Below are 144,179 nucleotides of genomic sequence, written 5' to 3' on the forward strand. Positions count from 1 at the left end.
TAAAGTCAGTGACCTCACCTTAGGTCTGAACTATCCTGCATTTTTACTCTGTCATACAAGTCCATGGAGATTAACTACAGTGCCATGGGTTGTAAACGTCTTGATCATGTGTGGACAAAGGAACATCAAGATCACTGGAGATGGACTTGTAACCTTGTGATTGTTAGAATTTTTGTTCTCAAGGTCTCAGAAAGTTCTCTTCTACTTTTTCTGTTTTACGTGCCTAGTATAGCACACACAGACACAAAGCAAAAATTGAGTCAACTTGTCCACTTTTATCTGGTTTCAGGTGTAATTTTTCTTATTGCCAACACCTGTTCCTTACCACAGGTATGTTTGAAAAAGCATCCCATGCTTTAAACAAAGTTGTTTACCCACGTTTTTAGAGCGGCACTAATAGTTTTGTCAGGCCTATTTTTGGCGTTTTGTGTGAATTTATGTCTAATTTACTTTTTCTTCTTAGTTTTTTTTGTGTTGTTCCAATACTTAGTTGTATAACAAACATGTAATTGCAAAACAATTTTTTGGAGAAATACTTAATTTTCTGGAATGATTTCAAGAGGGCCAACACTTTTGGCCGTGACTGTATAGTAATTACAGTGTATGCTCCAGAAAAGTTACAGAAGTATGATAAGCAGAATGGAAAGATAACTGGGTGAATGACTAGTAGTAATGAGCGAACCCGTGGATATTCGGGTTTGCTGAACCGGAACGGGAAAAGAATTGGAATCAGAAAGCAAACTTGACTCCGAACTTAACCCAAAACAATGAACCCCATACAAGTCAATGCGGAGCCCAAGTTCAGGGCTGTAAAATGGTTGTAATGTCTAGGGGGCTGCAAAAGGAACCTGAAAGGTTGTAAGAGCATGTCAGTTGCCCTGCAAACAAATGTGGATAGGTAAACAACTTAAAGAGCTTCTCTCACCTTAGTAATTATGGTTACTTAGCAAGTAAATGAGTAAAAAGTAAAATTTTCAGTTACCCAACACAGATAAATTTCAGAGATTCTCCACAGACCAACAATTTAAAAGAAAAAAAAACACGCAGACATGATTGATTGACTTCCCTCACACAGAAAGACATTTAATAAATTTGCTCTATGTAGCCTGCATTCCCAGTTTCCCACAGAGCCAAGATTAACAGAGTTACACCACGGACCACTGTATTGTAAAAAAGGCCCCTAAACAGCATCTTTAACAGGTTAACTCTGACCGCCAAGAATGCTCGAGATCCACCACATAGCACCCAATGTTTAAAAAGGCCCCTAAACAGCCTGTTTACCCGGTTGACCCTCAAAAGCTCTCAGTTCCCGAGATCCACTACACAGCACCCAATTGAAACAGAGATGGGCCACGGAACCCCATCCAACAGAGTGCTCAAAAATGAGAAATGACAGGTGCTTGACATGCTGTAGTTCACACGGTTTTGTTTAAGGTGGTGAGATTGATGAAAGATGAACATGCAGGTGCCAACTCTGTGCTTTCAGCAGGGCACCGATCTTTGACTGCCTGTTTTAACAGTTCCCACACAGGATCCAAATTTCTGCTCCAGTGGTGGACAGTCTAGTTGCTGCACTTAAAAAGCTCATAGTTGGATTTGAAGCGGCTCACCCATGGTGCTCAATGTCTATCCAGTGAATCCAAAGCATTTATTTTGAAAAAATTATTGTTCAACGCAGGCAGCTTTTTCTGAAAACGACAGCTTTGAATAATGAACTAAGACTCAGTTTCCATCTTTGAGTTTTGTTGTATTGTGGCCACTAAGAGATTACACTGTAATCGCAATGCTGCATGATGCAACGTAGTATCAGGTTTCACAGATATTCAAAAAAAAGGCACGCTGTACACTACACACAGTTTTGTTGACTTGAAGCGGTTCACACATGTTAATCAGTGTTCAGACGGTGATTCTGAAGTATTTATTTTGAAAAAAATATTGATCAAAGCAGGCACCTCTGTCTGAATATCACAGCTTTGAATAATGAACTACAACTCTGTTTCCATTTTTGGGTTTGGTGCTACTCAGGCCGTTCTAAAGCGTTGACTCGTTGCCACGTTTCTGTGATGGAAGTAACCATGGCACCTTGACATACTAGCAATCATAAAGCAGGGTGGCCACTCAGTAATCAGCACTGATAACGGTCAGGGGAACTTGGCGGTCACTTGGCAGACACTGCAGCAAGAATTTACTCATGTTAGTGAGGCTGCCCAGAAGCTATAAAAAGCTGCCATCAGTTGGAGGTGTATTGCAGTTTAAAATATACAAATTCCACCCCCTCTTCCAAAAAACCTACATTAAAAAGACCCTCGATTAACCTCTTTACCCTTTTGACCCTAACAGGCAAAATTGCCTGAGATCCAACACTCTTGCACAGTGCTGTAATATAGATAGTTTTCAGAGTTATTGGTTTGTTATAGATAAAGCCCTCAATACCTGGTGCACAGTAACTAATCTTTTTTTCCTTTTTTATTTTACTAATTTCACAGACCTGACTGCAGACTGGCAGGAGACGTTTGTTAAAATCGAAGGCCATATACCCTGGTGAGAAGTGGCAAGAGTTAGTTTTATATAAAAAAATAAGGGCATATACCTTGTTGAGAAGTGTCGAGAGGTAGTTTTTACCAAAAATTAAGGGAACAGACCTTGGTGAGAAGTGACAGCAGTTAGTTTTTACCAAAAATTAAGGCCTTAGACTCTGTTAAGAAGTGGTTAGAGGTAGTTTTTTTTTTAAAAAAAAATTAAGGGCACAGATCCTGGTGAGAAGTGACGAGAAATCGTTATTCCAAAAAAATTAAGGCTACATACCCTGGTGAGAAGTGGTGAGAGGTAGCTTTTACCAAAAATTAATGGCACAGACCCTGGTGAGAGTTAATTTTTACCAAACAATTAAGGTCATAGACCAATCTATATACTGGCAATAAGTAGAATTTTGGAAGAGGAGGCAGAAAACCATTTATTTATTGGGTTTTTAATGTGATATTATATTTAAGGGTTATTGTATTTTTGGAGTCTTTAAAAAACTGGGCAAGGCAAATACAGTATACCAATGTCTGTTTACAGGTGGTCTACTTGTCTACTCATCCAAAGCTATGGACAAGTCTGGGGTAAACCTCGACTTAATCATTTTAGTGAAACTAAGCTGTCCACGTTAGCTGAGGACAGGCTGATGCGCCTTTCTGAGATGACTACCTCCCCCGCTGTGCTGTGCTGTGCAGACGTTCAGACAGTACACTTGCAGCAGTGGAGGCCAACAACACCAAAGCATATTGTGCAAGCTCAGGCCATGTATTCAATTTGGCCACCCAGAAATTAAATAGTGTATAACCATCAGAAAACTCCTGAAATACGTATGAACACGTACTTTTCCACTATGTTTGCTAAACGGTGACTCCTGGACATACACATCATAGCATATGGTGTTGCTGGATGGTGTGGAGGGTTGCACATGCATACTTACCAAATTGTTGACATGATGACCCTACTTCCAGAGGTGTGGCCAGTGCAATCGCTGCATTGTTCACTTCCTCCTCCTCCTCCTACGCTTGTTCCAACAAGCTCCCGATGTCTGGTGGGAATACCATAAGTACAACATTATACTGCTTGGACTTAAATTGCTTCAGTTGTGAAAGTAGCACTGCTACGTGGTCTTTGTAGCACGAGTCAAACAGGGTCACCACCCAGTAATCACCACTAGTCAGAATCCTCAAGGTTTGTTGAGCAGGCACAACAGCATGTTTGCAAAGCTTCCTTGAGTCAACAACAAGGTATTCTCAGTTGTAGGTATGTGAACTGGCTCCTCTGTATCCCCCCAGCTATGCTGCAGTGATGCCCCTTAACTTCTCGTCCACCTTGCAGGGCAAATGGTTCCTACTGCTCCTCCAAAACTGTCCTCTGGCTGGAAAGATGAGGACATGGCCGCTCTCGGCCCAGAAACCGTACCTCACAGCCCTGTGTGGACAACATGAAAGACAAATGAGTCAATGTTTCCTCCTAGTACTCTTCCTCTGGTGCCACCACCTTGTCCATCATTGCCTCCAGCGTTTTTTCCAGCATGCATAAAATTGGTAGAGTGATGCTGAATATGACATCATCAGCACTGGTCATTTTGAGAGAGTATTCAAAGCAGCGCAAAAAGGCACACAGGTCCTGCATGGAGGGGCCATTGTTGGTAGTGAAGGGGTGTTGGTTCACAAAGCAATTCTTCCGCGCGTGCTGCAGCTGAAACTCCACTATTGCCTGCTGCTGCTGCTCGCACAGTCTGTCCACTATATGCAAGGTGGAGTTCCATCTTTTTGGCATTTCGCATATTGGGTGGTGAGCGGCAAGGCCGAAGAGACTTTGCAACACAGACAGGAGAGAGGTGAGCAGCATTAGGGTTAGAGATGAGCAAACTTTTTTGAAAAAGGTTCACACATTTAAAAAAAGGCACAATTGTTGCCCATTTGGATTTATGTTCGGATGACCGAGCTCTTTTCTCAAAAATCGGAAATGTTCGGGTTTGTTCACAGTTGCACTAATGCTTGTCCTCTACCTTATTATTACTTTTGGTTAGGATATTGGGGCTATATGAAGAGCAGGGGGATTTATTTGATGATGGGAGGGAGTGGGGTGAGGTCAGAGGAGCGGCGAATTTTTTATTTTTTTGGATGTTCCAGTAGCTAGTCAGTGCACAGAAAATATCCACAATGTTCAGATACAAGGCCTTGTGTCATTGGCTGCCTAAATCACATCACTCTGCAGATAAAATTTGCACATGCGACCTTGATGCCTTTTTGTGAATGATATAGTTTAGCGATGGTGCTGCCACCACTGTTGCTGCTGCTAGTGGTGGCTAGTGCTGTGTTACGGGTGACAGACAGTCCTGTAGTGTCCGGCTATAGAAGGTTGCAGTGTTTGGCTGTGCAAACTGCTCCCTGATCTATTATTCCTGCTTGGTGTATGTGGTATCTTATGTATCTCCGTTGCTTGGGTTTCATCCAGTTCCTAACCCTTTCAGCTGTTTTATTAGCACTTCCATTTGTGTCCACACTCATTCCATTCTGGTCTGTGCTGGTGATAGCTCTAACTACCTACAGATCTTGAGTGCAAGCAGTCAGCTTGCAATCATGTGGTGTAACTTCATTGCATGTTGCAATCCCTCTTTCTAAAGGCCCTGAAATTGTGGACAATCAGTGCCAGGTTTGTGGCTGTGTACAAATGGAACAATATGTCCATGATTTCACTGCAACCACAGATCTGCCAAAGATTTATCTCTGTGTGTGACAGGGCCTTTAGTCTTCTTGGAGATAAGTTGTTTGTGTTGCGGACGGGTGCCGGGCTGCTGAAAGGGCTGCTCGGATCCGGGTTCGTTACTGCGGCTTGAGTGGTAGCCTGACCTGGGCATGCACGGCTGTCCGTCCTCACAACTGTAGGAAGGGGGTATTTACAGATGATGGTTTTGTCAGTGACGACACCCATGGGTTGAGTGAGAGTGGGTAGCACTGCCGCTGCCTGATGATGGGACACCTGGGGCTGATGGAGCGGGGCAGCAGGATGGAATCTGGAATCCCCTCCATGGGTAGGGGAGGTGTAGTCCCGCGGCCCAGGTGAACGGGAGTAATGGCTGTGGAAAGGGTCATGCAGGGTTGGACCGGGGATGGATGGTGTACTCACAGTTCCAAAGAATTGCACACAAAGTCCAGTGGTAAACCAAATTGCCAGTGACTGGTCACCTCCGGCGGGTGTATTCGGGTCCCACACCCGGGTGTAGCAAACAAGGGTTCCTTCCTCTTGCACTCAGTGTTTGTGTCTTCACTGGGACAACTCAGCTTGGAACGGGGAAATTCACTCCCAATACTGTGCATGTTGGGAGCTGTGGCCCGCGAAATCTGACCCTTGGGATCTCTGTTGGTTCTGACGGACACCCTATCTCCCGCGTTGGGCTTCCGTATCACTCTCTGGGCTTCTGTAGAACAAGGCCTGAAACCTCGTCCCTGGCTGGTCAATTGAAAAGGGGCTTGCAACCTTCCTTGCCCTAGGGTCCTGGTACCCCGACTGTTTACGGCCTCAGGACTGGATTCCCGCTGTCGGCAGTGGCAGGCTATAACCCTGCCCCGGTCCACTTTCGCGACCGGATCTCCATCGCCTGTGGTCCTGCTTGCCATCTGCCACCTAGTCCGGTAGTCCAGTGGCCCCTACCCCTGACTCCATTGCACTTCACACTCCTCTACTGTCAACTGTCTAGACATTTCTCACTCTGTTCCAGACTTCAACTCCTGTGTTCCCGCCCCTGACACCTCAGGACCTCTAGGTGGGCGCTCCCATCCGCCTGGTCCCGCCCACTGGTATGTCCCTATTGTCAGGAGGGGGTGACTAGGCTCTACTGGCTGGTGTTGTGCACCTGGGTGTGGGTTTTTGTGTTGGTGAGCTAAGGAGGGTGAAGTTTTGTACCTGAGAGAAATTTGTACAAGGTTTGTACAACCTCTGTGACTACCTGGTTTTGGCAAGGCGTCACATTTGCAATTTTCCCTTTTTACTATCCCAGTGGTCCACTTGGTTAGGGGTTACCACTAGAGTTGAGTGCGGTTCGCGGTTCGAGGTTCTCCAGTTCTAGGCTCGAGTGATTTTGGGGCCTGTTCTAGATCGAACTAGAACTCGAGCTTTTTGCAAAAGCTCGATAGTTCTAGAAACGTTCGAGAACGGTTCTAGCAGCAAAAAAACAGCTAATTCCTAGCTGGCTTTCCGCTGTAATAGTGTAAGTCACTCCGTGACTCACACTATTATGACATTTCAGTGTATAGTGTGCGTGAACAGCGCCTTCAGATCACTGCTGTTTGTATAATGGCGATCGCCATTTTTTTTTTTTTTCCTTGTCTTCCTTCCCTAAGCGCGCGCGTCTTGTGGGGCGGGCCAGCATGTCAGTCAATCCCAGACTCACACACAGCTAAGTGAACGTTTAGCCAGAGAAGCAACGGCATGTGTGATAGGATGTCCATGTCACATGTCCCTGCATTACAAAACCGGACATTTTCCTCCAGGACGCCATTATCTCTTCTGCGTCCTTGGTGTCAGACATCACTGGCGCAGCGCCGTCCTGAGTACTATCGCTGATACAGCTGTATGCGCTCCATACACAGCGCTGGACAGCATAGGGATAGCACTTTCCATCAGTCCTTTTAAGGGCTCGTACGGGCAGGGTCAGAGTTAAGGTGACAGGTCCTGAAAACAGCGACAGCGTCTGTGTAGCAAAGGTCAGGGATTTCGTCGCTGCATTTCCCCATTAGGAGGGAATAGAAAGGCAGGCTTCCTTTCCTCTACCCAGAGCCCCACAATCCTGGCACTGTACCCTCCTGTCCTCTGCACACTCCAACTCATTATAACTAAGCCATTATACTAGCAAACACTCAGTGTACCTAGTGGCATCCTAAACGTGGCTATTGGACTTTGCTATAGTCCCAGTAGTGCAAAGACATTTGCAGCACGTCTGCCTGCATTGCACACTCCAACTCATTATAACTAAGCCATTATACTAGCAAACACTCAGTGTACCTAGTGGCATCCTAAAGGTGGCTATTGGACTTTGCTATAGTCCCACTAGTGCAAAGACATTTGCAGCACGTCTGCCTGCATTGCACACTCCAACTCATTATAACTAAGCCATTATACTAGCAAACACTCAGTGTACCTAGTGGCATCCTAAACGTGGCTATTGGACTTTTGTCTAGTCACACTATTGCAAAGATATTTGCAGCACGTCTGCCTGCATTGCACACTCAAACTCTTTTTAACTAAGCCATTATACTAGCAAACAGTCAGTGTACCTAGTGGCATCCTAAACGTGGCTATTGTACTTTTGTGTAGTCACACTAGTGGAAAGATATTTGCAGCACGTCTGCCTGCATTGCACACTCAAACTCTTTTTAACTAAGCCATTATACTAGCAAACAGTCATTGTACCTAGTGTGGCATCCTAAACGTGGCTATTGTACTTTTGTGTAGTCACACTAGTGGAAAGATATTTGCAGCACGTCTGCCTGCATTGCACACTCAAACTCTTTTTAACTAAGCCATTATACTAGCAAACAGTCAGTGTACCTAGTGGCATCCTAAACGTGGCTATTGTACTTTTGTGTAGTCACACTAGGGGAAAGATATTTGCAGCACGTCTGCCTGCATTGCACACTCAAACTCTTTTTAACTAAGCCATTATACTAGCAAACAGTCAGTGTACCTAGTGGCATCCTAAACGTGGCTATTGGACATTTGTGTAGTCACACTAGTGGAAAGATATTTGCAGCACGTCTGCCTGCATTGCACACTCCAACTCATTATAACTAAGCCATTATACTAGCAAACACTCAGTGTACCTAGTGGCATCCTAAACGTGGCTATTGGACTTTGCTATAGTCCCACTAGTGCAAAGACATTTGCAGCACCTCTGCCTGCATTGCACACTCCAACTCATTATAACTAAGCCATTATACTAGCAAACACTCAGTGTACCTAGTGGCATCCTAAACGTGGCTATTGGACTGTTGTCTAGTCACACTAGTGCAAAGACATTTGCAGCACCTCTGCCTGCATTGCACACTCCAACTCATTATAACTAAGCCATTATACTAGCAAACACTCAGTGTACCTAGTGGCATCCTAAACGTGGCTATTGGACTGTTGTCTAGTCACACTAGTGCAAAGACATTTGCAGCACCTCTGCCTGCATTGCACACTCCAACTCATTATAACTAAGCCATTATACTAGCAAACACTCAGTGTACCTAGTGGCATCCTAAACGTGGCTATTGGACTGTTGTCTAGTCACACTAGTGCAAACACATTTGCAGCACGTCTGCCTGCATTGCACACTCCAACTCATTATAACTAAGCCATTATACTAGCAAACACTCAGTGTACCTAGTGGCATCCTAAACGTGGCTATTGGACTTTGCTATAGTCCCACTAGTGCAAAGACATTTGCAGCACGTCTGCCTGCATTGCACACTCCAACTCATTATAACTAAGCCATTATACTAGCAAACACTCAGTGTACCTAGTGGCATCCTAAACGTGGCTATTGGACTTTTGTCTAGTCACACTATTGCAAAGATATTTGCAGCACGTCTGCCTGCATTGCACACTCAAACTCTTTTTAACTAAGCCATTATACTAGCAAACAGTCAGTGTACTTAGTGGCATCCTAAACGTGGCTATTGTACTTTTGTGTAGTCACACTAGTGGAAAGATATTTGCAGCACGTCTGCCTGCATTGCACACTCAAACTCTTTTTAACTAAGCCATTATACTAGCAAACAGTCATTGTACCTAGTGTGGCATCCTAAACGTGGCTATTGTACTTTTGTGTAGTCACACTAGTGGAAAGATATTTGCAGCACGTCTGCCTGCATTGCACACTCAAACTCTTTTTAACTAAGCCATTATACTAGCAAACAGTCAGTGTACCTAGTGTGGGATCCTAAACGTGGCTATTGGACTTTTGTGTAGTCACACTAGTGGAAAGATATTTGCAGCACGTCTGCCTGCATTGCACACTCAAACTCTTTTTAACTAAGCCATTATACTAGCAAACAGTCAGTGTACCTAGTGGCATCCTAAACGTGGCTATTGGACATTTGTGTAGTCACACTAGTGGAAAGATATTTGCAGCACGTCTGCCTGCATTGCACACTCCAACTCATTATAACTAAGCCATTATACTAGCAAACACTCAGTGTACCTAGTGGCATCCTAAACGTGGCTATTGGACTTTGCTATAGTCCCACTAGTGCAAAGACATTTGCAGCACCTCTGCCTGCATTGCACACTCCAACTCATTATAACTAAGCCATTATACTAGCAAACACTCAGTGTACCTAGTGGCATCCTAAACGTGGCTATTGGACTGTTGTCTAGTCACACTAGTGCAAAGACATTTGCAGCACCTCTGCCTGCATTGCACACTCCAACTCATTATAACTAAGCCATTATACTAGCAAACACTCAGTGTACCTAGTGGCATCCTAAACGTGGCTATTGGACTGTTGTCTAGTCACACTAGTGCAAAGACATTTGCAGCACCTCTGCCTGCATTGCACACTCCAACTCATTATAACTAAGCCATTATACTAGCAAACACTCAGTGTACCTAGTGGCATCCTAAACGTGGCTATTGGACTGTTGTCTAGTCACACTAGTGCAAACACATTTGCAGCACGTCTGCCTGCATTGCACACTCCAACTCATTATAACTAAGCCATTATACTAGCAAACACTCAGTGTACCTAGTGGCATCCTAAACGTGGCTATTGGACTTTGCTATAGTCCCACTAGTGCAAAGACATTTGCAGCACCTCTGCCTGCATTGGACACTCCAACTCATTATAACTAAGCCATTATACTAGCAAACACTCAGTGTACCTAGTGGCATCCTAAACGTGGCTATTGGACTGTTGTCTAGTCACACTAGTGCAAAGACATTTGCAGCACCTCTGCCTGCATTGCACACTCCAACTCATTATAACTAAGCCATTATACTAGCAAATACTCAGTGTACCTAGTGGCATCCTAAACGTGGCTATTGGACTGTTGTCTAGTCACACTAGTGCAAACACATTTGCAGCACCTCTGCCTGCATTGCACACTCCAACTCATTATAACTAAGCCATTATACTAGCAAACACTCAGTGTACCTAGTGGCATCCTAAACGTGGCTATTGGACTTTGCTATAGTCCCACTAGTGCAAAGACATTTGCAGCACCTCTGCCTGCATTGCACACTCCAACTCATTATAACTAAGCCATTATACTAGCAAACACTCAGTGTACCTAGTGGCATCCTAAACGTGGCTATTGGACTGTTGTCTAGTCACACTAGTGCAAAGACATTTGCAGCACCTCTGCCTGCATTGCACACTCCAACTCATTATAACTAAGCCATTATACTAGCAAACACTCAGTGTACCTAGTGGCATCCTAAACGTGGCTATTGGACTGTTGTCTAGTCACACTAGTGCAAACACATTTGCAGCACCTCTGCCTGCATTGCACACTCCAACTCATTATAACTAAGCCATTATACTAGCAAACACTCAGTGTACCTAGTGGCATCCTAAAAGTGGCTATTGGACTTTTGTCTAGTCACACTATTGCAAAGATATTTGCAGCACGTCTTCCTGCATTGCACACTCAAACTCTTTTTAACTAAGCCATTATACTAGCAAACAGTCAGTGTACCTAGTGGCATCCTAAACGTGGCTATTGTACTTTTGTGTAGTCACACTAGTGGAAAGATATTTGCAGCACGTCTGCCTGCATTGCACACTCAAACTCTTTTTAACTAAGCCATTATACTAGCAAACAGTCAGTGTACCTAGTGGCATCCTAAACATGGCTATTGGACTTTTGTGTAGTCACACTAGTGGAAAGATATTTGCAGCACGTCTGCCTGCATTGCACACTCAAACTCTTTTTAACTAAGCCATTATACTAGCAAACAGTCAGTGTACCTAGTGGCAAGTGGCTGTTGTACTCCATTAGTGCCCCACTGGTGCAAATCTATGTGCAGCACCTCTGCATGACACCCTCCTGCTCTGTTTTTAATAAGCTTTAATGATAGCAAAAAATACTGCCATTTAGTGGCATCATAGAACTGGCTGTTGTATTCCATTAGTGCCCCACTGGTGCCAAGCTATTTCTAGCACCTCTGCATGACACCCTCCTGCTCTGTTTTTAATAAGCTATAATGATAGCAAAAAATACTGCAACTTAGTGGTATACAAAAAATGCCTGTAGGACTCCTTTATTGTGCCACTTGTGCCAAGCAATCTCAAGCACCTCTGCATTCTACCCTCATGCACATTTAGCTATGCTAATTTTATAGCAAACTCAGGGAATTCCTTGCTGCATTTGATCATTAGGAGGGATAGAAAGTGAAGCTTCTTTTACTGTCCTGGTACCCACAGAACACGGCCACTGTACCCATCTGTCCACTTTTGCCACGCTATTTAATTTGCACAAAGAGCTGACTCTTTTTCTGCCTTCCTAAAATTGTCTGGAATACTAAGTTAGTGTTCCTTTGCTGCCAAGCAAGGTACAACACATGTGCATTCTACACTTCTTTCCATTTCTGGAATGCAATTATTAACTGCAGGTAGTCCAGGCAATCTGTGACGAAGGTGCAGGCGTGGATATAATGTAGCCTGCATCCAATGATGGTTCTCTCGATGCCTGACAGCTCAACAATACCTTCTGTTTCCACTTCCAAAACAAGTGATGACCTGCCAATCACACTCCCTGTTGCGGATTAAGGAGTGGAAGTTCAGTGTGAAAAACCATGTGTGACTGCTGTCCCCACAGTCACAGAGGATGAAGAGCACGCAGATGCACTTGATGGGGCAGGCGGTGGTTGCACAGGCACGCTAGGCCGCATTGTAGCACAGTGAAATTCACATTGCGACTTATGGTTCATTTTAAGTCGTGTACAGGGTGGGCTCCCCAGTATGCAGCAAAACCAGGCAAAAGGAAAAGGACTCTAGGCAGTTGGGTTGATAAATGATTGTTTAACTTTACCAAAACAAACAATAAGAACCATGCATACAATTAAAATAATTGAACAATCTATTCTGTTGCCTACTACCTGCTAATCCCTCTGTGTAGCAGTAATTGTGTGTTTGTGCGTGTGTGTGTGTGTGTGTGTGCGAACATGACCTACCAGTGGCGCATCACAAGAGCTTCCAAGTTATCTACCTAAACATAGACAAAACACATGACCCCCCCTGAATACCCTTGTTAGCTGAAGCCTCACAGATAATGCAGATGATAACAGTGTGAATGCAAACCACACAGCTCTGCAACACAGTCATGGAAATCTTGAAAAGCAACATTCAATGCAAACATGTGTTGCTGTCCCTCTATGATTTAAACTGTACGTGACAATTTGACAGTGCAGAGGCAGCAAGTCTTATTGTCTATATAGTCGACCTACCCAGAACAGATATGTGTTTTGCTAATAAAACAAAGTGTTGCGTGCCCGCATTATTGTCTGGGCATAGTCTACCGTACCCGGGTACTGTGATGTCCAGTTGCCAGAAATACAGACTTTACGCTCCTCTCACGGTAAACAGTATAGACAGCACTGTAAGAATGTTGGTCTGTGGCACAGGATGCTGCTCACTGACGTTACAGTGCTCATCATCAAAGTACAGCACAACTCCCCTCACAATTGAACGAAGTGTTTCCGCGGTGGCTCCTTGCTGTAACACACACCTTTAGCTTTTCCTTCTGTTCATAGACAGCATCTCCAAGTCCACCCCCGAAGAGCAATTTTCTATTGCTATAGTGACCAAAGGCAGATCCAAAAAAACAGCAGCCCCTTGTGTGTAGTCTGCAACAATGCATGCAATGAACGGCAAATAAGCATATTGTGTTGACAGTTGCTAAAGCTGAGCAATACACCTTCACGCTGTGCTGAGGCAGGAAGTAGTCAGTTCAGTGTCAGTTGTGAGTTCTCAAGTTTTGGAGTTGGAGAGTTCAAGTGCAGCAGGCCTGTGGTGACAGGTCTGCTTCGGAAACTGACAGGTTCCAGGGTCATAGCCCTGGTACCTCGGCTAGGAGGCATACGGTGGCTTTAGCCTGCAGGAGCCGGGAAGATGGCCAGTTGGAACCATGGTGGACTGGGACAGGGTAGTGGCCCGCCAGTACCGAAGCGGGTAACCGACTGGAAACCAGAGCACACAGGGGGGTACTCAGACCCTGAAACGAGGTCCATAAGCCACTAGACTGAGTTAATTCACTGATTGAGGTCTGGACTATAGATCCTTTCCCACCCAAGTCTCGACTGAAGACAACAGCCCACCGAGGGGGATAGAAAGCCACCGCACAGGCAGAGAGATCCCACGGGCCAGCGTCTGAGGGCAAATGGGCTTTCTCAACACACATACTGCCGGGGATCAGACTCCCGTCGCTGAAGCGAAAGCAGTCTACATACACACTTCATGGTGCAGGAGAAAGGCAAAGACCACCAACTCGAGTAGGGATACCAGACGCAGCCGGCTGCGGGCACTGACCACTATCATCTTGGTTTACCAGAGACTCTTGTGCATCAATCATAGTGAGTACAACTGTACCCTCGGGACGCGCACCGCCCTGCACCTCCAAGCACCGACATACCATCCCAATCGGATCCCGGGGCCATCACCCCTACCCACGGAGGGGTTAACACCTTTGCTGCGCAACATCTTCCTCGGGATACCTAGTAAACAGCAGCGGTGGTGTCCACATTCACAACAGCCCGTGGGTGGCGTCACAAACTTAACTAATAACCATGGCCCCGGCCGTAAACTTAACCCCTACGTAGCGCCAGCATCCTTTCAGAGTGAAGTGACCCCGGGTCCGGAGGCGCTCGAGCCACCCACCAACGAGCCCGGATCCGAGCGTCTCGGCTGGAGCCGAGTGCGAGGTGGTACACTTGCACCAGAAATTTTAAGGGGCTTCATAGCAAAAGGGCTAAATATATACGCACATGGCAATTTTTAATTCTTTTATCCTATAAATTTAGTTTTGGTCTATATTTTTCTCACTTCATTTCCCCAACTTAGACTATTTAGTAGTGATACATCACACACAAATCGGATTACAAAAATATTTTAACACAGGTTGTAATGTAACAAAATATGTAAAAAGCCAAGGGGAGTGAATACTTTTGCAAGGCACTGTAGTTCTTTGACTGTGTAAATAAATGTTAGGCCGCCACGTTTCTGTATTTAGTTAGAACACATACAACACTTCTGCATTTTTCACCCACTCCTGGTTTTGGCTTACAATTCCTGATGTAACATCCTGATCAAATAATTAACAAGTGAACGTGGCCTTATTGTGACAAAAACATGCAAGATATTAATTTTCTTTTCAAAATGAAAGTGTATGAGAATTGCTTAAATAGTAAATTGCTGTTAAGATGTTCAAGTTGGGATTAGTAAGCCCTTCTCCCATTTTTTAATAATTTTTAAAAAGAGAATTTCAAAAGCTATTAAAAAAAAGAAATTAAAATTCTAAATGTAGCTAGTGTCAGTGTGTGTATATCTTACAATAAACACAAATCTGATGCGGCATTCTTACGAGTCTTTTAATGAAATTTTATTTTATTTTTTTTATATAACTAGAAATGAGGGAGATGAGTTACTTTCCACTATGATGACTATCTGTAAAGCCATGCTAAATGTACCATTTTTCAGTTTGTTTGGGAGATTCATTTACTTGGGAGGAATTTTATCTCATCATGGCAGATACATGTTTTACAAGTACTGTTCACATTACGAAGCATATTAGTTTGCAATGCATCTAAACTGTATTAGAATAGTGAGGCTTTATTCCTAAAAAATAAATTATGTATGTTGATTTTTGAGAATGTGAAATTCCAGCCCCCTCATTTTATGTCATTGAAAGTGCTGTAAGAACAGATTTGTGTCTCATGACATCTTTCTTTAAAGCGTGTACATAACAATCCACAAAATGGTCTATTGAAAAGTAGGAATGTGCTGACTTTAATGTGGTTGGTGTGGGTACAGAACGTAGAGTGAATATGAAGTATTTGTTGTAGTTATGTGCATATAATACTTAGACTTTACAATACATTCATATAGGGATAATATAATTTTTTAACACAGTTTAATCTATAGACATTTTTATCATAGCTGAACTCTCTTATTCTGCAATTACGTCCTCATAATGTGGCGTGCAGATATATTCCAGAGCAGGGCTGTCCACATTCCTGTAGAGTCTCGTGCTGAGCTGCAAACATTTTTTTTACTTTGCATTTCTAGATTTTTTTTTTTCTGATAAGAATGCTAGACATTCCTTTATGGATCATTTTTAAAATGTATAGTAGCTGGGCCTCGTTAAAGGGAATGTATCTTCATTAGTAAATGCTGGTATCTGTATTTTAAAAAAAATCTCCAGTTTACACTGTCCACTGCCTGTTTTGTAAAGATCACTTTTTATCACCGCATGCAGAATAAAAATGAATAGAATAAATCTATATTTAGATACAACAGGATTACACCATTCACAATAAAGCATCTTGTAAAAATATTCATGGACCATGAACTTTTCACGTTTTTTCACATTACACCCACAAACTTAAATGTGTTTTATTGGGATTTTATGACATATACCAATACAAATAATAAGTATTTCGAAAGTGTAAAGGAAATTATACGGTAATGCAGTCACTACTTACGGGTTATACAAATAGAAGAGTAGCCAGGAAAGCCAGGGTCTGGTAACAGGTGGGCACATATGGATACAGGGAGTACAAAGAGGCATAGTCAGGTCATAATCCAGGGGTCAGAATTCCAGGAAGACACGTAATAGATTCAGGGAGTAAACTGAGATGTGATCAGGTAATGGTCCGAGGGTAAAAGCCAGGAGATCGCGACAGGAACAGGGAGTGGGCAGAGAGGAGACAAACAATGGTCTGGGGTAAAAAAAAAAAAGATCAGAACACATGCAGAAACTCAAGCCAAGAGCACAATTGCAGAACCAGAACGTTTGACTGGCAAGATTCTGTGGGAGCATGCTCAGAAAAGAAGCAGAGCAATTACCAGGGAGATGAAACATCTAAGCAATCAATCAACCTGCAAGCTCAGTAGCCCAGGAAAACACAGCAGAGCATCTCCTAGTGTGCAAGATGCTCTGCACCAAGGAAACGTGACACTGGCAGCTCAGTAGTCCAGAAAAAAACAGCAGAGCATCTCCTAGTTTGCAAGATGCTCTGCACAAAGAAATCATGACAGATACATGGTTTTCTAAACATTTTAAAAATATAAAACTGAAAATTGTGATGTGCATTTGTATTCAGCCCCCTATAGTATTATATGATACCCCTAAATAAAATTCTGAGTGACCAATGCCTCCAGAAAGCACCTAATTAGTAAATTTAGTCTACATGTGTGCAATTTATTCTATGTCTAACTACAGCTGTTTTCTGAAGGCCTCAGGAGTTTGTTTGAGAACATTAGAGATCAAATGGCATCAAGAAAATCAAGGAACACACCAGACAGGTCAGTAATAAAGTTGTGCATAACAGTAAACCAGGAATAGGTTATAAAAAAGTAGCCCAAGCTCTGAACATCTCACCGAGCACTGTATAATTCATCATCCAAAAATGGAAGGTGCAGGCACAACTGCAAAACTACCAAGACATGGCCGTACAACTAAATGGACATCCCAAGCAAGGAGATCACTAATTAGAGAAAGTCTAGAAGTCCACAGTCACTCTAGAAGAGCTGCAGAGATACACAGTTCAGGTGGTGCATACTTTACACTTTTTCTAAGAACTTTTTTTAATCAAAAAGTCCACAACTTATTGTGTGCATGACACTTAAATAAACACATGAGGGCAAAAATTGTTAAAATAAATATATATTATAAATATAATAAATAGATCAACCTTCATATATGGCATATATAAGGTCAGAAAACAGGATAAAGATAAAAAAAATTAAATTTTATGGTGAAGAATAAACAAGTGGGACACGATTGTGAAGTTGAACGAAATTTATTGGTTATTTTAAGATTTTATAAAAAAAACTAGAAGGTGGACCGATTCTAACGTATCGGGTAGTCTAGAATGTGTATGTAGGTTAGCAGATTGAATAATAATATAATTAGTAAGTTTTGAATAATGATGGTTCATTTTTTGCTCGTTGGTCTCCTGCTGTGCAGCACGCATCGGCGTGTTTGACAGTAAGAGACCAACGATCTGAATGGGCAGGGAGCCTGGGTAAGCTAGTAACCATGGTACACATCGGGCAACTATGGAAAGCGGTTTCCATAGTTACCCAGTGTACGCTGGTTAACAGTGTACGCCGGCTCCGGCACACGTGTGCCCAGAGCCGGGGTAAGCTAGTAACCATGTTACACATTGGGTAACTAAGCAAAGTGGTTTCTATAGTTACCCGACGTGTAACATGATTACCAGCCTACGCTGGCTCCGGCACACGTGTGCCGGGAGCCGGGGTAAGCTAGTGGTTTCACACATCCGGCTTTTCTCCACTTTGTCGGATCCGGCTCGCTGCCTTAGGCTGGTTTCAAACGTCCGTGTTTTAGGTACGTGTCACACGTACCCATGTTATTCTATGATGTGCCTCACACATCCGTGTTTGCACACGGACCGTGTGACTTTACATGACCCCGCACGCACACACGCAGGCATCTCCGGCAGCACGGATGTCACACGGATCACACACTGATGTGATCCGTGTGACATCAATGTAAAACATACCGGAGAAAATATGGGTCTTTTTAATAAAAATATTTTCTATATTTACTTCTCTCCAGCGATGCTGTCTCCGTCTCTGCTGCCTCCCGCTACTTATCGCCGCTCATTATACTCACTGAATATTCAGTGCCCTGTGGAGCTGGAAGCCGGAGCATTGCAGAGTGTGTGTGTGTGTACATACATGTGCGGTATATGTGTATGCGCTCGGTGTATCCATGTGTGTCTGCTATGTGTGTATATGTGCTCAGTGTGTGTGTGTGTGTGTATACATGCATGTGCGCTATGTGTGTATGCGCTTGGTGTATCCATGTGTGTCTGCTATGTGTGTGTGTGTGTGTGTCTGTCTGTTATGTGTGTGTGCTCAATGTGTGTGTGTGTGTGTGCTCAGTGTGTATATGTGCTCAGTGTGTGTGTGTGTGTGTGTGTACATGAATGTGCGCTATGTGTGTATGTGCTCGGTGTATCCTTGTGTGTCTGCTATGTGTGTATATGTGCTCAGTGTGTGTGTGTGTATACATGCATGTGCGCTATGTGTGTATGTGCTCGGTGTATCCATGTGTGTCTGCTATGTGTGTGTGTGTGTCTGTCTGCTATGTGTGTGCTCAGTGTGTGTGTGCTCAGTGTGTGTGTGTGTACATGCATGTGCGCTGTGTATGCACTCGGTGTATCCATGTGTGTCTGCTATGTGTGTGTGTGTGTGTATACATGCATGTGCGCTATGTGTATGCACTCGGTGTATCCATGTGTGTCTGCTATGTGTGTGTGTTTGTCTGTCTGCTATGTGTGTGCTCAGTGTGTGTGTGTGTATACATGCATGTGCGCTATGTGTGTATGTAATCGGTGTATCCATGTGTGTCTGCTATGTGTGTGTGTGTGCTCAGTGTCTGCTCAGTGAGTGTGCGTGTGATCAGTGTCTGTGTGTGTGCTCAGTGTGTGTGTGCACATAAATGTGCGCTATGTGTGTATGCGCTCAGTGTATCCATGTGTGTCTGCTATGTGTGTCTGCTATGTGTGTGCTCAGTGTGTGTGTGTACATGCATGTGCGCTATTTCTGTATGTGCTCGGTGTATCCATGTGTGTCTGCTATGTGTCTGTGTGTACATGAATGTGCGCTATGTGTGTATGCGAACGGTGTATCCATGTGTGTCTGCTATGTGTGTGTGTGTCTGTCATGTGTGGGCTCAGTGTGTGTGTGTATACATGCATGTGCGCTATGTGTGTATGCACTCGGTGTATCCATGTGTGTCTGCTATGTGTGTGTGTGTGTGCTCAGTGTGTGTGTGTACATGAATGTGCGCTATGTGTGTATGCGCTCGGTGTATCCATGTGTGTCTGCTATGTGTGTGTGTGCTCAGTGTGTGTCTGTGTGTGTGTTGATAGGCGATCAGGAGCGGGAGGCAGCAGAGCCGGAGAAAGCAGGTAGATATGAAATTTTTATTTCACAGACCTGTGTTTTCTCCGGTACCTGTCACACGCATGCAAACACGGATGTCACATGTATGACCATAACCATGCGTGTGACTGGTACCTGATTAAACACGGACGTCTGTAAGCAGCCATACACTGTGTACAGTACAGTGGCCGCGCCGCAACTTCCTGGTCACATGCTCCGGTCACATGACAACACGTGATCGGAGCTTGTCGCGCGGCCACTGTAGTGTACACAGTGCACGGGAGCGCTCCGGATCCGACAAAGTGGAGAAAATGTAAGTAACTATTCAAAGCGACAGTAATGACGTGTTCCGGGAGCCGGGTTAAGCTAGTAACCATGTTACACATCGGGTAACTAAGGAAAGCGGTTTCTATAGTTACCCAATGTGTACCATGATTACCAGCCTACGCCGGCTCCGACACACGTGTGCCGGGAGCTGGGGTAAGCTAGTGCTTTCACACATCCGGCTTTTCTGCACTTTGTCTTGCCGGTGTGGGCTTCCGGGGGTGCAGCAGTCACCTGGGGCGGGGCCAGGGCGAGCGTCCAATGCGTGAGGGGGGCGGGGCCTGGCCAAGCGGCCAATCCATGCGGAGGACGAAGCCGAGGCGAGGCGAGCGGCCAATGCGACGGTTGTCACTGTAACGACATAATTTTGGAGCAAGACAGACAGAAAGACAGACAGACAGAATAAGGCAATTATATATATAGATAATAAACTGAAAAGTGGGGCGTGCAATATTATTCGGCCCCTTTAAGTTAATACTTTGTAGCGCCACCTTTTGCTGCGATTACAGCTGCAATTCACTTGGGGCATGTCTCTATCAGTTTTGCACATCGAGAGACTGAAATTTTTGCCCATTCTTCCTTTGCAAATAGCTTGAGCTGAGTGAGGTTGGATGGAGAGCATTTGTGAACAGCAGTTTTCAGCTCTTTCCACAGATTCTCGATTGGATTCAGGTCTGAACTTTGACTTGGCCATTCTAACACCTGGATGCATTTATTTGTAAACCATTCTATTGTAGATTTTGCTTTATGCTTTGGATCATTGTCTTGTTGGAAGACAAATACCCATCCCAGTCTCAGGTCTTTTTAAGACCAGACTCCAACAGGTTTCCTTCGAGAATGATAGTGTATTTGGCTTCATCATCTTCCCATCAACTTTAACCAGCTTCCCTGTTTCTGCTGAAGACAAAAAGGCCCAAACCATGATGCTGCCAACACCATGTTTGACAGTAGGGATGGTGTGTTCACGGTGATGAGCTGTGTTGCTTTTACGCCAAATATATCATTTGGCATTGTGCCCAAAAAGTTCGATTTTGGTTTCATCTGACCAGAGCAGCTTTTTCCACATGTTTGGTGTGTCTTCCAGGTGGCTTGTGGCAAACTTTAAACAACATTTTTTATGGATATCTTTGATAAATGGCTTTCTTCTTGCCACTCTTCCATAAAGACAGATTCGTGCAGTGTACGACTGATTATTGTCCTATGGACAGACTCTCCCACCTCAGCTGTAGATCTCTGCAGTTCATAGAGAGTGATAATGGGCCTTTTGGCTGCATCTCTGATCAGTCTTCTCCTTGTTTGAGATGAAAGTTTGCATGGACGGCCGGGTCTTTGTAGATTTGCAGTGGTATGATACTCCTTCCATTTCAATATGATCACTTGCACAGTGCTTCATGGGATGTTTAAAGTTGTGGAAATCTTTTTGTAACCAAATCCGGCTTTAAACTTCTCCACAATAGTATCATGGACCTGCCTGTTGTGTTCCTTGGTCTTCATGATGCGCTCTGTCTGTGCTTTAAACAGAACGCTGAGACTATCACAGAGCAGGGGCATTTATACGGAGACTAGATTACACAAGGTGGCTTACACATATCATCATTAGTCATTAAGGACAACATTTGATCATTCAGAGATCCTCAATGAACTTCTGGAGTGAGTTTGCTGCACTGAAAGTAAAGTGGCCGAATAATATTGCACGCCCCAATTTTCAGTTTATTATCTTTTACAAAAGTTTAAAATAAGCACTAGATTTCGTTCAACTTCACAATTGTGTCCCACTTGTTGATTCTTCACTAGAGTTGAGCGCGGTTCGCGGTTCGAGGTTCTCCAGTTCGCGGCTCGAGTGATTTTTGGGGCTGTTCTAGATCGAACTAGAACACTCTGTGACTCACACTATTATGACATTTCAGTGTATAGTGTGTGGGAACAGCGCATTCAGATCACTGCTGTATGGATAATGGCGATCGTCTTTTTTTTTTTTCCTTGTCTTCCTTCCCTAAGCGCGCGCGTGTAGTGGGGCGGGCCAGCATGTCAGCCAATCCGAGATACACACACAGCTAAGTGGACTTTTAGCCAGAGAAGCAACGGCATGTGTGATAGGATGTTCATGTCACATGTCCATGCATTATAAAAACGGACATTTTCCTCCAGCACGCCATTATCTGCCTTCTACGTCTTGGTGTCAGTCACCGCTGGCGTAGCTCCTGTCTCCGATACTGCTGTGTACGCTCTATACACAGGGCTATACAGAATAGGGATAGAAGTTTCTATTAGTCCTTGTAAGGGCTAATACCGGCAGGGTCAGAGCCATAGGTGACAGTCAGGTCCGTGAAAACAGATTTTAACAGCTACACAAGATGACAGCGTCTGTGTAGCTAAGGTCAAGGATTTCCTCGCTGCATTTGCGCATTAGAAGGGATAGAAAGGGAGGCTTCCTTTCCTCTACCCAGACCCACAACCCTGCCACTGTACCCTCTGCCCTTTGCACACTCAAACTCATTGTTACTAAGCCATTATACTAGCAAACACTGTGGAAACTTAGTGGCATCCTAAAAGTGGCTGTTGGACTTCCATTAGTGTCCCACTGGTGCAAACCTATGTGCAGCACCTCTGCATTGCACACTCAAACTCATTGTTACTAAGCCATTATCCTAGCAAACACTGAGTAAACTTAGTGGCATCCTGAAAGTGGCTGTTGGACTTCCATTAGTCTCCCACTGGTGCAAACCTATGTGCAGCACCTCCGCATTGCACACTCAAACTCATTGTTACTAAGCCATTATACTAGCAAACACTGAGTAAACTAAGTGTCATTCTAAAAGTGGCTGTTGGACTTCCATTAGTGTCCCACTGGTGCAAATCTATGTGCAGCACCTCTGCATTGCACACTCAAACTCATTGTTACTAAGCCATTATACTAGCAAACTATGCTGCCAGTTTAAGGGCCGTAGTTGCATTGTCAGGGATAGTTATTGTTGTTTATTCTGCTGTTAATAAAGATAGACCACCGCTGCAATCTACACCACCTCTCAATTTTTACTACCACATTTTAAGTGCACAATCTTGTCGCAATCAAAATGAGTGGCAAAATGACAGATGCTGGTGGAAAGGGGAAGAGGTGTGTTGGAAAAGGAAAAAAAGGGTTTGTCCGTGGGGAAGGTGGCAAAGCTCCATTAACATCTGCTGAAGATAGACCATCTTCCAGCAAAAGTAAGATGTCTACTACTTACCGTGGACAATCCGATGTGCTCCCTTTTTTACGTACACGAACAACTGGAACAAAGGTAGATGATGGCCAAAAAAAGAAAATGCTTGAATGGATCTCAAGTGGTCCAACAAGTGCCCTCTCCTCCACCTCAACTACCGCATCCAAAAAAACACCAGTCCTCTGAGTTGTCTTCCCAATCACACTTGCTTTCTCCCAGCTCTGAAGTCTGCATCCGCCCTGCACAGTATGGTGGAACTGAGATGGCTGAGTCTGCAGAGCTGTTCAGTCACACTATAGCCTGGGAATCAGAGGTCTGCTCCCAAGCTACAGTGAGTACAGACCAGGAAATGGTCTGCAGTGATGCCCAGAACCTTTGTGACTCAGATTCAGGCCGTGATGACCAGGTTCTGAGCATAATGTTGACCCTTATTCACAAACTGAAACACCTGTTGTAATAGACAATGAGGAACATACTGATGACGATGAGACGCAGATACCAGATTGGGATGACAACTTAAATATTCGGTCAGGGCAAGAAGAGGCTCGGTCTGAGGGTGAGGGGAGTGCAAACACAACAATTGATGAGGAAGTTCTAGATCCCACCTACCGTCAACCCACAGTCAGGCCCTCGAGGAGGTCAACAGAGACGGTGGAGGAGGATGCAACTGACGACGAAGTTACCTTGCGCCTTCCTGGACAGAGTCGGAGTACTGGTAGCATGTCTACAACTGCATCCTCAGCCACCACTGTGCCTCTGAGCACTAGTCGGGGTGGATCAGCAGGTCGCATGCCCTCTAAGCCTTGCCTAGCCTGGTCCTTTTTTGACATAGCAAAAGATCGCCCAAATTATGTGATCTGTAAAATTTGTCGTGATTCTGTTAGTAAAGGGCAAAACCTTAGCAGTTTGACAACTTCTTCCATGAATCGTCACATGAATAAATATCATATGTCCCAGTGGGAAGCTCACCGTGCTGCAATGCGGCCTAGCTGAGCGAACCATCCACCGCCTGCCCCTTCCAGTGCATCCGCACGCTCTTCATCTTCTAGGACTGTGGGGACAGCTTCACACCTGGTTTTCAACGCACAACTTCCACCACTGTAAACGCAACAGGCAGTTTGCTTGGTAGGTCGTCAGTTGGTTTGGAAGGGGAAACAAGTGCGTGTGTACAGCTCTCTCAGACATCGATAGCACCAACGTTGGATGAAGGCAGGGACACCCTACTCAACACCGTCTACACACAGCAGCCAGATCTCTGTCCCTCAGATGTGGACAAATAAAAGGCCATTTCCTGCGACCCATGACAAAGCTAAGAGGTTGACCTTATCCCTCTGTAAGCTCTTGGCTACCGAAATGCTGCCTCTCCGCCTGGTGGACACACAGGATTTTAGAGACCTTATGTCTGTCTCTGTGCCCCAGTACCAGATGCCCAGTCACCACTACTTCTCTAAGAAAGGTGTGCCCGCGCTACACCAGCATGTCGCACACAACATCACCGCTTCCTTGAGAAACTCTGTGTGTAAATGAGTACATTTCACCACTGATACTTGGACCAGTAAGCATGGACAGGGACGTTACATGTCACTGACTGGGCACTGGGTAACTTTGGTGATAGATGGTGAATGGTCTGCTGCACAAGTCTTGCCGTCCCCACAACTTGTGTGTCAATCCTCTGTCTGTCCAAGTTCCGCCACTGCTTCTGCCTCCTCCACCTCATCTGGGTCCTCCACCTCTGCCCCAAGCCTGCCTGGTAAGGCCACCAGCGTTCTCACTGCGCAGAAGGAATCACGCACCCCTCATTAATATGCTGGCAGCAGAGCGCACTTGCATCAGGCGGCCTTTAGCTTGACATGTCTTGGAAATAGGAGTCACACAGCGGGTGAGTTGTGGGCAGCTCTGGAGACTGAATATAATAAATGGTTGTCTCCACTCAACCTGCAGCCTGGTAAGGCCGTGTGCGACAATGCTGCAAACCTGGGCGCGGCCCTTCGCCTGGGCAAGGTGACACACGTGCCTTGTATGGCTCACGTGTTGAACCTTGTTGTCCAGCAATTTTTAACACACTATCCCCGCCTAGATGGCCTTCTGACCAGGGCACGAAAACTTTCTGCTCACTTCCGCCGTTCAACCACCGCTGCTGAGCGACTTGCATCTCTCCAGAAGTCTTTCGGCCTGCAGGTTCATCGCCTGAAATGCGATGTGGCGACACGCTGAAATTCGACTCTCCACATGTTATAGCGACTGTAGCAGCACCGCCGAGCCCTGGTGCAATACGTAATGACAGAAAGCCTGGGCCAACGAGATGCAGAGGTGGGGAAGATCACCCTGATGGAGTGGTCTCAGATCAAGGACCTATGCACCCTTCTGCACAGTTTCGACATGGCGACGAATATGTTTAGCGCTGACAATGCCATTATCAGCATGACAATTTCAGTCATTTACATGCTGGAGCACACGCTAAACACTATTCGGAGTCAGGGGGTGGGACAACAGAAAGGGGAGGAACTACAGGAGGATTCATATGCGCAAGACACAACAGCATCACCAAGGTCCAGACGTTCATCATCACCAACGCGGCAGGCATGGGACCATGGGGGACAGGGATAAACAAGGGCGAATGGTAGCAGGCAAAATGTTGAGGAAGGTGCAGGAGAACATGAAGAAATGGAGGACGAACTGTCCATGGACATGGAAGACTCAGCGGATGAGGGAGACCTTGGTCAAATTTCAGTTGAAAGAGGTTGGGGGGAGATGTCAGAGGAAGAAAGAATGGTTAGCACCTCTATGCCACAAACACAGCGTGGACTTGGTCCGCATGGCTGCGCAAGACACATGAGTGCCTTCTTGCTGCACTACTTCCAACATGACCCTCATATTGTCAAAATTAGAAGTGATGATGACTACTGGCTTGCCACACTATTAGATCCCCGGTACAAGTCCAAATTTTGTGACATAATTCTAGCCATAGAAAGGGACGCACGTATGCAGGAGTATCAGCAGAAGCTGTTACTCGATCTTAGCTCGGCTTTTCCACCAAACAACCGTGCAGGTGCAGGGAGTGAATCTCCCAGTTTTAACTTGAAAAACATGGGACGGTCTCGTCATCTTCAACAGTCTACCCGTACCAGTAGCACCGTATCTGGTAACTGCAATTTTATTGAATCTTTTCATAATTTTTTTAGACCCTCCTTTGCAAGGCCACCAGAGACAACAAGTCTGACACATAGTCAACAGCTGGAGAGGATGATACAGGAGAATCTCCAAATGAACATCGATGCCATTACTTTGCAAATGGAGCCTTGCTTATTTTGGGCTTCAAATCTGGAAAAATGGCCAGAGCTCTCCACTTACGCCTTGGAAATTTTGTCGTCTCCAGCTGCCAGCGTTGTCTCTGAACGTGTCTTCAGTGCTGCTGGGTGTGTGCTGACAGATAAGCACACGCGTCTGTCCAGTGACAATGTGGACAGACTAACGTTCATTAAAATGAACAAGTCATGGATCCACAAGGAATTTACTACCCCTGTGTCATCCTGGGGAGAGTAAATGCTTGTGTATTTTGAATGTGCTTGATGCAAATCTAGCTGTGAAGTGTACAACTGGGGCACAAGTGCTGCCACTGAAGGGGTGGGTGTGTGTGGGGCCCAATTTTTGGAAAAAAGGGAGACTCCGCTTGGAGTCACCTTGCGGTGTTTTACCTGATTTTAGAAGGGCGTGCCATGCCTATATCTGTGTCTCCTCCTCTTTTTCCTTGTCCAGCTCTTTTGTTTTCGCATGAGTATATGTACTTGTCACTTTCCCATGTGTTTGTGTTGTGTTGTGAGTTGTTTGTCACCTTTTGGACACCTTTGAGGGTGTTTTCTAGGTGTTTTTATGTGTTTGTGATTGCCTGCCATTGTTTCCTATGCGGTTCGAGTTCGGTTCGTCTAACGTTCGCCAAACCGAACTCGAACGAGACGTCCGTTCGGCGACCCGAACTCGAGCCAAACCGCGACCGGTTTGCTCATCTCTATTCTTTACCATAACATTAAAATTTTTATCTTTACGTTTGAAGCCTGAAAAGTTTGAAAAGGTCAAAAAATTCAAGGGTGCCGAATACCCTCGCAAAGGCACTGTGTATATATATATATATATATATAGCTCTATATATATATATATATATATATATATATTTACTAGAAGGTGGCACGATTCTAACGCATCGGGTATTCTAGAATTTATTGTGTAATTAATGTATGATTTTTGTTATATATATATATATAGATGTTGTTGTGTGTAGTTGCCAGTGTTTGTTTAGGGCACTGTAAATGTTCTGGGTGTTGTCTGGGTGTGGGGGTGTGTGAGAGCAGTGTTGTTTGTGTGTTGCGTTGTGTGTGTTGCGTTGTTTGTGGAGCGCTGTGTGTCTGCAGTGTTATCTGTGTGTGGTGCTGTGTGTGTTGCGCGGTTTGTGTGGGTGGTTTGCGTGTGTGTGTTTTGGGGGAGGTGGTATGTTTTGTGCAGTGTGTGTGTTGCGCGGTATGTGCGTATATTTGTGTATGCCGCGGTGTTTGTGTGTTGGGTGTTGTGTGTGTGCGGCGTTGTCTGTGTGTGGGTGTCTGTGTAGGGCGGTGTTTGTGGTTCCTAGTGTGTGTGTGGTTTGTTGTGCGGTGTGCGTGTGGTGGTGTGTGTGTGTTTTGGGGGGAGGTGTGCACCCCCATCGTGCTCCATCCCCCATGCTGCGCACCCCCCATCGTGCTCCATCCCCCATGCTGCGCACCCCCCATAGTGCTCCATCCCCCATGCTGCGCACTCCCCATCGTGCTCCATCCCCCATGCTGCGTACTCCCCATCGTGCTCCATCCCCCATGCTGCGCACCCCCCATCGTGCTCCATCCCCCATGCTGCGCACCCCCCATCGTGCTCCATCCCCCATGCTGTGCACTCCCCATCGTGCTCCAAAGTCACACATCAGACAGTATACACGCACACATCGGATCGCATACACACACACCCCACTTCTCCCTGTGCCCTCTGTTGGGCGGTCCCAGCAGCTGTGCTGCACTCCGTGCTCCTCTGCCTTCTGCCGACACTCACACATCCGATCGCATACACGCACACATCCGATCGCATACACGCGCACACCCGATCGCATACACGCACACACACACTGACGATATCGCACATACGAGCTCACACACTCACAACATCTGGATATACCACATGCTTCCAGCCATGTGATCCTCCGGCAGGTCCTGGAACGTCACTGCACGCACAGTATCACCGCCGAGAAGTAAGCGGTATCACTGGATGTTGTGAGTGTGTGGATGCGATCTGATGTGTGTGTGAGGTGTGTGTGAGAGTGAGTGTGATCTGATGTGTGTGTGTCTGTTCTTAAGTGTGTGCGTGTGTGTGTGTTCCGCCGCTGCAGGACCTTGATGCGCTCACCTGCTCCCGTTCGGCGTCTGGTGAGTATGACTGCGGGGTCTTCTTTCTTCTGTCTTCTCTCTTCTGGGGGTGCCCGCTGCCTATAATGAAGTGTCTTGCAGTGTCTTTATCTCTTTCACCGCTGCATGACACTTCATTATTGACCGCAGCGTATGCCGGCTCCCTGCACATGTGTACCGGGAGCCGGTGTTCGCTGGTAACCATGATACACATCGGGTAACTAAGGGAAGCGCTTCCTATAGTTACCCGATGTTTATCATGGTTAGCAGCGTACACCGGCTCCGTCACGATCCCAGCATCGCAAGGTTATGTCTGGGCTGGGGGAGTCGGGGCTTCGTTTGAATTCGGGAGAAGGGGCGTGGCCGAGTGGTCGATGCGTGCGGAGGATCGGGGCGAGCGGCCAATCCATGCGGGGGGCGGGGCCAGGCCGAGGCGAGCGGCCAATCCGTGAGGGGGGCGGGGCCAGGCCGAGCCCAGCGGCCAATCCGACAGTTGTCACTCTAACGACACTGTCACGGTGACACAATTTTGGAGCAAGACAGACAAACAGACAGAATAAGGCAATTATATATATATATATATATATATATATATATATATATATATGATATATATTTATATATATATATATATATATATATATATATGTTATGGCACTGCCAGATGATAGGGAATAGGTAGGCTATCCAGAAGTCAGGGCCCACCGTGCAGAATAATCTGCTGCTGGCAAAGGCAAGGTAAGGGATGCTGTACCACAAGAGTAGTACTGTTACTGTTACCTCAGAGTGATACTAAGACTAAGTGCGGAGTTCACTGTTAAATCACAGAAACAGGGCAAATGCCAAAATGATAAGAAGGGTGGACCTGTAGCTCCTCCCCAATTACAGGAACTACAAAGCATATGCAGATGGTGCCCCAAACGCTGTCCACTAGCCAACACCTCTGTTACTTCACAGAGGAGATGTAACTAATAGTGCAGCAAGTGTGTGAAAGCGAATAATATGAAGAGTGGACCTGTAGCTCCTGCCCAATTACAGGAACTACAAAACATAAGTGGATGGTAGCCCCAACCGCAGTCCACTAACTAATACCAGGGTTACTTCACACTGATGTGGGTGAAACAGTACTCTCCGTACTGCTTAGGCTTAATGATAGTCCCTGCCTGAACTCCTTGTGCTAACCACACAGAGGGAGTCAGTCAACTCTCTATGCTAACCACACAGACGAATTAGAGAGACACTGAGAGCAGTGAGTGATGGCCCTGCCTAACCCTGCTCCTCTAAGGTAGATGGAAGCGGGCTGTAGTATACTACTGGTTGCTACTGAGACCCTACCTAACCCGTTCCAGTGAAATTTAAGCAAGCGGGAAGTATTGGACATCACACATGAGGCGTCTACCCCATGTATGCACTATGAACGACTTAGCGCCGAACAGCGTGCTGCAGGGATCTTTATAGATGAAGTACCTCCTACAAGCTGGAGGAGCTCCAAGCTTAATCCACCAATCATCAACAAGTTCATCAAGAATGACGTCACCCACGGCCAATCAGCAGCCAACATGTCATGGTCATGTGACCCCGTGTCAGCGATGACGTCACCCGCAGCCAATCACCGGACATTATGTCATCGTCATGTGATCACCCGTCAGCGTTGACGTCACTCGCGGCCAATCAGAAACCGACACTTCATAGTCATGTGATCCCAGTTCACGACCAATCGACGGTCGCCATGTGGGGAGCATGCTCAGAAGGGGCAAAAGGTGACTTAGAACAAAAGCCTGCTTGCAAGCTCGCACATGCTCAGAAGCCCCATTACAGGACTTAGCCTCAGCCACAAGAACTTCACCGACGACCCGTAACAATATATATATATACCCCATAATTTACTCACTGAAATGATCCATGAGTAATGATAGGAAGAAAAAAATCTGAAGCTAAAGGGACTTGATAAATGAAGTAAATCAATTTATATAAAAAATGTCCACACTCAATAAGGGTATAAAGCCACACCACATTTGCCAACAGTATAATACCTAAATACAGTGACTATGAAAGGGATTCACTCACATTATATGCATGTGTTGAAGATAGCTTTAGCCTATTTTATCATATAGCTAAATCTTTTACAAGATGTATATATCTCTTACTTGTAGTTGGTTTGTGGTACCTAAATAAACATTACTACATTACTGTATATTTAAAGGAGTTGTCCGACATTAGCTTACCAAACATTTTTGAGTTTATGTGTGCTGATCGGGTAGTCTAGAATGTGTATGTAGGTTAGCAGATTGAATAATAATATAATTAGTAAGTTTTGAATAATGATGGTTCATTTTTTGCTCGTTGGTCTCCTGCTGTGCAGCACGCATCGGCGTGTTTGACAGTAAGAGACCAACGATCTGAATGGGCAGGGAGCCGGGGTAAGCTAGTAACCATGGTACACATCGGGCAACTATGGAAAGCGGTTTCCATAGTTACCCAGTGTACGCTGGTTAACAGTGTATGCCGGCTCCGGCACACGTGTGCCCAAAGCCGGGGTAAGCTAGTAACCATGTTACACATTGGGTAACTAAGCAAAGTGGTTTCTATAGTTACCCGACGTGTAACATGATTACCAGCCTACGCTGGCTCCGGCACACGTGTGTCGGGAGCCGGGGTAAGCTAGTGGTTTCACACATCCGGCTTTTCTCCACTTTGTCGGATCCGGCTCGCTGCCTTAGGCTGGTTTCAAACGTCCGTGTTTTAGGTACGTGTCACACGTACCCATGTTATTCTATGATGTGCCTCACACATCCGTGTTTGCACACGGACCGTGTGACTTTACATGACCCCGCACGCACACACGCAGGCATCTCCGGCAGCACGGATGTCACACGGATCACACACTGATGTGATCCGTGTGACATCAATGTAAAACATACCGGAGAAAATATGGGTCTTTTTAATAAAAATATTTTCTATATTTACTTCTCTCCAGCGATGCTGTCTCCGTCTCTGCTGCCTCCCGCTACTTATCGCCGCTCATTATACTCACTGAATATTCAGTGCCCTGTGGAGCTGGAAGCCGGAGCATTGCAGAGTGTGTGTGTGTGTACATACATGTGCGGTATATGTGTATGCGCTCGGTGTATCCATGTGTGTCTGCTATGTGTGTATATGTGCTCAGTGTGTGTGTGTGTGTGTGTGTGTACATGCATGTGCGCTATGTGTGTATGCGCTTGGTGTATCCATGTGTGTCTGCTATGTGTGTGTGTGTGTCTGTCTGTTATGTGTGTGTGCTCAATGTGTGTGTGTGTGTGCTCAGTGTGTATATGTGCTCAGTGTGTGTGTGTGTGTGTGTGTGTGTGTACATGAATGTGCGCTATGTGTGTATGTGCTCGGTGTATCCTTGTGTGTCTGCTATGTGTGTATATGTGCTCAGTGTGTGTGTATACATGCATGTGCGCTATGTGTGTATGTGCTCGGTGTATCCATGTGTGTCTGCTATGTGTGTGTGTGTGTCTGTCTGCTATGTGTGTGCTCAGTGTGTGTGTGCTCAGTGTGTGTGTGTGTACATGCATGTGCGCTGTGTATGCGCTCAGTGTATCCATGTGTGTCTGCTATGTGTGTGTGTGTGTATACATGCATGTGCGCTATGTGTATGCACTCGGTGTATCCATGTGTGTCTGCTATGTGTGTGTGTTTGTCTGTCTGCTATGTGTGTGCTCAGTGTGTGTGTGTGTATACATGCATGTGCGCTATGTGTGTATGTAATCGGTGTATCCATGTGTGTCTGCTATGTGTGTGTGTGTGCTCAGTGTGTGCTCAGTGAGTGTGCGTGTGCTCAGTGTCTGTGTGTGTGCTCAGTGTGTGTGTGCACATAAATGTGCGCTATGTGTGTATGCGCTCAGTGTATCCATGTGTGTCTGCTATGTGTGTCTGCTATGTGTGTGCTCAGTGTGTGTGTGTACATGCATGTGCGCTATTTGTGTATGTGCTCGGTGTATCCATGTGTGTCTGCTATGTGTGTGTGTGTACATGAATATGCGCAATGTGTGTATGCGAACGGTGTATCCATGTGTGTCTGCTATGTATGTGTGTGTCTGTCATGTGTGGGCTCAGTGTGTGTGTGTATACATGCATGTGCGCTATGTGTGTATGCACTCGGTGTATCCATGTGTGTCTGCTATGTGTGTGTGTGTGTGCTCAGTGTGTGTGTGTGTACATGAATGTGCGCTATGTGTGTATGCGCTCGGTGCATCCATGTGTGTCTGCTATGTGTGTGTGTGCTCAGTGTGTGTCTGTGTGTGTGTTGATAGGCGATCAGGAGCGGGAGGCAGCAGAGCCGGAGAAAGCAGGTAGATATGAAATTTTTATTTCACAGACCCGTGTTTTCTCCGGTACCTGTCACACGCATGCAAACACGGATGTCACATGTATGACCATAACCATGCGTGTGACTGGTACCTGATTAAACACGGACGTCTGTAAGCAGCCATACACTGTGTACAGTACAGTGGCCGCGCCGCAACTTCCTGGTCACATGCTCCGGTCACATGACAACACGTGATCGGAGCTTGTCGCGCGGCCACTGTAGTGTACACAGTACACGGGAGCGCTCCGGATCCGACAAAGTGGAGAAAATGTAAGTAACTATTCAAAGCGACAGTAATGACGTGTTCCGGGAGCCGGGTTAAGCTAGTAACCATGTTACACATCGGGTAACTAAGGAAAGCGGTTTCTATAGTTACCCAATGTGTACCATGATTACCAGCCTACGCCGGCTCCGACACACGTGTGCCGGGAGCTGGGGTAAGCTAGTGCTTTCACACATCCGGCTTTTCTGCACTTTGTCTTGCCGGTGTGGGCTTCCGGGGGTGCAGCAGTCACCTGGGGCGGGGCGAGCGTCCAATGCGTGAGGGGGGCGGGGCCTGGCCGAGCAGCCAATCCATGCGGAGGACGAAGCCGAGGCGAGCGGCCAATGCGACGGTTGTCACTGTAACGACATAATTTTGGAGCAAGACAGACAAAGACAGACAGACAGAATAAGGCAATTATATATATAGATAATAAACTGAAAAGTGGGGCGTGCAATATTATTCGGCCCCTTTAAGTTAATACTTTGTAGCGCCACCTTTTGCTGCGATTACAGCTGCAATTCACTTGGGGCATGTCTCTATCAGTTTTGCACATCGAGAGACTGAAATTTTTGCCCATTCTTCCTTTGCAAATAGCTTGAGCTGAGTGAGGTTGGATGGAGAGCATTTGTGAACGGCAGTTTTCAGCTCTTTCCACAGATTCTCGATTGGATTCAGGTCTGAACTTTGACTTGGCCATTCTAACACCTGGATGCGTTTATTTGTAAACCATTCTATTGTAGATTTTGCTTTATGCTTTGGATCATTGTCTTGTTGGAAGACAAATACCCATCCCAGTCTCAGGTCTTTTTAAGACCAGACTCCAACAGGTTTCCTTCGAGAATGATAGTGTATTTGGCTTCATCATCTTCCCATCAACTTTAACAAGCTTCCCTGTTTCTGCTGAAGACAAAAAGGCCCAAACCATGATGCTGCCAACACCATGTTTGACAGTAGGGATGGTGTGTTCACGGTGATGAGCTGTGTTGCTTTTACGCCAAATATATCATTTGGCATTGTGCCCAAAAAGTTCGATTTTGGTTTCATCTGACCAGAGCAGCTTTTTCCACATGTTTGGTGTGTCTTCCAGGTGGCTTGTGGCAAACTTTAAACAACATTTTTTATGGATATCTTTGATAAATGGCTTTCTTCTTGCCACTCTTCCATAAAGACAGATTCGTGCAGTGTACGACTGATTATTGTCCTATGGACAGACTCTCCCACCTCAGCTGTAGATCTCTGCAGTTCATAGAGAGTGATAATGGGCCTTTTGGCTGCATCTCTGATCAGTCTTCTCCTTGTTTGAGATGAAAGTTTGCATGGACGGCAGGGTCTTTGTAGATTTGCAGTGGTATGATACTCCTTCCATTTCAATATGATCACTTGCACAGTGCTTCATGGGATGTTTAAAGTTGTGGAAATCTTTTTGTAACCAAATCCGGCTTTAAACTTCTCCACAATAGTATCATGGACCTGCCTGTTGTGTTCCTTGGTCTTCATGATGCGCTCTGTCTGTGCTTTAAACAGAACGCTGAGACTATCACAGAGCAGGGGCATTTATACGGAGACTAGATTACACAAGGTGGCTTACACATATCATCATCAGTCATTAAGGACAACATTTGATCATTCAGAGATCCTCAATGAACTTCTGGAGTGAGTTTGCTGCACTGAAAGTAAAGTGGCCGAATAATATTGCACGCCCCAATTTTCAGTTTATTATCTTTTACAAAAGTTTAAAATAAGCACTAGATTTCGTTCAACTTCACAATTGTGTCCCACTTGTTGATACTTCACTAGAGTTGAGCGCGGTTCGCGGTTCTCCAGTTCGCGGCTCGAGTGATTTTTGGGGCTGTTCTAGATCGAACTAGAACACTCTGTGACTCACACTATTATGACATTTCAGTGTATAGTGTGTGGGAACAGCGCATTCAGATCACTGCTGTATGGATAATGGCGATCGTCTTTTTTTTTTTTTTTTTCCTTGTCTTCCTTCCCTAAGCGCGCGCGTGTAGTGGGGCGGGCCAGCATGTCAGCCAATCCGAGACACACACACAGCTAAGTGGACTTTTAGCCAGAGAAGCAACGGCATGTGTGATAGGATGTCCATGTCACATGTCCATGCATTATAAAAACGGACATTTTCCTCCAGCACGCCATTATCTGCCTTCTACGTCTTGGTGTCAGTCACCGCTGGCGTAGCTCCTGTCTCCGATACTGCTGTGTACGCTCTATACACAGCGCTATACAGAATAGGGATAGAAGTTTCTATTAGTCCTTGTAAGGGCTAATACCGGCAGGGTCAGAGCCATAGGTGACAGTCAGGTCCGTGAAAACAGATTTTAACAGCTACACAAGATGACAGCGTCTGTGTAGCTAAGGTCAAGGATTTCCTCGCTGCATTTGCGCATTAGGAGGGATAGAAAGGGAGGCTTCCTTTCCTCTACCCAGACCCACAACCCTGCCACTGTACCCTCTGCCCTTTGCACACTCAAACTCAATGTTACTAAGCCATTATACTAGCAAACACTGTGGAAACTTAGTGGCATCCTAAAAGTGGCTGTTGGACTTCCATTAGTGTCCCACTGGTGCAAAACTATGTGCAGCACCTCTGCATTGCACACTCAAACTCAATGTTACTAAGCCATTATCCTAGCAAACACTGAGTAAACTAAGTGTCATTCTAAAAGTGGCTGTTGGACTTCCATTAGTGTCCCACTGGTGCAAATCTATGTGCAGCACCTCTGCATTGCACACTAAAACTCATTGTTACTAAGCCATTATACTAGCAAACTATGCTGCCAGTTTAAGGGCCGTAGTTGCATTGTCAGGGATAGTTATTGTTGTTTATTCTGCTGTTAATAAAGATAGACCACCGCTGCAATCTACACCACCTCTCAATTTTTACTACCACATTTTAAGTGCACAATCTTGTCGCAATCAAAATGAGTGGCAAAATGACAGATGCTGGTGGAAAGGGGAAGAGGTGTGTTGGAAAAGGAAAAAAAGGGTTTGTCCGTGGGGAAGGTGGCAAAGCTCCATTAACATCTGCTGAAGATAGACCATCTTCCAGCAAAAGTAAGATGTCTACTACTTACCGTGGACAATCCGATGTGCTCCCTTTTTTACGTACACGAACAACTGGAGCAAAGGTAGATGATGGCCAAAAAAAGAAAATGCTTGAATGGATCTCAAGTGGTCCAACAAGTGCCCTCTCCTCCACCTCAACTACCGCATCCAAAAAAACACCAGTCCTCTGAGTTGTCATCCCAATCACACTTGCTTTCTCCCAGCTCTGAAGTCTCCATCCGCCCTGCACAGTATGGTGGAACTGAGATGGCTGAGTCTGCAGAGCTGTTCAGTCACACTATAGCCTGGGAATCAGAGGTCTGCTCCCAAGCTACAGTGAGTACAGACCAGGAAATGGTCTGCAGTGATGCCCAGAACCTTTGTGACTCAGATTCAGGCCGTGATGACCAGGTTCTGAGCATAATGTTGACCCTTATTCACAAACTGAAACACCTGTTGTAATAGACAATGAGGAACATACTGATGACGATGAGACACAGATACCAGATTGGGATGACAACTTAAATATTCGGTCAGGGCAAGAAGAGGCTCGGTCTGAGGGTGAGGGGAGTGCAAACACAACAATTGATGAGGAAGTTCTAGATCCCACCTACCGTCAACCCACAGTCAGGCCCTCGAGGAGGTCAACAGAGACGGTGGAGGAGGATGCAACTGACGACGAAGTTACCTTGCGCCTTCCTGGACAGAGTCGGAGTACTGGTAGCACGTCTACAACTGCATCCTCAGCCACCACTGTGCCTCTGAGCACTAGTCGGGGTGGATCAGCAGGTCGCATGCCCTCTAAGCCTTGCCTAGCCTGGTCCTTTTTTGACATAGCAAAAGATCGCCCAAATTATGTGATCTGTAAAATTTGTCGTGATTCTGTTAGTAGAGGGCAAAACCTTAGCAGTTTGACAACTTCTTCCATGAATCGTCACATGAATAAATATCATATGTCCCAGTGGGAAGCTCACCGTGCTGCAATGCGGCCTAGCTGAGCGAACCATCCACTGCCTGCCCCTTCCAGTGCATCCGCACGCTCTTCATCTTCTAGGACTGTGGGGACAGCTTCACACCTGGTTTTTAACGCACAACTTCCACCACTGTAAACGCAACAGGCAGTTTGCTTGGTAGGTCGTCAGTTGGTTTGGAAAGGGAAACAAGTGCGTGTGTACAGCTCTCTCAGACATCGATAGCACCAACGTTGGATGAAGGCAGGGACACCCTACTCAACACCGTCTACACACAGCAGCCAGATCTCTGTCCCTCAGATGTGGATAAATAAAAGGCCATTTCCTGCGACCCATGACAAAGCTAAGAGGTTGACCTTATCCCTCTGTAAGCTCTTGGCTACCGAAATGCTGCCTCTCCGCCTGGTGGACACACAGGATTTTAGAGACCTTATGTCTGTCTCTGTGCCCCAGTACCAGATGCCCAGTCACCACTACTTCTCTAAGAAAGGTGTGCCCGCGCTACACCAGCATGTCGCACACAACATCACCGCTTCCTTGAGAAACTCTGTGTGTAAACGAGTACATTTCACCACTGATACTTGGACCAGTAAGCATGGACAGGGACGTTACATGTCACTGACTGGGCACTGGGTAACTTTGGTGATAGATGGTGAATGGTCTGCTGCACAAGTCTTGCCGTCCCCACAACTTGTGTGTCAATCCTCTGTCTGTCCAAGTTCCGCCACTGCTTCTGCCTCCTCCACCTCATCTGGGTCCTCCACCTCTGCCCCAAGCCTGCCTGGTCAGGCCACCAGCGTTCTCACTGCGCAGAAGGAATCACGCACCCCTCATTAATATGCTGGCAGCAGAGCGCACTTGCATCAGGCGGCTTTAGCTTGACATGTCTTGGAAATAGGAGTCACACAGCGGGTGAGTTGTGGGCAGCTCTGGAGACTGAATATAATAAATGGTTGTCTCCACTCAACCTGCAGCCTGGTAAGGCCGTGTGCGACAATGCTGCAAACCTGGGCGCGGCCCTTCGCCTGGGCAAGGTGACACACGTGCCTTGCATGGCTCACGTGTTGAACCTTGTTGTCCAGCAATTTTTAACACACTATCCCCGCCTAGATGGCCTTCTGACCAGGGCACGAAAACTGTCTGCTCACTTCCGCCGTTCAACCACCGCTGCTGAGCGACTTGCATCTCTCCAGAAGTCTTTCGGCCTGCAGGTTCATCGCCTGAAATGCGATGTGGCGACACGCTGGAATTCGACTCTCCACATGTTATAGCGACTGTGGCAGCACTGCCGAGCCCTGGTGCAATACGTAATGACATAAAGCCTGGGCCAACGAGATGCAGAGGTGGGGAAGATCACCCTGATGGAGTGGTCTCAGATCAAGGACCTATGCACCCTTCTGCACAGTTTCGACATGGCGACGAATATGTTTAGCGCTGACAATGCCATTATCAGCATGACAATTTCAGTCATTTACATGCTGGAGCACACGCTAAACACTATTCGGAGTCAGGGGGTGGGACAACATGAAGGGGAGGAACTACAGGAGGATTCATATGCGCAAGACACAACAACATCACCAAGGTCCAGACGTTCATCATCACCAACGCGGCAGGCATGGGACCATGGGGGACAGGGATAAACAGGGGCGAATGGTAGCAGGCAAAATGTTGAGGAAGGTGCAGGAGAACATGAAGAAATGGAGGACGAACTGTCCATGGACATGGAAGACTCAGTGGATGAGGGAGACCTTGGTCAAATTTCAGTTGAAAGAGGTTGGGGGGAGATGTCAGAGGAAGAAAGAATGGTTAGCACCTCTATGCCACAAACACAGCGTGGACTTGGTCCGCATGGCTGCGCAAGATACATGAGTGCCTTCTTGCTGCACTACTTCCAACATGACCCTCATATTGTCAAAATTAGAAGTGATGATGACTACTGGCTTGCCACACTATTAGATCCCCGGTACAAGTCCAAATTTTGTGACATAATTTTAGCCATAGAAAGGGACGCACGTATGCAGGAGTATCAGCAGAAGCTGTTACTCGATCTTAGCTTGGCTTTTCCACCAAACAACCGTGCAGGTGCAGGGAGTGAATCTCCCAGTTTTAACTTGACAAACATGGGACGGTCTCGTCATCTTCAACAGTCTACCCGTACCAGTAGCACCGTATCTGGTAACTGCAATTTTATTGAATCTTTTCATAATTTTTTTAGACCCTCCTTTGCAAAGCCACCAGAGACAACAAGTCTGACACATAGTCAACGGCTGGAGAGGATGATACAGGAGTATCTCCAAATGAACATCGATGCCATTACTTTGCAAATGGAGCCTTGCTTATTTTGGGCTTCAAATCTGGAAAAATGGCCAGAGCTCTCCACTTACGCCTTGGAAATTTTGTCGTCTCCAGCTGCCAGCGTTGTCTCTGAACGTGTCTTCAGTGCTGCTGGGTGTGTGCTGACAGATAAGCACACGCGTCTGTCCAGTGACAATGTGGACAGACTAACGTTCATTAAAATGAACAAGTCATGGATCCACAAGGAATTTACTACCCCTGTGTCATCCTGGGGAGAGTAAATGCTTGTGTATTTTGAATGTGCTTGATGCAAATCTAGCTGTGAAGTGTACAACTAGGGCACAAGTGCTGCCACTGATGGGGTGTCTGTGTGGCCCAATTTTTGGACAAAAGGGAGACTCCGCTTGGAGTAATCCTTGCTTGCTGTGTTTTTTAAAAGGAGCCAAGATGAACAAGTCATGGTTCAGCAAAGACTTTGCTACCTACCCCGGTGTCATCCTGGGGACGGTTAAGTATGGCGTATTTTTGAATGTGCTTGATGCAAATCTAGCTGTGAAGTGTACAACTGGGGCACAAGTGCTGCCACTGAAGGGGTGGGTGTGTGTGGGGCCCAATTTTTGGAAAAAAGGGAGACTCCGCTTGGAGTCACCTTGCGGTGTTTTACCTGATTTTAGAAGGGCGTGCCATGCCTATATCTGTGTCTCCTCCTCTTTTTCCTTGTCCAGCTCTTTTGTTTTCGCATGAGTATATGTACTTGTCACTTTCCCATGTGTTTGTGTTGTGTTGTGAGTTGTTTGTCACCTTTTGGACACCTTTGAGGGTGTTTTCTAGGTGTTATTATGTGTTTGTGATTGCCTGCCATTGTTTCCTATGCGGTTCGAGTTCGGTTCGTCTAACGTTCGCCAAACCGAACTCGAACGAGACGTCCGTTCGGCGACCCGAACTCGAGCCAAACCGCGACCGGTTTGCTCATCTCTATTCTTCACCATAACATTAAAATTTTTATCTTTACGTTTGAAGCCTGAAAAGTTTGAAAAGGTCAAAAAATTCAACGGTGCCGAATACCCTCGCAAAGGCACTGTGTGTATATATATATATATATATATATATATATATATATATATATTTACTAGAAGGTGGCCCGATTCTAACGCATCGGGTATTCTAGAATTTATTGTGTAATTAATGTATGATTTTTGTTATATATATATATATAGATGTTGTTGTGTGTAGTTGCCAGTGTTTGTTTAGGGCACTGTAAATGTTCTGGGTGTTGTCTGGGTGTGGGGGTGTGTGAGAGCAGTGTTGTTTGTGTGTTGCGTTGTGTGTGTTGCGTTGTTTGTGGAGCGCTGTGTGTCTGCAGTGTTATCTGTGTGTGGTGCTGTGTGTGTTGCGCGGTTTGTGTGGGTGGTTTGCGTGTGTGTGTTTTGGGGGAGGTGGTATGTTTTGTGCAGTGTGTGTGTTGCGCGGTATGTGCGTATATTTGTGTATGCCGCGGTGTTTGTGTGTTGGGTGTTGTGTGTGTGCGGCGTTGTCTGTGTGTGGGTGTCTGTGTAGGGCGGTGTTTGTGGTTCCCAGTGTGTGTGTGGTTTGTTGTGCGGTGTGCGTGTGGTGGTGTGTGTGTGTTTTGGGGGGAGGTGTGCACCCCCATCGTGCTCCATCCCCCATGCTGCGCACCCCCCATCGTGCTCCATCCCCCATGCTGCGCACCCCCCATAGTGCTCCATCCCCCATGCTGCGCACTCCCCATCGTGCTCCATCCCCCATGCTGCATACTCCCCATCGTGCTCCATCCCCCATGCTGCGCACCCCCCATCGTGCTCCATCCCCCATGCTGCGCACCCCCATCGTGCTCCATCCCCCATGATGCACCCCCCCATCGTGCTCCATCCCCCATGCTGCACACCCCCCATCGTGCTCCATCCCCCATGCTGTGCACTCCCCATCGTGCTCCAAAGTCACACATCAGACAGTATACACGCACACATCGGATCGCATACACACACACCCCACTTCTCCCTGTGCCCTCGGTTGGGCGGTCCCAGCAGCTGTGCTGCACTCCGTGCTCCTCTGCCTTCTGCCGACACTCACACATCCGATCGCATACACGCACACATCCGATCGCATACACGCGCACACCCGATCGCATACACGCACACACACACACTGACGATATCGCACATACGAGCTCACACACTCACAACATCTGGATATACCACATGCTTCCGGCCATGTGATCCTCCGGCAGGTCCTGGAAGGTCACTGCACGCACAGTATCACCGCCGAGAAGTAAGCGGTATCACTGGATGTTGTGAGTGTGTGGATGCGATCTGATGTGTGTGTAAGGTGTGTGTGAGAGTGAGTGTGATCTGATGTGTGTGTGTCTGTTCTTAAGTGTGTGCGTGTGTGTGTGTTCCGCCGCTGCAGGACCTTGATGCGCTCACCTGCTCCCGTTCGGCGTCTGGTGAGTATAACTGCGGGGTCTTCTTTCTTCTGTCTTCTCTCTTCTGGGGAGGCCCGCTGCCTATAATGAAGTGTCTTGCAGTGTCTTTATCTCTTTCACCGCTGCATGACACTTCATTATTGACCGCAGCGTATGCCGGCTCCCTGCACATGTATACCGGGAGCCGGTGTTCGCTGGTAACCATGATACACATCGGGTAACTAAGGGAAGCGCTTCCTATAGTTACCCGATGTTTATCATGGTTAGCAGCGTACACCGGCTCCGTCACGATCCCAGCATCGCAAGGTTATGTCTGGGCTGGGGGAGTCGGGGCTTCGTTTGAATTCGGGAGAAGGGGCGTGGCCGAGTGGTCGATGCGTGCGGAGGGTCGGGGCGAGCGGCCAATCCATGCGGGGGGCGGGGCCAGGCCGAGGCGAGCGGCCAATCCGTGAGGGGGGCGGGGCCAGGCCGAGCCCAGCGGCCAATCCGACAGTTGTCACTCTAACGACACTGTCACGGTGACACAATTTTGGAGCAAGACAGACAGACAGACAGACAGACAGAATAAGGCAATTATATATATATATATATATATATATATATATATGATATATATTTATATATATATATATATGTTATGGCACTGCCAGATGGTAGGGAATAGGTAGGCTATCTTGAAGTCAGGGCCCACCGTGCAGAATAATCTGCTGCTGGCAAAGGCAAGGTAAGGGATGCTGTACCACAAGAGTAGTACTGTTACTGTTACCTCGGAGTGATACTAAGACTAAGTGCGGAGTTCACTGTTAAATCACAGAAACAGGGCAAATGCCAAAATGATAAGAAGGGTGGACCTGTAGCTCCTCCCCAATTACAGGAACTACAAAGCATATGCAGATGGTGCCCCAAATGCTGTCCACTAGCCAACACCTCTGTTACTTCACAGAGGAGATGTAACTAATAGTGCAGCAAGTGTGTGAAAGCGAATAATATGAAGAGTGGACCTGTAGCTCCTGCCCAATTACAGGAACTACAAAACATAAGTGGATGGTAGCCCCAACCGCAGTCCACTAACTAATACCAGGGTTACTTCACACTGATGTGGGTGAAACAGTACTCTCCGTACTGCTTAGGCTTAATGATAGTCCCTGCCTGAACTCCTTGTGCTAACCACACAGAGGGAGTCAGTCAACTCTCTATGCTAACCACACAGACGAATTAGAGAGACACTGAGAGCAGTGAGTGATGGCCCTGCCTAACCCTGCTCCTCTAAGGTAGATGGAAGCGGGCTGTAGTATACTACTGGTTGCTACTGAGACCCTACCTAACCCGTTCCAGTGAAATTTAAGCAAGCGGGAAGTATTGGACATCACACATGAGGCGTCTACCCCATGTATGCACTATGAACGACTTAGCGCCGAACAGCGTGCTGCAGGGATCTTTATAGATGAAGTACCTCCTACAAGCTGGAGGAGCTCCAAGCTTAATCCACCAATCATCAACAAGTTCATCAAGAATGACGTCACCCACGGCCAATCAGCAGCCAACATGTCATGGTCATGTGACCCCGTGTCAGCGATGACGTCACCCGCAGCCAATCACCGGACATTATGTCATCGTCATGTGATCACCCGTCAGCGATGACGTCACTCGCGGCCAATCAGAAACCGACACTTCATAGTCATGTGATCCCAGTTCACGACCAATCGACGGTCGCCACGTGGGGAGCATGCTCAGAAGGGGCAAAAGGTGACTTAGAACAAAAGCCTGCTTGCAAGCTCGCACATGCTCAGAAGCCCCATTACAGGACTTAGCCTCAGCCACAAGAACTTCACCGACGACCCGTAACAATATATATATATACCCCATAATTTACTCACTGAAATGATCCATGAGTAATGATAGGAAGAAAAAAATCTGAAGCTAAAGGGACTTGATAAATGAAGTAAATCAATTTATATAAAAAATGTCCACACTCAATAAGGGTATAAAGCCACACCACATTTGCCAACAGTATAATACCTAAATACAGTGACTATGAAAGGGATTCACTCACATTATATGCATGTGTTGAAGATAGCTTTAGCCTATTTTATCATATAGCTAAAACTTTTACAAGATGTATATATCTCTTACTTGTAGATGGTTTGTGATACCTAAATAAACATTACTACATTACTGTTTATTTAAAGGAGTTGTCCGACATTAGCTTACCAAACATTTTTGAGTTTATGTGTGCTGTATTGTCATATAAAACACCCCTACATTGTTATTTTTTGTTTTCTAACCTTTGTTCCTCTTGAATCATCCCTTTATTCTCTGCAGCTCCTTGTTTACATTCAGCTCCAGCAAACATGACAACTTCCTGTGCCAAACCTCCCAGTCAGAGCTGGCACCGCCTGGCCTCAGTATCCAGGCTCGCCCCCTGCCCGCCCTCAGTGTCCAGGCTCGCCCCCTGCCTGCCGTCAGTGTCCAGGCTCGCCCCCTGCCCGCCCTCACTGTCCAGCCTCACCCCCTGCCCTGCCTCACTGTCCAGCCTCGCTCCCTGCCCGCCCTCTGCACACACATTCCCTGTCAGTATTCTGCCCCAGCACCTGACCTGTTATCATTCTAGCACTGGAAATAACAGCCCCACATCGGGCTCTGCGCCTGACTCAGGCTGCTTTCACACATCCGGTTTTTGCTGTGCGGCACAATCTGGCTCTTTGCAGAAAAAGCGCAACCGTTTTTTTTTTGCCGCCGGTTGCGTTTTTCCGCATAGACTTTCATTAATGCTGGATTGTGCCGCATGGCATTCGGTCCGGTTTTTGACGGATGCGGCATATTTAGCCCATGCGGCGGCCGGATGGAACGTTGCCTGGCATGTTTTTTTGTCCAGCGAAAAAAAACGCATGGCGCCGCATCCAGCCGATGCGGCGCTTTTTCCAATGCATGCTTATAGACGCTGGATGTGGCAAAAACCGCATCCGGCCACCGCATGCATTTTTTTGCACTGCGCATGCTCAGTAGCGTGCCGCAACCGGCAAAAACCGGACGGGCCGCATGTAAAAACGTATGCAAAGGATGCGGTTTTTTCGCCGCATCCGTTGCATTGGTTTTAGAGACGGATTTAGCCGCACTGCTAAAACCGGATGTGTGAAAGCAGCCTCACACATTGGGCTCTGCAACCCCCCCCCACACACACACACACAAAGGTGCTCTGTACCGACCCCCCCACCATCGTTCTGTACTGACCCCTACCCCCATAGGGAACACATGTAGGCTACATTCACATGACCGATCCGTTTTTGAGGTCCGCAAAAAAAGGTCAGTTTTTTTCACGGATGCATCCGTGTCATACGTGTGCCTTCCATTTTTTTGTGGTCTGCAAAAAAACGGAAGCAGCAAGAAAGATAAACAGATAAGTAGATATAGAGATGGATAGACAGATATAGAGACAGAGAGACAGAGGGATCGATGAATGGGATAGATATATAGATAGATAGATGAGAAAGACCTATATAATGTCCTACCCCCTGCATATTCTAAGCTGGCACCCTTTAGTGACTTTCATGTGGCACTAAAGGGTGCTTACTAGAGATGAGCGAACCGGTCGTGGTTCGGCTCGAGTTCGGTTCGTCGAACGGAGGTCCCGTTCGAGTTCAGTTCGTCGAACGTTCGAGGAACCGAACTCGAACTGCATAGGAAACAATGGCAGGCATTCACAAACACATAAAAGCACCTAGAAAACACCCTCAAAGGTATCCAAAAGGTGACAAACAACTCACAACACAACACAAACACATGGGAAAGTGACAAGAACAAATTCTCATGCGAAAACAAAAGAGCTGGACAAGGAAAAAGAGGAGGACACACAGATATATGCATGGCACGCCCTTCTAAAATCATGTAAAACACCGCAAGGTGACTCCAAGCGGAGTCTCCTTTTTTCCAAAAATTGGGCCCCACACACACCCACCCCTTCAGTGGCAGCAGTTGTGCCCCAGTTGTACACTTCACAGCTAGATTTGCATCAAGCACATTCAAAAATACGCCATTCTTAACTGTCCCCAGGATGACACCGGGGTAGGTAGCAAAGTCTTTCCTGATCCCAGCTCTGTTCATCTTGGCTCCTTTTTAAAAACACTGTAAAGCAAGGGTTACTACAAGCGGAGTCTCCCTTTTTTCCAAAAATTGGGCCCCACACCCACCCACCCCTTCAGTGGCAGCAGTTGTGCCCCAGTTGTACACTTCACAGCTAGATTTGCATCAAGCACATTCAAAAATATGCTATTCTTAACCGTCCCCAGGATGACACCGGGGTATGTAGATAAAGTCTTTGCTGAACCATGACTTGTTCATCTTGGATCATTTTTAAAAATAATGTAAGCAAGGGTTACTCCAAGCGGAGTCTCCCTTTTTTCCAAAAATTGGGCCCCACACTGTTACGAGGGAGACCCGGGGAAGCGTGCCAAGATGGGAAATGGACTGCTTCCGCCGGTCAAGGTCCACTGTGCGGTGTAAGGGACCGCCGCTATGGTGGGTGAAGAGTGAGCGGGTTGCTGCTAGCGATCGTCTGGAATGTCACAGACGATCTATGTACACCGATCTGCCCTAACCCGTGAGGGTTGTATGGCACAGATCTCACGGCTCGGTGTACCTGTTGCACGGGGAAGCACAGAGGTGCCCACGCACGTGTGCCAGTGGAAGTCACGAGAATATGGCACGAGGGTAGCACAGAGGTGCCCACGCACGTGTGCTTTCAATAACCAGGTGAGTCCAATGGAGACTTGAGGAGCTCACCTGGGACAGGAACACGGCCTGTTGACGGGGGTACTGCCGGAGCAGCAAGGCAGGAACACGGCCTGCAAACGAGGTACTGCCGGAGCAGCAAGGGCCAAGCCCACAAGAGACAGTAATGCCTGAGCAGTGGCGTGGCAGCACGCTGCCAGACATCCAAACATAGAAGGACGGTCGCGCGCCGCCATGATGGCAGGGGGAGCTTTTAAGGAGGTGCAGCTCCACCCGAGGGCGGGCGCGAGGCGGAGATGACGGACTTGACCCAATCAGGGTCCACGACGTCCCAGCCTGGCCAGTCAGGATTCACCACGTCACCAGCCTTGTCATCAAGCCGTGTGACGTCAGTGAGCGAATCAGGACCCACCACGCATTGCACATGCTCACCCTCCTGCCTCTGGGAAATAGAGGCGGGATCCTCGGTCTCACAATGTGCAGAGATAACGGGAATCTCACTGCTTCCCTGAGCAGTAAACCTCTGCACATTGCGCAGCCTCGCAGACCTTCGGGGCCGCTGAGCAGGAGAGTCTGCGGCAGGCCAGGAATGGGAGACCGCTTCACTCCTTGTAACAGGAGAACCACTAGGTGTCACCCTTCTGCTGCCTCTCTGAGAAGGTATCTCCTGCACACTGCGCAGTCTGGCAGACCTTCGGCGCTGCTGAGCAGGAGTGCTCGTGGCAGGCAAGGAATGGGAGACTGCCTCAGTCCTTGCCTCAGGAGAGCCACGAGATGTAACATTACCCCCCCGTCTAGGCCCCCCCCCCTGTCCGTGCTCGAAGGCCGCTATCAAACCCGGGGCGCGGATATGATCCTCCAACTCCCAGGATCTATGCTCCGGACCACGGCCGGCCCACTCCACGAGGTAGTACCTCTTGCCCTGTATGACTTTTGTCTCCACAAGTTTTGCCACCTCAGGGTCGTCGGACGAGGAGTCGGTTTGAGCCGGCAGGGACCCCGAGAATTTATTAAGTCGTACGGGTTTCAGGAGGGACACGTGAAAGGTGTTGGCTATAGCCCAGCGTGGAGGGAGCTGGAGTCGATATGCCACTGGGTTTACCTGCTGTAGTACTTTAAATGGACCCAGATACCTAGGGGCGAATTTGGCTGCCTGTACCCGTAGGTTAACATTCTTAGAGGACAGCCATACTAGGTCACCAGGGGCGAAGGATGGTGCAGGGCGGCGGCGAACATCAGCCGTTGTCACCATCCGGTCTTTAGCCCTTTTAAGAGCCTCTTGGGTGTCATCCCAGATCTCCCGGGCCTTGGTCGCCCAATCCTCCACTCTAGTATCGGGTGACGTAATGGGCATCGGAACCGGGATTCTGGGATGTTGTCCGTTATTGAGTAGGAACGGAGTCTGGCCAGAGGATTCATGGACCGAATTGTTAATGGAAAATTCGGCCCAAGGAAGGAGGTTAGCCCAGTTGTCGTGGTGCGCGGATATAAAATGGCGGAGGTAAGTTACCAAGGTCTGATTAGTCCTCTCCACTAGTCCATTGGTCTCGGGATGGTATGCGGAGGAGATGTTCAGCTCTATCTGCAGGAGCTTACAGAGCTCTCTCCAGAAGCGAGACGCGAACTGGGGACCCCGGTCGCTCACCACCTTGTCAGGCATGCCATGCAACCTAAATACATGCCGAATGAACAAGGTGGCGAGAGCACGTGACGTCGGGAGTCGTGGGAGAGGCACCAAGTGGACCATTTTAGAGAAGTGGTCCGTGATGACCCATACGACCCTGTGCCCTGCTGACTTGGGCAGATCTCCCAGGAAGTCCATCCCTACCACTTCCCAGGGACGATCCGGCACTGGCAGTGGGTGAAGAAGACCTGCCGGTCTCTGCCGGGACGGCTTATTCCGAGCACACGACATACAGGCTCCCACATATTCCTGTATGTCCTGAGGTAGTCTCGGCCACCAATAATGCCTGGTCACCAGGTCTCTGGTCCTTTTGACCCCGAAGTGACCCCCGACCTTGGAGGCAAGGGCCCACGATAGCACCTCGTTCCGTAGTTCAGGGGGAACGAGGGTTTTGCCAGGTGGCACCTGGTCCAAAGAAGTGGGAGTGACCATCCTCAAGCTGTCCGGGGGTAGTATAAGACGAGGCTCCTCCTCGTCCTCCTCCAACACAACCATACAACGTGACAAGGCATCGGCCCGTACGTTCTTCTCACCGGCCAGGTGGCGGATAATAAAGCGGAACCGGGAGAAGAATAAAGACCAACGGGCCTGCCTTGGGTTCAGGCGTTGTGCTGTCTGGAGGTATGTGAGGTTTTTGTGGTCAGAAAAAACCTCAAATGGATGCTTCGCACCCTCCAGGAGATGCCGCCATTCCTGGAATGCTAGTTTCATCGCCAGTAACTCCCTATCCCCTATGGAGTAGTTCCTCTCGGCCGGAGAAAAGGTCTTGGAGAAAAAGAAACACGGATGTTTCCTTCCTCGTTCGTTTTTCTGGTACAGGACTGCACCTGCACCGACCGAAGAGGCGTCTACCTCCAGTAGGAAGGGTTTGGAGATGTCTGGACGATGAAGGATGGGAGCTCTGGAGAAGTGAGTTTTGAGAGTGTGAAATGCCTCTACCGTTTCCCGTGTCCATGCTTTGGGATTAGCGCCCTTGCGGGTAAGGGCAATGATGGGTGCTGCCACCGTCGAGAAGTTGGGAATGAACTGGCGATAATAATTGATAAACCCCAAGAATCGCTGGATAGCCTTCAGCGAGCGGGGCTCAGGCCAGTTCATCACTGTCTCCAACTTCCCCGGATCCATTGCTAACCCCTGACTGGACACTATGTACCCCAGGAACGGCAAGGATTCCTGTTCAAAAACGCACTTTTCCAGCTTAGCATATAACGAATGGGTGCGGAGCCTCTTAAGTACTCGGATGACATCCCTCCGATGGGTGGTAAGATCGGGGGAGAAGATAAGAATGTCATCCAGGTATGCAACCACGGAAAGATACAAATCCCGGAAAATGTCATTCACAAAGTCTTGAAATACGGCGGGGGCATTGCAGAGTCCGAAGGGCATTACTAGATACTCGTAGTGACCGTCCCTGGTGTTAAAGGCGGTCTTCCACTCATCGCCCTTTCGGACTCGCACTAGATTATACGCCCCGCGTAGATCCAGCTTTGTGAAGACCTTTGCCCCGCGGAATCGATCAAATAGCTCAGTAATGAGGGGCAAAGGGTATTTGTTCTTGATTGTGATTGCATTTAATCCCCTGTAATCGATACAGGGGCGCAGATCCCCTTCCTTCTTCTGCACAAAAAAGAACCCTGCACCAGCCGGTGAAATAGACTTGCGAATGAACCCCTTCGCCAGGCTGTCCTGAATATATTTGGACATAGCCTCCATCTCTGGAGCAGAGAGTGGATACACTCTGCCCCTAGGGGGCTCGGAGCCTGGCTTCAGGTCTATTCGGCAATCATATGGCCGGTGGGGAGGAAGAGTATCTGCGGCCCTTTTGGAAAAGACATCCCTGTAGGCCTCATAAGGTGTCGGTAAACCCGGCCCCTCAGTATTCCCTGAGGACCCAACCGACCTAATGGTAGCGGGTGGTTCGGTAGTCACGAGGTGCTCTCTACAGGATCCTGCCCAGGATGAGATCTCCCCTGTTGCCCAGTTGAGTATAGGAGCATGCTGTCTCAACCAGGGAAGGCCCAGTAGGATCTCATCCGTCCCCCCTGGAAGCACCAGGAAGGACACCTGCTCATGGTGTCCCGGTGGTACATCCATCCTGAGAGGGATGGTGATCTAGGTGATAGGATCGAGTAGTATGGACCCGTCGACTACCCGGACCCTGAGTGGCTTGGGCAACAGAACCAGGGGAACTGAGTATCGGGTTGCCAGGGAGGTCGAGATGAAATTGCCTTCAGCGCCTGAGTCCAAGCAAGCCAGGGCAGAGAAGAGAGTAGTGCCGAACTGCAACTGGGCGCTGATAGTCAACCTAGAGGGAGAAGTAGCGTCTAGAGTCCCCCCTCTGATAGAAACTAGACGCTGTCTTTTCCCGACGGTTTGGGACATAGGGTAGCTATGTGTCCCCTCTGCCCACAGGAAAAGCAGATGACACAAGACCGAGAACCTGGGCAGAGGAGACCACCTTGGACACCTCCATTGACTCCATGGAGTCGCCTACAGGACTGGCTGGGGGACCTGTCTGATGGAAGACGGGAGTCAGACGCTTTTTAGGCCGAGAAGACGTGGGTGCTGAAGAGACCTCGAGCCTTCGCTCCGCCTGGCGGATGTCTATGCGAGAGGCAACCTGAATCAAGGACTCTAAAGTGGCAGGCACCTCACGTGTGGCCAGTGCGTCTTTGACAAACCCTGCCAGGCCCTCCCAAAACACAGGGACAAGGACCTTATCCGGCCAGTCCAGCTCTGCGGCCAGTGTCCTAAAGTGTACAGCAAAGTCCCCGACTGAAGCAGACCTTTGCCGAAGTCGTAGGAGGCGCAGCGCGGAATCGTGGGTGACTTGAGGCCCGAGGAACACCATTCTCATGGCCCCAAGATAAGCTGCTAAGTTATTCACCACACGATCTCCGCGCTCCCACAACGGCGTGGACCACTTCAGCGCTCTCCCTGTGAGCAGGGACTGGACGAAGGCTACCTTCGCCTTCTCGGTAGCGTAAAGAGTCGCGGACAGCTCTAAGTAGGTGGTAACCTGGTTTATAAACCCACGGCACTCAGAGCTGTTGCCGCTAAAGCGCTCTGGAAGCGCAAGGCGAGGAGACCTTCCGCCCAATAGCACAGCCTGGGTAGCCGCCTGGGTGGCGATTGTCGTCAGAGTAGTCTTATCGGAGGAAGACTGCTCCACTGCTGCCAATCGTGACTCCAACTGCTGCACATAACGCAGCAACTGCTGCTGCTCTTCAGCCATAGCCAGACCTTTGGCGCGACCGTAATGTTACGAGGGAGACCCGGGGAAGCGTGCCAAGATGGGAAATGGACTGCTTCCGCCGGTCAAGGTCCACTGTGCGGTGTAAGGGACCGCCGCTATGGTGGGTGAAGAGTGAGCGGGTTGCTGCTAGCGATCGTCTGGAATGTCACAGACGATCTATGTACACCGATCTGCCCTAACCCGTGAGGGTTGTATGGCACAGATCTCACGGCTCGGTGTACCTGTTGCACGGGGAAGCACAGAGGTGCCCACGCACGTGTGCCAGTGGAAGTCACGAGAATATGGCACGAGGGTAGCACAGAGGTGCCCACGCACGTGTGCTTTCAATAACCAGGTGAGTCCAATGGAGACTTGAGGAGCTCACCTGGGACAGGAACACGGCCTGTTGACGGGGGTACTGCCGGAGCAGCAAGGCAGGAACACGGCCTGCAAACGAGGTACTGCCGGAGCAGCAAGGGCCAAGCCCACAAGAGACAGTAATGCCTGAGCAGTGGCGTGGCAGCACGCTGCCAGACATCCAAACATAGAAGGACGGTCGCGCGCCGCCATGATGGCAGGGGGAGCTTTTAAGGAGGTGCAGCTCCACCCGAGGGCGGGCGCGAGGCGGAGATGACGGACTTGACCCAATCAGGGTCCACGACGTCCCAGCCTGGCCAGTCAGGATTCACCACGTCACCAGCCTTGTCATCAAGCCGTGTGACGTCAGTGAGCGAATCAGGACCCACCACGCATTGCACATGTTCACCCTCCTGCCTCTGGGAAATAGAGGCGGGATCCTCGGTCTCACAATGTGCAGAGATAACGGGAATCTCACTGCCTCCCTGAGCAGTAAACCTCTGCACATTGCGCAGCCTCGCAGACCTTCGGGGCCACTGAGCAGGAGAGTCTGCGGCAGGCCAGGAATGGGAGACCACTTCACTCCTTGTAACAGGAGAACCACTAGGTGTCACCCTTCTGCTGCCTCTCTGAGAAGGTATCTCCTGCACACTGCGCAGTCTGGCAGACCTTCGGCGCTGCTGAGCCAGAGTGCTCGTGGCAGGCAAGGAATGGGAGACTGCCTCAGTCCTTGCCTCAGGAGAGCCACGAGATGTAACACCACACACACCCACCCCTTCAGTGGCAGCAGTTGTGCCCCAGTTGTACACTTCACAGCTAGATTTGCATCAAGCACATTCAAAAATACACCATTCTTAACCGTACCCAGGATGACACCGGGGTAGGTAGATAAAGTCTTTGCTGAACCATGACTTGTTCATCTTGGCTCCTTTTTAAAAACACTGTAAGCAAGAGTTACTCCAAGCGGAGTCTCCCATTTTTCCAAAAATTGGGCCCCACACACACCCACCCCTTCAGTGGCAGCAGTTGTGCCCCAGTTGTACACTTCACAGCTAGATTTGCATCAAGCACATTCAAAAATATGCCATTCTTAACCGTCCCCAGGATGACACCGGGGTAGGTAGATAAAGTCTTTGCTGAACCATGACTTGTTCATCTTGGATCATTTTTAAAAACAATGTAAGCAAGGGTTACTCCAAGCGGAGTCTCCCTTTTTTCCAAAAATTGGGCCCCACACACACCCACCCCTTCAGTGGCAGCAGTTGTGCCCCAGTTGTACACTTCACAGCTAGATTTGTATCAAGCACATTCAAAAATACACCATTCTTTACCATCCCCAGGATGACACCGGGGTAGGTAGATAAAGTCTTTGCTGAACCATGACTTGTTCATCTTGGATCATTTTTAAAAACACTGTAAGCAAGGGTTACTCCAAGCGGAGTCTCCCTTTTTTCCAAAAATTGGGCCCCACACACACCCACCCCTTCAGTGGCAGCAGTTGTGCCCCAGTTGTACACTTCACAGCTAGATTTGCATCAAGCACATTAAAAAATACGCCATTCTTAACTGTCCCCAGGATGACACCGGGGTAGGTAGCAAAGTCTTTCCTGATCCCAGCTCTGTTCATCTTGGCTCCTTTTTAAAAACACTGTAAGCAAGGGTTACTCCAAGCAGACTCTCCCTTTTTTCCAAAAATTGGGCCCCACACACACCCACCCCTTCAGTGGCAGCAGTTGTGCCCCAGTTGTACACTTCACAGCTAGATTTGCATCAAGCACAATCAAAAATACGCCATTCTTAACCGTCCCCAGGATGACACCGGGGTAGGTAGCAAAGTCTTTCCTGATCCCAGCTCTGTTCATCTTGGCTCCTTTTTAACAACACTGTAAGCAAGGGTTACTCCAAGCGGAGTCTCCCTTTTTTACAAAAATTGGGCCCCACACACACCCATCCCTTCAGTGGCAGCAGTTGTGCCCCAGTTGTACACTTCACAGCTAGATTTGCATCAAGCACATTCAAAAATACGCCATTCTTAACCGTTCCCAGGATGACACCGGGGTAGGTAAATAAAGTCTTTGCTGAACCATGACTTGTTCATCTTGGATCATTTTTAAAAACACTGTAAGCAAGGGTTACTCCAAGCGGAGTCTCCCGTTTTTCCAAAAATTGGGCCCCACACACACCCACCCCTTCAGTGGCAGCAGTTGTGCCCCAGTTGTACACTTCACTAGATTTGCATCAAGCACATTCAAAAATACGCCATTCTTTACCATCCCCAGGATGACACCGGGGTAGGTAGATAAAGTCTTTGCTGAACCATGACTTGTTCATCTTGGATCATTTTTAAAAACACTGTAAGCAAGGGTAACTCCAAGCGGAGTCTCCCTTTTTTCCAAAAATTGGGCCCCACACACACCCACCCCTTCAGTGGCAGCAGCTGTGCCCCAGTTGTACACTTCACAGCTAGATTTGCATCAAGCACATTCAAAAATACGCCATTCTTAACCGTCCCCAGGATGACACCGGGGTAGGTAGCAAAGTCTTTCCTGATCCCAGCTCTGTTCATCTTGGCTCCTTTTTAAAAATACTGTATGCAAGGGTTACTCCAAGCTGAGTCACCCTTTTTTCCAAAAATTGGGCCCCACACACACCCACCCCTTCAAGGGCAGCAGTTGTGCCCCAGTTGTACACTTCACAGCTAGATTTGCATCAAGCAGATTCAAAAATACGCTATTCTTAACCGTCCCCAGGATGACACCGGGGTAGGTAGATAAAGTCTTTGCTGAACAATGACTTGTTTATATTGGATCATTTTTAAAAACACTGTAAGCAAGGGTTACTCCAAGCGGAGTCTCCCTTTTTTCCAAAAATTGGGCCCCACACACACCCACCCCTTCAGTGGCAACAGTTGTGCCCCAGTTGTACACTTCACAGCTAGATTTGCATTAAGCACATTCAAAAATACGCCATTCTTAACCGTCCCCAGGATGACACCGGGGTAGGTAGATAAAGTCTTTGCTGAACCATGACTTGTTCATCTTGGATCATTTTTAAAAACAAAGTAAGCAAGGGTTACTCCAAGCGGACTCTCCCTTTTTTTAAAAAATTGGGCCACACAGACACCCCATCAGTGGCAGCACTTGTGCCCTAGTTGCAAACAGGATGTTTTGATTTGCATCAAGCACATTCCAAATCCACAAGCATTTACTCTCCCCAGGATGACACAGGGGTAGTAAATTCCTTGTAGATCCATGACTTGTTCATTTTGTCTGTCCACATTGTCACTGGATAGACGCGTGCGCTTATCTGTCAGCACACACCCAGCAGCACTGAAGACACGTTCAGAGACAACGCTGGCAGCTGGACACGACAAAATCTCCAAGGCGTAACTGGAGAGCTCTGGCCATTTTTCAAGATTTGAAGCCCAAAATGAGCAAGGTTCCATTTTCAAAGTCATGGCATCAATGTTCATTTGGAGATACTCCTGTATCATCCTCTCCAGCCGTTGACTATGTGTCAGACTTGTTGTCTCTGGTGGCCTTGCAAAGGACGGTCTAAAAAAATTATGAAAAGATTCCATAAAATTGCTGTTACCAGCACCAGATACGGTGCGACTGGTACGAGTAGACTGTTGAAGATGATGAGACCGTCCCATGTTTGTCAAGTTACAACTGGGAGATTCACTTCCTGCACCTGCACGGTTGTTTGTTGGAAAATCCGAGCTAAGATCGAGTAACAGCTTCTGCTGATACTCCTGCATACGTGCGTCCATTTCTATGGCTGGAATTATGTCACAAAATTTGGACTTGTACCGGGGATCTAATAGTGTGGCAAGCCAGTAGTCATCATCACTTCTAATTTTGACAATACGAGGGTCATGTTGGAGGTAGTGCAGCAATAAGGCGCTCATGTGTCTTGCGCAGCCATGCGGACCAAGTCCACGCTGTGTTTGTGGCATAGAGGTGCTAACCGTTCTTTCTTCCTCTGACATCTCCCCCCAACCTCTTTCAACTGAAATTTGACCAAGGTCTCCCTCATCCGCTGAGTCTTCCATGTCCATGGACAGTTCGTCATCCATTTCTTTATGTTCTCCTGCATCTTCCTCAACATTTCGCCTGCTACCATACGCCCTTGTTGATCCCTGTCCCCCATGGTCCCATGCCTGCCACGTTGGTGATGATGAACGTCTGGACCTTGGTGATGTTGTTGTCCCTTGCGCATATGAATCCTCCTGTAGTTCCTCCCCTTCCTGTTGTCCCACCCCCTGACTCCGAATAGTGTTTAGCGTGTGCTCCAGCATGTAAATGACTGGAATTGTCATGCTGATAATGGCATTGTCAGCGCTAAACATATTCGGCGCCATGTCGAAACTGTGCAGAAGGATGCATAGGTCCTTGATCTGAGACCACTCCATCAGGGTGATCTGCCCCACCTCTGCATCTCGTTGGCCCAGGCTATACGTCATGACGTATTGCACCAGGGCTCGGCGGTGCTGCCACAGTCGCTGTAACATGTGGAGAGTCGAATTCCAGCGTGTCGCCACATCGCATTTCAGGCGATGAACCGGCAGGCCGAAAGACTTCTGGAGCGATGCAAGTCGCTCAGCTGCGGCGGTTGAATGGCGGAAGTGAGCAGACAGTTTTCGTGCCCTGGTCAGAAGGCCATCTAAGCCGGGATAGTGTGTTAAAAATTGCTGGACAACAAGGTTAAACACGTGAGCCATACAAGGCACGTGTGTCACCTTGCCCAGGCGAAGGGCCGCACCCAGGTTTGCAGCATTGTCGCACACGGCCTTACCAGGCTGCAGGTTGAGGGGAGACAACCATTTATTAAACTCGGACCGCAGAGCTGACCACAACTCCTCGGCTGTGTGACTCTTATTCAAAAGACATGTCAAGCTAAAGACTGCCTGATGCCATTGCGCTCTGCTGCCAGCATAGTAATGAGGGGTGCGTGATTCCTTCTGCGCAGTGAGAACGCTGGTGGCCTGACCAGGCAGGCTTGGGGCGGAAATGTAGGACACAGATGAGGTGGAGGCAGAAGCAGTGGCGGAACCTGGACAGACAGAGGATTGACACACAAGTCGTGGGGACGGCAAGACTTGTGCAGCAGACCCTTCACCATCTATCACCATAGTTACCCAGTGCCCAGTCAGCGACATGTAACGTCCCTGTCCATGCTTACTGGTCCAAGTATCGGTGGTGAAATGCACCCGTTGACACACAGAGTTTCTCAAGGAAGCGGTGATGTTGTGTGCGACATGCTGGTGTAGCGCGGGCACACCTTTCTTAGAGAAGTAGTGGCGACTGGGCATCTGGTACTGGGGCACAGCGACAGACATAAGGTCTCTAAAATCCTGTGTGTCCACCAGGCAGAAAGGCAGCATTTCGGTAGCCAAGAGCTTACAGAGGGATAAAGTCAACCTCTTAGCTTTGTCATGGGTCACAGGAAATGGCCTTTTATTTGTCCACATCTGAGGGACAGAGATCTGGCTGCTGTGTGTAGACGGTGTTGAGTAGGGTGTCCCTGGAAAGACGCAGGTTTGTGAGGAAAGTGCAGGCGTACACATGATGTTGCCTTCATCCAACGTTGGTGCTATCGATGTCTGAGAGAGCTGTACACACACACTTCTTTCCCCTTCCAAACCAACTGACGACCTACCAAGCAAACTGCCTGTTGCGGTTACAGTGGTGGAAGTTGTGCGTGGAAAACCAGGTGTGATAGCTGTCCCCACAGTCCTAGAAGATGAAGAGCACGCAGATGCACTAGAAGGGGCAGGCGGTGGATGGTTCGCTCCGCTAGGCCGCATTGCAGCACGGTGAGCTTCCCACCGGGACATATGATATTTATTCATGTGACGATTCATGGAAGAAGTTGTAAAACTGCTGAGGTTTTGACCTCTACTAACAGAATCATGACAAATTTTACAGATCAAATAATTTTTGTGCGATCTTTTGCTATCTCAAGAAAGGACCAGGCTAGGCAAGGCTTAGAGGGCATGCGACCTGTTGATCCACCCTGAGTAGTGCTCAGAGGCAGAGTGGTGGCTGAGGATGCAGTTGTAGACGTGCTACCAGTACTCCAACTCTGTCCAGGAAGGCGCAAGGTAACTTCATCATCAGTTGCATCCTCCTCCACCACCTCTGTTGACCTCCTCGAGTGCCTGACTGTGGGTTGACAGTAGGTGGGATCTAGAACTTCCTCCTCAATTGTTGTGTTTGCACTCCCCTCACCCTCAGACCGAGCCTCTTCTTGCCCTGACCGAATATTTAAGTTGTCATCCCAATCTGGTATCTGCGTCTCATTGTCATCAGTATGTTCCTCATTGTCTATAACAACAGGTGTTACAGTTGGTGAAAAAGGGTCAACATTATGCTCAGAAACTTGGTCCTCACGGCCTGAATCAGAGTCACAAAGGTTCTGGGCATCACTGCAGACCATTTCCTGGTCTGTACTCACTGTAGCTTGGGAGCAAACCTCTGATTCCCAGGCTTTAGTGTGACTGAACAGCTCTGCAGACTCAGCCATCTCAGTTCCACCATACTGTGCAGGATGGATGGAGACTTCAGAGCTGGGAGAAAGCAAGTTTGATTGGGATGACAACTCAGAGGACTGGTGTTTTTTGGATGCGGTAGTTGAGGTGGCGGAGAGGGCACTTGTTGGACCACTTGAGATCCATTCAAGCATTTTCCTTTTTTGGCCATCATCTACCTTTGTTGCAGTTGTCCGTGTCCGTAAAAAAGGGAGCACATCGGATTGTCCACGGTAAGTAGTAGACATCTTACTTTTGCTGGAAGATGGTCTATCTTCAGCTGATGTTAATGGAGCTTTGCCACCTTCCCCACGGACAAACCCTTTTTTTCCTTTTCCAACACGCCTCTTCCCCTTTCCACCAGCATCTGTCATTTTGCCACTCATTTTGATTGCGACAAGATTGTGCACTTAAAATGTGGTAGTAAAAACTGAGAGGTGGTGTAGATTGCAGCGGTGGTCTATCTTTATTAACAGCAGAATAAACAACAATAATTATCACTGACAATGCAACTACGGCCCTTAAACTGGCAGCATAGTTTGCTAGTATAAAGGCTTAGTAACAATCAGTTTGAGTGTGCAATGCAGGCAGACGTGCTGCAAATATCTTTTCACTTGTGGGACAATACAGAAGTCCAACAGCCACGTTTAGGATGCCACTAAGTTCACTCAGTGTTTGCTAGTATAATGGCTTAGTAACAATGAGTTAGAGTGTGCAATGCAGGCAGACACGCTGCATATATCTTTACACTTGTGGGACAATACAGAAGTCTAACAGCCACGTTTAGGATGCCACTAATTTCACTCAGTGTTTGCTAGTATAATGGCTTAGTAACAATGAGTTTGAGTGTGCAATACAGGCAGACGTGCTGCAAATATCTTTGCACTTGTGGGACAATACAGAAGTCCAACAGCCACGTTTAGGATGCCACTAAGTTCACTCACTGTTTGCTAGTATAATGGCTTAGTAACAATGAGTTTGAGTGTGCAATGCAGGCAGACACGCTGCATATATCTTTGCACTTGTGGGACAATACAGAAGTCCAACAGCCACGTTTAGGATGCCACTAAGTTCACTCACTGTTTGCTAGTATAATGGCTTAGTAACAATGAGTTTGAGTGTGCAATGCAGGCAGACGTGCTGCAAATATCTTTGCACTTGTGGGACAATACAGAAGTCCAACAGCCACGTTTAGGATGCCACTAAGTTCACTCAGTGTTTGCTAGTATAATGGCTTAGTAACAATGAGTTTGAGTGTGCAATGCAGGCAGACACGCTGCATATATCTTTGCACTTGTGGGACAATACAGAAGTCCAACAGCCACGTTTAGGATGCCACTAAGTTCACTCAGTGTTTGCTAGTATAATGGCTTAGTAACAATGAGTTTGAGTGTGCAATGCAGGCAGACGTGCTGCAAATATCTTTGCACTTGTGGGACAATACAGAAGTCCAACAGCCTTGTTTAGGATGCCACTAAGTTCACTCAGTGTTTGCTAGTATAATGGCTTAGTAACAATGAGTTTGAGTGTGCAATGCAGGCAGACGTGCTGCAAATATCTTTGCACTTGTGGGACAATACAGAAGTCCAACAGCCACGTTTAGGATGCCACTAAGTTCACTCAGTGTTTGCTAGTATAATGGCTTAGTAACAATGAGTTTGAGTGTGCAATGCAGGCAGACGTGCTGCAAATATCTTTGCACTTGTGGGACAATACAGAAGTCCAACAGCCACGTTTAGGATGCCACTAAGTTCACTCAGTGTTTGCTAGTATAATGGCTTAGTAACAATGAGTTTGAGTGTGCAAAGGGCAGGAGGGTACAGTGCCAGGGTTGTCTCTGGGTCTCTGGGTAGAGGAAAGGAAGCCTGCCTTTCTATCCCTCCTAATGGGGAAATGCAGTGAGGAAATCCCTGACCTTAGCTACACAGACGCTGTCATCTTGTGTAGCTGTTAAACTCTATTTTCACCAACCTGTCACCTATGGCTCTGACCCTTAAAAGGACTAATAGAAAGTGCTATCCCTATGCTGTACAGCGCTGTGTATAGAGCGTACAGAGCGGTATCGGATCTAGGCGCTGCGCCAGCGGTGACTGACACCAAGGACGCAGAAGGCAGATAATGGCGTGCTGGAGGAAAATGTCCGTTTTTATAATGCAGGGACATGTGACATGGACATCCTATCACACATGCCGTTGCTTCTCTGGCTAAAAGTCCACTTAGCTGTGTGTGTGTCTGGGATTGGCTGTCAGGCTGGTCCGCCCCACTACACGCGCGCGCTTAGGGAAGGTAGACAAGGAAAAAAAAAAATGACGATCGCCATCATCCATACAGCAGTGATCTGAATGCGCTGTTCCCGCACACTATACACTGAAATTTCATAATAGTGTGAGTCACAGAGTGACTTACACTATTACAGCGGAAAGCCAGCTAGTAATTAGCTGGTCTTTTTGCTGCTAGAACCGTTCTCGAACGTATCTAGAACTATCGAGCTTTAGCAAAAAGCTCGAGTTCTAGTTCTATCTAGAACAGGCCCCAAAATCACTCGAGCCGCGAACTGGAGAACCACGAACCGCGCTCAACTCTAGTGCTTACCCTTGTATTTAGCCAAAAAATAAATAATTAAAAAAAAACGACGTGGGGTCCCCCCCATATTTTGTAACCAGCTAGGGTAAAGCAGACGGCTGCAGCCTACAAACCACAGGTGGCAGCTTCATCTTGGCTGGTAATACAAAACAGAGGGCACCTCACGCTGTTATTTTAAATTATATAAATAATTTAAAAGAAAAAACGTGGGGTCCCCCCCAAATTGGATCATCAGCCAAGGTGAAGCGGACAGCTGTGGTCTGGTATTCTCAAACTAGGGAGGTCCACTGTTATTGGACACTCCCCAGCCTAAAAATAGGAGGCCGTAGCCGCCCCCAGAAGTGGCGCATCTATTAGATGTGCCAATCCTGGCGCTTTGACCCAACTCATCCCATTGCCCTGGGGCGGTGGCAAACAGGGAAATATACGGGGTTGATGCCAGATGTGCAATGTCACCTGGCATCAAGCCCAGCAGTTTGTGATGTCACGCGTCTATCAGATACCCGACATCACCAACCCAGTCAGTAATAAAAAAAAAAAAAATAGACAACAAAAAAAGTTTTATTTGAAAAAACACTCCCCAAAACATTCCCTCTTTCACCAATTTATTGAAAAGAACAATAAAATCAGGGTCCGGTGTAATCCAATAAGGGGGTCCCATGACATCCATACCATAATCAATGTCCCAGTCAATGAAGAACAGAGTGTTCCCCATTGTGTGGGAGAGCAGTGCAGTGACTTGAGCTAGCATCAATAGGTCAGCCCAGGTCACTGCAGGGGATGACGAGCGCTGCTGTCAGGAGGATAGATGAGATCATTACCTGCAGTGAAGATCTCCTGCTCTACTGACGTCAGCGCTGTCACTGACTTCTATGCCCACCGCGTTCTCAGCAGGATCGCGAGAGCCCGTCCCGTCACCGCTAGTGACAGTCTCAGGCCGCCCGCGAGACGTGACGTGAGAACGCGGCGAGCATAGAAGGCAGTGACAGCGGTGACATCGGCAGAGGAAGAGATTGTCACAGGAGGTAATGATCTCATCTAACCTCCTGCCAGCAGCGCTCGTCATCCCCGCAGCTGCACGCACTGTGAGAAGCTGCTGATACACTGCAGTGCAAGCAGCCGCGGGGCTGGCAGGGAGCGGGACACAGACTGCACGGGCACTCCTGCTATCCTAAGCACTGTAAGCAGGGGGCCCAGTGCTGGCGGTGACACCGTGGGCGGGGAGAGTACGGGGTGCAGGGGAATGTGTGGGAGGGTGCAGGGAAGGGGGCGGAGACTCATGCACTGTATCCACCCTGCAGGGCGGCAACAAGCTGTTCCCAGATTTGCATGTCAACATGGTCCTGCCCATGTTGACATGAAATGACCGGAAGCAGCAAAATCGCGGCAGGAGCGGTCACATGACCGCTCTGAGCCGGGGGAGAGGGGCTTACAGCAGGGCAGGTAAGTGGTCACTATTTACTTACCTGCCCCAATGTAGCCCAATAGGGTAATAATAAAAAAAAGTCAAAATAAGCCGGATAACCCCTTTAACTATCTAGAAACAGACTTTACCTATGCCATAAATTAAGTATCAGGGTTATATACCTCTATATTGTGGTCTATATTCTAGCGGTCCCTCCACCCCAACTCGAATTTCACCCATCTTCTTCTGAATGATATTCGCAGATACAGTGTCTTCAATAAAAGGGTGCCAGAGATCGTGGTATGTGCACGTTCTCACTCCAGCACCATTTTAGTGAATTATTCAACTACAATGTGAACATAGCACTGTTTAGGTGCTGGCCATAGGGATAATGGCGGCGGCTGAGACGAAGATTAACTTATCGCCACCCAGGCATAGAATGTCTTCAATAGCTAGTTCTTTATATAATGCTGAATGTGTCCTCCTGTCCGAAGCTGAGATCATGGTTGGTGCATGCTCAGTGCGTTGTTCAGGTTGTAATTGAATTCTTCAATAAAATGGTGCCTGAGTTAAGCGGGCTTTACACGCTACGACATCGCTCAAGTGATCTCGTTGGGGTCACGGAATTTGTGACACACATCCGGTCGCTTTAGCGATGCCGTTGTGTGTGACACCTATGAGCGATTTTGCATCGTCGCAAAAATGTGCAAAATCGCTCATCGGTGACATGGGGGTCCATTCTCAAATATCGTTACTGCAGCAGTAACGAAGTTGTTCCTCGTTCCTGCGGCAGCACACATCGCTCCGTGTGACACCGCAGGAACGAGGAAGCTCTCCTTACCTGCCTCCCGGCCACAATGCGAAAGGAAGCAGGTGGGCGGGATGTTCGTCCCGCTCATCTCCGCCCCTCCGCTTCTATTGGGCGGCGGTTCAGTGACGCTGCTGTGACGTCGCTGTGACACTGAACCAACCGCCCCCTTAGAAAGGAGGCGGTTCGCCGGTCACAGCGACGTCGCAGCGAAGGTAAGTCCGTGTGACGGGTCCAGGCGATGTTGTGCGACACGGGCAGAGATTTGCCCGTATCGCACAACCGATAGGGACGGGTACGCACGCTGGCGATATCGGTACCGATATCGCAGTGTGTAAAGTGGCCTTTAGTGTGTATGCATACTGCAAACTTCAGCACCACTTTAGTGAAGACACCCTCTCTGCAAATATCACCAGTCTCCAGTTTGTTTCAAATGATATTTGCAGTCAGTGTCCTCAATTAAATGGTGCCAGAGATCGTGGTATGAGTACACGATCCCTCCAGTGCCATTTTAGTGCAGGATTCAACTATATCATGAGAGTTAGTCCAGTTCCTAAAGGAAGATGGTCCTCGACGGTGAGATTACCTTTCCATTGGTTTCAAGGCTTACATGCATTGGCCAATTCATAAACTAAAAATCTTATTTTTGATATAGCAGTAATGCAGTACCAGAGTTCCCTTATACATTGTTGGCTTTTTAGTGTGCAGCTGTATGCATCTTATATATACCTAAAGGAAGATGGTCCTCGACGGTGGTTCTCTGTGGCAGTCTCCCTGGTGAGCATGTTGTCAAAGATGAGATAAGCACCTGGGCATTCCAAGAAAACCTTGACCCCCGGGCCCAGAGGCTTGTCTGTGAGATAACAGCGGGGAGACTACCTTGAGTCTCCTCGGTTCCATGGATTAAGTGAGGACCTCAGGACTACTGGATGCTATTAGACACAGATGGTGACTATGTAACATAGCTGGCATCAAACCTATAGAGATAACACAGCTAAAATGGCAAACTGCAGTAAAAGTTCCAGAAAAATGGCGGATAGTGGCCACAAAATTGCTAAATCCATATACTGTGGATGCAAATTTTAAAAAAATCACCATTCTTCTGTAAAATTTGAGGATAACTCAATACCATTTGAATTTATTCACTTTTTTATAGCATCTAGCAACAGGTATAGGGTGCTTTAATTGCGCTAGCTCTAGCCCATGATACTGGTCCTATACTGGTCTATATTAGCAACTAGAACATCATTCTTTTGGATTTATATGTGAGTAATTTCATATCGCCTTCTTATCAGCATCTCTTTTTATGCTTATTTGTTCTTTATATATTAAAGGGTTACTGTAATTCCTTACATATGACAAAATATCCCTGTTTTCTCTTGCCTAAATAATACTAAATTTCTTGAATTTCCAGATATATCCACTGTTCTGTTCTAGTACCTCCGCTTTCTGTGCCTCTCTGCCTATCTTGACTTTATTCCTATGTAATAAGTTTGTGAATTCAAATTTGGATACGATTGCACAGATTTGACAGAAATAATTAATTACTATATTCACATTCCTGTAATTAGTGCTGTGAATACCATCTCTGCCGTGCTTGCATGGTTTTGCGCATGCACAGTATGGTTTTCTTTGGCTTCCAAATTTTGGTGGCTTCCTGCACAGTCATTACTACGCTTATGGGGCCGTAATTAGCGCTATGAATATCATATTTGCATTTCAAATTAGATTTTTTAGTCTAGCTGCCCAGACACGGATGTTTTAACCTAGATAGGGGCATTTAAGTTAGGTACCCGGATTATTGAGATTACCTTGCCGTTGGTGTCCGGGCTTACATGCATTGGCCAATTCATGAACTAAAAATCTCATTTTTTCATATAACTGTAATGCATTATCAGAGTTTCGTTATACATTGTTGGCTTTTTAGTGTGCAGCTGTATGCATCTTATATTTACTATGTTTTTTCAGCTAGCACCTATACACACTTGTTGGATGTGCGGGTCAGTTTTTTTTTAAATATTTGTAGTGAGTCCCTTTCTGACTGAGCACTCCGCCCTATAAACCAGGCTGTGTTCATAACCTTTGGACAGCTAGACTCCTGCTATAAACATGGAGGTTAGTTCAAATAGTGGCATTTCAAGTTAGATTTTTTTAGTCTAGCTGCCCAGACATGTATGTTTTTAACCTAGATAGTGGCATTTAATTAGGTACCCGGATTATTGAGATTACCTTTCCATTGGTTTCCAGGCTTACATGCATTGGCCAATTCATAAACTAAAAATCTTATTTTTGATATAGCAGTAATGCAGTACCAGAGTTCCCTTATACATTGTTGGCTTTTTAGTGTGCAGCTGTATGCATCTTATATATACCTAAAGGAAGATGGTCCTCGACGGTGGTTCTCTGTGGCAGTCTCCCTGGTGAGCATGTTGTCAAAGATGAGATAAGCACCTGGGCATTCCAAGAAAACCTTGACCCCCGGGCCCAGAGGCTTGTCTGTGAGATAACAGCGGGGAGACTACCTTGAGTCTCCTCGGTTCCATGGATTAAGTGAGGACCTCAGGACTACTGGATGCTATTAGACACAGATGGTGACTATGTAACATAGCTGGCATCAAACTTATAGAGATAACACAGCTAAAATGGCAAACTGCAGTAAAAGTTCCAGAAAAATGGCGGGTAGTGGCCACAAAATTGCTAAATCCATATACTGTGGATGCAAATTTAAAAAAAAATCACCATTCTTCTGTAAAATTTGAGGATAACTCAATATCATTTGAATTTATTCACTTTTTTATAGCATCTAGCAACAGGTGTAGGGTGCTTTAATTGCGCTAGCTCTAGCCCATGATATTGGTCCTATACTGGTCTATATTAGCAACTAGAACATCATTCTTTTGGATTTATATGTGAGTAATTTCATATTGCCTTCTTATCAGCATCTCTTTTTATGCTTATTTGTTCTTTATATATTAAAGGGTTACTGTAATTCCTTACATATGACAAAATATCCCTGTTTTCTCTTGCCTAAATAATACTAAATTTCTTGAATTTCCAGAAATATCCACTGTTCCGTTCTAGTACCTCTGCTTTCTGTGCCTCTCTGCCTATCTTCAAAGCAAGAAGGCCTGCGGAGACACCATCACATGTCTCAACGCTGGCAGGAAACTAGCCAGGTCTTTCACCGGGAAGAAACAACCACGGTAAGAGCAGTCTCCAGTCAAGGAGACCACCTATGCCAAACATGGTATCCATCCACAGACAGCCGTTTCGGGGTATTTGCCCCTCATCAGTGTGGAGTAGGAATCTGGCTAGTGGGAGCATTGCCTAGTAAAAGACTATGTGAGCAAGGATGGTTGACCTTAGGGAGATCATCATCCACCACTGCGGAGACACCATCACGTGTTTCTCAACACTGGCAGGAAACTAGCCAGGTCTTTAACTGGGAAGGAACAACCACGGGAAGAGCAGTCTCCAGTCAAGGAGACCACCTATGCCAATCATGCCTATCTTGACTTTATTCCTGTGTAATAAGTTTGTGAATTTCAATTTGGATACACTTGCACAGATTTTACTTAAATAATTCATTACTATGTTCACATTACTGTAGTTAGTGCTGTGAATACTATCTCTGCCGTGCTTGCATGGTTTTGCGCATGCGCAGTATCGTCTTTTCGGCTTCCAAATTTTGATGGCAGTCATTACTACGCTTATGTTGCTGTATTTAGCGCTACAAATATCATCTTTTCTGCGCTTGCGTAGATTTGAGCATGCGCAGTACAATTTTTTGTTTTTTACACTTTTGGTGACCTCCTGCGCATGCACATTGTGAATCTATGGATGCCAGGGGGATCATCTGACCGCAATACAGCGGAATTTGTTCATTTAATCTTATTATTATTATTATATATATGTATGTGTGTATTAGGTTTTATGTCCATCCCCTCCTCCCCTGATGAAGCTTATGTAGCGACATGCATTGGGCTGGGTGATTAGGTGTTCGATCTTGCCATGTGTTCATATGCTTTGCTATCTATCTGGTTTTGTTATTGCTGGGACCATTGTACCTAAACATGAACACCTTATGAGCCCTTAGGGGGATTTTGTATCTTTGTATTTTGTCCAATTTTCTAGTGTATATTTCTATTCCCCAAGGTCTCATATTTAGGTTATTGTGCTTATTGACACCATTCTTACTTGTATATCCAGGAACATATTTAGGTCATGTACTTATGTCTCAGGGATCATTTATATTATCTTCATCAATTGATTGTTTATTGATGCTTATTTGCAGTGTACTATAGTGTTATTTTGGTGGTTCCTTAACTATATGATGGACCCTTTTTTGTGGTTTTAAGTGGTTTTAATTTTACACTTTCAATAAAATATATATCTTTATATATTTTTGGATGGGTTGAGTACTGCTTGATGCCTACACTTTTTCTCCATTTACTGACTTCTGCTTTGTAGGCATTATGCACGCTGACCTTATTTATTTGATTTACCCATTATCCATGTATTAGCTGTGCATTCCTACCATGCTTATTTACATGATACTGGTCCTCTGACCTGTGTGTGTGTGTGTGTGTGTGTGTGTGTGTGTGTGTGTATACTGTGACCTGTGTGTGTATACTGTGACCTGTGTTTGTGTATACTGTGACCTTGGACAAAATCCGTGTCATTCAACTCTGACTAAAAGTAACTAAATACTGTGGATTACATGGCCATTGCCATTTTTACTAATACTCAACAAGGATTAAAATCTGTCATAATCCAGTCATCTTTATAAATAATGCGCAGTCTAAGTGCACTCTCCTAATTAGAGATGAGCGAACCGGTCGTGGTTCGGCTCGAGTTCGGTTCGTCGAACCGAACTTGAACCGCATAGGAAACAATGGCAGGCATTCACAAACACATAAAAACACCTAGAAAACACCCTCAAAGGTGTCCAAAAGGTGACAAACAACTCACAACACAACACAAACACATGGGAAAGTGACAAGGACATATATACTCATGCGAAAACAAAAGAGCTGGACAAGGAAAAAGAGGAGGAGACACAGATATAGGCATGGCACGCCTTTCTAAAATCATGTAAAACACCGCAAGGTGACTCCAAGCGGAGTCTCCCTTTTTCCAAAAATTGGGCCACACACACACATCCACCCCTTCAGTGGCATCAGTTGTGCCCCAGTTGTACACTTCACAGCTAGATTTGCATTAAGCACATTCAAAAATACGCCATTCTTAACCGTCCCCAGGATGACACCGGGATAGGTAGCAAAGTCTTTCCTGATCCCAGCTCTGTTCATCTTGGCTCCTTTTAAAAAACACAGCAAGCAAGGGTTACTCCAAGCGGAGTCTCCCTTTTTTCCAAAAATTGGGCCACACAGACACCCCATCAGTGGCAGCACTTGTGCCCTAGTTGCAAACAGGATGTTTTGATTTGCATCAAGCACATTCAAAAATACGCCATAATTAACCATCCCCAGCATGACACCGGGGAAGGTAGCCAAGTCTTTCCTGACCCCAGCTCTGTTCATCTTGGCTCCTTTTAAAAAACACAGCAAGCAAGGGTTACTCCAAGCGGAGTCTCCCTTTTTTCCAAAAATTGGGCCCCACACATACCCACCTCTTCAGTGGCAGCAGTTGTGCCCCAGTTGTACACTTCACAGCTAGATTTGCATCAAGCACATTCAAAAATATGCCATTCTTAACCGTCCCCAGGATGACACCGGGGTAGGTAGCTAAGTCTTTCCTGATCCCAGCGCTGTGCATCTTGGATCATTTTTAAAAACAATGTAAGCAAGGGTTACTCCAAGCGGAGTCTCCCTTTTTTCCAAAAATTGGGCCACACAGACACCCCATCAGTGGCAGCACTTGTGCCCTAGTTGTAAACAGGATGTTTTGATTTGCATCAAGCACATTCCAAATCCACAAGCATTTACTCTCCCCAGGATGACACAGGGGTAGTAAATTCCTTGTGGATCCATGACTTGTTCATTTTGATGAACGTTAGTCTGTCCACATTGTCACTGGACAGACGTGTGCGCTTATCTGTCAGCACACACACAGCAGCACTGAAGACACGTTCAGAGACAACGCTGGCAGCTGGACATGACAAAATCTCCAAGGCGTAAGTTGAGAGCTCTGGCCATTTTTCAAGATTTGAAGCCCAAAATGAGCAAGGCTCCATTTTCAAAGTCATTGCATCAATGTTCATTTGGAGATACTCCTGTATCATCTTCTCCAGCCGTTGACTATGTGTCAGACTTGTTGTCTCTGGTGGCCTTGCAAAGGACGGTCTAAAAAAATTATGAAAAGATTCCATAAAATTGCTGTTACCAGCACCAGATACGGTGCTACTGGTACGGGTAGACTGTTGAAGATGACGAGACCGTCCCATGTTTGTCAAGTTACAACTGGGAGATTCACTCCCTGCACCTGCACGGTTGTTTGTTGGAAAAGCCGAGCTAAGATCGAGTAACAGCTTCTGCTGATACTCCTGCATACGTGCGTCCCTTTCTATGGCTGGAATTATGTCACAAAATTTGGACTTGTACCGGGGATCTAATAGTGTGGCAAGCCAGTAGTCATCATCACTTCTAATTTTGACAATACGAGGGTCATGTTGGAGGTAGTGCAGCAAGAAGGCGCTCATGTGTCTTGCGCAGCCATGCGGACCAAGTCCACGCTGTGTTTGTGGCATAGAGGTGCTAACCGTTCTTTCTTCCTCTGACATCTCCCCCGAACCTCTTTCAACTGAAATTTGACCAACGTCTCCCTCATCCGCTGAGACTTCCATGTGCATGGACAGTTCGTCCTCCATTTCTTCATGTTCTCCTGCACCTTCCTCAACATTTCGCCTGCTACCATACGCCCTTGTTGATCCCTGTCCCCCATGGTCCCATGCTTGCCGCGTTGGTGATGATGAACGTCTGTACCTTGGTGACGTTGTTGTGTCTTGCGCATATGAATCCTCCTGTAGTTCATCCCCTTCCTGTTGTCCCACCCCCTGACTCCGAATAGTGTTTAGTGTGTGCTCTAGCATGTAAATGACTGGAATTGTCATGCTAATAATGGCATTGTCAGCGCTAAACATAATCGTCGCCATGTCGAAACTGTGCAGAAGGGTGCATAGGTCCTTGATCTGAGACCACTCCATCAGGGTGATCTGCCCCACCTCTGAATCTCGTTGGCCCAGGCTATACGTCATGACGTATTGCACCAGGGCTCGGCGGTGCTGCCACAGTCGCTGTAACATGTGGAGAGTCGAATTCCAGCGTGTCGCCACATTGCATTTCAGGCGATGAACCGGCAGTCCGAAAGACTTCTGGAGCGATGCAAGTCGCTCAGCTGCGGCGGTTGAACGGCGGAAGTGAGCAGACAGTTTTCGTGCCCTGGTCAGAAGGCCATCTAGGCCGGGATAGTGTGTTAAAAATTGCTGGACCACAAGGTTCAACACGTGAGCCATACAAGGCACGTGTGTCACCTTGCCCAGGCGAAGGGCCGCACCCAGGTTTGCAGCATTGTCGCACACGGCCTTACCAGGCTGCAGGTTGAGTGGAGACAACCATTTATTAAACTCGGACCGCAGAGCTGACCACAACTCCTCAGCTGTGTGACTCCTATTCCCAAGACATGTCAAGCTAAAGACAGCCTGATGCCGTTGCGCTCTGCTGCCAGCATAGTAATGAGGGGTGCGTGATTCCTTCTGCTCAGTGTGAACGCTGGTGGCCTGACCAGGCAGGCTTGGGGCGGAGGTGGAGGACCCAGATGAGGTGGAGGAGGCAGAAGCAGTGGCTGAACTTGGACAGACAGAGGATTGACACACAAGTCGTGGGGACGGCAAGACTTGTGCAGCAGACCCTTCACCATTTATCACCATAGTTACCCAGTGGCCAGTCAGCGACATGTAACGTCCCTGTCCATGCTTACTGGTCCAAGTATCAGTGGTAAAATGCACCCGTTGACACACAGAGTTTCTCAAGGAAGTGGTGATATTGTGTGCGACATGCTGGTGTAGCGCGGGCACACCTTTCTTAGAGAAGTAATGGCGACTGGGCATCTGGTACTGGGGCACAGCGACAGACATAAGGTCTCTAAAATCCTGTGTGTCCACCAGGCGGAAAGGCAGCATTTCGGTAGCCAAGAGCTTACAGAGGGATAAAGTCAACCTCTTAGCTTTGTCATGGGTCGCAGGAAATGGCCTTTTATTTGTCCACATCTGAGGAACAGAGATCTGGCTGCTGTGTGTAGACGGTGTTGAGTAGGGTGTCCCTGGAAAAATGCAGCTTTGTGAGGAAAGTGCAGGCGTAGACATGATGTCGCCTTCATTCAAAGTTGGTGCTATCGATGTCTGAGAGAGCTGTACACACGTACTTGTTTCCCCTTCCAAACCAACTGACGACCTACCAAGCAAACTGCCTGTTGCGGTTACAGTGGTGGAAGTTGTGCGTGGAAAACCAGGTGTGACAGCTGTCCCCACAGTCCTAGAAGACTAGAAGATGAAGAGCGCGCGGATGCACTAGAAGGGGCAGGCGGTGGATGGTTCGCTCCGCTGGGCCGCATTGCAGCACGGTGAGCTTCCCACCGGGACATATGATATTTATTCATGTGACGATTCATGGAAGAAGTTGTCAAACTGCTGAGGTTTTGCCCTCTACTAACAGAATCATGACAAATTTTACAGATCACATAATTTGGGCGATCTTTTGCTATGTCAAAAAAGGACTAGGCTAGGCAAGGCTTAGAGGGCATGCGACCTGCTGATCCACCCAGACTAGTGCTCAGAGGCACAGTGATGGCTGAGGATGCAGTTGTAGATGTGCTACCAGTACTCCTACTCTGTCCAGGAAGGCGCAAGGTAACTTTGTCGTCAGTTGCATCCTCCTCCACCGTCTCTGTTGACCTCCTCGAGGGCCTGACTGTGGGTTGACAGTAGGTGGGATCTAGAACTTCCTCATCAATTGTTGTGTTTGCACTCCCCTCACCCTCAGACTGAGCCTCTTCTTGCCCTGACCGAATATTTAAGTTGTCATCCCAATTTGGTATCTGCGTCTCATCGTCATCAGTATGTTCCTCATTGTCTATAACAACAGGTGTTACAGTTTGTGAAAAAGGGTCAAGATTCTGCTCAGAAATTTGGTCCTCAAGGCCTGAATCAGAGTCACAAAGGTTCTGGGCATCACTGCAGACCATTTCCTGGTCTGTACTCACTGTAGCTTGGGAGCAAACCTCTGATTCCCAGGCTATAGTGTGACTGAACAGCTCTGCAGACTCAGCCATCTCAGTTCCACCATACTGTGCAGGGCGGATGGAGACTTCAAAGCTGGGAGAAACCAATTTTGATTGGGATGACAACTCAGAGCACTGGTGTTTTTTTGGATGCGGTAGTTGAGGTGGCGGAGAGGGCACTTGTTGGACCACTTGAGATCCATTCAAGCATTTTCCTTGTTTGGCCATCATCTACCTTTGTTCCAGTTGTTCGTGTCCGTAAAAAAGGGAGCACATCAGATTGTCCACGGTAAATAGTAGACATCTTACTTTTGCTGGAAGATGGTCTATCTTCAGCTGATGTTAATGGAGCTTTGCCACCTTCCCCACGGACAAACCCTTTTTTTCCTTTTCCAACACGCTTCTTCTCCTTTCCACCAGCATCTGTCATTTTGCCACTCATTTTGATTGCGACAAGATTGTGCACTTAAAATGTGGTAGTAAAAATTGAGAGGTGGTGTAGATTGCAGCGGTGGTCTATCTTTATTAACAGCAGAATAAACAACAATAATTATCCCTGACAATGCAACTACGGCCCTTAAACTGGCAGCAGTGTTTGCTAGTATAATGGCTTAGTAACAATGAGTTTGAGTGTGCAATGCAGGCAGACGTGCTGCAAATATCTTTGCACTAGTGGGACAATACAGAAGTCCAACAGCCACGTTTAGGATGCCACTAAGTTCACTCAGTGTTTTCTAGTATAATGGCTTAGTAACAATGAGTGAGTGTGCAATGCAGGCAGACGTGCTGCAAATATCTTTGCACTAGTGGTACAATACAGAAGTCCAACAGCCACTTTTAGGATGCCACTAAGTTCACTCAGTGTTTGCTAGGATAATGGCTTAGTAACAATGAGTTTGAGTGTGCAATGCAGGCGGACGTGCTGCAAATATCTTTGCACTAGTGGGACAATACAGAAGTCCAACAGCCACGTTTAGGATGCCACTAAGTTCACTCAGTGTTTGCTAGTATAATGGCTTAGTAACAATGAGTTTGAGTGTGCAATGCAGGCAGACGTGCTGCAAATATCTTTGCACTAGTGGGACAATACAGAAGTCCAACAGCCACGTTTAGGATGCCACTAAGTTCACTCAGTGTTTGCTAGTATAATGGCTTAGTAACAATGAGTTTGAGTGTGCAATGCAGGCAGACGTGCTGCAAATATCTTTGCACTAGTGGGACAATACAGAAGTCCAACAGCCACTTTTAGGATGCCACTAAGTTCACTCAGTGTTTGCTAGTATAATGGCTTAGTAACAATGAGTTTGAGTGTGCAAAGGGCAGGAGGGTACAGTGGCAGGGTTGTGGGTCTCTGGGTAGAGGAAAGGAAGCCTGCCTTTCTATTCCTCCTAATGGGGAAATGCAGCGAGGAAATCCCTGACCTTAGCTACACAGACGATGTCATCATGTGTAGCTGTTAAACTCTGTTTTCACTGACCTGTCACCTATGGCTCTGACCCTGCCGGTATTAGCTCTTAAAAGGACTGATAGAAACTTCTATCCCTATTCTGTACAGCGCTGTGTATGGAGCGTACACAGCAGTATCGGAGATAGGAGCTGCGCCAGTGATGACTGACACCAAGACGCAGAAGGCAGATAATGGCGTGCTGGAGGAAAATGTCCGTTTTTATAATGCAGGGACATGTGACATGGACATCCTATCACACATGCCGTTGCTTCTCTGGCTAAAAGTCCACTTAGCTGTGTGTGTGTCTGGGATTGGCTGTCAGGCTGGCCCGCCCCACTACACGCGCGCGCTTAGGGAAGGAAGACAAGGAAAAAAAAAAAAAATGACGATCGCCATTATACATACAGCAGTGATCTGAATGCGCTGTTCCCACACACTATACACTGAAATTTCATAATAGTGTGAGTCACAGAGTGACTTACACTATTATAGCGGAAAGCCAGCTAGTAATTAGCTGGTCTTTTTGCTGCTAGAACCGTTCTCGAACGTATCTAGAACTATCGAGCTTTAGCAAAAAGCTCGAGTTCTATTTCGATCTAGAACAGCCCCCAAAATCACTCGAGCCGCGAACTGGAGAACCTCGAACCGCACTCAACTTTACTCCTAATGCACTTCCAGGTTAATTTTGCATTTGGCTTTAAAGCTAGATTTTTCTGCTCTGGTATGTTGGATGGGAACAAAACAGGTATAATTTTTGCTGTTGTCCTAGGATTTAATCAGCCATACCTCTAGTTTGTAATGTGTACCTGATAATCAATTGATCACATGACCTGTAATAACAAAAATGTAAGTGAAAAAAAAATCCAGAAAAATATGCATTATAAAACACAATTTTCTAAGTGCATTTGGGGGCATAAAAGGCCATATAAAATTGTGTGTTTGTGCGTAAAGGTGCCCTAACAGAGAAGTCCTCATAATAGGTATAGATAATAAGTAATATAGCAATATTTTGTGGAATATTGCAACAGAAAAAAATCTCGGTTGTTAACAATTTTTTTTTAGAAAGCTGAAACATTGTAAATGTACAAATCTAATATTAGACTTGTCTCTAAGCAATATCTGTTGTAGTAAATATGCATGAGCGGGCTATAACTTAGCTAAAAATTCTCTTGTAAAAATTAGTTAAGAATCTTGATATTTATAATCTTCATATTATATTTTTGCCCCCTTATGCTGCAATACTGAATTACAATTTGTCATCATTTTTTTAGAATATCACTCCAGCATAATATATTGCCATGTAAGTCTTAAAATAAATACCATTTATTTGGAACCTGTTTAGCTCTACAGAGTTGAACCAGAAATCCCATTGACAGCATGTATTACTGAGTCTAGAATTGCATGGAGGGAGAGGATCAATGGAGAGTATATCTGCTTCTTGCCCAATTGCACCCTACTCTGCTTCAGTGACAGATCTTTGTCAAATACATTAAGCAGAGGGTAAAGACTGTTGTCTGATTGCACTTTCAGTTACATTAGTATATACTTTCAGTACAGGGTTTCTCAGTGTTGGAGCAGTGTAGGTGTAGATCACCTTCTATTTTCAAAACGTACACAGTCATTTATTCTTTTGAGCGTGGAGTATAAAGCTGATGTTTTCGTATAAGAAGGTCATATACATTAGATGTGTGTAAGCGAAACCCACTGATACCGTTCTCATTTCAGCAGTATAGGCTAACCATCTAATGCCAGGGTCTGCAATTAATTTTCCCAAGGGGCCACATGAGTTACAGTGACTGTTGTGGATGGCCAAACCAATAGCCAGAAAATAATTTTACACAAGAAGAATATTAATATAATTATTATTTTACAATAATATTAATTGTATCACTTAATTTTGAGCAGAATTAAATATACTCATGTCGCGGGCGGGGAGGAGGGTGTCAGCACACCGCGCTCACCCCTTCTGCTCGGGTCCGGCAGCTGCTCCTGGTGGCTCGAGCTGTGGGCCGGATCCCGGGGTTTCTCGAGCGACACTCCTCGCCCGTGAGTGAAAGGGGGGTGTTGGGTGTGGGGATTGTTATAGTTCGTGACGCCACCCACGGTTGTGGTGATTGCACCACCGCTGCTCAGTGTGGGGGTCCCGGGGATGGTGATGCGGAGCAGCCAGGTGTTGTGTTGCCCCTCCGTGGGTAGGGGTTGGTGATCCCGGGGCCCGGTGATGAGATGTAAAGTGTAGGGCCTGGAGGGCGCAGGGACGCGGGGGCAGCGCTGTGCCTTGCGGCACTGTGGTACTCACTCAGCCTGACACACGGACACAGTTTGTACGGTAAACCAACGGCTGGTAGGACGGTCCCACAGACGGCTGCACCTGCACTCCCGGTAGGTGACGGTGATGTCTCTCTTCCTTGCACCTGTGTTGACTGATGGTAGCGGTGGATTCCCTCCGGTTACCCGCTCCCCGGCTGCAATCTGGGCCGGAGGAGCTCTACACTTTGCCTGCAGGCGCTGGCCCTGAGAAACTTGTGCCGTGGCGGTGGCGGTGTCTCTCCAATACGGGTTGGGTTGTTGCCTTCAATCGGGACTTGGTTGTTGGGGGATCTGCGTCCCCGTCACTGACGGATTTGGCAAATCTGGCGACTCCTAGCCTTGCCGGGGTCCGAGAGGCCCCTGCCCTGGTGCTGACTGTCCTTCGGAACACTGCTCCAGACCACCGGGCACACAGCCAACGGGGTCCTTCCAGGAACTTCCAAACGGTCCCCCTCCAGACAGTCACCGTCGTTGCTGACCTTGCTGTTCTGGCCCTCACAAAGCTGGACCCTTCAGGCTGTCTTTCTCTTCTGTCACTTTACTTGCTTTTCCTCCTTTACTACTTTCCTTCCTTCACTTTCACTTAGTTGTTTACTTTTGCCCTGTCTAGACTACTCCTCCACTCCTTCCACTTCCTCCTCCCTGACTAGACTCCTCACTCAAGCTCTCCCTGAGCTCTTCCCTGAGCTGTCTCCGGAGCTCATCTGCCTGGTTACTTCCTGCCTCCAGAGTTGTGAGCTCCTTGGTGGGCGGAGCCAACCGCCTGGCCCACCCCCTGGTGTGCATCATCAACCTCTGGAGGAAGGCAACAAGGATTTGTGGTTAGCTGTGATGTGCCTACCTGGAGTGTGGGGTGTGGTGGTGTGTGACCTGTGTCCCCTGGCTTGCCCAGGGCGACACATTCCCCCTTAGCAAAATGCAGACCGTCCGCGGGCTGCCGTCCTACACCGGTTTTATTTTTCTGTAAAAAGGGGATTAAACAAAACATAAATACATTTTTAATCAAAACTCTTCCCAAGACGGGAGGCACATTTACTTAAACGTTGCAACGGTATACGGTCACGGTTTCCGCTCTCTCCCACCCAAGCAACCTGGCCCTGATGCTGCCCCTAAAACCCAGGCAGCACCCCTTGACCCACAGTCCAGCACAAGTCACCCGAGTGGGATCTGTCCTTCCCCTCCAGAGGGTGGCCACCGGTTCCTTTGGTGGCTGGGCCCTGGCCTGCTCTGCTCAGGGCCCTCCCTCCAACCTGCCTCTCCGGAGGCGGTATTGCGGAAACGGTAACGGTACCCAACATATTTACAAGCCATTTAACGTTTGTGGTGCCCTGCAAGTTCACGGGCTTGTCCATGGATAGTTCCCATGCAAATAAACTTTAAACGGTCCCCACGGGGACAACGGTGCCGGCTCCAGCCGGTTGCAAATCAACAAAGCAAATCTGGTGAAGTACTCGGTATCATTTCACTTATCATTCTTTCAACAACTTTTTCAAAACTTTTTCAAACAAACTTCAGTGATGGTCCCAACGGGGACGGTGCAGCGGGCATCCGCTGCCCTGGAGGCGGCTACCACCGCATGGTGTCGGCCCACTTCGCGACCGAGCGGTACACGGGATTTTCCTCCCACTGGCAGTTCAACCCCGCACCGCTGACAGCCGTTAGGAATGGCGGCGGAGGCGGCATACTTGGGACCTCTTCCTCCATCAACGACATCCCCTTCGGACCTCCAGCCGCGGTGCTGATGTCTGTCTCCCACTCAATCAGGGCCGGCTCTGGGGTTTGGGTGGACTGATCGCGACGCGGCACGGCCGCAGCGGCCCCTTGCTCACGGGCCCCTACTACGGCAACCATCCTTCGCATCTCTGCTTTCCAATCCATCAACTGCTGCAGGCTCTGCGCCCTCACCTTCACGCAGAATCGGCCCAGCTCCCGCTCCAGCCACGCAGCGGTCCCGGCGGGGAGCTCACCCGGGCCGCAGTCTTCAATAGCTACTCCGCCTCGTTTTCCCCAGAGCTTGGGTACTCCGGTGGCGGGCATTCCCGCACTCCAATTCGAGGACGCTGCCATTTCTCCATTCGTGTCCCCGTCTTTTTTTTTTTTAGCTGCGTTGTTACATGCAGCCAGCCGCCATCGCGTCCCCCTTAGCTCTTTCCGGCCCCTCCTCTCTCGGGGCGGAGTTTTGGCCTTCGCGCTTCTACTGCTCGAGAAGACGCTCGAGCGGGAACTTTTCGCGCCAAAGATGGCGGCTTCTGAAATTTTTCTGCCGGATGCCTCCGGCGGTAACAAGGCGCACCTCTACCTGACGGCAGAGCGGTAAGATCCTGTTCGTGACGCCAAGTTGTCGCGGGCGGGGAGGAGGGTGTCAGCACACAGCGCTCACCCCTTCTGCTCGGGTCCGGCAGCTGCTCCTGGTGGCTCGAGCTGTGGGCCGGATCCCGGGGTTTCTCGAGCGACACTCCTCGCCCGTGAGTGAAAGGGGGGTGTTGGGTGTGGGGATTGTTATAGTTCGTGACGCCACCCACGGTTGTGGTGATTGCACCACCGCTGCTCAGTGTGGGGGTCCCGGGGATGGTGATGCGGAGCAGCCAGGTGTTATGTTGCCCCTCCGTGGGTAGGGGTTGGTGATCCCGGGGCCCGGTGATGAGATGTAAAGTGTAGGGCCTGGAGGGCGCAGGGACGCGGGGGCAGCGCTGTGCCTTGCGGCACTGTGGTACTCACTCAGCCTGACACACGGACACAGTTTGTACGGTAAACCAACGGCTGGTAGGACGGTCCCACAGACGGCTGCACCTGCACTCCCGGTAGGTGACGGTGATGTCTCTCTTCCTTGCACCTGTGTTGACTGATGGTAGCGGTGGATTCCCTCCGGTTACCCGCTCCCCGGCTGCAATCTGGGCCGGAGGAGCTCTACACTTTGCCCGCAGGCGCTGGCCCTGAGAAACTTGTGCCGTGGCGGTGGCGGTGTCTCTCCAATACGGGTTGGGCTGTTGCCTTCAATCGGGACTTGGTTGTTGGGGGATCTGCGTCCCCGTCACTGACGGATTTGGCAAATCTGGCGACTCCTAGCCTTGCCGGGGTCCGAGAGGCCCCTGCCCTGGTGCTGACTGTTCCAGACCACCGGGCACACAGCCAACGGGGTCCTTCCAGGAACTTCCAAACGGTCCCCCTCCAGACAGTCACCGTCGTTGCTGACCTTGCTGTTCTGGCCCTCACAAAGCTGGACCCTTCAGGCTGTCTTTCTCTTCTGTCACTTTACTTGCTTTTCCTCCTTTACTACTTTCCTTCCTTCACTTTCACTTAGTTGTTTACTTTTGCCCTGTCTAGACTACTCCTCCACTCCTTCCACTTCCTCCTCCCTGACTAGACTCCTCACTCAAGCTCTCCCTGAGCTCTTCCCTGAGCTGTCTCCGGAGCTCATCTGCCTGGTTACTTCCTGCCTCCAGAGTTGTGAGCTCCTTGGTGGGCGGAGCCAACCGCCTGGCCCACCCCCTGGTGTGCATCATCAACCTCTGGAGGAAGGCAACAAGGATTTGTGGTTAGCTGTGATGTGCCTACCTGGAGTGTGGGGTGTGGTGGTGTGTGACCTGTGTCCCCTGGCTTGCCCAGGGCGACACACTCACACCCAACGATATACTATATGAGCTCACATATAGACCCTTATATACAGCATGAGCCTACACACGGCTCCCCTATATACAGTATGGGCCTCCACTTAGTCCTCTATATACAGTGCCTTGCGAAAGTATTCTGCTCCCTTGAATTTTTTAACCTTTTCCCACATTTCAGGCTTCAAATATAAAGATAAAAATTTTAATGTTATGGTGAAGGATCAACAACAAGTGGGACACAATTGTGAAGTTGAATGAAATTTATTGCTTATTTTAAACTTAAAAAAAAAAATAAAAAACTGAAAAGTTGGGCGTGCAATATTATTCGTCCCCTTTACTTTCACTGCAGCAAACTCACTCCATAAGTTCATTGAGGATCTCTGAATGATCCAATGTTGTCCTAAATGACTGAATGATGATAAATATAAGTCACCTGTGTGTAATAAAGTCTCCGTATAAATGCCCCTGCTCTGTGATAGTCTCAGTTTTCTGTTTAAAGCGCAGATAGCATCATGAAGACCAAGGAACACAACAGGCAGGTCCGTGATACTGTTTTGGAGAAGTTTAAAGCTGGATTTTGTTACAAAAATATTTGCAAAACTTTAAACATCCAAAGGAGCACTGTGCAAGCGATCATATTGAAATGGAAGGAGTATCCTACCACTGCAAATCTACCAAGACCCGGCCGTTCATCTCAAACAAGGAGAAGACTGATCAGAGATGCAGCCAAGAGGCCCATGATCACTCTGGATGAACTGCAGAGATCTACAGCTGAGGTGGGAGAGTATGTCCATATGACAACAATCAGTCGTACACACCACAAATCTGGCCTTTATGGAAGAGTGGCATAGAGAAATCCATTTCTCAAAGATATCCATAAAAAATGTCATTTAAAGTCTGCCACAAGCCACCTGGGAGACACACCAAACATGTGGAAGAAGGTGCTCTGGTCAGATAAAATAAAAATCGAACTATTTGACCACAATGCCAAATTATATGTTTGGCGCAAAAGCAACACAGCTAATCACCCTGAACACACCATCACCACTGTCAAAGATGGTGGAGGCAGCATCATGGTTTGGGCCTTCTTTTCTTCAGCAGGGACAGGGAAGCTGGTTAAAATTGATGGGAAGATGGATGGAGCTAAATATAGGACAATTCTTGAAGAAAACCTGTTGGAGTCTGCAAAAGACCTGAGAATGGGACTGAGATTTGTCTTCCAACAAGACAATGATCCAAAACATAAAGCAAAATCTACAATGGAATGGTTAAAAAATAAGTGTATCCAGGTGTTAGAATGGCCAAGTCAAAGTCCAGACCTGAATCCAATCAAGAATCTGTGGAAAGAGCTGAAAACTGCTGTTCACAAACACTCTCCATCCAACCTCACTCAGCTCGAGCTGTTTGCAAAGGAAGCATGGGCAAGAATTTCAGTCTCTCGATGTGCAAAATTGATAGAGACATACCCCAAGCAACTTGCAGCTGTAATTACAGCAAAAGGTGGCGCTACAAAGTATTAACTTAAAGGGGACGAATAATATTACACGCCCTAATTTTCAGTTATTTTTTAAAAAAGTTTAAAATAAGCAATAAATTTCGTACAACTTCACAATTGTTTCCCACTTGTTGATTCTTCACCATAACATTAACATTTTTATCTTTGTTTGAAGCCTGAAATGTGGGAAAAGGTTGAACAATTCCAGGGAGCAGAATACTTTTGCAAGGCACTGTAATGTATGAGCCCCCACAGAGCCCACTATATATGGTATGAACCAATTCACAGCTTACCTATAAACAACATGATCCCCCACATAGCCCCTATATACAGTTTGAGCACTCTTTTATACAGTAGGACCCACACAACGTGTTATATACTTTATGAAGCCACACACAGCACCTCTATATACAGCATGAGCCCTCACACAACCCCCCTGTATACAGTATGAGCACTCCTATAAATAGTATGACCCCCCACACAATCCCCTATATACTTGTGTGAGCCTTCCTACAGTGCCCCTATATAAAGTATGAGCCCCACATTGCCCCTGTATATACAGTATGAGTCCCCACATAGCTTTCTTATACACGTTATGAGCCATCACACAGTACCACTATACAGTATACGGTATGAGCCCGCATATCCTCCCTTTATACAATATGAGCACCTTTATATACAGCATGAGGCCCCACATAGACCCCTATATACATTATGACCCCCACATAGCCCTCCTATATACAGTGTGAGCCCCCACATAGACCCCTATATACAGTAGAGCATGAGCCACCAACATAGCCCTTCTATATACAGCATGAACCCCACACAGCCCTCCTATTTACAGTTTGAGCCCCATATAGGCCCCTATAAACAGTATGAGCTCCCTATATACAGTGAGATCCTGCACATAGTCCCCATGTTCAGTATAATCCCCTATATAGTTTCCTATACACATTATGAGCCCTCCCAGAGCCCTACTAAATAAAGCCACACATCTCACACACATTGGAAAAAAACAGCACATATTCACCTTGCTCCCAGCCAGGGGCGTACATTGAAATAATGGGGCCCCATAGCAGAATTTCTAATTGCCCCCCCCCCCCCAAATGAAATTAATAATAATAAATAAAAATATTCAGCTGGGTCACAGAAGAGCATATCTCCCAAATTTGCAGTCCTTACCCTCCCAACTTTGCAGCCCTTACCATGTAATTTTCCTCCTATTGAAGCCCCCAGATTCCCTTTCATTGCAGCCATAAAATATGATTGCAACAAAAGTGCCCCTCAAACACGGTCAGTATCTTACATCGGTATTTGTAGCCAAATCCAGGAGCGGGTGATAAATACAGAAGTGGGGCCGTGTTTCTATTATACTTTTCCTCAGATTGTTCCACTCCTGGTTTTGGCTACAAATACTGAGGTAAAATACTGACCAAATACCCAACATGAGCACGGGGCTTTAGAAGAGAATAATGGGCCTCAGATAGTCCTCCATATAGTAAAATGAAGAGGTGATTACTTGTTTTCACCAGACAACCTCTGTTAAGTGCATATATGCTACAGTGTAATAATCACAGGACAGGGAGGGGTTAAACATTCAAGTATTTAATCTCTACTGGAAATAAAGAATCTTTCCCATATTGATATTAGAAAGAAAAAGTGACCTCCATACACAACATAATCCACTATACAAAGACCAATAATACCACATACAGGGGAGAAATACCACCACACCGTGACCAGACTACGACTACATATTACCACCACATAGTGACTAAATACACTCACATACAAGGGAGAAATACTGTCACACTGTGACCAGATAACAAGTTACCACCACATAGTGACCGAATACAACCACATACAAAGGAAGAAATACTGCAACACTATGACCAGACCACATAGTGACCAAATAATACTACATGCAAGGGAGAAATACCGCCATACTGTGACTAAACCACATTGTGACCAAACAATATAACATGCAAAAGAGCAATACCACCGTATCGTGACCAGACCACATATTAACACGACATAGTGACCGAATACAACCACATACAAGGGTCAAATACCAACATGTCATGACCAGACCACATAGTGACTGAATAATACTACAATAATGATTATGAATAAAAACCACAATACTAATAACATTAATATTACCATCAGTGCCATTATACACAGGAGCTCTGTATATAGTGTCAGTGTAAAGGTAATACAGTGATCACCAGTGCCATTATACACAGGAGCTCTGTATATAGTGTCAGTGTACAGGTAATACAGTGATCACCAGTGACATTATACACAGGAGTTCTGTATATAGTGTGTGTGTGAAGCCCCGCAAGTATTGTGTCGGTGCATTACCTTCAGGGACTCCACGCAGCTGGATCCTGTCACAGGTAGGAAATCTTCTATCTAGGATTGTCGTGACGCCACTCTCAGAATTGCGGTCAGTGGGGACCGCCACTGCAAGTTAGGGGTGCCTGGGGCTGATGGTAGGTGCAGTCAGTTGTAGTAGCCTCCTGAGAGTGAGGCATGCCCCAGGGTCCCGTGTGGGTGTGTAGAACCACAAGGCGCAGAATAACTCAACACAAGCAGGATGTCTTTCAGGGGTTTTACTCACGGAAGGTGGCAGGGTGAGTAACCCGGGCGTAGCTGGGATGAACCAGGCGGGAACCAGGTGTCCTTCAGGCTGACTGATGAGGGTGGCTACCGACTCGCCTTCCTTAGCCCTTTACGTTTTGGGGTAACCCCGACTTTTAGTCCCTATGGGGGTCACCCAGGGAAGTTGCTGGCGCCTCTCTCCCCTTCTTTTTGGCCCGTTTGCTTGTAGCCTGGACCAGGACACTCCGGCTGCTTGCCTCCTGTGAACTATGGGCCCTAACTGTGGCTACGTGGCTGCGGACTCTGTAGTGTGGTCTTGGGGGTGTAAAGTGCCCCCTCATGCAGGTTTGGCAAAGGAAAGGTGAATCTATCCCTGCACTGGGACCTGCTACCCGTTTGGGCCTGGTTCTCCCTGACAGTCTCCTTACTTTCCACTCCGTTGCTCTCTCTTTAGCTGTGTGTGGATTTCGGGTAGCACTCCCAGGTGACCGTTCTCCCCCGTCGGTAGTCACTGCGCGGACGCTGTTAGACTGCCACAGCTCCAGGGTCTGCTTTCCCTGAGCTGCACACTAAACCGGCTCACTTGTGGGACCTGCACTGCTGCTCCTGTCTGAGCTCCACTTCCATGCTCCTCACTCCTCCACACTCTGCTTCAGACTGCTCCTCTCCTCCTCCTTCCTCTTTTCCCTTTTGTGCCTGCCTACGCCACCTAGCAACCAGGCTCTCTACCACACCCCTTGAGTGGAGATGGAGGCTTCGCTCAGGCTTCGCCCCCTCCTGGGATCCCCAGGGGTCCTCTCAAATGTACATGTGTGAGACCTGATCACTATGCGCCTGTGTAGTCACACCTCGGTCAGCCTTCTGGATTACCTGTGTTGTACTGTCCCCAGCATGGGTGCAGTACTCAGTGGTGCCTGACCAGGTCAGGGGCGCCACATTCCCCCTTAGTTATCACCAGCACGTCCTCGGGCTGCAAGACAACATTTTAAAATGCATAAAACAGTAAAACATGGTAAAACGTTTTAAAACCACCAGGTACCATACATCACCACCCTCCACCCACAAGTCCGTTAACCCACCCTAAACCCTCTCTCGTTGGCCGCGCCTTCAGCCACTTCTGGCAGGATGTAGAGGCGGCTTTCATGGTCTGGTGGTTTCAGGGTATACCTGGCCTGGTGGAGCCGCGCCTTCAGCCTCTTCTGGCAGGATGTAGAGGCGGCCTCCACAGTTGGTGCTGACCAGGTACCCTGTTTGTGGTGGAGAGCCAGGCCCCATAAACAGGCATGCTCCCTGGTTGCAGGCGAGCCAGGCCCCTAAACAGGCTGGCTCTGGTGGTGGTACCTCTGGGGTAACTATTTACACTGCGAGAGTTTGTGGCTATAGCCAGTTCATAGCCTTAAGGTTCATTTTTCAAAGTGCAAAAAGAGGTTTCTCACATTAGTTCATGTGGGCACATTTCTTGAACATGTAAACGTTGCAAAACTTGTCAAAACTTGTAACTTCTGTACTTTACTTTACTTTACATGAACTTTGCTCCTTCTTCCTCCTTACCAGGGCTTGGGCCTGTAGGGCTGCGGCACCTGTTGCTTTCTCCATCTCTGTCATCATCTGTAGTGGTCTCATCAATGGGTTCTTTGTCTTTTCTTTCCTCTTCTTCTGTGTCTGTTTCTTTTGCAGGATTACTGTAGGGACTTCTGGGACATGGTGTAACATTCAGTGCGTACCATCCGCGTTCTCCTTGATGTTTTGTAAATTCCACTGAGTCTCCTGTCTGTAGGTTTCTTCCTGGATGTCCTCTGGGTAAATGTGCTCTGACATCCCTTCTGTTCACAAAGATGCCTTCTTTCATTCCAGGTACAACTATGAAACCATATCCACTCTTCAAGCTGAAGTCTTCCACAACTCCACGACAAAGTGGGCCTCTGACCTGTGATTTGGCTCTTCTTAAAGACCGTTTCTCTTCCAAGTCTCTGGCTGTTACTTCATCCTTCCTATCTGGAGATTGCTGTGCAGGGGAAAACTTTGTTCTGCTGCGGCGCCGTGTCTTGCGGGCTGGATTCTGCTGGGTTGCTACTTCACTGCTTGCAGGCTCCCAGGTGAGGTTTCTGGACAAATCTTCCTCAGCGGAGGGTGTCGGGCTCTCTTCATCCCAGCGGGAATATGGCAACATCTCTGGCTCTGGGCATGGATCCACTGCTGATGGCTCCGGGATCAGCTCCTCAGCCTTCTGTTCTCCTCTCCCCCTTAGTTCTTCTGAGCACTCCTGTTGTGGCAGCGCTGGGGATGGGTGTTCATCAGCCGGCCAGGGCAATGGACTTTTTGGCGTGGATATTGCCGGAATCCTCCTGGGGGTGTGCGGAGGGAGCAGATACCGGTCCACCATCTCCTGTGGGAACTGGGCCTCTAGGTCAGCCTTCAGCTTCCAGTATGCGGGGTCCTCCCCTATCAGGGACTTCCTAGCAGGGACTTCCTTAGACTGGGGAGCGGTGTCTGCTCTGGCCTTGCAGGCCGGGGTAAACAGTGGTACAGTCTTGTCTTGGCGGGCCGCGCCTGACATGGCGGCGGCCTGGTCTTGGCGGGCCGGGCAGGGCCTCGCTGCGGCGGCCTGAATTGGCGTCGCAGCTGCGATGGGATCTGTGCAGGCTGGGCTGGGCGTCGCTGCAACGATCTGGGCTTGGCGGGCCGCACCTGACGTGGCTGCGGCCTGGTTCAGCACCTCACTTGCAGCGCGGACGAGCGTCGCTGCTGCGGTGGGGTCTTGGCGGGCCGGGCCTAGCATGGCGGCAGCCTGGGTCAGCGTCGCACCTGCGGCGTGGAGGAGGGTTGCGGTGGCAGCCGGATCTTTGCGGGCCGGGCAGGGCATCGCTGCGGCGGCCTGGGCTTGGCGGGCCGCACCTGGCGTGGCTGCGGCCTGACTCAGCGTCGCCGCGCCGGGCGCCTCTTCAGGGACCGCGGGCGTGGCAGCCGGGGTCGGGGCACTCGCGCTGGCAGGGGCAACACTGGACTCACCCATCGGTGGCATCATCGGGGTCTGAGTCGTCGCCGCTCGGTCTGGCACTCGTCGCGTGGCTCTCCCCTCGTAGGCCTGAACCGCCGCAGCCATCTCCAGAAGCTCCGTGCGTCCCTCTCTGATCTGCTGCACGATCCTCGCCTCCAGTCGGTCACTGAACTGGGCAAGCTCCCGGGCCCACCAGGCAGCGGAACCCGGCTCTGGGCTCCTATCTTCAGACGCCATCTTCACCGCGTCGTCGCTGCTCTCCAGGTCTTCTCTCAGCAGCAGACTTCTGACTTCTTCTTGCAGCCGAAGTGCCAATTACTTCACTTCCTGCAACTCCTTTCCCAGCAGCAGGCTTCTGGCTCCCTTTCTGTCCCGACGTCTCTGAACGCCTCCGCTCTCATCACTTGCGAGGTCAGGACTCTGCAGGGGATCTCTGGGTAGCCACACCTCTTCGTGGGCGGTAACTTCTCCCAGCGCGGGCTGCTGTTGTTTTTCAGCGCGCTTTTCATGGTGGCAATATGGCGGCGCTTCCAATTTTCCAAGCGGACCGCCCAGGCACATGGTCACCTGTCTGGACAGGTCTAGTCCTTATCCTGTTCGTGACGCCAGATGTGAAGCCCCGCAAGTATTGTGTCGGTGCATTACCTTCAGGGACTCCACGCAGCTGGATCCTGTCACAGGTAGGAAATCTTCTATCTAGGATTGTCGTGACGCCACTCTCAGAATTGCGGTCAGTGGGGACCGCCACTGCAAGTTAGGGGTGCCTGGGGCTGATGGTAGGTGCAGTCAGTTGTAGTAGCCTCCTGAGAGTGAGGCATGCCCCAGGGTCCCGTGTGGGTGTGTAGAACCACAAGGCGCAGAATAACTCAACACAAGCAGGATGTCTTTCAGGGGTTTTACTCACGGAAGGTGGCAGGGTGAGTAACCCGGGCGTAGCTGGGATGAACCAGGCGGGAACCAGGTGTCCTTCAGGCTGACTGATGAGGGTGGCTACCGACTCGCCTTCCTTAGCCCTTTACGTTTTGGGGTAACCCCGACTTTTAGTCCCTATGGGGGTCACCCAGGGAAGTTGCTGGCGCCTCTCTCCCCTTCTTTTTGGCCCGTTTGCTTGTAGCCTGGACCAGGACACTCCGGCTGCTTGCCTCCTGTGAACTATGGGCCCTAACTGTGGCTACGTGGCTGCGGACTCTGTAGTGTGGTCTTGGGGGTGTAAAGTGCCCCCTCATGCAGGTTTGGCAAAGGAAAGGTGAATCTATCCCTGCACTGGGACCTGCTACCCGTTTGGGCCTGGTTCTCCCTGACAGTCTCCTTACTTTCCACTCCGTTGCTCTCTCTTTAGCTGTGTGTGGATTTCAGGTAGCACTCCCAGGTGACCGTTCTCCCCCGTCGGTAGTCACTGCGCGGACGCTGTTAGACTGCCACAGCTCCAGGGTCTGCTCCTCACGTCTGCTTTCCCTGAGCTGCACACTAAACCGGCTCACTTGTGGGACCTGCACTGCTGCTCCTGTCTGAGCTCCACTTCCATGCTCCTCACTCCTCCACACTCTGCTTCAGACTGCTCCTCTCCTCCTCCTTCCTCTTTTCCCTTTTGTGCCTGCCTACGCCACCTAGCAACCAGGCTCTCTACCACACCCCTTGAGTGGAGATGGAGGCTTCGCTCAGGCTTCGCCCCCTCCTGGGATCCCCAGGGGTCCTCTCAAAGGTACATGTGTGAGACCTGATCACTATGCGCCTGTGTAGTCACACCTCGGTCAGCCTTCTGGATTACCTGTGTTGTACTGTCCCCAGCATGGGTGCAGTACTCAGTGGTGCCTGACCAGGTCAGGGGCGCCACATGTGTGTGTGTGTACATGTAGTACACTGACTTACCAGTGATGTCTCTAGCTGACGTTGTTCACCTTCGCTTTTCCTCTCCATCTAGCGCTGACCGCCATCATTTCTTCCAACCAGAACATGCCTCTGCAGAAAATAACACACAGTCACCTTAGGCCGATCATTGTCCGAGCACATTCCACACTGTTTCCCTAATTTCTACACTACATCAGACTTTTGTTCCCACCATGGAAGATAGTATCCTAAAAAATAAACTATATTTCATCAGTAATAATGTCCCCTAATTTGCCCCTACAGTAATCATCTCCAGTATTTGCCATCATAAGCCAATAATGTATGTTCCTCACTCTGGCCCCATATAGTAATTATATCCCCCATCCTGGCCCCCTGGATTTAATAATGTCTCCCATACTGGGCCCCTATGTTCCTCCATCCCAGGCACTTAAACTGCCCCATCCTGGGCTGCTATGTTCCTCCATCCCATGCCCCTAAACTGTCCCATCCTGGGCTCCTATGTTCCTCCATCCCAGGCCCCTAAACTGCCCCATCCTGGGCTGCTATGTTCCTCCATCCCAGGCCCCTAAACTGTCCCATCCTGGGCTGCTTTGTTTCTCCATCCCTGGCCGCTAAAGTCAAAAACTGACAAATATACACACATATGCACACACACACACACACACACACACATACACACTCACATATATATATATATATATATATATATATATATATATATATATGCACACACACACACACACACATGCATATACACTTATACATACATATGAACACTCGTATACACACGCATATACTCATATATAGACACACACAGACACTCATATATATATATATATTATATATACACACACATGCATATACACGCACACTCATATATATACACACACACATGCGCACACACTCATATACACACATATACTCATATATACACACACACATAGTATATACACATACACACACTCATATTATATATATATACAGTGCCTACAAGTAGTATTCAACCCCCTTCAGATTTAGCAGGTTTACACATTTGGAATTAACTTGGCATTGTGACATTTGGACTGTAGATCAGCCTGGAAGTGTGAAATGCACTGCAGCAAAAAAAGAATGTTATTTCTTTTTTTTTAAATTGTGAAAAGTTTATTCAGAGGGTCATTTATTGTTCAACCCCTCAAACCACCAGAATTCTGTTTGGTTCCCCTAAAGTATTAAGAAGTATTTTAGGCACAAAGAACAATGAGCTTCACATGTTTGGATTAATTATCTCTTTTTCCAGCCTTTTCTGACTAATTAAGACCCTCCCCAAACTTGTGAACAGCACTCATACTTGGTCAACATGGGAAAGACAAAGGAGCATTCCAAGGCCATCAGAGACAAGATTGTGGAGGGTCACAAGGCTGGCAAGGGGTACAAAACCCTTTCCAAGGAGTTGAGCCTACCTGTCTCCACTGTTGGGAGCATCATCCGGAAGTGGAAGGCTTATGGAACTACTGTTAGCCTTCCACGGCCTGGACAGCCTTTGAAAGTTTCCACACGTGCCGAGGCCAGGCTTGTCCGAAGAGTCAAGGCTAACCCAAGGACAACAAGTAAGGAGCTCCGGGAAGATCTCATGGCAGTGGGGACATTGGTTTCAGTCAATACCATAAGTAACGTACTCCACCGCAATGGTCTCCGTTCCAGACAAGCCCGTAAGGTACCTTTACTTTCAAAGCGTCATGTCAAGGCTCGTTCACAGTTTGCTCATAATCACTTGGAGGACTCTGAGACAGACTGGTTCAAGGTCCTCTGGTCTGATGAGACCAAGATCGAGATCTTTGGTGCCAACCACACACGTGACGTTTGGAGACTGGATGACACTGCATACGACCCCAAGAATACCATCCCTACAGTCAAGCATGGGGGTGGCAGCATCATGCTGTGGGGCTGTTTCTCAGCCAAGGGGCCTGGCCATCTGGTCCGCATCCATTGGAAGATGGATAGCACGGCCTACCTGGAGATTTTGGCCAAGAACCTCCGCTCCTCCATCAAGGATCTTAAGATGGGTCGTCATTTCATCTTCCAACAAGACAACGACCCAAAGCACACAGCCAAGAAAACCAAGGCCTTGTTCAAGAGGGAAAAAATCAAGGTGTTGCAGTGGCCTAGTCAGTCTCCTGACCTTAACCCAATTGAAAACTTGTGGAAGGAGCTCAAGATTAAAGTCCACATGAGACACCCAAAGAACCTAGATAACTTGGAGAAGATCTGCATGGAGGAGTGGACCAAGATAACTCCAGAGACCTGTGCCGGCCTGATCAAGTCTTATAAAAGACGATTATTAGCTGTAATTGCAAACAAGGGTTATTCCACAAAATATTAAACCTAGGGGTTGAATAATAATTGACCCACACTTTTATGTTGAAAATGTATTAAAATTTAACTGAGCAACATAACTTGTTGGTTTGTAAGATTTATGCATCTGTTAATAAATCCTGCTCTTGTTTGAAGTTTGCAGGCTCTAACTTATTTGCATCTTATCAAACCTGCTAAATCTGCAGGGGGTTGAATACTACTTGTAGGCACTTTATATATACATATATATATATACACACACACACACACACACTCATATATACACATATACACACACACAAATACGCACACACTCATATACACACATATACTCATATATACACTCATATTCACACACACACATAGTATATACACACACTCATATTATATATATATACATATATATACACACATACTGTATATATATACACACACACACACACTCATATATACAGATACACACACACACACACACACTATATATTATATACACACACACTCTATATATTATACACACACACACACACACACACACACACACACACACATTAGAGGAGTTCTTACCTTCCCCCGGCTTGTCTCCAGGCTCCATTGATCCTCTCCAGCGGGAAGCTGCAGTCCAGGGCGCACAGCGTGACGTCACAGTTAGTAGACACGGCAGTGTCTGTTAACTGTGACACTGCCAGAGCTGCACAAGAGCATCTGAAGGCTCAGTGCAGCCCTGGCCGACATAAAAAAATCATAGGAGCAGCGGCGAGGGACTGAGGTGAGTATGCTGGAACAGCGGGGTATCCACCGGAGGGCCCCGGGTCCTCAGTGGCCCCCCCTTGTGCTTCATATAGGACTGGTTAACCGCCCTCTGCTATCGGCTGGCTGGGCTACGGGCCCCAGGAACAGCCGCTTGTGGAGCCGTATAGGGCCCCTTGCCCTGCCCCTTGCTGTTCAGCTCTGATCAGCAGAAATGAACAAGCAATCAGACTGCTGATCCATAAAGCTCCCTAGGGGGACTAGTAAAATAAATAAAAAATGTAAAAAAGTTTTTAAAAATATGAAAAAATTTAAAAAAAAACTAAAATCACCCCCCATTCACCCCATTGAAAATAAAAGTTAAAACATTAAAAAATATACACATATATGGTTTTGCCGAATTCAGAAATGCCCGATCTTTCAAAATATAAAATCAATTAATCTGATCGGTAGTGTGGCGAGAAAAAAATTCCAAATGCCAACATTTTTTGGTCTATGCAAAAATTGTATTAAAATGCAATAACAGGCGATCAAAACAGCACATCTACACAAAAATGGAATAATTAAACACGCCAGCTCAAGACACAAAAGATAAGCCATCACTGAGCCCCAGATCCCGAAAAATGAGAACGCTACAGGTTTCGGAAAATAGCACCAAAAGCGCTACTTTTTTTTTTGGACAAACTTCTGAATTTTTTTAACCCCTTAGATAAAAGTAAAAGTATACAAACCTCATAGCAACCTAAGGCATATGGACATGATAGTCTTACAATATAGGGAACACGGTGAATAAAATATCCCCCAAAAAATTGTGCAATTGCACTTTTTTTTGCAATTTTACCGCAATTGGAATTTTCTTCCTGTTTTGCAGTACACTATATGGTAAAACTAATGGTTTCATTCAAAAGAACAACTCATCCTGCAAGAAACAAGCCCTTAGACCTGCAACAGACTTCTGCAAAAAAACACGTGCGTGTCTCGCGTTCCGTTTTTCGGGTCCGTGTTCCGTATTTGATGTCCGTTTCGCCGGTACGTGTGACATCCGTGTGATGGCGTATGCTCGCCGTGCGAGCATGTTGAATGTCTGTGTATGCGTGAAAAACGTACATGTTATGTCCTTGTTCAGTCCGTTTGTCTTGATCCGTTTCTGATGGAAAATGACGATGAAAATGCCTAATCATGAGATTCTGGTGTGTCTAATTGGACTATCAGCTGCCATAATCACTACTAATTGGTAACCTTTGTTTAAACTCATTTAAAAGGGTTAAAATACTCGATAGACAGACACAAAGATGTCTCTTTCAAATGAGTGTACTATATATCTACTCTGGTTGACTTCAAGGAGATTTGGTTTACGACGCCATATGCTAGATTTTAAACCAGCAATTGAGAAAAGGATGTGGATCCACCCCCTAGTCACATGGCCATTTTAAACATTATATGGTGAAAATAGAAAAAATCCATTGAAGTTCCACGCCTACTGCCTAAACTATTAACTACTAAAAACGCACACGGATGGTACGGATAGCACACGTACATGCTACGTGTCATGTATGTGCAAGCACGGATCCATTGACTTTAGCGGATCCGTGTCTGCATGATGCCGGAGAAATGCGGACATGTCAGCCGTGTGAAAAAACGCACACACGTACAATACACATGGACACACGTTCCGTGTGGCTTTACATGTGTGTGCTTGTTACCATAGGGTAACATTGGTGCATGTGTGCTCGTGCCGCCGGTACATGTAAAAACGTCCCAAACATGTACCGGCGGCATGGAAGTGTGTTGCTGGCCTTAAATGGTAAGATTGACGGGAAAATAAAAAAGTTATGACTTTCGGAAAAAGGAGAGTAAAAAATGAAAATGAATAATGGATTTAGTGCGGGGAGGAAGGGGTTAAAGGGAATCTGTCACCAGGTTTATGCTACCCCATCTGAGAGTAGCATAATGTAGATACAGAAACCCTGATTCCAGTGATGTGTCACTTACTGAGCTGTTTGCTGTCATTTTGATAAAATCATTGTCTTCGCTGCTGCAGATCTAGCAGTTATACAGTGATCATGAATAATAATATTTATTCACTTATATAGCGCCAATAATTCCACAGCACTTTACATACTGTCGACATTGAGGCTCACAATCTAAATTTTCTATTATTATGTCTTTGGAGTGTGGGAGGAAACCGGAGAGCCCTGAGGAAACACATAAATATAGGGAAAAATACAAACTCCTTGCAAATGTTGTCCTTGGTGGAATTCAAACCTAGGACCCCCGCACTGCCAGACTGCAGTGCTAATTACTAAGCCACCCCATGCTGCCCCTGAATATGCTGGACTACCTGGCAGTGCTCTAAGTAGTCCTCTAATGATAATCTACTGCTAATTAAAACTGATTTTATGAAAACTACACTAAGCAGCCCAGTAAGTGACACACCACTGCTCTCAGATTAGGTGTTAAAAACCTGGTGACAGATTCCCTTTAACTTTCACAATAGCAGTAATTTTGACCAGATGTGCCCAAACTTTGCATGCCACTGTATGTCAGCCATGGATTACGATGTGGTAAGCATTATGGAAATTTGGCTGGATGAAAGCTATGACTGGGTGACAAACATAGAGGGTTACATTACATTCAAAAAGTACAGGAAAGACAAAAAAAAGTGGAGGGGGTGTGTATTTTTCTTAAATCTAACTGAAAAGAAACCTGTCACTAGGATTTTCCCTTATAAGCTGCTGCCACCACCAGTTACCCCATATATATACCATTCTAGAATACTGTGTATAAGTGCCCAAGAGTATTTGCATAGTGTAAAAAAGAACTTTTATTATACTCACCTGTGGGACGGTCCAGGCCAATGGACATTGCTGGTCTTGACTCATCGCCTCCTCTCTGCTTTACATCGCCGTCCTCCTATTCTACGTGTGTATGACGCATCCTACATCATCCACACAGAGTCCACCATTGCGCTCCTGCGCACACGCATTTCTCTCGGCACTGCTGAGGGCAGATCAAAGTATTGCACCAGCAGTATTTGACATTTCTCTATGCCTGCGCATTACAGTACTTTGGTCTGCCTCCAGCAAGGCAGAGAGAAGTGTGTGCAGAAGTGCAATAGAGAACACTGTATGGATGACATAGAATGCATCATTCACACGAAGAAGAGATAGAGGATGGTGATTGTAAGCAGAGAGGAGGTGCTGATGTGACGCCCCTGACCTTATCAGGGTGTCACAGGGAACTGCACTCCTTTCTTTTATGGTGCAGAACTCACCCTCCATGGTTCTGGGATCCTAACTATTGGTATTGCTTCCATCAGCACTCAAATCCTAACCACACCTGACACCACACCCTGTCAGGCACACCAGGGGGTGGTCTAGCTGGAAAAGGGCCACCCTCCTAGGGGTCAGGCAGACTGGTGGGAGGGACATAGTCAGCCTTAGAGTAGCCCTCAGAGAGTGAGGAGCTGAGGGAGTTGTAGCTCCCTAGGTGACTTCGGTTAGGTCCCAGACGGTGGTCTGGGACCGGAGGAGTCGGAGACCCAGTTGCAGGGTATTGGAGAAGGGTGCTCAGACTTAATTCTGCTTTACACCAGACAATCTATCGTGCGATAGATCGTCGGGGTCACGGTTTTTGTGACGCACATCCGGCATCGCTGGCGATGCCGGCCTGTGTGACACCTCCTAGCGACGCAGTATCGCTCACAAATCGTGAGTCGTGTACTGCTCGCTAGGTTCCATAATATCGTTTAATTTAGTTGTTCATCGTTTCCGGGGTAGCACACGCCGCTCCGTGTGACACCCCGGGAACGATGAACAGCAGCTCATCACCTGCGTCACGCGGCCGCCGCCGGCTATGTGAAGGAAGGAGGTGGGCGGGATGTTTACGTCCCGCTCATCTCCGCCCCTCCGCTTCCATTGGCCGGCGGCCGTGTGACGTCGCTGTGACGCCGACCGTCCCTCCCACTCCAGGAAGTGGACGTTCGCCGCCCACAGCGAGGTCGCACGACAGGTAAGTATGTGTGACGTGGGTTACTGACTTTGTGCGACACGGGCAGCGATTTGCCCGTGATGCAAAAAGGACGGGGGCGGGTACGATCGATTGTGAAATTGCACAATCGGTCGTACCATGTAAAGCAGCCTTTAGTTTTGGAGAACTGTTGGCACCGGAAAATCTAGTAACCGGACCGGTACTGACCACGGCAGGGTACTGGACCCTAGATCAGGGAGTAGCTTCACGCAACCTGACAATCCACCTGTGGAGGATCGTCTCTTTATGAACTTTCCCCAAGGGCCCAGAGATCGAAGGCACCAACACAACGAGGGGGATAGGGCTTTCCATCTTATGCGGCCCACTGAAATCCCAAGTGTCAGCCATCGAGAGCACAGCTCCTCTATTTAACTATAAGGAGCGGGACCCCGACAGCTTCAGGCCGAGGGATCACTCAGAAATGTCTAAACATGGAGTGCATGGAGGCAGGCTCCAGACCGCCAGCAATACCAACAGGGACGGATTCCCAGACGAGCTACCCAGAGTGGCAGCGGCACCCAGAGACTTGGTTTACTCCTGTGTCATAGTCTACTTAATGGTCGCATCAACATCCACACGGCCTGAGTGAGTACGCTGCTCTCCCTGCGTCCTGCCTGCCACATAGCCTAAACTACGCATCCTTAAACCTCCACCATCCAGAGTCTCGGGACCTCCCCTACCCGTGGAGTGAACTTCATCTGGCTGCCCCACTCCATCTCCCCTGGGTACTCCCATCGGCAGCAGTGGTACTCCCCTTTTCGCAAATGACGGGTGGCATTACGAACACTTATCCCCTGTAAACAACCCCCTCTTTATTTTCGAGTTGCCGCAAGCCCCCGGGTCCGGAGACCCTCGAGCCACAGCAACCCTGGATCCGAGCAGTCCGACTGCTGCAGGGGCGGTACACCTCGAAAATGTTGGCGTCACGAACAGGATCAGACTGGGCCCACTAACCTGGGTGATGTGCGCCTTGAAAAATCCGAGCTGCGGTGTCAAAATTCGGTTCCCGACACTTTCCGCCATTTGTGGCGCATAAACGCCATCTTCCAGACCAAAAAAAGCGCGAAGCCAAAGCTCCGCCCCTCGTCCAGAGAGCGCAGCCAGAAGCTGGAGAGCTGGCTGCCGAAAACAAAGGGGGCGTAACGGGATGTAATAGCGGAAGTGGAGCAGGGACGCCAGAACTCTGCCTATAAAGTTCCTGGAACCCGCAGAGGCAAGATGGCGGCAGCAAGGGACTGGTCACCGGAGTGTGCTGCTCCCGGGACCACGACCTGGATTGAAGAAGAGGCCGAGCAGCTCTGCAAGAGGATGCGGATGCAGTTCCTCTGCATACTGGACCACTGGAGAGAAGAAATGAGGAGCCTGGCTGTGGCGGTGCAGACCCGTGATATGGAGACCCCGCGCGTGGATCAGGTAAGCAGATAACCAGTTGTGGTTGACCCGGCCTACCCGACTGTGGGATTCGATCTGCCCCCGGCCACCACGATCACCCAGCCACCATCACCCTCGCCCTCGGTGGACGCTGAGCTGCTACCCCCAATACCGGCAGTGGAACCTCCAGCCCCAGTAGAAAATGAGTAGGCTGCACCACCTCTGGCCTCACCACTGGCCAGACCAGACTAGGCTGCAACGTTTCCAGTCCCATCATCGGCCCGACCAGACCCGGCCACATCACCGGGCCCGTAACTCGGTACAGAGCACTGCTATCCCGGCTGCAGAACAGCCACTTCCTTTACCTACCACAGCGGAGGCAAAGCCTGTTGAGATGCCGGTTCCATCGCCACAAGGCCTCCCGGTAGCCGCCGGGGCCGCAGAAGTCCATTTACAGCCAGTTCCCATAGAGGAAGCGGAGCCCGACATCAGTGCCCACGATTGGGAAAGGCATTGGCGGCAGCTGATGTAGCTGCGTGCAGAGGTGCTTGCTCGAGAGCAGCGCCGGAAGGGAATCACCATCTGCCCCAACAGAGAAAAAGGGTATTCAAGCAAGAGTACTGTTTGGGTCCGAGGGCCGCAGTACTGTCGTCCGGTGCAGCGTTTCACAAAGTGGGGAAGGTAGTGCATGTCGCTCCGGCCGCCCCAGATTGTCTGCTGCTGTAATGGTAGCGGAACCCGGCTATGTTAATGTTAAAAGTTATATTTACATTGTTACCATTGTAATGATCCTATGCAAATATTGAAAATTGTTGATTTACCTGCCCGTAAATTACCCGTAGATGTTACCTGATTTGCAGTTCTACTATATTATGAAATATGGACCACGGCTGCAGGACTGGCAGCAGCCACCTCGAACTTGTGCTTATTGTATATAGTTGCGCCTCGTGCGCCTACCAGAGTCGTCTTTTGCACCTCCAGGATTTCAACACTGTTACCAGGGACTGCTAAGGTACTTGGAAAAGGGGTGTCCACGAGGATTAGAGGTGGCATCAAGGATCCAGGTTGTTTGAGTGGCGGGATGAAGGGAGAGGGACAATGGGAATGGACTGTCACAGGAAGGGGCTGCAGCGGAGCAGGCTGAGCCACCGACTACCGCTTCAACCGGTAGCATTCCCTGTTGTTCTACTAAATGAACTCTGAGAGTTAAGTAACGTTCAAGAATATTGCCTCCCCTATGTGGGAGGAATGAGTATGCGTAACTTGTTATTCTTTCTTTCAGTTAAAAAAAAAAAAATCCTCTGGGTGTCCTGTAGCTTGGGGACGCGCTATTTTTAACCAAGGGGGAATGTGACGCCCCTGACCTTATCAGGATGTCACAGGGAACTGCACTCCTTCTTCTTATTGTGCAGAACTCACCCTCCCTGGTTCTGGGATCCTAACTATTGGTATTGCTTCTATCAGCACTCAAAGCCTAACCACAGCTCACACCACACCCTGTCAGGCACACCAGTGGGTAGTCTAGCTGGGCCACCTGCCTAGGGGTCAGACAGACTGGTGGGAGGGACATAGTCAGGCTTAGAGTAGCCCTCAAAGAGTGAGGCGCTGAGGGAGTTGTAGCTCCCTTGGTGCGGGACCGGGAGCGGGACCCCGACAGCTGCAGGCCGAGGGGTCACTCAGAAACGTCTAAACACAAGTGCATGGAGGCAGGCTCCAGACTGCCAGCAATACCAACGGGGACGGATTCCCGGATGAGCTCCTCAGAGTGGCAGCAGCACCCAGAGACTTGGTTTACTCCTGTGTCAGAGTCTACTTAATGGTCGCATCAACATCCACACCGCCTGAGTGAGTATGCTGCTCTCCCTGCGTCCTGCCCGGCGCATAGCCTGCACCATGCTTCCACCATCCAGAGTCCCGGGGCCTCCCGTACCCATGGAGGGAACTTCATCTGGCTACCCCACTCCATCTACCTCGGGTACTTCCATCGGCAGCGGTGGTACTCCCCTTACTGCGAAGCACGGGGGGCGTCACGAACACTTATCCCCTGTAAATAACCCCCCTTTTATTTTCGAATGGCCGCAAGCCCCCAGGTCTGGAGACCGTCAAGCCACAGCAACCCCGGATCCGAGCAGTCCGACTGCTGCAGGGGCGGTACACTGGTTCAAGACCAGCTACGCCCATCGAACTGGACCACACCACAGGGGAGTTTAAAAAAAGCTCTTTTATGCTTTATACAAATCCACTTGGGCACTTATATACAGTGTTCTAGAATGCTGAATATAAGGGCCTACTGGTGGGGTGCATCTCATAAGGGAAAATCTTGGTGACAGGTTCCATTTAAGACCTGTTCTCAATAATGACATTAGGCGGAGCTGCGACAATATAGTCAGTATGGGTAAATATATATGGGACGGCAAAAATATAAAGTGGCTTACTAGGTTTTGATATAAGTTTCTTAATAAAGCTGAACAGGTAGAGAATGCCATGCTGCAACAAATTAAAAAGGCAGCAAACAATAATAGGGTCTTTATTATGAGGGATTTTAACTATCCAGACATTCAGTGGGACATAGACTCTACTGGTTGTGCTAAAAGCTGTAAGTTCTTATCTACTATTCAAGACAATTTCCTCTCTCAGGCCTAAAACACACTTCCGCAAAAAAAACGTCGGTGTGACACGGTCCGTTTTCCGGGACCGTGTTCAGTTTTTTTGGGGCGTTTCTTCGGTACGTATGGCATCCGTGCGATGGCGTATGTGAGCCGTGTGTATGTGTAAAATGCCCGTGTATGTGTACGTGGAATGTCCGTGTGGAATGTCCGTTTGTGTGTTGCACAATGTCGTTCATACATGTCGGCTGACAGCAGACAGAGGTGCGCGATGAGAATGAACTCGGGTGAACTTCCCCCGACTTCATTGTCATGCCGCGGCTCTGTCTGTGTGCCGCGTACCGATTAGCGGTCATCTGTGAGGGATTCACCAGTGACCGCTAATCCCCCGAGTGACTGAAGTTAGTAGCCCTCTCTCATACTTACCGCTCCCCGATCACCAGCGCGGCGAGGAACAGCTGTGCAGAGAATGCGCGGCAACAATTACTTTGAATATGCCGGCAGGTCATTAATCAATCTCGTATTCCCTGCTTTCCCCGCCCATCCGCGCCTATGATTGGTTGCAGTCAGACAATCGCGCTATTGCCTTCATTAGCTGCGTGGAGGTGACAGGAGCGGCGGTGTCTGCTGCAGCTCCGGTCACCTCCATGCAGCAGAGCTGGATGCGACGCTGGAGGTCCGTGGATTACGCCGGACATGGAGGGCTTTTCCGGGCTTATTAAAGTGGTAAACCAGGGTATATGTTTGTGTTTTTTATTTCTAATTATTTACTGTAATTTACAGATTAATCATGGACGGAATCTCGGGGAGACGCCTGACATGATTAATCTAGGACTTATTGGCAGCTATGGGCTGCCAATAACTCCTTATTACCCCGATTTGCCAACACACCAGGGCAAATCGGGAAGAGCCGGGTACAGTCCCAGAACTGTCGCATATAATGTATGCGGCAATTCTGGGCGGCTGCTGACTGATATTGTTAGTCTGGGGGGCTCCCCGTAACGTGGAGCTTCCCATCCTGAGAATACCAGCCTTCAGCCGTATGGCTTTATCTGGCTGGTATTAAAATAGGGGGGGGACCGCACGCCGTTTTTTTAAATTATTTATTTATTTATTTTACTGCACAGTATAGACACGCCCACCGGCTGCTGTGATTGGGTGCAGTGAGACAGCTGTCACTCAGCGTGGGGGGCGTGTCTGACTGCAACCAATCATAGGCGCCAGTGGGTGAGGAAAGCAGGGAATACGAGATTGATTAATGAGCGGCTGGCATATTCAAAGTAATTGTTGCCGCGCATTCTGTGCACAGCTGTTCCTCGCCGCGCTGGTGATCGGGGAGCGGTATGAGCCGGGGGAAGAAAAAAACGAGCGCCAATGTAAGTATGACTGAGAACAGCAGAAAAAAAGGTAAGTATACTGAATTTAATAAAAAAAAAAAAAAGATCGCTAGTGTAAAAACGCACACGCACGAAACGTGCTGAACAAGGACATACTCCGTGTGCGGTACGTGCAGGCACGGACCCATAGACTAAAGCGGGTCCGTGCCTGCGTGCTGCCGGCCAAAAACAGACATGTTGTCCGTGTAGAAAAGCGCACACACGTACTTACCTCACGGACACACGTTCCGTGCGATTTTACGTGTGTGTGCCATCTACCATTGATTAACATGGGACTCCATGTGTACGTGTCTCCGGTACGTGCAAATACGTACCGCACACGTACAAATTAAACGGATGTGTGTTGCGGGTCTCAGATAGTAGATGAACCGATCAGTGAAGATAATTTTCTGGATTTTGCCCTGTCAAATAGACCAGATACAATTTCAGATCTACAGGTGTGGGGGAATTTTGAATGCAACAACCATAATTTGGTAGATTTAATATTCATTAAAACATTTCAAAGGAGAAATCCTAAAACCTGCAACTTTAGAAAAGCTAATGTCAACAAATTAAGGGAAGAGCATAATTTGTAGAATGGGACCATGTCATGGTACCTGGGGATGCCGAACATAAATGCTCATGTTTACAGTTACATTACTAGAATCCTGTAAAAATCTTAAACGCTCTGGTAATAAAATGTCCAGAAAAAAATAACGCACTAAAAATAAATGGAGTAAAGACAAAATCCCTTTCGGCGCTTCCGGAGGATAAATGGATTATCAGTGCAAGTTTGCAAAAACTTCAAGAACAAGGGTTTATTAAGGGTTCAATAAAAAACGGACATTTACGGACAACGCGTTTCAGCTAACAAAAGCCTTCATCAGGTGTAGTTTACATTGCTGGTATTAAGAAAATCTAATTTATAGACTGATCTGTCTATGTGTATGATGTAGGCGGGTATGAGGAACATGGGTGTGTACTTCCAATTAGATTATCACTCAACCTCGAAGAGGTAAATGGTGGTTCTTGTGCTGAAATCCTTATATGGATCATGTGTAGGGGCAAGCAAATATTGCTGCTATGCATGAATGATACAATTTATGAATGAAAAAGAATAAAAATTCTAATTGTTAATAAGGAAAATTTTGGTGTTTAAAATATGCGGTGATATAAAACACATAATAAATTATTCAGATTAAAAACACAATTTCTTTTTTCTTTTTTCTCCCTTTTTTTTCTTTTTTTTTCTTTTTCCTTTCTCTTTTTCCTTTTCCCCTTCTCTCCTTCTCCTCTTTTCTCCCCTCCCTTCTCTTTCCTCTCTCTCCCTTTCCCCTTTTGCTCTCTCCCTTTCCTTCCTTTTTCTTTTAGAGAATAGTTTAAAATTCATGCACTTATATAAAAATCACTTCCAGATATATTGCATTTATAAATAAGAGACAAAGAGAAGAAAAAAAAAAAAAAAAAAAAAAAACACACAAAAAGAAAAAATATACATATACATTTAGACATTCTCTATCACATTGTTCAAACCATCTGGGTATAAGGTTTTCAGCTTAAAAATCCAATAGGACTCCTTCCTATTTAATTTTTTAAAACTGTCACTATCGCCCTCTGCAATTCTTTCTACAGGGGTCACTTTTATATCAAAATTTTTTTGATGTTTGATTAACAGGTGTCTGGAGAGACTATGTTTAAGAAAACCTTTTTTCGCATTGTGCCTGGGGCCATTCATGCGTGACCGCACCGTTTGTGTGGTGCGGCCAACGTACTGAAGACCACAGTCGCAGCTGACCACATAGACTACATGGTCACTGTCACATGTTAGATGTTGATTAATATTAATTGTCTCTCCTGTACTATTTGATGTGATACTATTCTGTTTGTGACTAATAATACCACAACAGAAGCATTTTTTTGATCCACATTTGAAAACATAAATGCTCATGTTTACAGTTACATTACTAGAATCCTGTAAAAATCTTAAACGCTCTGGTAATAAAATGTCCAGGAAAAAATAACGCACTAAAAATAAATAAGACAGTAGACAATTTAATAAGACAAACTAAGGGGCATTAAAAATCTTGAAGGCTAAAAAAACAGAAAGCATTTCAGGAGTATAAAGATCTCAATAGGAAATGTAAAAAAAGAAATCAGCTAGCAAACTTAGCTACTGAAACACACATCCCCAATAACATTAAAATAAATCCCCCTAAAATTTAAAAATACATCAATGACCCCCAAAAAATAATGGATGGCGTAGACCCCTTAAAAGATGATAATAAGATGGTTATAGAAGACAAAGGAAAGACTGAGATACTAAACAAGCACTTTTCATCCTTGTTTACCAATGAAATGGCTGTTTCAGGGAACATTCAACAAGGCAAAAATCAAAGTACAGCCCCTCATCTAACTAGGCTAACAAGAAGTAAAGCTGCATCTGAGCAAATTAAATATTGATCAATTCCCAGGGCCAGATGGCATTCATCCATAGATATTGAGGCAAATGAGCTCAGTAATTGACGGACTGCTGTATCTGATCTTCTCAAGCGGGCTTTACACGCTACGATATTTCTAGTAATTGCTAGTGATATCGTACGCAAAAGCACCCACCCCCGTCGTGCATGCGATATCGTGTGATCTCTGCTGCAGCGAACATTATCACTACGGCAGCGTCACAAGCACTTACCTGGTCGGCGTCGGCGCTGTGACTGCCGAACATTCCCTCCCTCAAGAGGGAGGTGCGTTCGGCATCACGGCGACGTCACCGCGACATCACTAAGCGGCCGGCCAATCAAAGCGGAGGGGCGGAGATGAGCGGGACGAACATCCCGCTCACCTCCTTCCTTACTCATTGCGGGCGGGACGCAGGTAAGCTGAGGTTCCTCGCTCCTGCGGTGTCACACACAGCGATGTGTGCTGCCGCAGGAACGAGGAACAACATCTATAAACAACCTTTAACAATTTTTGGTTTTAGGACGACCTCTCCATGGTGAACGATTTTCATCACTTTGGAGGACATTAAGGCCCTGTGCGCACTTACCGGTTTTTCCCGCGGATTTCCTGCGGTTTTGCTGCATGTTTCGCTGCAGAAAATGTTCATAACATCTCTGCAGTGATTCACCAGCAAAACCTGTGGGAAAAAAAAATGCTGTGCGCACTATGCGGAATTTGACAGCTGCATGTTTTGCTGCGGGGTTCCCGCAGCAAAAACAATTGCATGTCACTTCTTTTCCGCAGGTCCCTGCGGGATTTCACTCCATTGACTGCAATGTAATCGTGAAATCCCGCAGGGAAGTGATGTCATTACAGGAAGAGGAAGCGGAGGAGAGAGTAAACACACACACATCACACTCACACACACACATAGAACACACACACACACATCACTCACACACAGACATATAGAATACACATTCAAATCAAACGGAAATATAGAAAAAAAAACACGTGGGCTCCGCCGTATTTTTACCTTCCAGCCGAGGTAAGCACACAGCAGTGGCCCGGCATTCTCAGGCTGGGGAGTACGGGGGGGGGCAGGGTTAATGTCCCTCCTCCTCCTGCAGCCGAGAATATCAGCCGCAGCTGCCCCGGGACTGTCGCATGCATTATGCGACAGTCCCGGAGTGTCCTCGACTCTTCCAGATGCCGTGATGCGGTGGCTATCAGGTAATAACGAGTTAATGGCAGCGCATCGCCACCATTAACTCCAGGCTTGATCATGGCAGCGTCTATGTAACAGCTGACATGATCAACCCGTAAGTAAAGTAAATAAACACACAAACCGAAAAATCCTTTATTTTAAATAAAACACAAAAAAGCCTCCTCTTTAACCCCTTTATTAACCCCTCCAACACACAGCTCCGGCGTAATACACAGGTCCGGCGTAATCCACGTCTTGCGCTGCTTGCATCCAGAAGCGAGTGACACAGACACAGCTGAATGCAGCCTCGCAATGAGCCTGCAGAGGTAACCACAGGGCATTTCCCACGGCTGGTAATATGAACTCACATTACCGCTCGGGAGAAATGCAGCGTGTGCTCACAGGGACTCTATCTATCCCTCTATCTATCTATCTATTCTTCTATCTATTCCTCTATCTGTCTATTTATCTATCTATCTCAGAAGGAAATTACCTTTTTTTTTTTTTCAATGTGCTTTATTGCATTGAATGCATTAAAGCACATGTACCAACCCTTAAGAGGCAAAACTGTGGCAATACCGTGACTAATACCGCGGTAAAACCGCGACAAACCGCATGCAGTTTTCAGGTTCGGTTTCCCACGGTTTTTTATCGCGGGTGTGGTAATCTTTCAGACCCTGCGGAATTTTCTTAAGACAATTCCGTTTTCCAGTGCGCACAGGGCCTTAAGGTCGCTGGTAAGTGTTACATGCTGCGATACCGTTTATGACACCGGATGTGCATCACTAACAACGTGACCCCGATGATAAAACATTAACGATATCGTAAAGCCCCCTTTAGACTCTCTTCTAACAATGTTGGTGCCTCAGGATTGATTGCTGATGTGGTACCAATATTTAAAAAAGGTAAGTTGGTGAATGCAGGCAACTACCATACAGTAAGTCTTACATTAGTTGGGTACAATATTTTTAAAGGCATTATAAGAGGTGATTTGCAGAAATATATTGCAGAGAATAATACAATGTCTGACAAACAGCAAAGATTCATAAAAGATAAGTAATGTCTAACCAACATGTTGGGCTTCTATGAGGAGGTACAGTAAGTGCAAATCTAGATATTGGTAATGCTGCTGATGCAATTTATCTGTATTTTGCAAAAGAAATTGATACTGTACAACATAATAGCCTTATACTGAAGCTCCAGAAAGAGAGACTAGGGGGAAACTATATTCAGAGGGATAAGGAATTGGTGAAAAGATAAGAAAAAGAGTCATCATAAACGGTATATTCTCTGAATGGGCTATATTTAGCAGTGAGGTGCCAAAGGGATCTGTGCTAGGACCAGTTAATTTTAATGTCTTTATTAATGAACTTGTGGATGAGATTGAGAGTAAAGTGTCAGTATTTGCAGATGACACCAAACTATGTAGGATATTAAAAACTGACCTTGACAGTACAATATTACAAAATGATCTGGATAAAATGTCTGAATGGGCAAACGCTTGGCAAGTGAGGTTTAACCTTCACACATGTACAGTAATGCACCTAGGATGGAGTAATCCTATAGCTGCGTATATATTAAATGGAATTAAGTGGAAGTAAACTCGGGACTACAGAACAAGAGAAGGACTTGGGTCCTCTGGTTACAAATAGGCTGAGCAGCAGTATCAATGTCAGGCAGCAGCTGCTAAAGTTAATAATATTTTAAGGTGTATAAAAAGAGAGATTAGATCCCGTGATCTCAACGTATTGTTACCCATCTATAAAACACTTGTAAGGCCACATGTAAAATATGGGATCCAGTTTTAGGCTCCACATTATAAAAAAGTTGTTAAGAAGTTACAGTCCGCCCATTCACCTTTTGTGCCTCCCCTATTTCCTCATAGACTGTAAGCTTACAAGCAGCGCCCTCACTCCTCTTGGTATCTGAATTTTGTTATTTTGTATTGTCTCATATTATCTGTATATGTCCCCTATGAATTGAAAAGCGCTGCGGAATATGTTGGCACTATATAAATAAAAATTATTATTATTATTACAGTCAGTTCAAAGGTGGGCAACTAGAATATTACAATTGATGGAAAGTTTCCCATATGATGAGAGGTTGACAAATTTGAGTTTGTTTAGTGTAGAAAAAAAGATGTCACAGAGGGAATCTCATTTTGTGTGGTATAGTAGAAGAAAGGATAATGCCCTCAGCTAAATAGGAAAGGGTTCTTTACAGTTAGAGCAGTTAGATTGTGGAATGCCCTACTACAAGAGGTAGTAATAGAAGACACTACAACAGCTTTTAAAAGAGGGCAAGGATGATTTCCTCAGTACACATAGCCAGGGGCGTAACTACCACGGTCATAGCGGTCGCCATTGCGACCAGGCCCGGCAGGTTAGGGGCACGGCGCCGCCCACCCCGCATGATAACAGCGGCTCTGCTCTGTGACAGAGAAGCTGCGCTGTAACTATACAGTACTAGCTCACAATACACAATACAAGTAGCCCTCCAGCCTCTGCCTACCTCTGTCATCTACTCTTTTACAGGGTGTGGAGACAGTGACTGCTGTGACTGTGGATACATGTCAGTGTGACGCCCTGGCCTATCAGGTCATCACTGGACATTGTGCTATCTGCCCTTCTGCAGGGTGTCTATCTCCTCCTTGGTTACGGGTCCCTGGCCTTTGGTGTTGGTAAGAACAAGCCAATCAAAAATCTTAGAAACACTCTGCACCACACCCACCAGACACACCAATGGGTAGCCTGAAGGGAATAGGGCTGCCCACTTGCGGGGTTGGTTAGGGAGGGTCAGTAGTGTCAGGAGTAGTCAGTTGTGTGGTGACTCTCGTGAGAAGAGGTCACAAGTCAGTTGGAGGAGGTTAGGAGCTGGGCTCCTCAGTACTAGGTTGGAGACATTGGTCTGGGCCTGGTAGGAGCTGGAACCCCAGTCGCAGGGGATCATGTCAAGGGGCAAGGAACTGCCAAGGAGGGCAGCCGGCGGCCTTGAGCCATCCCTAGGCCGGGAAGTAGCTTCAAGCGTCCTGGTAATTTACCCGATGAGGGTGAAGTCTTCAAGATTCGTCCTCTACCTGCTCCAAAATCGGGGTACTAGCGCAACGAGGGGGATAGGACTTTCCCAATACACAATGGGGAGATAAGGTATGCACACCAGTGACTATGGAAGGGGAATACATGGAATAGCAGAAACTGCTGTGTGAATACTGACATGAAAAATTCAATAGCTATTTGTAAGAATGAAATGTGAAAAATGGAACCTGCATTACTGCCATGAATATATGAATAAAGAGAAATTTAGCTACTGAATTGATCAATGCAGAAGAGCCCCAACACTACGCCAAAGTATTTCTCTACGTTGGGGTCCCTAGCTTGTGTGTGTCCTCTCATGCAGTTAAAAAACTTACCGTGTATGGGACGCTGAGACCCAGGCTATATATGCGTATAATGTGGATTGGCAATAGGTGTGTATGGGGAGGGTTCACAAACGAAAAACTACTAACATTAAGGAATAACGTTTGGAACTCCATTCTATGTCTGAACTGGGTGCAAAAAACCTAAAAAACATCACTATGGGGAGATAAGGTATGCACACCAGTGACTATGGAAGGGGAATACATGGAATAGCAGAAACTGCTGTGTGAATACTGACATGAAAAATTCAATAGCTATTTGTAAGAATGAAATGTGAAAAATGGAACCTGCATTACTGCCATGAATATATGAATAAAGAGAAATTTAGCTACTGAATTGATCAATGCAGAAGAGCCCCAACACTACGCCAAAGTATTTCTCTACGTTGGGGTCCCTAGCTTGTGTGTGTCCTCTCATGCAGCTAAAAAACTTACCGTGTATGGGACGCTGAGACCCAGGCTATATATGCGTATAATGTGGATTGGCAATAGGTGTGTATGGGGAGGGTTCACAAACGAAAAACTACTAACATTAAGGAATAACGTTTGGAACTCCATTCTATGTCTGAACTGGGTGCAAAAAACCTAAAAAACATCACTATGGGGAGATAAGGTATGCACACCAGTGACTATGGAAGGGGAATACATGGAATAGCAGAAACTGCTGTGTGAATACTGACATGAAAAATTCAATAGCTATTTGTAAGAATGAAATGTGAAAAATGGAACCTGCATTACTGCCATGAATATATGAATAAAGAGAAATTTAGCTACTGAATTGATCAATGCAGAAGAGCCCCAACACTACGCCAAAGTATTTCTCTACGTTGGGGTCCCTAGCTTGTGTGTGTCCTCTCATGCAGTTAAAACACACACAAGACACACACAAGCTAGGGACCCCAACGTAGAGAAATACTTTGGCGTAGTGTTGGGGCTCTTCTGCATTGATCAATTCAGTAGCTAAATTTCTCTTTATTCATATATTCATGGCAGTAATGCAGGTTCCATTTTTCACATTTCATTCTTACAAATAGCTATTGAATTTTTCATGTCAGTATTCACACAGCAGTTTCTGCTATTCCATGTATTCCCCTTCCATAGTCACTGGTGTGCATACCTTATCTCCCCATAGTGATGTTTTTTAGGTTTTTTGCACCCAGTTCAGACATAGAATGGAGTTCCAAACGTTATTCCTTAATGTTAGTAGTTTTTCGTTTGTGAACCCTCCCCATACACACCTATTGCCAATCCACATTATACGCATATATAGCCTGGGTCTCAGCGTCCCATACACGGTAAGTTTTTTAACTGCATGAGAGGACACACACAAGCTAGGGACCCCAACGTAGAGAAATACTTTGGCGTAGTGTTGGGGCTCTTCTGCATTGATCAATTCAGTAGCTAAATTTCTCTTTATTCATATATTCATGGCAGTAATGCAGGTTCCATTTTTCACATTTCATTCTTACAAATAGCTATTGAATTTTTCATGTCAGTATTCACACAGCAGTTTCTGCTATTCCATGTATTCCCCTTCCATAGTCACTGGTGTGCATACCTTATCTCCCCATAGTGATGTTTTTTAGGTTTTTTGCACCCAGTTCAGACATAGAATGGAGTTCCAAACGTTATTCCTTAATTTCCCAATACACAGTCCAGAAAATCCCAAACATGAACCCTGAGAGCAAGCTCACTCCGTTAGCAATACGGGTGAGCGGGCCATGACTAGTTCTATACTACAGGGGCAACCAGTAAAGAAAGTGCCAAGGAAAAGGTCACAGGCTAACAAACAACACCCAAACAGAGAGAGAGGGGAGCCAGCACGATCTGAAAATGGCATGCATCATATAAAAAGTGCAAATTCACAGATTTATTCCAACTGTACTGTAATATAAATGAGATTTTTAGCAAATAATTGATCAATTCTTTGAGCCACCCCTGCCAACGTCACGGCAAATCTCAATAGGGGGGTCCTACTCTATATTCTGTATTTCATGTGCCATGCTTCCTCCTAGATAAAGTTAAAAGCAGAACCATAATGGAGCACACATACCTGTAACCTGTATATATAACCGCTTCTATGTTGCAAAGGAGGCAATTGTGGATAGAGGCCAGCCCAGGTCCCAGCATGTGGAGCAAGCTCTACACATACCAGGACTATATCAGATCTGACCCTCCCAGTGCCAGACAGCAACCATTGATAAAGGCGGACCAGATCCAAGTATGGTGCTTAATTTGCAATGCCTGTGGAAAGGGTGAGGCAACTGAATGTGTACAGCTACCAACAGGAGGAATACAGTTAGATCCACAAATATTTGGACAGTGACACAATTTTCGCGAGTTGGGCTCTGCATGCCACCACATTTGATTTGAAATGAAACCTCTACAACAGAATTCAAGTGCAGATTGTAACGTTTAATTTGAAGGTTTGAACAACAATATCTGATAGAAATTGTAGGAATTGTACACATTTCTTTACAAACACTCCACATTTTAGGAGGTCAAAAGTAATTGGACAAATAAACCAAACCCAAACAAAATATTTTTATTTTCAATATTTTGTTGCGAATCCTTTGGAGGCAATCACTGCCTTAAGTCTGGAACCCATGGACACCACCAAACGCTGGGTTTCCTCCTTCTTAATGCTTTGCCAGGCCTTTACAGCCGCAGCCTTCAGGTCTTGCTTGTTTGTGGGTCTTTCCGTCTTAAGTCTGGATTTGAGCAAGTGAAATGCATGCTCAATTGGGTTAAGATCTGGTGATTGACTTGGCCATTGCAGAATGTTCCACTTTTTTGCACTCATGAACTCCTGGGTAGCTTTGGCTGTATGCTTGGGGTCATTGTCCATCTGTACTATGAAGCGCCGTCCGATCAACTTTGCGGCAATTTGCTGCATCTGGGCTGAAAGTATATCCCGGTACACTTCAGAATTCATCCGGCTACTCTTGTCTGCTGTTATGTCATCAATAAACACAAGTGACCCAGTGCCATTGAAAGCCATGCATGCCCATGCCATCACGTTGCCTCCACCATGTTTTACAGAGGATGTGGTGTGCCTTGGATCATGTGCCGTTCCCTTTCTTCTCCAAACTTTTTTCTTCCCATCATTCTGGTACAGGTTGATCTTTGTCTCATCTGTCCATAGAATACTTTTCCAGAACTGAGCTGGCTTTATAAGGTGTTTTTCAGCAAATTTAACTCGGGCCTGTCTATTTTTGGAATTGATGAATGGTTTGCATCTAGATGTGAACCCTTTGTATTTACTTTCATGGAGTCTTCTCTTTACTGTTGACTTAGAGACAGATACACCTACTTCACTGAGAGTGTTCTGGACTTCAGTTGATGTTGTGAACGGGTTCTTCTTCACCAAAGAAAGTATTCGGCAATCATCCACCACTGTTGTCATCCGTGGAGGCCCAGGCCTTTTTGAGTTCCCAAGCTCACCAGTCAATTCCTTTTTTCTCAGAATGTACCCGACTGTTGATTTTGCTACTCCAAGCATGTCTGCTATCTCTCTGATGGATTTTTTCTTTTTTTTCAGCCTCAGGATGTTCTGCTTCACCTCAATTGAGAGTCCCTTAGACCGCATGTTGTCTGGTCACAGCAACAGCTTCCAAATGCAAAACCACACACCTGTAATCAACCCCAGACCTTTTAACTACTTCATTGATTACAGGTTAACGAGGGAGACGCCTTCAGAGTTAATTGCAGCCCTTAGAGTCCCTTGTCCAATTACTTTTGGTCCCTTTAAAAAGAGGAGGCTATGCATTACAGAGCTATGATTCCTAAACCCTTTCTCCGATTTGGATGTGAAAACTCTCATATTGCAGCTGGGAGTGTGCACTTTCAGCCCATATTATATATATAATTGTATTTCTGAACATGTTTTTGTAAACAGCTAAAATAACAAAACTTGTGTCACTGTCCAAATATTTCTGGCCCTGACTGTACATTGCAAACCAAGATCAGGCGTGCATAGCATGGTGGTGACCAGCCACCAGACATTTGTAGCATAACTACAACCAAACAGAGAGAGAGGGGAGCCAGCACGATCTGAAAATGGCATGCATCATATAAAAAGTGCAAATTCACAGATTTATTCCAACTGTACTGTAATATAAATGAGATTTTTAGCAAATAATTGATCAATTCTTTGAGCCACCCCTGCCAACGTCACGGCAAATCTCAATAGGGGGGGTCCTACTCTATATTCTGTATTTCATGTGCCATGCGGCCTCCTAGATAAAGTTAAAAGCAGAACCATAATGGAGCACACATACCTGTAACCTGTATATATAACCGCTTCTATGTTGCAAAAGAGGCAATTGTGGATAGAGGCCAGCCCAGGTCCCAGCATGTGGAGCAAGCTCTACACATACCAGTTGCCTCACCCTTTCCACAGGCAATGCTAATTAAGCACCATTCTTGGATCTGGTCCGCCTTTATCAATGGTTGCTGTCTGGCACTGGGAGGGTCAGTTCTGATATAGTCCTGGTATGTGTAGCTGCTTTTAACTTTATCTAGGAGGCCGCATGGCACATGAAATACGTAATATAGGTTAGGACCCTCCTATTGAGATTTACCGTGATGTTGGCAGGGGTGGCTCAAAGAATTGATCAATTATTTGCTAAAAATCTAATTTTTTTTTTATTATAGTACAGTTGGAATAAATCTGTGAATTTTCACTTTTTATATGATGCATGCCAATTTCAGATCGTGCTGGCTCCTTTTTCTAACAAACAACACCATCAGGCATGGGATCCCAGCATGCTCCCTCCTTGCTGCAGCGGTGTTCAGAATTTCGGTTTACAAGTTGTCGGTGTCAGCGTTATTGGACTGAGTGAGTATGCAGTGACCCTTTCCTCCCAACGGTGCTCCCCTCTCACCATCACCGAGCCCCAGGGAATTCCCCCCTACCCACGGAGGGGTTAAATACCTGGCTGCCATCCCATCGCCACCAGGCGCTCCCAACAGCAGCGGTGGTACTCCACCTTACTACACACCGTGGGTGGCGTCACGAACTCTAAACACAAAACCCCCTGTAAATACCCTCCTTTTATTTCAAGTGTCCTCGCAACCCCTACCGGGTCTGGAGACCCCTTGAGCCACCACGGATATGGATTTGAGCAGCAGCCCGGCTGCTGACGCTGCGGCGGTACATCAGCAGTCGCAGAAGATGAAGACTCAGGTCATGAGATGAAGAATCAGGTCAGGACTGGAGGCAGCAGACAGTGGCCGACACAGTCACAAAGTTTGTGACTTGTGAGGAACAGCCTGTGCCTTCCCCTCCCACTATCTCTGGTCAGTGACCCGATGTCGACCCTTTATTTAGTAATGTGCAGGCACCCATGTGATGGACAGGGTTAACAGTAAATTATAGTGCAGAAGAATGCATCTGGCCCTTTTTGCATTATATCTTTATAACATGTAAAGATTCACCAAGCTGCCAGTGCCTGGGACATTTTGGAATCTGGGGGATGGGGGATAAGGGACTGAGGCTGATCTATAAGTGGGTGGGGATCATCATCCACAGAATCAGTCACATACAATGAAGGTGAACAGTGGGGGAAGTATTTGGAGCAGTTTGTTGAAGGTACCCAGGTCCTTTGTGCTAACTATGGCTAAATTACTGTGCACTGCTGAGTCCTAATACACTGTAAAGCCATGTGGACAAGATAGAGATTTGGTTGCAGAAATTTCTGCACCAAATCTGCATCTACTGGCAGGAGAAATGCTGCAACAAAAACAAGGGTTTTTGCCAAATTTGATGCATTATATGTATTTTTGCTTGCGTTTTTTTTTTCATTACTTTTAATGGGGGAAAATGCAGCAAAAACACAGAATGAATTGACATGCCTCAATTTTTTTTCTACAACCAAATCTGCAAGGAAAAGATCCTGAATGTGTTCACAATACTTCAGGATTCTCATTTACCGCATTTTTTGCTTTGTAAGTCACACTTTTTTTTCCTCAAAACTGGCGGTAAAATGGGGGTGTATCTTACAAAACATATATGGCTTATAAAGGCGGCGGTGGTCAAGTGGGCTCATTGGAGACAGGCTCACAGGACGCGCTCTGGGGTGACGCGGTGGGCAGCATTAATCTGCGGGCAGGCGGGCTGGAAGGGGATCCCGGCGGCAGGTGCATTGAATCGCCCACGGTTCACGCGATGAACTGCAAGAAAATGGTTGCAGAAGCGGCGCTTGCGCAGATTGACGCGATAGACATCAAGAAAATGAAGGTGGAGCCCTATCTGCACACGCGCTGTCTCCGCAGTCATTTTCTTGAAGTCCATCTTGTTAAACGTGGGCGATTCAATGGAGCCGGCAGTCAGCTCAATGCACCTGCCGCCGAGACACCTCCACAGATCGCCCGCCGCCGAGACACCCTGTGTTATGACACGTCTGCAGACCCCCCCGCCCGCAGATCAATGGCGGCTGCTGCAACACCCCCGAGTGCATCCTGTGTTTCTGCTCCACCATCACGGCCCTGGTAAGCCATACCCAGGGTATTCAAATGCGCCCATGGCTACCCCCCCACCCCGAGCCACAGCATTGCTGACCCTCCTGAGCAGCATCACCCCTTCCTCCAAGCTTGCAGCATCGCCCTTCCTCCTGTGACCTTCCTGAGCCGCTCCACCACCGCCGCTCCCCACTGGTGAGCATTAGGATTAAGGGAAGGTGTCGCGTTTTTTTTTTCATTTTTGTATTAATAATAGTGATTATGAAATCAAGTATTTTTAATAAAAAATTAAACTCACTGTTTAGTTAGTTTTTATTTAATTCTAGTTTTACTGAAGCATTGGGGGCTGCCATCTTGGATTTGTTGTGAGTAACGACAGTTACTCACCTCCTTTTATGGCAGCCTCCTGTACATTGATTTTGATGGTTGGACTCTGATTCTATACTTAATACCAGAAAGCTCCCTGCTGTGACCTGGACGCGTACCCTGGGCTGTCCATATCACAGCAGAGGGAGATCGGCGCCATCTTTGTGCAGCTCACAGCGTATGCTGTATGCTGCACTTTCCCCCTGTTACCCATTCGGCCTGTGTGAGTACCGGCACCCCGCCCCCCGCCGACGCTGCTGCTGTCTTCAATGACAACCCCTCACTTTCCCCCACACGCCACTGCCGCTACCCTCCCCCTCTCCTTGCCATAGTCTCTCCGGGCAGGGGCGTAACTACCGCAGTCACAGAGGTCGCCATGGAGTCCTCGGGAAGCTGGCTGCATTGTTATACGTGGAGGCCTGGGGAGGCTGACTGCATCATTATATGTGGAGGCCTGGGAAGGCGGGCTGCATTATTATACTTGGAGGCCTCGGGAGGCTGGCTGCATTATTATATGTGGAGGTCTGGGGAGGCTGGCTTCATTATTATACATGGAGGCCTGGGGAGGCTGGCTGCATTATTATATGTGGAGGCCTGGGGAGGCGGGCTACATTATTATACTTGGAGGCCTCGGGAGGCTGGCTGCATTATTATGCGTGGAGGCCTGGGGAGGCTGGCTGCATTATTATACGTGGAGGCCTGGGGAGGTTAGCTGCATTATACATGGAGGAGTATGGGGCTGCATAATACAAAATGAATGACATCTTATACATGGAATATAGGGGTGCATTATACATGGAGGAGTATGGGGGTGCATAACACAATATGAAGGTTTATGAGGCTGCATTATAATACATATAGGACTATGGGGGCTACATTATAATATGTGGAGGACTATGAAGGCTACCCTATACATGGAGGAGTTTGGGGGTGCATTATAAAACATGGAGCACTATGTGATGTAGTATAATATATGTAGTACTATGGGGTGAATTATAATATTTGGAAAACTATGGGGTGAATTATAATACATGGAGAACTATGAGACATTCATTATAATAATTGGAGGGCTATGAGGGCTACTTTATACATGTAGGACCATGTGGTGCAATATAAAATATGGATGACTATGGGAGTGCAGTATAATATATAGATGACTATGGGGTGAATTATAATACATGGAGAACTATGGGAAATGCATTATAATACATGGAGGACTATGGAGGTGCATTCTAATATATGAAGGGTTATGTGGGACCCTTTATACTATATGGAAGGCTATGTGTGGGCCATTATAGTATTTGGAGAACTATATACAAGGGGGAAAAAGATACAATCAGGGGATGGGAATGTTTTGTGCTGAGGGGAAAAGGCTCTTTCCCTCAGCACCCAGCTTTCCCATGCTGTGCTATACATCTCTCAGCACCCAGCTTTCCCATGCTCTGATACAGGAAAGCTAAGTGCTGAGGGAAAGATATTTAACAGAGCATGGGGAAGCTGGGTGCCAAGGACATGATGGATATCAGAACATAGGAAAGCAGGGTGTTGATAGATTGATTTCAGATCATGGGAAACCTGGGTGCTGTGGGTAAGAGCCAAGTGTCAGCGTCATTATCCCGTAGCCCGAGTTGTCAGTGTCATTATCCCGTACCCCAAGTGTCGGTGTACGTAGTGGGGGGGGGGGCAGGTCTGAACCTTGCACCGGGGCCAATCAAACTCTAGTTACGCCACTGCACACAGCATTGTCGGTTATAGATAATTTAGAGACAAAAAATGTATAATTGGTGGAGAAAGATTGAACTTGATGGACCTAAGTCTTTTTCAGCCTATATAACTAATACTTGTGTATGTAATAATTACGGTATGTATGGATTCTAATGTGACCAACTTTCAATAAGACCTCATTCAAATATCCATGCTTCATGTACAGTTGAAACCAGAAGTGTACATACACCACACCTCTGCTCATCGTTACAGGCACTTATAAAGTTTAAGTACATAGTGTGGAATATCTCCTGAAAAAAATGAATCAAGTGAACCAGCCTTTTTGTGTAGAACACTCAGGTTAAATACAAAAGAGCAAATGATAAGCCACAATTATAAACAAAAAACAATGGGAAGGAAAAATAGAAAAACCTAAGGTTTGCTGTGACACTGGTATTAGCAGCCTTTACATTAAACAAGTATAGAAACACATTTTGACTCGCCTGTGGTAAAACACACATGAGAATCACCTGTGATAAATTGTTGGTGCTTATAGGACAGGAATTAACCAATGAATGATCACTTCCGAGTTTTAAACAGCCACATGGTAGCCCCTGTTCCTTTGTCACAATGGTGAAGACAAAGGAGCTGTTTAAGGACATCAAAACTGCTATTATTGGCAAACACAAGACTTACAAAAGGTATAAGGCCATCTGCAAAGGCTTTGGTATCCCAGTTTACACAGTGCACAATGTTATTAAGACGTTCACCAAGCATGGAACCAGAAAGAACCTCTTTGGACGTGGGAAATGAGGAAAATTGACAAGAGATGTCTTCGTAGGTTGGTACAGATGGTGTAAAAAAAACTCCCTGCAAAATATCCAAAGACCTGTACGCCAACCTGGAACAGTCTGAGGTCATGGTTTCAACAAGTACCATACACCGCACACTAAACCAAGCAGAGCTTCATGGGCAAAGGCCAAGGAAGAAACCATTCCTGAAGAAAAGGCATAAAAAGGTACAACTGATCTTCGCCAAACAGTACCTTGACAAACCACAATCCTTCTGGGAAAATGTTCTGTGGCTAGACAAAACAAAAATAGACCTTTTTGGAAATGCAAAGAAACAGTTTGTTTATAGACGGCGTAATGAAGCTTATAAGGAAAAGAACACCCTACCAACAGTTAAGCATGGTGGAAGATCCATAATGCTGTGGGATTGTGTTGCTGCGTCTGGTACTAGGGGACTTGCCTGCATCACAGGAATAATGAAATCTGAGAATTATCAAGAGATTTTAGAGCAAAATGTCCTACCCAGTATGAAAAAACTTGGTTTGAGTTGAAGATCATGGATCCTCAAGCAAGACAATGACACAAAGCACACATTCATAAGTACAAATTAATGGTTGAAAATGAAAATATGAACTATTTTAAAATGGACAGTAATGAGTCTTGACCTCAGTCTCATTGAAAATCTTTGGAGTGAGCTGAAATCTGCCATCGGGAAAAAGAACTCTGCAGACATTCAAGAGCTTGAACAAACTGCAAAAGAAGAGTGGAAGAAAATGCCAGCTGGGACGTGCAAGAAGCTTATAAATGGCTACAAGAAATGTTTGGAGTCTGTCATCAATGCCAAAAGGTGTGCAACCAAGTATTAATTAGGGGTGCCTTTATTGCTGGACATTCTGTTTTTTTGGTTTCTTCTTTGAAATTCTCACATGTAAGTTGACAAACAATGTTTTATTGTTGTATTACTTTGGAGCACTAATTAAAATGTCCTGAGTAGAGATGAGTGAACCGGTCGCGGTTCGGCTCAAGCTCGGTTCGCCGAACCAAGGTCTGGTTCGAGTTCGGTTCGGCGAACAAGTATGGCGAACCACTCGAACCCATAGGAAACAATGGGAGGCAATCACAAACACATAAAAACACATTATAAATGTAGACATACAGTTAATAAACATTGCCATAACACTTACCTGTCCTCGGGATGCGTCGTGCACTCTGTCTCCTGCTGCTATTACTCCCGATAATCGCTTCGTCCTCCTGTTAACCAGCAGAGATGCAGGACCTACGTGACGCCATCAAAATAGCATGTGACCAGTCACGTGTCTGTTATCTCATTGGCTACAGACTGGTCACATGACTATGACGCCTCATGCTAGGACTAGAGTTGAGCGCGGTTCGAGGTTCTCCAGTTCGCGGCTCGAGTGATTTTGGGGGCTGTTCTAGATCGAACTAGAACTCGAGCTTTTTGCTAAAGTTCGATAGTTCTAGATACGTTCGAGAACGGTTCTAGCAGCAAAAAGACAAGCTAATTACTAGCTGGCTTTCCGCTGTAATAGTGTAAGTCACTCTGTGACTCCCACTATTATGAAATTTCAGTGTAGAGTGTGCGGGAACAGCGCATTCAGATCACTGCTGTTTGGATAATGGTGATCGCCATATTTTTTTTTTTTTCCTTGTCTTTTGTGACTACCTGGTTTTGCGAGGGCATCACACTTCCCCTTGGTTGAATACATTCCGTCCGCGGGCTGTCCAGCCACTGACGTTTATTTTTGCAGCAACTGAAAGCAGAAAAAGGGATAACAAACATAAAACATTGTAAAAACATTTTATCCCTTACAGGATGCACATTACTTGCATGTTGCAGTAAACAAACGGACATCTCCTTCTCCCACTTTCAACCGCCAACCAAAACACCTGAACCCTCCCTCGGTGCCAACGCTAATCCCAAGTGCACATGTGGCGCCCCAGCGGTCTGGTTGCCACAGCAGTGTTGCCCTCCTCAAAAGGGTTAATGCTGAGCCTGGAGGTAGCTGGGGAAATCCATTGGCCAGTAGGTACCATCATTCAACGCAGTTTCTCTCCCAGGCCAGCAGAGAGAGCTCTAAACCTGGAGTTCCAGGGAGGATCCCTTAAGCTCTGACCTGGGGGAGGAGTTAGTAAGTCTGTGAGGAGAGTTCAGAGAGACAAGGACTGGAGTAGTGTCGTGTGTGAGCTGGGAGATGAGCCAGATTGCTCGGCCCAGGAAAACAAGGTGGCCATTTGGCAAGTGCGGGGCTACATCCCTCCGGGATACGAAAATTTCAGAATCCAATCCCGGTTCATAAATGAAACCCCAAACTTTCATCTCAAACCTGGACAAGACTTTTTTTATAAAATTAAGCAGTATAGCCGAATTCTAAGTAAAGGGGTGGTCCAATCTCACAATTTATGTATTGCTACTCGTGTACAGGATCAGAACTAGTAACAGTATCAGAACCACCAGAGGTACAGAAATAAATAATTAGAACCCCCATCAATACAGAAACACGGTATCACAAGCACCAGAAGTACAGAAATTCATCACAACCACCAGCAGTACAGAAATACATCAATATAACCCCACCAGTTCAGAAACAGCATCAAAACCTTCTTCAGTAGAGAAATACATCATCAGAACCACAAGCATGGTACATCAATTGTAATGTCAGGTCAGACACATAGACATTCCTATTGCAGGAATCTACAACTTCCAATACATCCTTAAAGGCAATCTGTCACTAGAATATTAACATCTTATCTGAGAGCAGCATAATGTAGGGGTTGAGATCCTGATTCTAGCAGTGTGTCACTTACTGTGCTGCTTAGCGTAGTTTTGATAAAAATCACTGTTTAATCAGCAGTAGAGTATCACTACAGGACTGCTTGGCATGCTGCCAGGTAGACCAGCATATTCATCAGCTCTGTATGACTGCTAGATCTGCAGCAGAGAAAACATTGATTTTATCAAAATGACAGCAAACAACCCAGTAAGTGACACATCGCTGGAATCAGGCTCTCTGTCTCTACATTATGCTGCTCTCAGATGGGGGCACAAAAACCTGGTGACAGATTCCTTTTAACAATGGTAAGTAGATACTTGGGAGTTAACAGTCATCATCAGACTGCGGACTATACAGGAACTACAGTAAGGTCTCAGTTCCACTTGTGTTTTGCACGGACGAGTGCAATCTGATAAAATATCGAGTGTCCATCTGCAATTGATTTTGCATGATATATTGGCATGAGAAAAGAATGGCAGCATGCTGCAAGTGTCAGAGATTCTCAGCTCACACACCCATACAAGTCTACGGGAGCGTGTGAGTATCGCACTGCACTTGGATGTAATCAGAGTACAGTACAATGTACGCAGAGAGGCTGTGGAGAAGGGGGAAATTACTCCCTCCCTTCGTCTTGTCCGCCGCTGCAGATCGGATCACAGTCGCATGACACTCGGCTCACGCTCACAGCAGAGCCTGAGCCGAGGGTCATTAGCATATTGCATCTGATGATCTTGCATGGGAAGCAATGAGCAAGTGGGACTAAGGCCTAATAATGAGAATTAGTCACACTGTCCTCTACACTATGGCCCCTTATACTTCTCAGTCTTATACTGTGCCCCTCATCACACTCCCCCTTCTTGCTATGGCTTCACACTATCCTCTCATGATATTCCCTTTCCTTGACAGCCGGACTCAGAATAACCGGCTCCCACTACGGGGGCGGCAAAATGCAGCAGCAGGCAGGGCCAGCTCCAGGTTTTGGTGGGCCCCATCCTCACATAGACACGCACATACACAAATATGTACACATACAGGCATACATACATATACATATTTAAAGACAAATTCACAAAAATACATATAAACAGAGATAAATCTATACACAGTCATATACACTGACATACATAGACACACATCATACATGCACACAGACACATTACAGATATTATTAATAATGGGAAGCCGGCAGCACCCTCACTCACCTCCCCCGCTTGTCTCCATCCAGCTCTACCTGAGCATGTTGCTGTGCCGCGCTGATTGGTGGCCATGACTAAAAGACATGGCCACACACAGAGCACACTGACACTGCTGTATATACATCACAAAAGAGGCTGGGGACATAAAGCAATGGGAGGGGGACATACCGCTCCAGAGGGGACATACAGTTCTAGAGGGGGGCAATCAGATCTGAGAAGGTATATAGCTCTGGGGGGGTATACAGCACTGGAGTGGGGGGACAAACAACTCTGGGGGGATACAGCACTGGGTTGGAGAGAGATACAGCTTTGGGGTATACAGCTCTTGGGTGGTATACTGCACTAGAGTGGGCGACATACTGCACTGGAGTGGGAGACAAACAGCTCTGGGAGGTATACAGCACTGAGGTGGAGGACAAACAATTCTGAGGGTATACAGCACTGGAGTGGGGGACAAACAGCTCTGGGGTATACAGCACTGGGATGGGGGGAACAGACAGCTCTGGGGTGCTATTCAGCACTGGGGTCAGGGGACAGATAGTTCTGGGGGGTATACAGCACTGGTGGGTTATAGACCATTCTGGGTGTATTTAGCACTGCGGTGGGAGGGATATTATAGGCAGTTCTGTGGGGTATTCAGCACTGGGGGGTTATAGACAGTTCTGGGGGTATATAGCAGTGCTGTGGGGGGATATTATAGGCAGTTCTGCAGGTATACATCACTGGGGGGTTATAGACAGTTCTGGGGGTATATAGCACTGCGGTGGGGGGATATTATAGGCAGTTCTGCGGATATACAGCACTGGTGGGTCATAAACCGTTCTGGGTGTATTTAGCACTGCGGTGGGGGGGGATATTATAGGCAGTTCTGTGGGGTATTCAGGACTGGGGGGTTATAGACAGATCTGGGGGTATATAGCACTGCGGTGGGGGGGATATTATAGGCAGTTCTGCGGGGTATACATCACTGTTGGGTTATAGGCAGTTCTGGGGGTATATAGCACTGCTCTGGGGGGGATATTATAGGTAGTTCTGCGGGGTATTCAGCACTGGGGGTTATAGACAGTTCTGGGGGTATATAGCACTGCTGTGGGGGCATATTATAGGCAGTTCTGCGGGGTATTCAGCACTGGGGGGTTATAGGCAGTTCTGGGGGTATATAGCACTGCTCTGGGGGGGATATTATAGGCAGTTCTGCGGGGTATTCAGCACTGGGGGTTATAGACAGTTCTGGGGGTATATAGCACTGCTGTGGGGGGATATTATAGGCAGTTCTGTGGGGTATTCAGCACTGGGGGTTATAGACAGTTCTGGGGGTATATAGCACTGCTGTGGGGACATATTATAGGCAGTTCTGTGGGGTATTCAGCACTGGGGGTTATAGACAGTTCTGGGGGTATATAGCACTGCTGTGGGGGGATATTATAGGCAGTTCTGCGGGGTATTCAGCACTGGGGGTTATAGACAGTTCTGGGGGTATATAGCACTGCTGTGGGGGCATATTATAGGCAGTTCTGTGGGGTATTCAGCACTGGGGGGTTATAGGCAGTTCTGGGGGTATATCTCACTGCGGTGGGGGGATATTATAGGCAGTTCTGCAGGTATACATCACTGGGGGGTTATAGGCAGTTTTGGGGGTATATAGCACTGCGGTGGGGGGATATTTTAGGCAGTTCTGCGGGTATACATCACTGGGGGGTTATAGGCAGTTTTGGGGTTATATAGCACTGTGGTGGGGGGGATATTATAGGCAGTTCTACGGGGTATTCAGCACTGGGGGGTTATAGACCGTTCTGGGGGTATATAGCACTGTGGTGGGGGGATATTATAGGCAGTTCTGCTGGTATACATCACTGGGGGGGGGTTATAGGCAGTTTTGGGGGTATATAGCACTGTAATGGGGGGGATATTATAGGCAGTTTTGCAGGGTATTCAGCACTGCGGGGTTATAGGCAGTTCTGGGGGTATATAGCACTGCGGTGGGGGGATATTATAGGCAGTTATGCGGGGTATACATCACTGGGGGGTTATAGGCAGTTCTAGGGGTATATAGCACTGCGGTGGGGGGATATTATAGGTAGTTCTCCAGGGTATACAGCACTGTGGGTGACAGGACATACAGCTCGGCGGCTCATTTCTTCCTCTGTGCATTGAGCCTAGAATGTATGAGCTCCTTCCAGGTAATGGGCGTGACCAGCTTCATGACAAATTAAGTCATACCTGAACGGAGCCCATACATTCTATCATCTACCATCATCTGTGGGACGGCAGGGCAGGGCAGTGCACGGTGCATGCTAGCTCCGCCCACAGACAAACTTAACCCCTACACAGCGGTGAAGGCTGCATTCAGGTGTGGATCTAAGAGTCTGCAGCTGTCGGCATCAGCGCTGCCTGCGGGCCTTTGAACTCGGCCGCAGCATACATCACCGTCCTTGCTGAAAGGTGCACGCGGGTCCCAACAGCGCACCCCCTGACACTGTGCCCGGGGCACGTGCACCCCCAGCCCCCCCCCTAGTTACTTCCCTGCTTAAGGACATACCTGCAACGTTTATGAAGTATCTTTTTTTTAATTTTTTTCAGTCATTTCCTGAATGCTTTTTGCAATGTCTTTGGCCAACAGTTTTTTTATTTGTATTGAAAGCCTGAAAAATAGTCAGATCACTTCTTTACTCTGCTTTGCTTCTTTGAAAACCTGACATGGTGAAAAGAAGCTGAAAAAGATGAACATTTACACAATTTTCCATTGCAGTGCATATGTTCATTGCTTTTAATGTTTATGTATTGCTTTTTCATGTGGTTACGGGGCGTACCCATCTGGAAAAGACTTCATGTGCATAACCCTTAGAGGAACTTTGTTTGAAGGGGACATTCTCTTCGATTGGAGGAAAGAAAATTCCTACATCAGCATAGAAGAGGGTTCTTCACGGTAAGAGCAGTGAGGCTCTGGAACTCTCTTGCTGAGGAAGTGGTGATGGCCAACTCACTGAATGAATTTAAGAGAGGAATGGATGCTTTTCTTGATAGAAAAAGTATAGAAGGTTATAAAAAGCATAATCTTACAGGTAGATAGAAGAGCGACCAAGAGTAATAAAGGAATGGGTGGGCTGCAACACCAAGACAGGTTATTAAACTTGGGGTTATTTAGTTTGGAAAAATAAAGGCTTAGGGGGGATCTAATCACAATGTATAAATATATGAGGGGACAGTACAGAGACCTTTCCAAAGATCTTTTTACACCTAGGCCTGCGACTGGAACACGGGGGCATCCGCTACGTCTTGAGGAAAGAAGGTTTAATCATAATCACAGACGAGGATTCTTTACTGTACGAGCAGTGAGACTATGGAACTCTCTGCCGCATGATGTTGTAATGAGTGATTCCCTTCTAACATTTAAGCAGAGCCTGGATGCCTTTCTTCAAAAATATAATATTACCAGTTATGTATATTAGATTTTATGACAGGGTGTTGATCCAGGGAACTAGTCTGATTGCCGGATGTGGAGTCAGGAAGGAATTTTTTTCCCCATTGGAGCTTATTTGACACATTGGGGTTTTTTTTGCCTTCCTCTGGATCAACATGTTAGGCTACGGGTTGAACTAGATGGACTTAGAGTCTCCCTTCAACCTTAAAAACTATGAAACTATGAAAGTTTGGGAAACACTAGAAACCTTACAGTACATCACAAAACTAAACCAACTAGGCCACATTACAAGCCTCATGGCAACCTAACCCTCTACCTCACTCAGACAGACATATGTCATCGCCCGACTAACAGCTTTGCCCTAAGGAAGACACTGGTTCAGTGCTAAAACATGCTGCCGCATTTTATTTAACCAAAAATAAATGCTTTCAAATTATACCCTGGATCATTCAGCAGCCTGCCCTCTCTTTTTCATTTTTAGTTATCCTCCTATAGTTGCAGCCGCCCATGGGTTTGAATCTAAAACCACCCTGGTCACCTTAGTTTGCTCTAAGCTGATGTCTCTCACAATGCCATCAAATTTACAAGAGTTATTTTAGGATTATTAATACTCTCAGATTATTCTGCTGAAGCAACAGTTGACATAATTTTCTTTCCTTCAGCTCGTTATATTCTCTTTGTGACACTCACCAATATCAAAATTATAAACCTCACCTAATGTGTCTTCTAAGGGTGCATGTTACCAAACTACCGAAAGAAACAGCATTACAGATCCATAATACGCTCTTACTTTGGATGAAAAAAAATCTTGTGTTCAGTCAAGGAATTACCATCTCAGTTTCCATCCATTATATTCCAGAGTGAGGTTTTAGAGCTGTATTCAATTTCTGCTGCTTTCTTAAGGCCATACACCTTTAGTAGTTGTGGGTTGAACTCTTTCCCTCTGATCTCCTTAGACACATACAGGCTCAAATCGATCGAGTGTGTATAAGTAATTTATTGAAAGAAGGGAGGAATTGATTCTTGTATGTTGCCAATGTTGCAGGGGCTGTACTCATTGTAAGGGCTCATGCGCACGTAACTGCAGAATATTCTGCAGCTATTTGAGAGCACATGTGCGTGTCAAATCGCTGCAGAAACACTGCGTAATGGATGCAGTTTTTTTGTTAAAAAAGCCGATTTCATGCGCTATGGCTGCTGCCCCCACCATAGACAGAGTGGGAGCTGCATCCAGAACGCAGAAATAATTGACATGCTGCTTTTATGAACACACGGATTTGGGTCAAAATTTTAGCACCCAAAACGCTGCATTCATAAAAGCAACGTGCGCACGGATTATAAACAATCTTCATAGATTGTGCAGGGGACGCAGGACGCATGTATTTACACTGCAGTGCAATTACGCAACGTGCGCATGAGCCCTTAGGCTGTGTGCACACGTACATGCTGAAATTTCTGCAGTGATTTGGCAGCACATGTGCACTGCAAATCGCTGCAGAAACACTGCTCAATGGATGCAGTGTGTTTGCAGAATAAATCACGATTTCATGCGCTCTGGATGCTGCCTCTCCCATAGACAGAGTGGGAGCATCCAAAGTGCAAAAAAGAAGTGACATGCTGCATTTTTAAAAACACGGATTTTGTCAAATTTTTGACACTCAAATCGCTGCGTTCAAAAAAGCATTGTGCACACGAATTATGCACAATCTTCATAGGGACACATGCAGAAGACACATGGCGCATGCATTTACGCTGCAGTGCTAAACACAGCATAAATGCGTGAAATTACGCAACGTGCGCACATAGCCTTAGGCTGGAGTCACACTTGCTCAAGGATCGAGCCGCATCACTCGGCACTGCCTGCCGCTCTCCGGACAGAAGCATGCAGCTTCATAGAAATACATGCAGCTGGACGCTTCTGTTCACACCATGCCAGATGCTGAGATTCAATTCTTACGTGAATCACGGACGAGTCACATGCAAGTGTGACTCTGGAATTAATCACTTTTCCTCCATAAACACACTTTACTCTATGCGGCTAAATTGCTTCCTCTGCTATTGGGAGAAATATATACAGAATTATATTTGAAAATTCCTGTAACCTCAGCCCTTACATAAATGGAGAGGTGATCCAGGCAGAAGTAGGGAATTTACTTTTGCAGTTTAATATGTGCTGTATGATTTTTAATAAATTCTAAGCTATTTCAATAATATGCTGTTTGAGTCTTTTTTATGTTAAGCAGCAGAACTTATAAGTATAGGAGTCACCTTACTGAGTTCTCCATTCTCCTTGTATCTAATTCACTGTCTTCAACTTTAGCTGCTCGTCTATTTTCTGTATATGGAATAGGATTTTCAATTTGCTACAGTACAGATCAGGAGCGACAATATTTACAGCTTTGTTGCACTTGTTTGTGCTTATTTGTTACTGCTTATTTCTATGTTCCAAGATGCAATCTAGTTCTTGATGAAAATATCCTTTTTCCTCACATTTTTGCGTGTGCAGAAAAGGTCTCCTTCATTTCATTGTGCAGCTCATCTTAGAACTAGCGTAACATACTCTCTGTGAACAGAGGTGTTATTTTTGGTTTCCATTTCATCCGCCTTTGGCTTTTGTAAAATAAAGACATAAAGAGAAACCAAGGGAATTTCTTAGTAGGAATTTACTTGTTGCCAATGGGCAACATTTCATGGAAATCAATGCATGCACTGCCAGATCAATGAGAGCATTTTATTTTCAGGGACTGCATTTTGGTAATGCTTAAAATTTAAATAAATCTATAAACCAGTCCCAGAGCATGTAATATGGAAAAACAAATTGGCATCAAATTCAGACTGCTGTGTTCAGGGATAAGCATGTTATAGAAAATGTCCAGCATTTATCAGGTATTTGAGCTTTGTATTTTGCATATTTCTTCTGCACATAGATGAACACATTCATTAGCTTACATGCGATATGCGTCTACTGCTAATGAAAAGTAATACATGTTTCTAAGAGGTTATATTTCTACAGGTATATAATCAATTTATATGTCATAAGTCAGATTTTTAAAGTTTATGTTACATCATCAGGGTTGATATTAGCTTTTCTGCTGCCGTAAGTGAAAATTTCCCCCATCCCTGCAGTGTAATTTATACCTGCAGATGCAGGCTTTTCATACTTTCATAGTGTAGTAAACAGAAATCCATCGAGTTGAATGTATAGCCTAACATGTATCCAAAGCAAGACATAACCCCATGAGACAAATGCAACTTGCCCCATATTAAGGGAAAATGCCTTCTACACTCTAAATACAGCAATCGACTAGTTCCCTGGATACACGCCCAATCACAGAATCTAGTATCCATAACCTGTAATATTATATATTTCAAGAAAGGCATCTAGGCCCTCCTTGCAATTTTGTACTTAATCAACCATTACAACAAGTGGCAGAGAGCTGCATAGTCTCACTGCCCTTACAGTAAAGAATCTGCGTCTGTGATTATTACTAAACCTTCTTTCCTTTAGATGTAGAAAATGCCCCCCTTGTCACCATTGTGCTGTTCCTAAATGTTTTAGTTAAAACTGTTATTTAATGTTTTTCATGCTTGTCTCTGCTCCCATCTACTGGTCAGACCTTTCGGCTCCTCTGTCTCTTTTGTCTAGCCCATTGGAGTGTCTGCTGATGCTCTTACCTCACTTCCTGGCATATTCAGTTCAGCCAGAGTTTTTGTGAGAATCACATCCCTTATTGGAGCTGCTAGAAGCAAAGTCTTCTGACCTTAGTGGCTTCAGAATCAAGCATCACAAGAGAAACACAATGCCAGGTACTTGGATTACTGTACTCTGCATGTCCTAAACTTTGGAGAAAATAAACCACCATTGTTTCATCTCAGCATGTACATGTTTAACTCTGGAGCGCTCTGGTCCTGTCTGCCTCACCTATAGGAAAAACGAAGGTAAGATTCTCACAACATCTCACAACTATGCGCCTTTAAGTGGGGACAGAACAGTCAGAAGACTGCTTAACAGCCCAAAGTCAAAAACTTCCTTGAGAGCCAAATCAGTCAGAAGACTGCTTAACAGCTCAATACCCCGGCATGAGATCCCTAAGAACCCTGTAACTTACATTGTAATCTGCCTAGCAACAAGCCTTGTGCACTAGTCTGCCTGCAACAGTGCATGCCTGGACAAGCCTAAGGGGAAGCTCTCCCATCTGCCACATCCTGTGTCACCTCTGCTTGCATTGTAAAGGGACAGTTTATGCACCTGCTGTTTCTCTCTTGCTATACCCCTTCTATAGACTTGCCGTACATTACACCTCATTACTGCATATTACTGGATTGCGAACCCCAAGTTTTGCTAAAGACACCTTGGGAATCTCATCAGGGAGTCCTTGCAGAGCTGCACAACGATTTTCGGACCCCTATTCAAAAGTCAAGTTTCTTAAAGAGACAGTACACCTTAAATCAAAATGGCCGAAAAAGACCTTGGACATTTCCCCACTGCTGAAACAGAGCAAATACAATCCGATACTGTCCACTATGAAGCCCAGGAGGCAGATCCCACGCTTCCAGCAGACCAAGTTGTCCGACCGAAGCGCTCTTCCAAACCCACGATAAAGGCCACTGAAAACTATCACACTATGAAAGATGAGCTATGTGAACACCTGGAAGAACTGTGGGAACGAGTCACCTATTACATGTCAAGACTTGAATCCTCATCAGGATGCATGCATGCTTACAAGCCGCTCTGGAACGGCTGAACACAGCTCATGAAAGATACAAGAGACTGTCAACAAGGTACATTACCTTTCTAAAAGACTCTAAAATTGATGAAGCTCTTTCAGACCTGAGCAAGGCAGAAGAGGTTGACAAGGAAAGAGATGCCAAGGTGCAAGATGCCATAGACAAGGCCGAACACCGTATCTCTCAACAGCAATAAACCAGATCACACCAATCAATCTCATCTAGACGTTCCTCTCGGTCATCTGGGTCTTCATCCTCAAGAAGCTCAGCCCTGAGCGACAGGATACTAGAGGCCCGCATAAGAGCAGAGGAATCCAAGGTGAGATGTTCCTTCACAGAAAGAAAAGTAGAAGCAGAAGCCCTTGGAAGAGCAGAAGCCGCTAAAGTAGAAGCCCTTGCAAGAGCAGAAGCCGCTAAAGCAGAAGCCCATGCAAAAGCAGAAGCCACTAAAGCAGAAGCCCATGCAAAAGCAGAAGCCACTAAAGCAGAAGCCCATGCAAAAGCAGAAGCTGCTAAAGCAGAAGACAAAAGGGCAGAAGCGGAGGCTCGGATAAAGATTCTTCAGTCACAGATGGAAGAGGAAGTTGCGCTAGCTAAAGTGAGACTACTTGAGCAAGCATTGATCCAAGGTCCTGATCCAGCTCACTCGCCACCACTGGAAGCAGACAATCCAGTTGATCGCACAAGAGACTATGTACTGAATCAGTTACCTGTAGCAACCCTGGTTTGCAGTACCGTCCAAGCCGACAACACCAAAACCTCCAACTTACCTCCACCAGTGCCAGTACCACCTAAAGCACCCGAGCAAATTAATAACAGTCACCAAGAGGTGCCCTCTCAAACACAGTCACCACGGCAAGATGGCAACCAAGTGTTTTCTGACCCACTTCCACAGCTCAAGCAGCGGTCATCAGAATCTACAGAGGCTAAACCACAGCTCAACCCTGCAGCAACGTCATTCTACCCGGGAACATCTCAACCATTCATGCCAGGCAGCCCATACGCCCCAGGGGCATCACGAGTCGTCGTGGCAACAAGTGGTGAGATGCCAGATTCATGGTGAGCAGAGAGCTAATCAACACTAGTCTCACGAAATTTGATGATCGTGCAGAGAGCTACAGGGCCTGGAAAGCAACTTTCAAGGCAGCCATTGCCAATCTCAACTTAACTGCAGAACAGGAGCTCGACCTCCTGATCAAGTAGTTGGGCCCAGGCTCTACAAACCGTATCAAGAGCCTCAGAACTGTCCGTTTGGGACAAGCAGAATCAGGTCTCGCTGCTGCATGGCAAAGACTGGAACGCACCTTTGGCAGCGCAGAAGCAATAGAGAAAGCCTTATTCAAGAGACTGCAGGACATCCCAAAGATCAACCTTAAAGAAGTCCACAAGCTTCAAGACCTAAGTGATCTGCTCATGGAGCTGGAGCTCGCCAAAAGAGATCATCGTCTGTCTGGGCTGTGCTACCTGGATACAGCCCATGGAGTGAACCCAATCGTGGTGAAGCTGCCATACAGTCTGCAGGAGAAATGGGCAATGTCAGTCTCAAGGTACAAAAGAGTGCATGATGTCACTTTTCCCCCTTTTATTCACTTCTGCAAGTTCATCGACGAGCAGGCCCAGATGAGGAACAACCCCAGCCTCGACTTCCTAGAGTTCAACACTTCGGCAGCTGCAACATCATCATCATCAAGGTATGAAAGTGCCATACACAAATGCAGATACATTAAGAACACTGTGAGTGTCAGGAAGACTGAGCTACCATCACCTGCAGCACCCACAGATAAACAATACACCATCTCATCACGAGATAAGTCTTTCAATCAAGAATGCCCCATCAATAAAAAACCACACTCACTGAACAAGTGCAGAGGGTTTAGATCCAAAACCCTACAGGAGCGCAAGAAAGTCCTCACAGAGCTTGGAATCTGTTTCAAATGCTGTGCATCACTTGAGCACATGGCCAAGGACTGTAAATCCATCGTCAAGTGTGAGGAGTGTCATAGCGAAAAACACGTTTCAGCCATGCACCCAAACCACTAGAGACACACCGGCTGCAGTCACCACCACTCCCACTCCAAGTCATGGCGGGGAGTCCAAGAATCAGACTGACACCACCACAGCCGTCTCCTGCTCATGCTCAGAGGTATGTGGAGAGAGCCAAACGCAGAAATGTTGTGCCCGAATATGCCTCATCAAGGTTTATCCCGAGGGACATCCAGAAAAGGCAATGAAGGTGTATGCCATCATAGACGACCAAAGCAACCGATCCCTGGCAGGAACCAAATTCTTTGAAGCCTTCGGAATTAATGGACCATCAGAACCCTACACCTTGAACACCTGCTCGGGTTGCATAGAAACTAGCGGCAGAAGAGCCCAGGGATTCATTGCTTCTCCTATCAATGGGAAGACTGAAATACCTCTACCAACGCTTGTTGAATGTGACCAAATACCCAGCCACAGGAATGAAATTCCTACCCCAGAAGCTGCATTTCATCAACCACACCTAAGACACCTCGCTAGTGTTATCCCACCTCTGGACAATAACGCAGAGATTCTACTTCTGCTCGGCAGAGACAATCTAAGGGTACACAAGGTGCGACAGCAGTGTAATGGGCCTGACTATGCACCATACACCCAGAGACTGGACTTGGGATGGGTAGTCATAGGAAATGTGTGCGTTGATCGATCAGAAATTGATTTCTTCAAGACTTATGTGCATGGAGATGGGTGCACAACCTGCCTAAAGCCATGTCCTCATCACTATGGAGTGAAAGAGAAGTCTCCAGACACAATACAGCTACCTGACATCGCTTCTTCTCTGCATATCGACAACTTGGGAAGATCAGTCTTTCTCACAACCAAGGACGACGATAAAGTAGCCTTGTCAGTAGAGGACAGAGAATTCATCGGAATAATGGACTGTGAATTTTCAAAAGACAAAACCAACCACTGGGTATCTCCATTACCCTTCCGATCTACGAGGGTAAGACTCCCAAACAACCGAGATCAAGCTCAGACTAGGTGTAACTCTCTTCAGCGTTGCATGAACAGCAAGCCTGAAATGAGAGAACACAGCGTCGCCTTTATGGACAAGGAAGTCTGCAACAACCTAGCAGAACCTGTACCAACTGAACTGAATCCTGCAGATCACGCAACTAGACCTATGTCTATAAGTTCTTTTGCTAACTCTTCTTGGCTTACAGGTCTAGAGTTCCTGCTGAGACAGTCAGAAGAAGGTGTCCAGGAAGCCTTCAGCATCCTAGATCCAGACAATGATCCAGATGTCCGAGCTGAAGTCAATACCCTGGCCACCAGTGCAGAAAAAACTTCCAACCTTGGTTGCCAACGTTTTGACCGTTTCTCCAGCTGGATGAGGCTCATCAGGACTGTCGCTAGGTTAGTGCATATCGCCAGATGCTGTCGTACTGACCTTAAAAACAAAGACTGCCATCACTGGCATGTCTGCCACAAACCCCTTTCTGCTGAGGACATCTCCCATAGCGAGTCCCTCATAATACGCCACCTCCAACAGAGTAAATTCGCCATAGAATGGAAGTGTTTACACAACAAACAGCAGATTCCATTAAGATGCCCTCTCGCCAATTTAAACCCAGTTATCGACAGTTTTGGCTTACTGAGAGTTGGTGGTCGTTTGAACCAGGCTCATCTTGGAGTTGCAGAACAAAATCCTCTCATCAGTCCCAACAAACACCATGTTACAGTCTTGCTCATCCGACACCACCATGAAAAGACTGAACACCAAGGCAGGCAAATTACAGAGGGCGCTTTACGGTCTGCAGGCCTCTGGATTATTGGGATGAAGAAACGTGTAGCACAAATACTACACAATTGTGTGCAATGTCGTAAAGCGAGAGAAAAACAACTGTACCAACAAATGGCTGACTTGCCTACAGACAGACTTTCTACAGAGCCACCTTTCACCTATGTGGGCCTAGATGTTTTCGGACCCTGGATGGTGTCCACATGCAGAACTCGCGGCGGCCAAGCAACCAGTAAGCGGTGGGCCGTGTTATTCACCTGCATGAGTGTTCGAGTCTTTCACATTGAGGTGTTAGAGTCCATGGATACCTCCAGCCTAATCAACGCCTTGAGAAGGTTCCTTGCCATCAGAGGACCAGTGAAACAGCTGAGGTCTGACCGTGGAAGCAACTTCATCGGTGCATGTAGAGAACTGAACATCGACACCAAGCCTATCTAAGATTAGCTAGCAGAGAAAGGTTGCACCTGGATCTTCAATCCCCCTCACAGTTCTCACATGGGAGGCTCCTGGGAGAGGATGATCGGGATTTCACGCAACATCTTGAACTCGATGCTAATGGACGTCAATTCCTCAAGACTCACACATGAGACTCTAGTCACTCATTTAGCTGAAGTCTCAGCCATTATCAATTCAAGACTCCTTGTGCCGGTGACCATGGATCCAGAAACAACAACCATATTGACTACTACTATTCTTATTACCCAAAAAACTGACAACACGGTAATGCCCAGCAGAGAGTTCATCCACGCGAACACTTATCAAAAACACAGGAAATGGGTACAATACTTGACTGACTACTTCTGGAATCGATGGAGGAAGGAATACCTCACCATTCTTCAAGGAAGAAAGAAGTGGCGACATCTCAAGCTGAACCTCAAAGAAGGAGACCTAATCCTCATGAAAGACCAGACCACAGAAAGGAATGACTGGCCTATGGGACTGATTACTAGGTTACTGCCTAGTCAGGACAGCAATATTCGGAAGGTGGAGCTAAAGGTCATCAAGAAAGGTGAGACGAAGACCTTTGCAAGGCCAATCCACAAACTTGTTCTGCTTTTGCCCATAGAGAGCGTCCCTACAGGATGAACGCTACCGGACCTGAACTTTGAGCCATCCTTCTTGTTTTGGACTCAATTGAGCTTGTTTTTGCATTTAACGTGCCTTTCCTTTCAGGTTGTATTATGGACTCAATAGTGAAATCCCCAAAGTGAATTTCAGACGGGGAGTGTGCTGTTCCTAAATGTTTTAGTTAAAACTGTTATTTAATGTTTTTCATGCTTGTCTCTGCTGCCATCTACTGGTCAGACCTTTCGGCTCCTCTGTCTCTTTTGTCTAGCCCATGGGAGTGTCTGCTGATGCTCTTACCTCACTTCCTGGCATATTCAGTTCAGCCAGAGTTTTTGTGAGAATCACATCCCTTATTGGAGCTGCTAGAAGCAAAGTCTATTGACCTTAGTGGCTTCAGAATCAAGCATCACAAGAGAAGCACAATGCCAGGTACTTGGATTACTGTACTCTGCATGTCCTAACCTTTGGAGAAAATAAACCACCATTGTTTCATCTCAGCATGTGCATGTTTAACTCTGGAGCGCTCTGGTCCTGTCTGCCTCACCTATAGGAAAAACGAAGGTAAGATTCTCACAACATCTCACAACTACGCGCCTTCAATCGCCTTTAAGTGGTGACAGAACAACCATCACAGTCCTGGGTGTCAAAAAATCATCAGAAATATATCTGTACTGTACCCTCATATATCTGTACCCCTAATCCTTTGGTTTTTTTTTAATAAATAACACCAAGTTTGATACCCTGCCTTGGTACTACTCTCCACCTATTCCCTTAATAACCTTGGTTGGACTTTACTGCATCTGCTCTAGTTCAGCTATGTCCTTCTCATACACTACAGCAACAAACTATATATAGTATTATAACTGTGGCTGTACTAGTGACTTGTATAGGGGGAAAATGCTGTTCTTATGACCATCTATGCCTCTTTTAATGCATCCCATTTTATTTGAATTGGCTGCCCGACACTGGTTACTAAAATCTAGTTTTCCGTCCACCCTTACACCCATGTCTTTTTCAGTGACAGTTTGAACAAGCATTTTACCATTTAGTACATAATTATTAGGGATGAGCGAATGTATTCGCCACTATACGGTATCCGACGGATAAAACAACATCCACTCTGGTACTTTCATTTTAATTTCTGACTTCCTGGCGCCTGTTTTCCAGCCAATGAACACATCTGATGTTGCTTGCCCTCACAGTAACGTTGCAGCATTCTTTGTTGTGGTGTTACTGTGATTGGCTTGGCTGCACAGCATCATAGGGTTATATAAGCAAGCGGCCATTTTGTGAACATGCAGTGATAGGGAGCTGGCGGTGTAGATAGACTGTATTGTGTGCGGGGGAGCGTTCGTAGATCCAACTAAGAAATAGTCCTTCTAAGGGCTGAAGACAGTGTCCAGTAGCTGCTAGCAGCTTCATAAATCACTTTTTTGATAAATAGAACGCAGGTCTTTCAGTCTCTCCCTCTCCCCCCTCTCTCATACTCCCCAATCACTGACTGATCATGGGAGCGGCGCTTCACGGCTGTCACACTGCTCTGGCGGCTTCTCCTACTTTTGAAAATCATGGCCGCTCATTATTCCATCTCGCATTCCCTGCTTCCCCCGCCCACCGACGCTTATGATTTGTTGCATTCAGATGCGCCCCCCGCTGAGTGACAGCTGTCTCACTGCAATCAATTACAGCCACTGGTGGGCAGGTCTATGCAGTGCAGTAAAATAAAAAAATAAATTATTTAAAAAAATGGCGTGCGGTCCCCCCAATTTTCATACCAGCCAAAGTAAAGCCACACGGCTGAAGGCTGGTATTCTCAGAATGAGGAGCCCCATGTTATGGAGAGCCCCCCAGCCTAAAATATCAGTCAGCAGCCGCCCGGAATTGTCGCATCCATTAGATGTGACAGTCCCATGACTCTACTTGGCTCATCCAGAATTGCACTGGTGCGTTGGCAACCAGGGTAATAAGAGGTTACTGGTAGCCCATAACTGCTACTAAGTCCTAGTTTAATCATGGCATGCATTTATGAGACACCCCCAATGATTAACCTGCAAGTTCAAGTAAACAAACACATACACCCACGTCACTCAGGTTACCCGCGGCCAGATGCAGTCTTGGAAGCATTTTGGATGCATTTTGAATGCATTTTTGATGCATTTTTGACAGTGCGGTCCCACTCGGCTCTGCTACATGCCTAAAGAGCATAGCTGGCTGCAGACAGAGCCGTGCGATCAGAATGAACTTCACTTGACTTCATTGTCATCGCGTGGCTGTCTGTGCCACAGCCTGATTTGTGATCACAGGTGAAGGACTCACCAGTCACCACAAATCCCCTGAGTGACTGAAGTGAGCCACGCGATCAGCGGCGCCGTCACTCAGGTTACCCGTGGCCAGCTGCAGTCCTCCACCTGAGAGCGGTGGCCGCGGATAACCTGAGTGACATCACCGCTGATAACACGACTCACTTCAGTTGCTCCGCTCCTGTCAGCTTCATGTAGCAAAGCTTGATGCTTCGTGGGACCTAGTGTGGATTACGTCAGACCTGGAGGGGTATTTGGGAATATTAATAAAGTAGTGAAAGAGGGTGGGTTTTTTTGTCTTTTATTCCAAATAAAGGATTTTTTCGGGTGTATGTGTTTATTTACTTTCATTTACAAGTTAATCATTGGGAGTGTCTCATAGACGCCTGCCATGATTAACCTAAGACTTAGGGGTACTTTACACGCTGCAACATCGCTAACGATTTATCGTGGGGGTCGCGGTGTTTGTAACGCACATCCAGCATCGTTAGCGGCATTGCAGCGTGTAACACGTACGAGCGACCTTAAATGATCGCAAAAGAGACAAAAAACGTTGGTTTTGGAGAGGTCGTCCAAACACCAAAAATCGTTGTCTCGTACGTAGCAATGTTGTTCGTCGTTCCTGCGGCAGCACACATCGCTATGTGTGACACCGCAGGAGCGACGAAAATCTCCTTACCTGCCTCCACCGGCAATGCCGAAGGAAGGAGGTGGGCGGGATGTTACGTCCCGCTCATCTCCGCCCCTCGCTTCTATTGACTGGCCATTAGTGACGCCGCTGTGACGTCGCTATGACGCCGAACGCACCACCCCTTTGAGGGAGGGATTGTTTGGCGGTCACAGCGATGTCACTGACAAGGTATGTTCATGTGACGCTGCCGTAGCGATAATGTTCGCTACGGCAGCGATCACCACATATCGCTGGAATGACAGGGATGGGTGCTATCACTACCAATGTCGCAGTGTGTAAAGCACCCTTTAGTGTCAGCTATGTGCTGCCATTAAGTCCTTATTACCTTGATTGCCACCACACCAGTGCAATTCTGGATAAGCCGGGTAGAGTCCCAGGACTGTCGCAGCTAATGGATGCTGCAATTCCGGGCGCCTGCTGGTTGATATTTTTAGGCTGGGGGCTCCCCATAACATGGGACTCCCTATGCTGAGAATACCAGCCTTTAGCCGTGTGCCTTTACTTTGGCTGGTATCAAAATTGGGGGGACTGCACGCCGTTTTTTTTAATTATTTATTTATTTATTTTACTGCACTACATAGCATAGACTCACCCACCTGTTATTGGTTGCAGTGAGACAGCTGTCACTCAGCGTGGGGGTGCGTCTGAATGCAACCAATCATAGGCGCCGGTGGGCGGGGTAAGCAGGGAATGCGAGATGGAATAATGAGCGGCCGGCATTTTCAAAAGCTGGAGAAGCCGCCAGAGCAGTGTGACAACCGTGCAGTGCCGTGACGGTGATCGGTGAGTATGAGAGAGGGGGGAGAGAGAGAGACCCACAGAAAGAGAGAGAGACTCAAAGACCTGCATTCTGTTTGTCAAAAAAGCGATTTATGCAGCTGCTAGCAGCTACTGGACACTGTGTTCAGCCCTTACAAGGACTATTTATTAGTTGGATCTACCAATGCTCTCCCGCACACAATACAGTCTATGTACACCGCCAACACCCTATCACTGCGTGTTCACCAAATGGCCGCTGACTTATATAGCCCCTATGATGCTGTGCGGCCAAGCCAATCACAGTAACACCACAACAAAGATGTCTGTAGTGTTATTGTGAGGGCAAGCAACATCATATGTGTTCATTGGCTGGAAAACAGGCGCCAGAAAGTCAGAAATTAAAATAAAAGTATCGGAGCAGATGTTGTTTTATCCGTCGGATACCGAATGGTGCGAATAGCCTGTAATCCGTCGGATACTGAATAGTGGCGAATACATTCGCTCATCCCTACTAATTAACATCAATAACAACAATTATTATTATTATTTATTATTGTAGCACCATGTATCCCATGGCGCTTTACATATGAAAGGGGTATACCATATAATAGGGAAAAGTACAATAATCATAAACAATACAAGGCACAGAGTGGTACAGCAGGAGAGAGGACCCTGCCCGCGAGGGCTCATAGTTTACAAGGGATGGGGGAGGATACAGTAGGTGAGGGCAGAGCTGGTCGTGCAGCGCTGCATCAGACAGAGGGTTAAGGTAGATTGTAGGCTTGTCGGAAGAGGTGGGTCTTCAGGTTCCATTTGAAGCTTGTCAAGGTAAGCGAGAGTCTGAAATGTTGTGGCAGGGCATTCCAGAGTATAGGGGAGGCACGCGAGAAATCTTGGCTGCGATGGTGGGTAGAGGAGATGAGAGGGGAGTAGAAAAGGAGATCTTGTGAGGATCGAAGGTTACGTGCAGGTAAGTACCGGGAGACTGTGTCACAGATGTAGGGAGGAGACAGGTTGTGGATGGCTTTGTAGGTCATGGTTAAAGTTTTAAACTGGAGTCATTGGGCAATGGGGAGAGAAGAGAGGTCAGGGAGTAGCGGGGGACAGGTGGATTAGTCGGGCAGCATAGTTTAGAATAGATTGTAGGGGTGCGAGACTGTTAGAAGGGAGGCCACAGAGGAGGAGGTTGCAATAATCCAGGCGGGAGATAATAAGGGCATGCACTAAAGTTTTTGCAGCTTCTTGGGAAAGGAATATACGGATCTGGGAAATATTTTGAGTTGGAGATGGTAGGAGGTGAAGAGGGCTTGGATGTGTGGTTTGAAAGGGAGATCAGAGTCTAGAGTTACTCCTAGACAGCGAGCACGTGGGACTGGGGAAAGTGAGGAGACATTGATGGATATGCCAGGTGGGGGGGTTGAGTGATGAGAAGGAAAGATGATGGATTCTGTTTTGTCCATGTTCAGTTTTAGGAACAAATGGAGAACAGACGCGGTCCTAGAACTGAATCTTAGGGGACACTGACAGATAGGGGGCAAGATGAGAAAGTGGTGTGAGAGTGGGAGACGCTAAAAGTTTGATCGGTTAAGTATGAGGAGATCCAGGATAGGGTCAAGTCTGTGATGCCCAGAGATGGGAGAATTTGTAGTAGAAGGGAATGGTCTATTGTGTCAAAGCCAGAGGACAGGTCCTGGACGAGGACAGAGTAGTGTTGATTGGCTTTGGCAGTTAGTAGGTCATTAGTGACTTTAGTTAGGGCAGTTTCAGTGGATTGATGTGGTCGGAAGCCAGATTGTAAACAGTCAAAGAGGGAGCAGGAAGAGAGGTGTGAGTAAATTTGATGGACATGCTGTTCCAGCAGTTTTGAGGCATAGGGGAGAAGTGATATGGGGAGATAGTTTGACACAGGGGAAGGGTCAAGGGAGGGCTTTTTGAGGATGGGTGTATTGGAGGCATGTTTAACACTAGAAGTCCCAGAGAGGGGTCATTTAACATTTCTACCTTTTGGAACCCAGAGATGGGTCGAATGACCTGAATGATTTTAGCTAACATCCTATAATCATCGTCTTTAGTTCTGTAATTAAGGCCATTACTTTCGCACCACAGGAGGTTGTTGTTTTCCATTGAGTTTAACCATTTAGTTTTTAGTTAGTTCTATTCAGTTTGGACTAAGGGTCATTTGACCCTCTTTCAGGACTTCAGGGGGAGCTTGAAATTTATGGGACTTCTAGTGTTAAAGCATGAAAGGAATACACTAGTTGTTAGTGATAGGTTGAAGAGATGGGTTAGGGTTGCCCATGTTTCTTCCTGTCTCCTATCAAGGAAAATTCTAGTGAATAAAGAGGGAATAGTCTATGAGGATCTAATCCTTGCTGTGCGTGGCTTTGTGTCTTCATGTTGTAGACATGACCTACAGTGGAAACCAAGGTAACACTATCAGAGGATCTCCCTTTGATGAAACCATGTGGCTGGTCCACAACTATCCTGCAAAGTTTTACAGCTGTGATAAGATAAAAGCTCTATAAAACTCTCCCAACTGTCAAAGAAAGCTTGAACTCTATGCTCCTTTTGAAAAGATGCCATTACCCAGTCCATATTCATGCAAAAAGGCAAGTTATTCCAAAAACAATTTGTCTGGAGGGGGTTGTGGCCTAAGCCCTGTGTGAAATATTGTTTTTGATTTCGCTGCTGCAGCTATGTGTATAAATATCCTTACTCCTAGATTGTATTAATATGTTTCAGTATCTGGATATCTGAAAATGGTCCAAATAGGGGCGAAATTGGTGATTAGATACAAAAGCATAGATTTTTGTCTAATAAGAATGTATTTGTGGGCAAGACCACATGTAGTGGTACAGGCCAGTCTCTGGGGCTTTACATTTGAAACAATTTGGTGTAGGGAAAATACATATCATATGTCCTTTAATAAGGGTAATATAGACTCAATGACAAAGATTGAGAGGCATTTCTATATATTGCTCTGAAGAAAGAACCTTATGGCTTTAATCAATCTCTGTGAGACCACATGCACATGTTGAGTATTTGGTCAGAATTTTACCTCAGTATTTGTAAACCAAAATCAAGATTAGGTGAAATATACAGAAGTAGTGAATGTGTTTTTCCTTTGATTGCTCAACTTTTGGCTGATGAAAAATACTGATCAAATACTGATTGTGTGAATGTGGCTCAAATATGGTTGGTGTAGTGAGTTCTGGTTTATTCCTTGACCATTTGGTTAGGGATGTTGATTGGGCAACATGGTCTGTTGATTTACTTGGGAGCTTAAAATACCAGGCTATTTCATTTTTTAAGGGATGAAATTGTGCAAAATATTGGTCTATTTTGAATTAAGTTCTGAAATAGTATACATCACTGTAAATGATCTAATAAATTATCAACTGATTGAAGTCCCAGTTTATACCAAAGGTAAAAAGTATTGTAACGCTTGCCGCTGAAAATGATAAGGCGCCGAGCAGGATTGGACCTACCAGTCCATAGGGGGAACCCGGGCTCACCCTTTAGTTGGAGGGACTTAATTAATTGCTCACCCCGAGGCAAACACCAGGTGCCACTCCCAAGTCACTGATCAGGACTGTGGCAGCTGACCTGCAGGGCAAGGATGAACACTGGTGCAGACAAGCAGAGTCACTAGTTTAGCAGGAGCAGCCAAGATGGCTGAAATAGATAGTATGGCCAGAATGAACGGACAGAGTCACTAGTGCAACATGGACCACCAGGACATCGGAGGCTGATAATATGGCCAGAATGAATTGACAAAGTCACTTGTGTAGATGGGGACCACTGGAAGAGCTCAGGCTGATAGGACAGCTAGGATAGACAGGCACCGGGTTACCGATGGGGCAGGTAAACATGAATGGGAAACTGTACTCTGACACGGAGATGCACAGTGGACAGGGTGACCTGACAACTAGCTGGCTAAGGTACTGAGTTCTAACTAATCAGGCATCTCCCCTAGTGGGAGAGTGCCTTAAGTACCCAGTGCCTTTCAGCAATATGCTGAGAGGCACTTCCAGTGAAGTAGAGAAGGAGAACTGGTGAGGATCTGAAGTTACATGCATGCAGGTACTAGGAGGCAAGGTCACACATGTATGGAGGAGATAGGTTGTGGATGGATTTGTATGTCATGTTTAGTGTGTTGAACTGGAGTCTTTGGGCAATTGAAAGCCATTGAATGGATTGGCAGAATGGTGAGGTCAAAGAATAGCAAGGGGAGAGGTGGATTAATCAGGCAGAAGATAGATAGATTGAAGAGATGCAAGATTGTTAGAAGGGAGGCTAAAGAGTAGGAGGTTGCAGTAGTCGAGGGGGAGATGATGTGTAAATGCACTAGTGTATTTGCTGATTCTTGGTTAAGGAATCCATGAATCCGGGAGATATTTTTGAGTTGTAGTCGGCAGGAGGGGAAAAATAGACATGAGCAAACCTTTCAAAGTTCGGCTCAATGAGCTTTATCGAACAAACGCTACGTTCAATGAACTGTTTGCTGAACCAAACTCCGAACCTTTTCCAACCTTTTCGAGCTCCATTGAATTCAATGAGAGGCCAAATGTAAGGCAGAGAAAACGCCTTAAGGGGTTTCAAAAAGCTTCCAAAACAGCAAAAATATGTTTTACAGTGTAGCACCACTGTTTTGGCATAGTCATTAGCTTCCTAGACTATTGACATAAGAAATATAGAGGTGGATAAAAGACAAGCGTAGGACTGGTGCTCTCATACCCCTGCCAGTACAGACAAGACACAACTTGGAGATCCATCTTGGAGACTTGATATTAAAAAACATTTCAGGCAGATGACAGGACAATGGCATCAATTGCCCCTTCATTTCCCCATAGTGTTTTTTCACAGCAAGGAGGTATGGTCCACGCAACACACAGGATGTATACTATCATTCCCTGTTGTTCACAAAACTATTGTCCTATGTTTATCTTTGAATTACATGATGACAACATTATGAGTAAAAATAAAATTCACTTTTGATTAAGAAATTAAGGATTCCTGTACAATTATTGTAGGTGAAACACACAGGATGTAGCCTGGCCCTTCCATTTTAAAAAGTGAGCACACAGTGACCATGCCTTCTGCAACCGTGTATCTAGGCTAGAATAGTCCTATAGAAATATCTGTAAAACTATTTTGAGCACATGAGCCATGCAATGCACATGTGATGTCGCCCAGATTGAGTGCCGCCAAAAGGTTTGCACCATTATCGCACATGGCTTTCCCTGGCTCCAAATTCAGTGGACATGGACATGAAATTACTGGTATTAAAAGCAAACTTCAAATCCCAGAGACACAGAAGGGTCTGGGAGTACAAAATTATGATGACCTTTGACACATTCAGAGCAGGAATGAATGTGTTAAATGAATTTATGTATTTTTACATCAACTAAGAAATGTGCTCCTCAGACCATTTGGGGGCATCACAACTCTGTACCAGACCCCAATCAGAGGGCAATAAAACTTTCACACTGCTTATCTATGAACTGCTCCAATATTTACTGCCACAATAATTTGTCTCCTTCCCATACTGATAGTTCTGCTTCACGTCACTTGTCTTATTTACTGCACTATTTTATGTCCTGTTGTGTATAACTATGTGACTCTTCAGATATTGTGTTATACCATGCCTGATGTGATGACGAGACCTGAGTAGCCTCGAAAGCTTGCTATTTATTACCATCTTTTCAGTTGGCCATTAAAAGGTATCAACCACTG

Source organism: Anomaloglossus baeobatrachus, chromosome 3 (genome assembly GCF_048569485.1).
Source record: "Anomaloglossus baeobatrachus isolate aAnoBae1 chromosome 3, aAnoBae1.hap1, whole genome shotgun sequence".
NCBI classification, from domain to species: Eukaryota; Metazoa; Chordata; class Amphibia; order Anura; family Aromobatidae; genus Anomaloglossus; species Anomaloglossus baeobatrachus.